The sequence below is a fragment of the Somniosus microcephalus genome, chromosome 5 (genome assembly GCF_052327205.1).
Source record: "Somniosus microcephalus isolate GS21.2 chromosome 5, FLI_Smic_1.0, whole genome shotgun sequence".
NCBI classification, from domain to species: Eukaryota; Metazoa; Chordata; class Chondrichthyes; order Squaliformes; family Somniosidae; genus Somniosus; species Somniosus microcephalus.
Window position 1 is genome coordinate 197,589,112 of NC_140991.1, and position 144,179 is coordinate 197,733,290.

General features: G+C 46.1%; 2 protein-coding genes across 5 annotated transcripts; one reads left to right on the top strand and one right to left on the bottom strand.

Annotated features, from left to right (window-relative positions):
• Window positions 1-300: 300 nt before the first annotated feature.
• On the bottom strand, window positions 301-67,281 carry ngly1 (N-glycanase 1). 2 transcript variants are annotated; one of them, XM_085988538.1, is made up of 12 exons: window positions 66,836-67,281; window positions 60,118-60,232; window positions 57,805-58,047; window positions 50,831-50,993; window positions 38,600-38,819; window positions 29,728-29,849; window positions 27,602-27,747; window positions 14,658-14,768; window positions 5,714-5,884; window positions 4,218-4,403; window positions 850-1,027; window positions 301-733 (listed from the first exon to the last, which is right to left on the bottom strand). In XM_085988538.1, exons 1-12 carry the CDS (start codon window positions 66,931-66,933, stop codon window positions 558-560), a joined length of 1,929 nt encoding a protein of 642 aa, XP_085844664.1. In that variant the 5' UTR covers window positions 66,934-67,281; the 3' UTR covers window positions 301-557. The 2 variants fall into 2 exon arrangements, with proteins under 2 accessions (XP_085844664.1, XP_085844663.1); XM_085988537.1 differs by having other exon boundaries at window positions 5,711-5,884.
• On the top strand, window positions 65,818-92,349 carry oxsm (3-oxoacyl-ACP synthase, mitochondrial). 3 transcript variants are annotated; one of them, XM_085988540.1, is made up of 3 exons: window positions 65,818-65,925; window positions 76,722-77,791; window positions 91,659-92,349. In XM_085988540.1, exons 2-3 carry the CDS (start codon window positions 76,809-76,811, stop codon window positions 92,059-92,061), a joined length of 1,386 nt encoding a protein of 461 aa, XP_085844666.1. In that variant the 5' UTR covers window positions 65,818-65,925; window positions 76,722-76,808; the 3' UTR covers window positions 92,062-92,349. The 3 variants fall into 3 exon arrangements, with proteins under 3 accessions (XP_085844666.1, XP_085844665.1, XP_085844667.1); XM_085988539.1 differs by lacking the exon at window positions 65,818-65,925 and adding an exon at window positions 67,336-67,434; XM_085988541.1 differs by lacking the exon at window positions 65,818-65,925 and adding an exon at window positions 72,175-72,391.
• Window positions 92,350-144,179: the final 51,830 nt, after the last annotated feature.

The window sequence follows — 144,179 nt, forward strand, 5'->3', positions numbered from 1 at the left end:
TAAAAAAAATCCAACGGAACGACCCAAAAATAATATCCAGCATTAGCTATATTTAACCCATAAATATTGAAGTATGTTAGTTTAATACACATTTAAAAAAAAATAAAACCCTGCATTTATATAGCACCTACGCATGTTCTAAAGACATTCAAATGCACTCAACATCCAATTAATTATTTTTGATGTGTAGTCACTCATGGGTAAATGTGGCAGCCAATTTGTGCTGTAGGCATATTTAGTTTGAGAAGCATTCTGCAACATATTGGATATTTTACGACACATTGAGAACACAGTACAAAGCACAAGTAACCAATCTTTATTCACCATATGGTATAAGAAAGCAAAGCTATCTTATATTTTACTGATTCTCCATTGTAAACAAGTGTTGTTGTCAGTCTCCAAAAAATTCAATGAAAATCTCAACTGCATCCAAAAGTATTGTACTGAAAATATTTTTAGTGCAAATGCCTTTTTTATTGAATACGTTAATATAAAAAAATTACATGGCTTGAGTAATTTCAAAACTTCTGTTCATGCTATTAATATTCATATTTAATCTAAATATCCTGAAGAGTTATTACAATCTCCATGGGATACTCCTGACGATCATTCAAACTTTGTCTGAAGAGTTGGGTGTGCTGCCATGCAACATCTCCTTCTCCACCACTTAGTTCAGCTTCCAAAATTAATTCAGTAGATCCATTAAAATTAGGGAATGAATGAGTAGCTTGATCTGATTTAAAGAAAAATATGTAAAAATTAAGATTGTTACTGTACTTATTTTCCCCTAAATTATGTGATCATCAAGGGGGAAAAGATTGTCAAATTCAATAATATAGCAATACACACCTCCACTTAGATCTACACTGACTAAGTTTGAATTTAGATGCCATCGAACTTCTCCAGATTGAAATGTCTGGCTGCTGGATCGAATGGAAACATTGTCAATCCTTAGACCCACTGAACCACATTCAAACTTCCAACTGACTTTAGCAGATGATGATCCTTCTGTGCGAGCGATGTACACCTGTTCAACAAAAAAATTACAAAATTATACTGCAACAAGTTGTACATAGTAAAACTTTTCTACAACAAATCTGATTGTTTCTATTATAAAACAAATTTAGGGAGTCATGTTCAGCTGCTCTAGAGTGATCAGCATCAACTGCATGGCCAAGTAATTCAAAAATCTTTTCACCAATCCATGCCATTGCCCCACGTTTGTAAATGAAGAGGTCAACTTTCATCATCCTTCATGCTCCAGAGCAGTGCTGATGATTGAACAGTTAGTGCAAGAAAATGCCTAATTGGTAGGGTGGTTCTATCAGGACAAGCAATGCAAACTTACTAGTACTCTTAATTTCTTGAATTCCAGTACAGGCCTAGTACCCTTTTACTCAATATTCAGAGGTCCCTAGCCTTGGTTCCCCCAATCTGCATGCAAGCTTCCTAGACTTGGGCAAGTGGGTATGTCTCTATGCAGAGACAGTATACACTGTCTCAGGCAAACAGAAATTCTGCAGGTGCAGATTTATCAATAGATTCAATAAGAGACTCCCAACCACAGTGATATGTTTCCATGTCAGATACTCTTTGCAAAAAAAATGCTATGCACATTATAGAACAATTACACAACTACTCCACATTTGTAACATTCACACTACAACAAAGGAATGCCAAGTAACCAAGTGCACTGGTCCAGCAGGGAGCACAAAGGTCCAAATATTATTTTAAAACTACCATTTTATAAAAGCAAGTATTGTTAATTTTGAGTTATATTGGAAGGTTGCGGTGCCACAAAGATTTAGAAAAACAATCCGTTCGCACAATAAGCTCATACCACGATTCATCTGTGTGGTAAACCACTGTTTGTATTCCACTGTGTACATGTCTGTACATGCCTTGGCTGACTCCTCCCACGAGTCCAGGTATAAAGGTGACTGCTCCACAGTCCCTCTGTATTCTGGACTGGTCGACCACTCGAGGCACACCTTCATTCTCTTGTTAATAAAAGCATGCCTGGACTTAGACCATCGGGAGGCGGACGTATCCACCAAGTTTGCTCACTGGCTTAAGTGCTTTGAAAAATTCCTGATCGCCTCCGCTGCAACGGTCAAATCGGATGAGGACAAACTGGATGTCCTGATCTCCAAAGTGAACCACCGAGCGTACTCGGTCATCCAGGACGCGACCTCGTACACGGCTGCTCTCAAGCTCCTCAAGGACCAGTACACGCGCCCAGTGAACGAGGTGTACGCCAGGCACCTCCTGGGGAGTCGTAAACAACAACCTGGGGAATCGACCGAGGAATACCTTCAGGCACTGTCTGTGCTTGGCCGGGCCTGTGGTTGTAAGGATGTAAAGGCCGCCGTGTACACAAAGGAACTTATCCGGGACGCTTTTGTGGCGGGCCACAGGTCCAATTACACCAGACAGCGACTGTTGGAGCAGAGTGACCTCGACCTCAACAAGGCCTCTGAATTCGCACTATCATTGGACGCAGCCTACCGGGGCATGGATGCCTACTCCTCTGCACCATGGACGCCGCGGGGAACGACAGCCTGGGACACGGTAGGACTGTCTCATAGCGCCGTGCCACCCCAGCCACATCCCAGCAACGGCCCAACTACCGCAGCAGTGTCCCAAGGCCAGAAATGCTACTTCTGTGGCCAGGTCAAACACCCCAGAGTGCGCTGCCCGGCGAAAAATGCGATCTGCTCGGGCTGCGGGAAGAAGGGACACTGCGCCAGCGTCCGCAGGGCCAAAGCCACCCCGAACCCCAGCAGCGCCGCGTGTGGGCCTTGCGGGCCGCCATTTTGGGCCTCCCCAGCCATGTGCGAACCACCGGAACAGCAGCCATTTTGGACGCCTCCAGCCACATGGGGATCATGGACGCCGCCATCTTGGCCCCCAACACCGCTTCATCTGATACCCGCAACGACACACCAGTGCCCCAGCCTACGCGGGACTCGACGCCGGAAGCTTCACTACCCCTGCCGTCGCCACGTCGATCACAGCGGCAGACAAGACCTCCGGAGAGACTCCAATACACAAACTTTTAATACACTTCACCCCGCCGGACTCATTTTTAAACAAGGGGTGAATGTGGTAAACCACTGTTTGTATTCCACTGTGTACATGTCTGTACATGCCTCGGCTGACTCCTCCCACGAGTCCAGGTATAAAGGTGACTGCTCCACAGTCCCTCTGTATTCTGGACTGGTCGACCACTCGAGGCACACCTTCATTCTCTTGTTAATAAAAGCCTGTTAGTTACTCGCTTAACCTCAGTCTTTTGCGTAATTGGTAGCGCATCAATCTGCAACTACCAATCATTCCCACAGCCCAGCCAAGCTGTACACCTACATAGAAACTAGGAGCAGGAGTAGGCCATTCGGCCCTTCGAGCCTGCTCCGCCATTCAACGAGATCATGGCTGATCATCCAAACCCTAGCACCCGGTCCCTACACCGACAGCCATTCCACCCAAGCCCTATCCCCGTAACCCCACATATTTAATCCCCCCTAACACTAAGGGCCAATTTTTATCATGGCCAATCAACCTAACCCACACATCTTTGGACTGTGGGAGGAAACCGGAGCACCCGGAGGAAACCCACGCAAACACGGGGAGAATGTGCAAACTCCACACAGACAGTCACCCGAGGCCGGATTTGAACCCGGGTCCCTGGCGCTGTGAGGATCATTTACAGAAAACAAAGTTCCAAATATAATTCTGCTAAATCAAAGGTTTACAAGTTGGGCTCTTAGCACTAAAGCAAAAATCATGTAGTAGAAAAAAAGCTTATTTTCCAGAAGCTATGCTGAGATTCATTAACAACTAATTTTTCTATGTAATTATACAGTGCATCTCTAATGAACCCTTCCGAGCAATTGAAGCACCCTCTAATATCTTGATGGATGACCATTATTCACATGTGAGCCTGAACAGTTAGTGTGGCCAGCTATTTGATCAGAGGTCATCACAGTCAAGCTTGGGACCTTTCTGGTTTGTACTGCTCAGCTACCCACTGCATCAACTAGCTGAGCCATTGGGGCAGCTTTATTTCTACACTTAAAAAAAGACATACCCTTTCTATTCCAGCCAGTTTTCACTGGAAATTTATTAGAATTTCCACTGGAACTATGAGGGCTTTTTAAATAGCTCTTTATAGAAGATATGTACAAATGTGAGAAAACCTTGGTGTAAACCCATACCATTTTCCAGTCTTGTTCCACTTTTCGAAGCACAGAATCCATTTTCCATACACCTTTTTCCCAGTCATTAATGATTTCATTGTTGTTGGAGACTCGAATATAGTGATTTTCTGCTACATTGTATTTGAGATGAAACAACTTTGCTGCTATTTCTTTTTCAGTAGCTAGAAAACTGAATCCTGTGTTCTGTGCAGAAAGAAAACTACAAGATGAAAAATTATGCTCTATATCACAAAAAGCCTTGTATAAACAGTGTTTTTTAAAATTCGTTTATAGGATCTGGGCATCGCTGGCAAGGCCAGCATTTAATGCCCATCCCTAGTTAGCTTGAGAAGGTGGTGGTGAGCCGCCTTTTTGAACCACTGTAGTCCATGTGGTGAAGGTACTCCCACAGTGCTGTTAGGTAGGGAGTTCCAGGATTTTGACCCAGCGACGATGAAGGATCAGCAATATACTTCCAAGTCAGGATGGTGTGTGACTTGGAGGGGAACTTGGAGGTGGTGGAGTTCCCATGCGCCTGCTGCCCTTGTCCTTCTAGGTGGAACAGGTCGCGGGTTTGGGAGTTGCTGCCGAAGAAGCCTTGGCAAGTTGCTGCGTTGCATCTTGTAGATGGTACACACTGCAGCCACGGTACGCCGGTGGTGGAGGGAGTGAATGATGTTTAAGATGGTGGATGGGGTGCCAATCAAGTGGGCTGCTTTGTCCTGGATGGTGTCGAGCTTCTTGAGTGTTGTTGGAACTGCACTCATCCAGGCAAGTGGAGAGTATTCCATCACACTCCTGACTTGTGCCTTGTAGATGGTGGAAAGGCTTTGGGGTCAGGAGCTGAGACACTCGCCGCAGAATACCTCGCCTCTGACCTGCTCTTATTGCCACAGTATTTATGTGGCTGGTTCAATTAAGTTTCTGGTTAATGGTGCTCCCCAGGATGTTGATAGTGGGGGATTCGGCGATACTAAATTTGGGCTGCTACAACTGCCATTTCTCATGCACAACCCTGGATAGGGAGGCCAGCAGGCCAATAGATCATGGGGGAGAGGGGGCAGCAAAGACAAGGCTGATCCTGTTGGGAGATGTCCTCACAGGTGGACTTTCCAGCAGGAGGCAATAGGGAATAGAACCCAGTTGATTTTTTTCCCTCTGCACTGAGACCAATTACAGTAACCCTAACTCCATCCTAGCTGAAAGCAAGTAACTCCATATATCAGGGATCAAATCCTGGATTTCACTGGTCCATATGGTACAATGTCACACTAATGACACATTTACCCAAGTCATCCTGAATTTATAATGTAATGGCCCTATAGGAATTTGTACTTTCAGCTAGGCCACAAAACATGAAATGTTTACAATGGAAAAAACATTTATAGATAAGAGTCCTGAATTCCACAATGTACAAAAGAGCTTTAAAATCAATGGAAAGCTTTTAATAATCAGAATACTGGGCTGAAAAAGGAGTTAGTTCCCAAAAAGCCAAGTTTAATTGATCATACCACCTGAGCAAGGGCTCCAGTTTCTCCTCTAGCTACTCTCCATATTACAGAGCCTGATGTCCTCCCACCAAGTTCTCCTGGATTAGGGGTCTTTGACGAAATGAATTCTACAAGTTCAACAATGTACCTTTCCAAAAGTTCTTGCTTCCTGTCTTGTGGAAGGAAGTGCTTTCTCTGAAATTATAAAATAATCAGTATGAAACCAGTTTTCAGTTTATCCAGACAGGTTTATACACCGCGTTAAGGCCATTCTGTTTTATTCACGTTACACTAGAACTCAAGACTGTATCCATTTAAATCCCACTTCAAAAAATATATTTTTGATTAAGTAAGTTTAATGTTCTCCCCTTTATACCACCAATCATCATACAGTATAAATAATCAGATAGTCTTGCCAGTGATAGCAAAATCTATCTGGAATTAACACTCTGCCCCTGACCAGAATGTCATTGCAGCTTCAACTGGAACCCATAGGTTGAATCCGCCATCTTTGAGGTCTGGCCATGGGCCAGTTGAGTAATCAACCTATGTCCAACAATGTCGGTATGTTTTCAGCATGTTAATGTGCTTTCCTCTAACATCAGAGAGTTTTCACAGCCAGACTACAAAGGTCATAAATACAATTTGCACGAACTCCACATGTGCAAAATTTTCACACCCAAAGTAGCATGTTAATAACTTAAATACAGAGACACAATTTTTGGTCATGCATAGATTTCCATTGGTGCTAAATCCACCTTGCAGTATAAACAGAGCAGATTAGTCATAATGACTAAGTCACTTACAAAAACCTGGATGACACACAAGCAGTGTTGGAGGAGGATAGCACAGGCAGACACCATGGAGGAACAATGCACCACGATCACAGGGAATGCTCTTCATGATTTTGATTCGGGCCGTTTTAGTGGCGCGAGAGCAGAAGTTGGACTGGAGCTATTTGAACATGGAGTTATTGAAAAGATGGTCATGAAATTGGGAGGTGACAACCCTCGAGGGGAGAGAGGTTGGAGATGGGAATTGCTCATGACAGAAGGGTTTTGAGGGTTACAGGAGGGTGATGACAGCAGCTTTGAAGGGGAGAGAGAAAGTGCCTCTTGATATGTAACCACCGACAATATTTACCAGCATGGGAACAGAAAAAGCAACTGGATGCTTATGAGTGGATTAGGAAATGGAATCCAAGGGACTAGGAGCTGGATCTCATGGACAAGATGAACTTTGAGAAGGCCTAGAAGGTGGGGGAAGCTCGAGTTTGAGTGAGCAAAGGGGGTTGTAGCAGGGAAAGAAGACAGTGATCATTTTTCTAGGAACATGGGCAAAGATAGAAGTGGAGGAACAGTTAAAATATTTGACAGCTGCATTCTGTCGCTATGAGTAAAACAATATGTCGAGGAACTAACTCGGGAGCAGGCTATTTTAGATCTAGTATTATGTAATGAGACAGGGTTAATTGGAAATCTTATAATAAAGCAATCTCTAGGGCAGTATGATCATAATATTATAGAATTTCAGAGTTTGAGAATGATCTGGTTAAGTCCAAAACTGGCATCTTAAATTTTAAAAAAGCCAATCAAGTGGACTGCTTTGTCCTGGATGGTGTTGAGCTTCGAGTGTTGTTGGAGTTGCACTTATCCAGGCAAGTGGAGGGTATTCCATCACACTCCTGACTTGTGCCTCGTAGATGGACTCACCGGCGGCAGCAACGAGAGCAGCCCTGGGTGGAGACTGAGCGTGGAGGCCGAGGAGTTAAAGAGCGGGGAGAGAGAGCAGCCCAGACTCACCGGCGGCAGTAGCGAGAAGTAAAAAGTAATCGAAGTGTGACGTCACCAGAAAGCAGGTAAGTGATTGGTTGGTGAGTATTTCTCTCTCGCTTTTTTCCAAACCTTTTTTTTGTGGTTTATAGTTTCGAGGGTCTCTGTTGTGTAGCGGGGAGTGCTGGTAAACAAGGGACCTTGAGTATATCATTTAATTGTAGTGTAATTAGTGGTATTGATTAGATTTAATTTAATTTAAATTAATTAAAGGGCAAGTCATGGCAGGACAGCTCGGCCCCGTGGCATGCTCCTCCTCCGCTATGTGGGAAATCAGGGACACTTCCTGTGTCCCTGACGACCATGTGTGCGGGAAGTGTATCCAGCTGCAGCTACTGACAGACCGCATTGCGGCGCTGGAGCTGCAAATGGGTACATACTGGAGCATTTGCAATGCTGAGGACATTGTGGATAGCACGTTTAGGGAGTTGGTCACACCGGCAGAAAGGGAATGGGTGATCACCAGGCAGAGTAGAGGGCACAGGCAGGTAGTGCAAGGGTCCCCTGTGGCCATCCCCCTTTCAAACAGATATACCACATTGGATATTGTTGAGGGAGATGGCTTATCGGGGGAAGGCAGCAGCAGCCAACTTCCTGGCACCATGGGTGGTCCTGCTGCACAGGACGGAAGGAAAAAGAGTGGGAGAGCTATAGTGATAGGGGATTCTATTGTAAGGGGAATAGATAGGCGTTTCTGCGGCCGCAAACGAGACTCCAGGATGGTATGTTGCCTCCCTGGTGCAAGGGTCAAGGATGTCTCGGGGCGGCTGCAGGGCATTCTGGAGGGAGTGGGTGAACAGCCAGTTGTCATGGTGCATATAGGTACCAACGATATAGGTAAAAAACGGGATGAGGTCCTAACAGCTGAATATAGGGAGTTAGGAGGTAAATTAAAAAATAGGATCTCAAAGGTAGTAATCTCAGGATTGCTACCAGTGTCAAGTGCTAGTCAGAGTAGAAATAGAAGGATATTTCAGATGAATACGCGGCTAGAGGAATGGTGCAAGGGGGAGGGATTCAAATTCCTGGGATATTGGAACCGGTTCTGGGGGAGGTGGGACCAGTACAATCTGGACGGTTTGCACCTGGGCGGGACCGGAACCGATGTCCTAGGGGGAGTGTTTGCTAGTGCTGTTAGGGAGGGTTTAAACTAAAATGGCAGGGGGTTGGGAACCTGTGCAGGGAGACAGAGGAATGGGTAGCAAGGATAGAAACAAAAGACAGAAAGGAGAAAAGCAAAAGTGGAAGGCAAAGAAATCAAGGGAGTAAATCAAACAGGGCCACAGTAAATAATAATTCTAAAAGGACGAAGAGTGTTAAATAATCAAGCTGAAGGCTTTGTGGCTTAATGCGAGGAGCATTCGTAATAAGGTGGATGAATTAGCTGCGCAAATAGATGTAAATGGATATGATATAATTGGGGTTACGGAGACATGGCTCCAGGGTGACCAAGACTGGGAATTCAATATTCAGGAAGGACAGTGTGGTAAACCACTGTTTGTGTTCCACTGTGTACATGCCTGGACATGCCTCGGCTGACTCCTCCCACAAGTCCTAGTATAAAGGTGACTGCTCCCCAGCCCCTTTGTATTCTGGACCGGTCGACCACTCGAGGCAGACCTTCATTCTTTTGTTAATAAAAGCCTTTAGTTACTCTCTTAACTCTCAGCGCATCAATTTTATTAACAAAATTTTTATAATGGAGAAGATCCTCACACCAGCATGCCTGGACTTAGATCATCAGGAGGTGGACTCATCCACCAAGTTTACTCACTGGCTTAAGTGTTTTGAAAAATTCCTGACCGCCTCCGCAGCAATCAAATCGGACGAGGACAAACTGGATGTCCTGACCTCCAAAGTGAACCACCGAGTGTACTTGGTCATCCAAGACGCGACCTCGTACGCGGACGCTATCAAGCTCCTCAAGGACCAGTACACGCGCCCAGTGAACAAAGTGTACGCCAGGCACCTTCTGGGGAGTCGTAAACAACAACCTGGGGAATCGACCGTGGAATACCTTCAGGCGCTGTCTGTGCTCGGCCGGGCCTGTGGTTGTAAGGATGTAAAGGCCGCCGTGTACACAGAGGAACTTATCCGGGACGCTTTTGTAGCGGGCCACAGATCCAATTACACCCGACAGCGACTGCTGGAGCAGAGTGACCTCGACCTCAACAAGGCCTCTGAACTCGCACTATCATTGGATGCAGCCTACCGGGGCATGGATGCCTACTCCTCTGCACCGTGGACGCCGTGGGGAATGACAGCCTGGGACACGGTAGGACCGCCTCATAGCGCCGTGCCACCCCAGCCACGGCCCAACTACCGCAGCAGTGTCCCAAGGCCAGACAGCAGTGCCCCAAGGCCAGAAATGCTACTTCTGTGGCCAGGCAAAACACCCCAGAGCGCGCTGCCCGGCGAAAAACGCGATCTGCTCGGGCTGCGGGAAGGAGGGACACTACGCTAGCGTCTGCAGGGCCAAAGCCACCCCGAACCCCAGCAGCGCCGCGTGTGGGCCATGCGGGCCGCCATCTTGGGCCTCCCCGGCCATGTGCGAACCACCGGTACAGCAGCCATTTTGGACGCCTCCAGCCACATGGGGATCATGGACGCCGCCATCTTGGACGACAGCCGGAACGCAGCAGGCCCCCAACACCGCCTCATCTGATACCCGCAGCGACACACTGACCCCTACGCTGGCATCCGTTACACTGGACCAAGCGAGACCGCACCAGCTGGCCAGTTCCACAATGGACATTAAGGTAAATGGTCACGATACAATCTGCCTTTTTGACTCTGGGAGCACGGAGAGCTTCATCCACCCCGACATGGTGCGGCGTTGCTCTCTCCCAGTCCTGCCTGCGCACCAGCGGATTTCTATGGCCTCCGAGTCCCAGTCGGCGGACATCGGCGGCTACTGCGTAGTGACACTCGTAGTAGACGGGACCGTGTACGATCATTTTAAACTTCTGGTCCTGCCCGACCTCTGCGCTGCCATCCTGCTGGGGTTAGATTTTCAGTGCCACCTTAAAAGTGTTACGATGGCGTACGGTGGACCTCTACCCCCACTCACAGTCCGCAGCCAGCAGCTCCCAAATTGCCCGCCGCGCACCAGGTGCAACCTCTCCACACTCAGAGTCACCCCCCCACCACTGTTTGCTAACCTCACCCCCGACTGTAAGCCCATCGCCACAAAGAGCAGGCGATACAGTGCCGGGGACAGGGTTTTCATTAAAACCGAAGTGGAGCGGCTCCTGAAGGAAGGGATTATTGAGGGCAGCACCAGCCCCTGGCGAGCCCAGGTTGTGGTCGTTAAGACCGGCGAGAAGCAGCGCCTGGTCATCGACTACAGCCAGACAATAAATCGCTACACCCTGCTGGACGCCTACCCACTCCCCCGCATAGCTGATATGGTCAACCAGATCGCGCAGTACCGCGTCTTCTCGACCATTGACCTGAAATCAGCGTACCACCAGCTCCCTATCCGCCCTGAGGACCGCCAGTATACTGCCTTTGAGGCAAACGGCCGCCTCTACCACTTCCTTAGGGTTCCCTTTGGCGTCACCAACGGGGTCTCCGTCTTCCAAAGGGAGATGGACCGGATGGTAGATCAAAATGCGTTGCAGGCCACTTTCCCATATCTGGACAATGTGACCATCTGCGGCCGTGACTTGCAGGACCATGACGCAAACCTCGAAAAATTCCTCCGCACCGCCCAACTCCTGAACCTGACATATAACAAGGAGAAGTGCATATTCCGCACAAACCGCCTCGCCATCCTTGGCTGTGTTGTGGAACACGGAGTCATCGGCCCCGACCCCGACCGGATGTGTCCCCTTATGGAACTCCCACTGCCCCACTGCCTCAAGGCCCTGAAGAGGTGCCTGGGGTTTTTCTCCTATTATGCCCAGTGGGTCCCCTACTATGCGGACAAGGCCCATCCGCTGATCAAATCCACCTCTTTTCCCTTGACGGCAGAGGCCCGCTTAGCCTTCCACCGTATCAAGGAAGACATTGCCAAAGCCACCATGCACGCAGTGGACGAATCCATCCCCTTCCAGGTGGAAAGCGACGCGTCCGACTTTGCCCTGGCCGCTACCCTCAATCAGGCGGGGAGACCCGTGGCCTTCTTTTCACGAACCCTCCAAGGCCCGGAGACCAGACACTCCACTGTTGAGAAGGAGGCCCAGGCGATTGTGGAGGCTGTGCGTCATTGGAGGCACTACCTGGCCGGAAAACGATTTACCCTGCTCACTGACCAACGTTCAGTTGCTTTCATGTTTAACAACAAGCAGAGGGGCAAAATCAAAAATGACAAGATCTTGAGGTGGAGAATCGAACTTTCCACCTACAATTACGAGATCTTGTACCGGCCCGGGAAGCTCAATGAACCCCCGGATGCGCTATCGCGTGGCACCTGCGCCAGCGCGCAGATCGATAGACTGCGGGCCCTCCACAATGACCTCTGCCACCCGGGGGTCACCAGGTTCTTCCACTTCATCAAGGCCCGCAACCTGCCTTACTCTATTGAGGAGGTCAGGACCATGACCAGGAACTGCCAAGTCTGCGCTGAGTGCAAACCGCACTTTTATAGACCAGACAGGGCCCACCTGATAAAAGCCACTCGCCCCTTCGAGCGCCTGAGCGTTGATTTTAAAGGGCCTCTCCCCTCCTCCGACCGCAATGTGTACTTCCTCAATATTATTGATGAGTACTCCAGTTTCCCGTTCGCCATCCCCTGCCTGGACATGACCAGTGCCACGGTCATTAAATGTCTGAACGACCTCTTCACCCTGTTCGGTTTCCCCAGCTATATCCATAGCGACCGGGGCTCATCGTTTATGAGCGACGAACTCCGTCAGTACCTGCTAACTAGGGGTATTGCCACAAGCAGGACCACCAGTTACAACCCCCGGGGGAACGGACAGGTGGAAAGAGAAAATGCGACAGTTTGGAAGGCCGCCCTGCTAGCCTTAAAGTCTAGGGGCCTTCCAACCTCCCGCTGGCAGGATGTGCTCCCCGATGCGCTCCACTCTATTCAGTCACTGCTCTGCACTGCCACTAACGCCACCCCTCATGAGAAAATGTTTGTCTTCCCAAGGAAGTCCACATCGGGGACATCGCTACCGCCATGGCTGACGTCCCCAGGGCCGGTCCTACTGAGAAGGCACGTGAGGACCCATAAAACGGACCCCCTGGTCGAGAGGGTCGACCTCCTCCACGCCAACCCCCAGTATGCTTACATTGCATACCCGGACGGGCGGGAGGACACAGTCTCCATAAGAGACCTTGCACCCTCGGGGGCCGCAGTAACCCACTACCACCCCCCCACCCCACGATCCGATATCCAGCCCCAGCAGACGGCAGGCCTGGGCCCCGCGACCCGCTCGACATCTACGAGGACGACACACCTGTGCCACAGCCCACGCAGGACTCGACGCCGGAAGCTCCACTACCCCTGCCGTCGCCACGCCGATCACAGCGCCAGACAAGACCTCCGGAGAGACTCCAATACACTAACTTTTAATACACTTCACCCCGCCGGACTCAATTTTAAACAAGGGGTGAATGTGGTAAACCACTGTTTGTATCCCACTGTGTACATGCCTGGACATGCCTCGGCTGACTCCTCCCACAAGTCCTAGTATAAAGGTGACTGCTCCCCAGCCCTTTGTATTTCTGGACCGGTCGACCACTCGAGGCAGACCTTCATTCTTTTGTTAATAAAAGCCTTTAGTTACTCTCTTAACTCTCAGTCTTTTATGAGTAATTGATAGCGCATCATTGAGTATATTGAAAACTGTGATCGATAGATTCTTGGGCACTAAGGGAATCAAGGGATATGGGGATAGGGCGAGAAAGTGGAGTTGATGTAGAAGTTTAACCATGATCTTATGAATGGCGAAGCAAGTTCGAGGGGCCGCAAGGCCTACTCTTGCTCCTATTTCTTATGTAGGAGGTCAAAGATGAGGGATGAGCGTGCGGTTGTAAGGGTGGGGGGGGGGGGGGGTGAGGGATTTTTTCCCCATAGGCAGATGGTGAACAGAAGAATGCCATAAACAATGTAAATATCAGTAACATTACATTTGCACATTCTTAAACACTACAGCCTACTCTTAATAGTTCAAACAATTTTTGTGTTAAATTCAAACTATGCAGTAATTTGCATTAAACAATATAAACAGCAAAATGGGAATTTAGTGCTCAAAAATTCAAAATCAGGCAAGTCTAATTAAGTGACTTTGAATCAAAAGTAGATTGTACATATTGGCCCAGAAATTCGGGTCTCCACGGGTGAGTACGCACGGGGTACTCACCCGTCGGCCCAATGGAAGTGCCGGTTTCGTGCATGCACGGGAAACCGGAACTTCCGTTCCCTTAAAGGAAAGGGTTCAGAGGTCGAACGCGTACGCCGGAGCGGCAGCGCGTGGAACTTACGTTTTTTTTGCAGGTTTCTCCGGGAGGGTAAGTCTCCAGGAGTTACACTTTTAAAAAGCAGGCGCAAGGTAAGTGGTGAATTAATTAAAATTAAAACATTTTTTCCACAGGTTTATTATTTTTAAATACTTTAAAGAAAGTTTACTTTTAGCCCCGTTAGAAAATGTAACTAACTTTTTCAAAAATTTAAATTGTTTAAAATAGTTATTTTATGTCATTTATAGTTATTTTAAAAATGTGATGTTTTTAAAAATGTATTTGAAGTTTTAGTGATGTTTTGGGGCTTATAGTATTTATAGTTTTGACAGCTCTTCCTATCAATTTTATGAATGGGCATTTCCCTGCTACCATTGGCTCTCCATGGCCCACGTGATCCCAGGGGACGCATCGAACTAACTGTGCCCCTGGGATATGCAAGCACTGCGCGCTGGCAGTTGGAGCAGGCCCAGGATCGGAATTCCATGCAGGCCCACAGCACAACAGCCAACGCGCTAGGTAAGTGCAGGTCGGAGGCTTGCACCCGCGGGAAGCCTCCGACCCAAATTTCTGGGCCATTAAGGCAATGAACCAGTAGGTGGGCATACTAATTATTGCATATATCATTTCTGTACCACTATTACTTTCTCAATAGAAAAGTCATTTGCACATATGTATTCACATATAGTATCCCAAATAGGTCAAAAACAAAGTTATACACTTACCTCAGAATTTAATTTATTAATAGTTTCTCGAAGCAATCCCTCCCCGAGTTGGGTTCTGCGAGTCAGAAGCTCTGCATGCTTGCATGAATATCTCCAGCTAACATCCACCACCTGAAATAATAATTTGAACACCATGATAAATGTTATGCAACCACTGATGTTCAAAGAGGTAAGTTTTAATGAGGGCCTTAAAAGGAGGGAGAGGTGGAGGTTTAGGGAGGGAATTTCAGAACTTAGGGCCTAGACGACTGAAGGCACGGCCATCAATGGTTAGGACAAAGGAAGCGGGGATACGCAAGAGACCAGAGTTGGAGGAACGCAGAGTTTGCAGAGGGTTGTCGGACTGGAGGAGGTTAGAGATAGGATGGGGCAATTTTGAACACCAAGATGAGAATTTTAAATTTGAGGCGTTGGTGGACTGGCAGGCACAGAGCACTGGGGTGATGGGTGAGCAGGACTTAGAGGGTAGCAGAGTTTTGGATGAGCGTAAATTATGAAGGGTGCAAGATGGGCGGGTGACCAGCAGAGCCTTGGAATAGTTGAGTCTAGAGGTAACAAACATGAATGATGGTTTCAGTAGCAGATAAGCTTAGACAGGAGCAGAGACCAGCAATATTACAGATGTGGAAGGAGGAGATCTTTGAGATGGAGAAGATAAGGGTTCGGAAGTAGCATAGGACTCCAGGTTGCAAACAGTCTGGTTCAACCCGAGACAGTGGTCAGGGTGGGACATGGAATTGGCAGTAAGAGAATGGAGTTTGTGGTAGGGGCCAAAGACAATGCCGTCCCAATATTTAATTGAATGAAATTGCAGCTCATCCAGGACTGGATGTCAAATAAGCAGAGGCAATGGAGAAGTCAAGAAAGGGGGTGGGGTAAGGGTGAGCTGAATGTTGTCAGCATACATATGCAAGCTGGCATTATGTCTTTGGATGATGTCAACGAGGGGTGGCATGTAGATGAGAAATAGGACGGGGGCTGAGAATATATGCTTGGGGGTCTCTAGAAGGAATGGTGCGGGGGCAGAGAGAAGCTATTGCATTAGATTCTCTGGCTTCGGCTGGATATGCAAGAGTGGAACGAGACAAGATCAGTCCCACTCAGGCGGGCAATGAAGGAGAGACTTGAGGAGAATGCCATGGTCAACCAGGTCAAAGGCTGCAGAGAGGTCGAGAGGACAAGGAGGGATAGTGCACCATAATCAGAGGATGTCATTTGTGATTTTGCTGTCGCATGGGCAAAAACCTGATTGGAGGGGTTGAAACATGGAGTTGTGGGAAAGACTGGCATGGATTTGGGAGGCAACAATACATTCAAGGACTTTTGAGAAAAAAGAAGTTGGAAATGGGGTGGTAGTTTGTAAGGATGGATTTTTTGAGGAAGGGCTGATGAAAGCAGATTTGAAAGGGGGGGGGGGGGGGGCAGTACCAAAGGAGAGGGAACTGTTTATAATGTCAGGTAGCACGAGGGCCAGGAGTGGAGTTGGGTGGTCAGCAGTTTAATGGCAATAGGGTTGAGAGCAGGTGGTAGGTCTCATGGACAAGATAAGCTCGGAGAGGGCATGAGGGGAGATAGGAGAGAAGAAAGATACCAGGTTCGGGACTAGGAACAGTTATGAAGCAGAGCAGCTGATCTTAATCTTAGTGCCAAAGAAGTACATGTTGTTGGAGGTGAGGGTGGAAGGAAAAGGAGTTTTAAGGTGAAATATATAGTGGATAAAAGAAACCAGGGGTTATCTTTGCATTCCAGGATGACCCTGGAGTAGTGAGCAGTTTTGGCAGACGAGTGCATGGCCTGATAGTGCTTGATGTGGTCCAGCCAGATCTGGAGATGAATGGCTAATCCAGTTCTGCGCCATATACATTGGAAGTCTACACCCCTCGGACTTAAGGGAGCAAAGTTGGGGGCTGTACTTGGAGGAAAGACCAGGGTGCGAGAGTAAGTATTTTACCAGAACAGAGCTCTGGTAAGTTCCCCAATGATTATCCAGTTATGACCACGCTATTATAAATGAGCGGTATAAACGAGCGCCTCATGACTCTTTGGCTCACCCTAGCCCGGAACAAGTGTGTTCGCCCCAACACTGGAAGCCACAGATGAGACCAAAGAGGAATTCTACTCCAGCCTTGAACAATCCCTGTCCAGGGTCCCAACGGGCGACAAGCTGATCCGCCTTGGCGACTTTAATGCCAAGTTGGAAAGGATACAGACCTCTGGGGAGGTGTGATCGACAGAGAGGGGGTAGGGAAAGCCAACTCCAACGGTACCCTCCTCCTGACGAAATGCTTAGAACATGGCCTTGTCATAACCACCACCGTGTTCCATCAGAGAGGCAAGTACAAGGCTTCATGGCAGCACCCTCGTTCCAAGCACGGGCATCTGCTGGACTACGTCATCATCCGAGCGAGGGACCGCAAGGACGTCCGCATCACCCGCGTCATGACAGGAGCTGATGACTGCTGGACAGACCACCGCCTAATCCGCTCTGTCATCTCCATCAATGTAGCCCCAAAACAGCGGCGGCAATAGAAACAATGCCGCAGGAAAATCAACGCTGGAGCACTCAAAGACCCCGTTAAGAAAGCCCTATTCAGCTTGTGCCTCACAAACAACCTGACTCCTCCCAGTGATGCAGAGACACAGTGTCCACAGCGCCTGGTCTGCATGCAAGGCCTGCATAATCAGCACCTGTGAAGAGATGATCGGTCACTCGACCAGGAAACACCAAGATTGGTTCAATGAGAATGACCAGGAGATCCAGGAGCTAATAAGCCGCAAGCGCAAGGCATTCCCGATCTGGAAACAGCAACAGAACTCGAGAGCAAGACAGCAGCTCTACAGACGCCTGAAGGCCGAGGTCCAGCAAAAAACTCGCGACCTGAAGAACAGATGGCAGGTGGAGAAAGCGCAGGAGATCCAGCAGCTAGACGACAACTATGATGTGCGTGACTCTTTAGTGCAGTCAAGACTACCTACGGCCCAAGCACCCATGGTCCTACCCCACTGCGGGCCAAGAACAGAGAGGTACTCATCAAGGACAGGGAGGCAGTCAGTGCCCACTGGAAGGAGCACTTCGAAGATCTCCTTAACCGAGACTCTGTCTTCGACACGAGTGTCCTCAACTCCATCCCGCAGCATGCTACCCGCCACCATCTCAGCACAACCCCAGCCCGGCATGAGGTTCAAAAGGCCATCCGACAACTGAAGAACAACAAGGCCTCAGGAGCAGATGGAATCCCTGCTGAGGCACTAAAGCATGGTGGAGAAGCACTACTGGCACGAATTCATGAACTAATTTCTCTTATCTGGAAGGAGGAGAGCATGCCAGGGGATCTCAGAGATGCAGTAATCATGACCATCTTCAAGAAAGGTGACAAGTCCGATTGCAGTAATTACAGGAGTTTCCCTGCTGTCTGCCACAGGGAAACTCATGGCAAGAATCCTTCTCAATCGCCTTCTCCCAGTGGCTGAAGAGCTCCTCCCAGAGTCGCAATGCAGATTCCGCCCACTAAGGGGCACAATGGACATGATCTTCACCGCGTGTCAATTACAAGAGAAATGCAGAGAACAGCACCAACCGCTGTACATGGCCTTCTTTGACCTCACAAAGGCCTTCAACACGGTCAACCGTGAGGGATTATGGAGTGTCCTCCTCAAATTCGGCTGCCCTCAAAAGTTTGTCACCATCCTCCGCCTGCTTCACCATGACATGCAAGCCGTGATCCTGACCACCGATTCCACCACAGACCCAATTCACGTAAGGACCGGGGTCAAGCAAGGCTGTGTCATCGCACCAACGCTCTTCTCGATCTTCCTTGCTACAATGCTCCATCTCACCCTCAGTAAGCTCCCCGCTGGAGTGGAGCTAATGTACAGAACAAACAGGAAACTGTTCAATCTCAGTCGCCTCCAGTCCAGATCCAAGGTCGTCCCATCCTGTCGTCGAATTACAGTATGCAGACGACGCTTGCGTCTGTGCACACTCGGAGTGTAAAGGAATGAGCCATACCTATTCAGAAAAATACACCATCCTATGAACAGAATTCTGACTTTATTAAAACATGACAAACTGGGTTTAAAAATCTAAAAGTTTCAACGACACACAGCTGTAAATACAGGCTTCTGAGATAAGATGAGTTGTTAACACAAAGCTGTAAACACCATACAAGCTTTTGAAAAGGGAATTGGATGTTGACACTGAAACAATGGCTCTATTGAACCAGCAGGTTGGAGCTTCCAGAAAGTCTGAGCTTTGGAAAGAACACAATAAGAATGCACAGTTAAAGGTGTCATAAACCAACACTTTGAAATGAAACACATAAAATTGAAGAACCATATGCCTTCATAAATATGACATTGCTAACTAAAAGACTGAGTTCTACTCAGGCGATCAAACAAAATGAACTGCAGGATAACATCGAATGTAGGTCTGCTCTCTCTGGAGGCGCCACGAGGACTGCCCCTGCAATCCTGTGGCTAACGTCATGACGTTTTCCCGCCAGTCGAGGATCACGTGATGAACGGCGTGACGTCATCACGTTTTAACCGCGCTGTTAAAGCAACCACACTCTGTACAGTTAAATAGCATAAATAAAATGTACAGACTCAGACTGTAGCTAACATGTTGTTAAAGGAATTATGTACAAACGATCTGAGTCCTTTGGTGGCTCTGCCACATGCGCCCCCCCAGAATTGTCTTTAACAGCAAAAGTGAGCCGCCGAGGAGGCCTGACAAGTCTGTCCGAGCGACTTCGGTAACCTGGCGGAGGAAGCTGATGGACGGTGGTCGAGCTGGCGGGCGGTTGTGGTTGAGCTGGCGCGGCGAGCGTGGTCGAGTTGGCGGGCGGCTTTGGTTGATCTGGCACGGCGGCTGCGGGCGGTCGGCCACGTTTCGGCGGTTGAGCGGTCCAGGTCCAGGTGAGCTGGCTTCAATCGGTCCACCGAAATGTGATCCGGTTTTCCTCCGATGTCGACCAAAAAGGATTTGTCTCCTGGTTCGATGACTCGGAAGGGACCAGTGTAAGGGGGCTTGAGTGGATCCCGGTGAGCGCCGTGGCGGATAAATATATACTCAGCATTCTTCAGCTCCGCTGGCACGTGGGAGTACTGCAAGCTGTGATTTGATGTAGGTACCGGAGCGAAGCATCTGGCCGCTTCCTGGTGGCTGACGAGTTGCTGGGAGGCGGACCATGGCTCTGTGGAAGAAGGGAGGAAATCCCCTGGTACTCGGAGAGGCTGGCCGTAGACGAGTTCGGCTGAGGACGATTGCAGGTCTTCTTTGGGCGCCGTACGAAGACCCAAAAGGACGCATGGAAGTCTGTCCACCCATCCTGAACCTTGAAGACTGGCCCGAAGGGCGGCTTTAAGCGACCTGTGGAATCACTCGCAAAGGCCGTTCGCCTGTGGATGATAGGCGGTGGTGCGATGAAGTTTGGTGCCGAGCCCGAGCTACAGCCTTCCAAAGCTCCGAGTAAAATTGTGGCCCACGGTCGGAAGAGATGTCCGCCGGTACCCCGAAACGGGCAACCCAACAGGAGATGTAAGCTCTAGCGACGTCTGCCGAAGTGGTGGAAACCAAAGGAATTGCCTCTGGCCACCTAGTGGTGCGGTCCACCATGGTGAGGAGATGCGTATAACCATGAGAAGGCGGAAGCGGCCCCACAAGGTCCACATGCACGTGGTCGAAACGACGCTCTGGAACAGCGAACGTAGCCACTGGAGCTTTAACATGACGCTAGACTTTGGCCTTCTGGCAGACTACGCAGGTATTGGCCCAGTCACAGACATCGAGGTGCATACCTTTCCAAACGAACTTCGCCGACATAAGCCAGTGAAGCCTTCATCCCAGGGTGCGACAACCCGTGTATGGCATCAAACACCTTCCGGCGCCATGCGACTGGCACGATAGGTCGGGGAACGCCCATGGAGACGTCGCAAAGGAGCATGGCGCCTGCGGCCTGGAAAGTGACGTCGGTCGCTTGGAAACCAGAGGGGACGGTTCTGTATGATTGGACCTCTGGGTCCGAGGCCTGATCTGCAGCCATGAGGGCATAGTCGATCCCCAGGTGAACTGCGTGGACTGTCGCACGGGAGAGGCAATCCGCTACCAGGTTGTCCTTACCAGACACATGTTGAATGTCCGTGGTAAATTCGGAAATAAACATCAGGTGACGTCGTTGACGAGCGGACCACGGTTCGGCGGTCTTGGCCATGGCGAACGAGAGGCTTGTGTCGACGAAAGCCGTGAAGGGACGTCTTTCCAATAAGAACCGGAAATGGCGAATGGCTAGGAAAAGGGCCAGTAACTCCCGATCGAAGGTGCTGTATTTTTTTTCATTTTTCCGTAGTTGACGGCTAAAAAACGCCAGCAGTTGCCACGTGCCGTTGACCCACTGCTCTTGCACTGTGCCGATGGTGTAGTCGGACGCGTCCGTGGTAAGGGCGATGGTGGCACCTGGAAGTGGGTGCGCCAGCATGGTTGCGTTGGCCAAAGCGCTCTTGGTGTTGACGAACGCCTGGTCCATCTCGGCTGTCCAGCTGATTGGATCCTTACCGGACTTGCCCTGGAGGGCCCCGTACAAGGGTTGCATAAGCTGAGCCGCCTTAGGGACGAATTGGTGATAGAAGTTGACCATCCCCAGGAACTCTTGCAGGGCCTTGACGGTTGGCGGGCGCGGGAAAGAGGTAACAGCTTCCACCTTCGTCATTAAGGGGTCGGCGCCGTCTGAAGTTATGCGGTGTTCCAAGTAATCGATCTGCTGCAGGCCGAACTGGCACTTGGCCGGGTTGATGATTAAACCATGCTGGCTGAGGCGCGTAAAGAGGGTACGCAAATGGGAGATGTGCTCTTCCTTGTTTGCACTGGTGATGAGAATGTCGTCAAGGTAGACGAAGATGAAGCTTAGGTCTCGGAGCACGGAGTCCATTAAGCGCTGGAAAGCCTGTGCCGCGTTCTTCAAGCCAAATGGCATCCGCAGGAACTCAAAGAGGCCGAAAGGGGTTATGACTGCGGTTTTCGGGACATCTTGCGGGTGCACGGGAACCTGGTGATACCCCCGGACGAGGTCGACTTTAGAAAAGATAGAATTTCCCGCCAAATGGGCCGAGAAATCCTGAATATGCGGGATCGGGTACCGATCAGGAGTAGTGGCGTTGTTCGTCACCGCATGGCTGCCAGCCGCCGCCCGGTTTCGGAACAATGTGGAGAGGCGAAGACCAGGGACTATTGGATCGGCGAATAATCCCAAGCCGCTCCATCATATCGAACTCCGCTTTCGCAGCTGCGAGCTTGCCGGGTTCGAGCCTTCTAGCCCGTGCATAAACCGGGGAGCCAGTAGTGGTGATATGATGTTCAACACCATGCTTCGTGGCCGAAGAGGAGAAAGCGGGCCTGGTCAGCTCCGGAAACGCTCCGAAGAGCCGAGTGAAGTCATCCGGAGGAGGGAAAGCGCAGGCAATAGAGCGCGCCACGGTGGTACCGTGGTAGTACGGAATCGAGTGGAAGGTGGCCGCGTTGATCAACCGGCGGTGCCAGACATCGACAAGGAGGCCGTTGGCACACAGAAAATCCGCCCCTAGGAAGGCCTGTGAGACTGTGGCCGTGACGAATTCCCAACAGAAGCGCTGACCGCCGAAACAGACTTGGACCCGCCGCTTTCGGAAAGTTCGAATTGCTGCGCCATTAGCCGTCACGAGTGAAAAACCGTGGTTCCCAGCTTGCATATCGAGATTCGACGCAGGTAGAATGCTACACTGCGCCCCGGTGTCACAAAGGAAACGTCGACCCGATAAAGAATCGGTGATATAAAGAAGTTTCCCCGTAGATCCGACGGCCATCGCAACCGCGGAGCGCCCGTTAGACCCGGTCCTCCTTCGCCAGGAACGCTGCAGGAGCTTTGTTTTTTTTTTTTTTTTTTTTTTTTTTTTTTGAGCGAAAAACTGCAGGGAGAGTGGCAGCGTCGTGCTTTCGTGCCAAAACAGGCGTGGTAGGAGCACCAGCCCGCTGCAGGAGGAGCTGGAACCGCGTCTGTGGGGGATGGGCGCCTCGTGGCTGCGCAGCACTGCTGGGTTACAGTGAAAATCTTATCGGCTTCGGCAACAAGCTCGGCGCAGTCTATAATCTCGGATCTGGCTAGGGCAGCCTGTACCTGCTCCGGCAGTTGGCAGAGGAAAAGCTCCCAGAAGAGGAAGCATTCCAGTTTGGCACCCAAGAGCGTGAGCATCTGGCTCATGAGCTCGGACGGTTTGGAGACCCTGAGGCCAGGCATCGTGATGAGCCGGCGAGCGCGCTCTGACTTCGAGAGCCCAAAGACCTGTAGCAACCGCGCCTTTATCGTATCATACTTGCTGTCAGTAGGAGGACTACCGAGGAGGCCGATGATCCGTGAGGCAGTTGCGCTGTCGAGGGCGGAGACCACATAGTAATAATGGGTCTGATCTGCGACGATGTTCCTGATGGCGAACTGGGCTTCAGCCTGGATAAACCAGGCGTCTGGTTGTTGCTCCCAGAACTGTGGCAGTTTCAGAGTCACGGCGTTCGTGTCCATGCTGAAGATCTTCCGCGAAAACTGTTCACGAAAGTCGGGGTCACCAATGTAGGAACGTGGGTTCCTAACTAAAAGACTGAGTTCTACTCAGGCGATCAAACAAAATGAACTTTAATGAAATGAACAGGCTTTTACAATTAACTGCAGGATAACATCAAATGTAGGTCTGCTCTCTCTGGAGGCGCCACGAGGACTGCCCCTGCAATCCTGTGGCTGACATCATGACGTCATCACGTTTTCCCGCCAGTTGGGGATCACGTGATGAACAGCATGACGTCATCACGTTTTAACCGCGCTGTTAAAGCAACCACGCTCTGTACAGTTAAATAGCATAAATAAAGGTAGACTCAGACTGTAGCTAACATGTTGTTAAAGGAATTATGTACAAATGATCTGAGTCCTTTGGTGGCTCTGCCACAACATCAAATGAAAGACAGGAGACATAAGTCTGTAATACAACCAACTAAGAAGACAATTAAGTACTCGGTTGAAGTGTTTTTGATTTGCATGTTGTAAAAGATACAAACGGAAGACTTTGTAGATATGACATCAATAGATGCACCAAGCAGTCACATTGTGTTTGTGTTGAACTTGGAACAACTAGGAGACACGACATCTGCTTACAACCAGCTAAGGTGATTTAAGAATTGAATAGAAGACCTTTGTAGAAATGGCATCAAATAGATACATATGTTATAACCGTTTTTATGGTAAGTTTTGAACACCTACAAGCTAACCAATTAAATACATACGTTGGTTCAGTCTTCACAAAGGAGGACACAAATAACCTCCCAGAGATGTTGGGGAACATAGGGTCTAATGAGAGGGAGGAACTGAATGAAATCAGTATTTCTGGGAAATGGTGTTGGGGAAATTGACGGGATTGAAGGCCGATAAATCCCCAGGGCCTGATAATCTACATCCTAGGATACTTAAGGAAGTGGCCCTAGAAATAGTAGATGCATTGCTGGTCATCTTCCAAAATTCTATAGACTCTGGAACAGTTCCCATGGATTGGAGGGTAGCTAATGCTACCCCACTATTCAAAAAAGGTGGTAGAGACATCGGTAGTGGAGAAAATGCTAGAGTCCATTATAAAAGATGCAACAGCAGAGCACTTGGAAAACAGTGACAGGATCGGACAAAGTCAATATGGATTTACAAAAGGTAAATCGTGCTTGACTAATCTACTGGAATTTTTTTGAGGATGTAACTGGTAGAATAGATAAGGGAGAACCAGTGGATGTGGTGTATTTGGACTTTCAGAAGACTTTTGATAAGGTCCCGCATAAGAGATTAGCGTGTAAAGTTAAAGCACAAGGGATTGGGGGCAAGGTACTGACTTGGATAGAGAACTGGTTGGCAGACAGGAAGCAAGGATTTGGAATAAATGGGTCTTTTTCCGACTGGCAGGCAGCGACTAGTGGGATACCGCAGGGATTGGTCCTAGGACACCAGCTATTCACAATATATATTAATGATCTAGATGAGGGAACTAGATGTAATACCTCCAAGTTTGCAGATGACACAAAGCTGGGTGGGCATGTGTGCTGTGAGAAGGATGCCGAGAAACTCCAACATGATTTGGACAGGTTGGGTGATTAGGCAGATGCATGATAATGTTGATAAATGCAAGGTTATCCACTTTGGTGGCAAAAACAGGAAGGCAGATTATTATCTGAACGGCGATAGATTGGGAGAAGGGGAAGTGCACCGAGACTTGGGTGTCTTTGTGCACCAGTCGCTGAAGGTAAGCATGCAGGTGCAGCAGGCGGTTAAGGCGGCAAATGGTATGTTGGCCTTCGTAGCGAGAGGATTCGGGTACAGGAACAAGGATGTCTTGCTGCAGTTGTACAGGGCCTTGGTGAGACCACACCTTGAGTATTGTGTGCAGTTTTGGTTGCCTTATCTGAGGAAGGATGTTCTTGCCATGGAAGGAGTGCAGTGAAGATTCACCAGACTGATACCTGGGATGGCAGGAATGATGTATGAGGAGAGATTGGGTCGATTGGGCTTATACTCGCTGGAGTTTAGAAGAATGAGAGGGGATCTCATTGAAATGTATAAAATTCTAACAGGACTAGACAGGCTAGATGCAGGATCTTCCCGATGGCGGGGGAGTCCAGAACCAGGGGTCGCAGTCTATGGATAAGGGGTAAGCCATTTAGGACAGAGATGAGGAGGAATTTCTTCACCCAGAGAGTGGTGAACCTGTGGAATTCTCTACTACAGAAGGCAGTTGAGGCCAATTCATTAAATATATTCAAGGAGTTAGATATATTTCTTAAGGCTAAAGGGATCAAGGGATATGGGGAGAAGGCAGGGTACTGAGTTTGGATGATCAGCCATGATCTCATTGAATGGCGGAGCAGGCTCGAGGGGCTGAATGGCCTACTCCTACTCCTATCTTCTATGTAACAGCTGAATTGACAGTAAGAATAGAAAGAAGTCAACAGAAAGATGACTAGAGATAATTTGCTTACATCAGCAGAAAACTTCAACGGATATACTACTGAAAAAAGGGTATAAAATATAGAACTTTCAAATAGGAAGTCAGAAGTCGCTGAAAGGGGCAAAGCGATTCTCAACTTCAGAGGCAGGCTTTGTAAGTTTTTAACTCTAAGTCTCGGGGATCAAAAAAGTACTTTTATTTGATTTTGGTGGATATCCTGGATTAGAAATAAGTAAGAAATGTAAAAATGTAACGAAGTTAAGATTTGAGAATAAGAATTGTAAGCTATTTGTATTTTGAACTGTTAATGTTGCGACTGAATCACCAGCTGTTAACTGCATGTCGGTTCTTTAATAAATCTATATATTTTTAGAATTGTCTCACATAGTATTTCTGTATCAAACTCGCAAACTCAATCTCTGTACACTCTTTGGTGAGGGGTTGTAGAATTCTGGGGGAGTTTTCCAGACCCTCATAATATCCAGAAGGTTACAGTCTAGTTAAACTTATTAAAAGTGCTATCTGGAGGACGGTAACATCTTCAAGTCATCCCTTTCCTTTAGGGAGAGATAGTCTGGACCTTTAGACCCAATTAAGCGTCTTATAGAATTCGGCTATCTCTAACTTTAGTTGAAGGTGAACGTCTGGGGAATACACCTGATCTGGGGTAGCCCGAAAAGGGCTAGGACTAGTAATTATCCCTTCAGGACGTCAAACAAACCATCGTCAACATCTTCACCGAAGTCTACGAGAGCATGGGCCTTACACTAAACATCCGTAAGACAAAGGGCCTCTACCAACCTGCCCCCGTCACAAAGTACAGCCCCCCAATTATCAAAATCCACGACAAGGCCTTAGACAACGTGGACCACTTTCCATACCTCGGGAGCCTACTGTCAACAAGGGCAGACGTCGATGACGAACTCCAACACCGCCTTCAGTGTGCCAGTGCAGCCTTCGGTCGCCTGAGGAAGAGAGTGTTTGAAGACCAGGACCTCAAACCCGGCACCAAGCTCATGGTCTATAGAGCAGTAGTGATACCCGCCCTCCTGTATGCTACAGCAGGCACCTCAAAGCTCTGGAGAGGTACCACCAACGCTGCCTCCGCAAGATCCTGCAAATTCATTGGCAGGATAGGCGCACCAATGTCAGTGTTCTCGCTCAGGCCAACATCCCCAGCATCGAAGCTTTGAGCATGCTCGATCAGCTCCGATGCACGGGTCACATCGTCCGCATGCCCGATAAGAGATTCCCAAAACAAGTGCTCTACTCGGAACTCCGACACAGCAAGAGAGCCCCAGGTGGGCAGAGGAAATGCTTCAAGGACACCCTCAAACCCTCCTAGACAAAGTGAAACATCCCCACCGACACCTGGGAATCCCTGGCCCAAGACCGCACAAATTGGAGGAGAAGCATCTGGGAAGGCGCCGAACACCGAGTCTCTTCGCCGGGAGCAAGCAGAAGCCAAGCGCAAGGAGCGCACGTCAACCCAAGCACCCCACCCACCCGCCCCTTCAACCACCGTCTGCCCCACCTGTGACAGAGACTGTAGGTCCTGCATTGGACTCAGTCATCTGAGAACTCATTTTTAATGTGGAAGCAAGTCATCCTCGGTTCCGAGCGACTGCCTAAGAGATTATTCTGGGTATTTTCCTGAGGGTTATCTGAAGCTGCATGAGAAGAATCCAAGTCCCAACTGACCGATTTACCCCTTCATTTTGCATTAGTGAGTCAGGGTTGAGGTGTCTCACAACATAAGGTGTTGTGATGAAAGTTTAGAATTAAGTAACCCCTTTATAATAGACTCAATAATCTGATGTCTGAACGAGACAGGTCCACAGTTGTGCAGAGCAATATTAATGATTGACTCACTAATGCAAAATGAAGGGATAGATCTGTTCAATGGATTGTCAACCAATTAATATTTACACAAGTACAAATTTTACCTCATCCTTCGAAAATGCAAAAATGTAAGACAGCTTCTTTCCCCATCCAATTTCATATAGGAGTGGTTTGTCACAGGCATTTTCACAGGGATCACAATGCAGCCACCTTTTCTGGGAGGTTGAGTACACCTCCGTCCAAACGTGATCTGAAAAGACAACCAATACTCAGTAACATTATTAAAACTAGCCTTCTGGTTACACTAGCAATAACTACCTGAATTTGCTGAAAACACTTTAATATAGCATGTGCTCCCACTATTCCCTTACATACATCATATTACATAACCATCAATCTATATTATAGATGACCTCACCTGTACAGATGGTGCAGAACAATGTTGCTATAAAAAAATCTAATCATCCACATCCAATATAATTTATACTGCATTTACGGCAGTTAGCTGTTGAGCAATAGTTTAATCGGATCAGAGTTTGCTTCATTTACATAAGCTTGATGCCAGGGATTGCAATATACCAGGGCTTGAGGATCAGAAGAACCACACAAAAACACAGTAATCATTGACGAAGGGCTGAATTAACTTTTCAAGTCAATTGCTTAATATGCCAGTTATTCAACAATTGGTGTGGCAGCTTACTGGTTATCCTACTGGACTAGCAACCCAGCGGTGTCAGGAGTTTAAATCCACCGTGGCAAATTGTGAAATTGAATTCAATAAATCTGGTACTTTGTGGGCTAGAACTGGAAAGTAAAAATGAAAACTGTTAGATTGCACAAAAACCCAACTGCTTCACTAATGTCTTTCCTTCAGGGAAGGGAACCTGCCACCCCTACTTGTCTAGTCTACACGCAGCTCCAGTTTAACACTACGTGGTTGACTCAATGCTCTCAGGGCACCTAGGGATGGGCAAGAAACACGGTCTTGGTGTCGCCCATATCCCAAGAACAAAAAAAGTGTTACAGGTAGACCTAGTAATAGTGCTTTTCAAATTCACAAAACTTAAATACATTAAAGTCAACTTCAGGAGATACATTAAAACGGAGTTGCACAACAAGCAGTTAAAATAGATTTTGTATTAGATACCTTTAAACAACTTGGATTGCATCAGTGTGTTACTTTGTATATAGAAAACTTGCATTTATATAGTGCCTTTTATGATGTCCCAAAGTCCTTCACAGCCAATTAATTACTTTTTGAACCATCATAGCTGTTGTAATATAGGGAAACGTGGAAGCCAATTTGCGTACAGCAAGGCCCCACAAATGGCAGAGATAAATGACCAGATAATCTGTTTTAGTGATGGTGGTTACGGGATAAATGTTAGCCAGGACACCAGGTGAACTCCTTGCTCTTTGTCAAAAAGGTGCCATGGGCTCTTTTACATCCACCTGAAAGGGCAGACAAGTCCTTGGTTTAACTTGAGCACACAATCTAAGCTAGCACTGCTCTGATGTGTTAGATTAGATTATGTACTTAAGTGTCTGGAATGGGGCTTAAACCCATAGTTTTCTGACTCCGAGGCGAGAGTGCCACTACCAAGTCAAGTCTGAACATATGTATAACAACCCATGTCCATAGAATGGAAATAATGCAATTGGTATTAGAGATTCATGTGTAGGACAGGGTCAAGTCAGGCAGATACAATAGCAAGTCTATGACATACATGCAAGCATTACAATGCTTACATATTGCTATGGAAAGAGGGCAGATTGGCTAAGAACTTGCATTTATTTACTGCAGTCTGCAGATGGCAAGACTGACAAAATGAGGAAAGTAGTGACTTTATGTTAAAGCTTCTCTTTTGGGGAAGTTAAAAATTAATTTTGAGAGTGATAGAATTGTAATGATCCTATCATTAACCTCCTGCATTAGCATACTTAATTTTTTTTAAAGTAAAACACAAGTGTTTCATGGTCCACCTTACTCTAGCAAGTAGCAAATGTATACATTAAAAAAAAATCAAAATACTGAACAGGTTGAACTGGCATTATGTTAGGCAGACAAGCGAAACACCACAAGAATGGAATTGTCCGAGCTCAACATCGGAAAATGCTGTTCATTTATTTTGATATGATTTTTTGAAATCAGTGTAAATGTGTAATTCAGAAAAATAAACAGAATAGCTGTGCTCTATTCAGGCCACTTTACAGATGTACAGTATTTTACCTGTTGTACACCAGACATATCTTGCTTCAAACCCCATAGCTCTGCAGCAAAGTGTGAAGCAATTGGCCCACTCTCCACAACGTCCCCTCCTGGTTTCCAGTAGCTTCTCTGCATGATTATACCTACATAGTTCAGAGCATAAAGATGTCAAATTTAATATACTGCCAAACTCACGTAAACAATTTTGATACAGAAGGAAAATTAGACCTTTCAAAAGATTGCTATAGTCTGCTTTTGTGTGTATTGAAGGTAAAGTGTATGCTATTTAGTACTAGTTGACTTCCCATGGAGTTACTCAGGAAAAAATAAGAAAAATTGGAACTGGGTAGCTACAAAAACTAAATACGTTTGATGAGCTTGCTTATTATTTGAGTCGCAGACATTGTCCAGGGTCCCAAAGCTTGCCCAGGCCCTCAATTCAGTTAGTGCTTGGGATTGTTTTTAGTTACTTCAACTTTTAGACACAATTTTTACATGGTTAGAGTTATTTCAACTTCCTGAAATTTTCTGTTTTTGGCATGAAAGTACAAAGGTTCCCTTGCACAATTTCTCACGTTTCTGTAAGGTATAAGCAGCTGACACAGCTTAAAGCACTTCCATATTATGATGAAACAAAGATTCAGACATTGGCATTTTATTCGGACAATTCTGAGTTATGGCATCTTTATATTTTTACAAGTTTGAAACAGAGGAAGTAGCTTGTAAATAGGAGAAAAGCTCTGAAAAGTAGATGCATGACTGCAAGTTTGTATCTGTTTTAGTACAGAGTAATCCAACAATAATAGTTGCTACAGTTTATTGTAAATTAATATTTAATATCAATGGCCCAGAATTTGTGGTGGGTAATAACAGCGAACTAACCGCATTCGCTGTTATTACCCCATCGAAACTGACCGCAACTCCGGGATGTAGCACACGCACATCTAAACGCGGAAATCCTGAAGTGAAACGGATGAAAACTTGGGCTTTTCCACAGTAATATCGCTGTTAAATACCCCATTAAAATTAGGCCATGTTGGATTAGGTGTAACTGGGGTTTTAACAGCGTATTGACTGCTAAATAAACGTTATTGTCCTGTAAAACTAAATTTTAATTTTGTGGAGTGTCAAATTTCTCCATAATGATGAAAATTACAAATTAAGAAACTTAACATTTTTTTTTAAAAGTTTGTTCATATTTATTTCAGGTTTATCTTTACCCGAAGCGATAGCCCCAATCTTTGTTTGGCTCTCTAACATTTTTTAAAAAGTCGGGATAAAAGCAACTTCTTCACTTCCTGGTTCCCGTTCTGTGATTGGCTGCTTAGACAGATCGTTGACGTCACAGCAGCTTGCACTCGGGATTCCCACTAAACTAGTGATCTCAATTGCACATAAAAGGCAAACTTCTCGCCAGAGATCGCAAAATCTTTGTGAGCAGCTTTCTTTAGGGCCAGTGGTGAATGCCTTTGCTTCGCCACTGACCGCAAATTCCAGGTCAATGTGTTGGGAGAAACACAAGAAGTAAATCAGTATAAGTGCATGCAGCATTAGCCTCTGCACTAAGCAGCTCCTCACCCTGGTTTCAACCTTTATCTCAACTTCCTTGGCTCTCTTGATATACTGCACTGCCCTGCCCGGAGCTGAGCGGCGGACCTGCAAGAGGCACAGTCAGCGAGAGGAGGATAAAAAGAGTGCGGAGAGGAGGCCTGGGACCGGAGCGGAGCAAGAGGCACAGAGTCAGCGAGAGAAGAGAGAGAAGTAAAAAGTAATCGAAGTGTGACATCACCAGAAAGCAGGTAAGTGATTAGTTGGTGAGTATTTCTTGCTTTTTTCCAAACTTAAATTTTGTGGTTTATAGTTGCTATGGTCTTTGTTGTGTAGCGGGGACTGCTGGTAAACAAGGGCCCTTGAGTATATCATTTAATTGTAGTGTAATTGGTGGGATTGATTTGATTTAATTTAATTTGAATTAATTAAAGGGTAAGTCATGGCAGTACAGCTCAGCACCGTGGTATGCTCCTCCTGCACTATGTGGGAAATCAGGGACACTTCTTATGTCCCTGGCGACCATGTGTGCAGGAAGTGTATCCAGCTGCAGCTACTGGCAGGCCACATCGTGGCACTGGAGCTGCAGATGGATACATACTGGAGCATTCGCGATGCTGAGGATGTCGTGGATAGCACGTTTAATGAGTTAGTCACGCCGCAGGTAAAGGCGGCACAGGCAGCAAGGGAATGGGTGACCACCAGGCAGAGTAGTAGGCGCAGGCAGGTAGTACAGGGGGCCCCTATGGCCATCCCCCTCTCAAACAGATATACCACTTTGGATATTGTTGAGGGAGATGGCTTATCCGGGGAAGACAGCAGCAGCCAACTTCCTGGCACCGTAGGTGGTTCTGCTGCACAGGACGGGATGAAAAAGAGTGGGAGAGCTATAGTAATAGGGGATTCTATTGTATGGGGAATAGATAGACATTTCTGCGGCCGCAAAGGAGACTCCAGGATGCTATGTTGCCTCCCTGGTGCAAGGGTCAAGGATGCCTCGGAGCGGCTGCAGAGCATTTTGAAAGGGGAGGGTGAACAGCCAGTTGTCGTGGTGCATATAGGTACCAACGATATAGGTAAAAACTGGGATGAGGTCCTAAAAGCTGAATATAGGGAGTTAGGAGGTAAATTAAAAAATAGGACCTCAAAAAGGTAGTAATCTCAGGATTGCTACCAGTGCCAAGTGTTAGTCAGAGTAGAAATAGAAGGATATTTCAGCTGAATACGTGGCTAGAGGAATGGTGCAAGGGGGAGGGATTCAAATTCCTGGGACATTGGAACCGGTTCTGGGGGAGGTGGGACCAGTACAAACTGGACGGTTTGCACCTGGGCAGGACCGGGACCAATGTCCTAGGAGGAGTGTTTGCTAGTGCTGTGGGGGAGGGTTTAAACTAAAATGGCAGGGGGTTGGGAACCTATGCAGGGAGACAGAGGAAAGGGAAACAAAGATAGAAGCAAAAGACAGGAAGGAGAAAAGCAAAAGTGGCAGTCAGAGAAATCAAGGGTTTATCTCAAACATGGCCACAGTAAATAATAATTCTAAAAGGTCGAAGAGTGATAAAAAAAGGCTTTGTGTCTTAATGCGAGGAGCATTCGTAATAAGGTGGATGAATTAGCTGCGCAAATAGATGTAAACGGATATGATTGGTGACCAAGGCTGGGAACTCAACATCCAGGGGTATTCAATATTCAGGAAAGACAGGTAAAAAGGAAAAGGAGGTGGGGTAGCAGTGCTGGTTAAAGAGATTAACACAATAGTAAGGAAGGATATTAGTTCTGATGATGTGGAATCTGTATGGGTAGAGCTGAGAAATACCAAGGGGCAGAAAACGTTAGTGGGAGTTGTATACAGACCCCCAAACAGTAATGCTGAGGTTGGGGATGGCATTAAACGGGAAATTAGAGACACGTGCAATAAGGGCACAGCTGTTATCATGGGTGACTTTAATCTACATAGAGATTGGGCAAACCAAATTAGTAACAATACTGTGGAGGAGGAATTCCTGGAGTGTATACGGGATGGTTTCCTGGACCAATATGTCGAGGAACCAACTAGAGATCAGGCCATCTTAGACTGGGTATTATGTAATAAGGAATAATTAGCAATCTTGTTGTGCGAGGCCCCTTGGGGCGGAGTGATCATAATACGATCGAATTCTTCGTTAAGATGGAGAGTGAAGTATTTGACTCAGCACTAGGGTCCTGAATTTAAATAAAGGAAACTATGATGGTATGAGGCACGATTTGAGTAGGATTGATTGGGGGAATGTTACTCAAAGGGTTGACGGTGGATAGGCAATGGCAAACATGTAAAGATCGCATGGATGAACTACAGAATTTGTTCATCCCTGTTTGGCATAAAAATAAAACAAAAAAGGTGACTCAACCATGGCTAACAAGGGAAATTAGGGATAGCATAAGATCCAAAGAGAGGACATATAAATTGGCCAGAAAATGCAAAAAATCTGAGGATTGGGAGCAGTTTAGGATTCAGCAAAGGAGGACAAAGGGATTCATTAAGAAAGGGAAAATAGAGTATGAGAGTAAGCTTTCAGGGAACATAAAAACTGACTGTAAAAGCTTCCATCGATATGTGAAGAGAAAAAGATTGGTGAAGTCAAGCGTAGGTCCCTTGCAGTTAGAATCAGGGGAATTTATAATGGGGAACAAAGAAATGGCAAACCAATTAAATACATACTTTGGTTCTGTCTTCACAAAGGAGGACACAAATAACCTCCCAGAGATGTCGGGGAACATAGGGTCTAATGAGAGGGAGGAACTGAATGAAATCAGTATTTGTAGGGAAATGGTATTAGGGAAATTGATGGGATTGAAGGCTGATAAATCCCCAGGGCCTGATAATCTACATCCTAGGGTACTTAAGGAAGTGGCCCTAGAAATAGTAGATGCATTGCTGGTCATCTTCCAAAATTCTATCGACTCTGGAACTGTTCCCATGGATTGGAGGGTAGCTAATGTTACCCCACTATTCAAAAAAGGTGGTAGAGCGAAAACAGGGAATTATAGACCGGTAAGTCTGACATCGGTAGTGGGGAAAATGCTAGAGTCCATTATGAAAGATGTAATAGCAGAGCACTTGGTAAACAGTGACAGGATCAGACAGTCAACATGGATTTACAAAAGGTAAATCGTGCTTGACTAATCTACTGGAATTTTTTGAGGATGTAACTGGTATAGATATGGGAGAACCAGTGGATGTGGTGTATTTGGACTTTCAGAAGGCTTTCGATAAGGTCCCGCATAAGAGATTAGCGTGTAAAGTTAAGGCACATGGGATTGGGGGCAAGGTACTGACTTGGATAGAGAACTGGTTGGCAGACAGGAAGCAAAGAGTTGGAATAAACGGGTCTTTTCCCAGTGGCAGGCAGTAACTAGTGGGGTACCGCAGGGATCAGTCCTAGGACCCCAGCTATTCACAATATATATTAATGATCTAGACGAGGGAACTAGATGTAATATCTCCAAGTTTGCAGATAACACAAAGCTGGGTGGGCGTGTGTGCTGTGAGGAGGATGCCGAGAAACTCCAGTATGATTTGGACAGGTTGAGTGATTGGGCAGATGCAGTATAATGTGGATAAATGCGAGGTTATCCACTTTGGTGGTAAAAACAGGAAGGCAGATTATTATCTGAACGGCAATAGATTGGCAGAAGGGGAAGTGCAACGACACCTGGGTGTCCTTGTGCACCAGTCGCTGAAGGTAAGCATGCAGGTGCAGCAGGCGGTTAAGAAGGCAAATGGTATGTTGGCCTCCGTAGCGAGAGGGTTCGAGTACAGGAACAAGGATGTCTTGCTGCAATTGTACAGGGCCTTGGTGAGACAACACCTTGAGTATTGTGTGCAGTTTTGGTCACCTTATCCGAGGAAGGATGTTCTTGCGATGGAGGAAGTGCAGCGAAGACTCACCAGACTGATATCTGGGATGGCAGGAATGACGTATGAGGAGAGATTGGGTCGATTAGGCTTATACTCGCTGGAGTTTAGAAGAACAAGGGGGGCGATCTCATTGAAACATAAAATTCTAACAGGACTAGGCAGACTAGATGCTGTAAGGATGTTCCTGATGGCAGGGGAGTCCAGAACCAGGGGTCACAGTCTAATGATAAGAGGTAAGCCATTTAGGACAGAGAAGGAGGAGGAATTTCTTCACCCAGAGAGTGGTGAACCTGTGGAATTCTCTACCACAGAAGGCAGTTGAGGCCAATTCATTAGCTATATTCAAGAAGGAGTTGGATATATTTCTTAAGGCTAAAGGGATCAAGGGATATGGGGAGAAGGCAGGGACAGGGTACGGCGTTTGGATGATCAGCCATGATCTCATTGAATGGCGGAGTAGGTTCGAGGGGCCGAATGGCCTACTCCTGCTCCTATCTTCTATGTTACTATGCTGTCCTACCTCCCAATGAACTTTCCTAGCCATATTCAAGGCTACCTCCTCAACCATGCCATCTTACTCTCACCACTCTCATTCCCCTTGCTCCTTCCAACCCAACTTCCTTCTGCATCCGTCCCTGGAATAAACTCTCCCCAAGTCACTTACTCGCAGCCGTCTAGCCTTGTGCCTCCGTTTGCGATGATACTCTGTAGCTGTTGATCTTCTCATTCAATCCCTCACCGATGCCATTGATGCCCTTGTCCCCAAGAAAAACACTGGTCACTCGCTCGAGGCCATGGGGTGCAGACTTCAATGTATCTGGCGCACAATTGGTTTGAACATTCATTGCGAGATCTAGCTGGGCCACATCGAGCACTACTGAGCCCTGCTCTCTTCTCCAAAAGCTGCTCACTATGCCAGGATCATCCTGGAATGCAAAGATAACTCCTGGCTTCTTTTCTCCACTACCAACAGTCTTCTTAAACCCATCTCCCCTGCCCCTCCAACAAATGTGCGTTCATGGATTTCTTTGTCACCAAGATTGAAACCAACCATTCAGTTGCCTCTACCACAACTCACCAAGCCAAATTTCCCATAAGGTTCCCCCCCACACCCTAGTCATGAGCCTGCGTCCTTCGCTAGCTTCTCTCCTATCTCCCTTAAAGCCTTCTCTGAGCTTATCTTGTCCATGAGATCCACCGCCTGCTCTCTCAACCCTATTCCCACCAAACTGCTGACCACCCAACTTCCATTCCTGCCCCCATACTAGTCTACATGTAAATGATTCCCTCTCCTCAGGTACTGTCCCCATCCCTTTCAAAACTGTCATCACCCCTTCCTCAAAAATCCCATCCTCGACCCCTCTGTCCTTGCAAATTACCACCTATCTCTAACCTCTCTTTCCTCTCCAAAGTCCTTGAATGTGTTGTTGCCTCCCAAATCCATGCCCATTTTTCCTGCTACTCTATATTTGAACTTTTCAAATCAGGTTTCCGCCCCTGCCACAGCACTGAAATGCCCCTTATCAAAGTCACAAATGACATCCTCGGTGACTGCGATCATGGTGCACTATCCTTCCTCAACCTCTCTGCAACCTTTGGCACGGTCGACCACACCATCTGCTTCCAACTTCTCCCCTCCCTTGTCCAACTTAGTGGGATTGCCCTCACTTAGTTCAACTCATATCCATCTAATTGTAGCCACAGAATCTCCTGCAATGATCACTTCCAGCTCCATTACCTTTGGTCTGCCCTTATCTGTATGGTAACGCTCGGTGACATCACCTGAAGACATGACGTCAGGTTCCACATGTACCCCGACAAAACCCAGCTCTACCTTTGCTTTGTCAGTCTGCTTGTCTGACATCCAGTCTTGGATGGACTGCAATTTCCTTCAGTTAAACAAAGGGAAGACCAAAGCCACTGTCATCAGACCCACCGTCATCAGACCCACCACAAACTCGATTCCGTCACCACCATCTTGGGCTGAACCAGACTATTCGCAACCTCAACATCCTATTTGAATCCATTCCATCACAAAGACCGCCTACTTCCACCTCTGTATCACCCACCTCTACCCCTGCCTCATCCCATCCACTGCTGAAACCCTCATCTATGATTTTGTCACCTCCAGGCTCGACTATTTCAAGGCTCTCCTGGTTGGCCTCCCATATTCCACCCTCCATAAACTTGAGTTCATCCAAAACTCTGCTGCCCGTATCCTAACCCACACCAAGTCCTGCTCACCCATCACCCCTATGCTTGCTGACCTACAAACGCCCGAAAGGGTTGTGGAGGCTGGAACCCTCACAACATTCAAGAAGCATTTGGATGAGCACTTGAAATGCCATAGCATACAAGGCTACGGACCAAATGCTGGAATATGGGATTAGATTAGACAGGGCGTGATGGCCGGCGCGGACACGATGGGCCGAAGGGCCTCTATCCGTGCTGTATAACTCTATGACTCTATACAAATTCACCACTGATCATGTAAGTAGAAGCAACTCAATAACAGACTGAAATATTTGCTTTATGATCCTGTTGTGAAATAGTAAGTTACAATATACATTGAGAGCAAAGATGTCAGTGTAGTCTACTTCAGTCATCATGAGATCTTGGTCATAAAATAAAAACAGAAAATGCTGGAAATACTCAGCAGGTCAGGCAGCATCTAGAGAGAGAGAGAGAGAGAGAGAGAGAAACAGAGTTAACGTTTCAGATCAATGATCCTTTGACAGAACTGGAAAAAGTTGGAGATGTAACAGGTTTTAGGGGCAGGGAGAAGAGGGAGGGGAGGAATGAACAAAAGGGAAGGTCTGTGATAGGTGGAAGACATGAGAAATTAAGAGAAAAAAGGGATGCTGGCGCAAGGCAAAAGGAAATGGTAATGGGTCAAGTTAAGAAACAAAAAAGTGTAAATGGCAATGGCAGGATCATCAACAGCTGCCATGTGAGAGAGAAAAAAAAAATGATAGGGGCCGAGGTTATGGTCTGAAAGTGTTGCACTCGATGTTGAGTTCAGAAGGCTGTAAAGTGCCTAATCGAAAGATGAAGTGCTGTTCCTCGAGCTTACGTTGAGCTTCATACACTGGGGAAGGGTAGCAAGGTACTTTTACTGTAAAAACAATCCACCCAAAGATTCTGCATCTCTTCCATAATGGAAATAGAAAAAATAAATATATTTTAAAATGGAAACAGAGATAAGTGTGTCTGGCTCCAAGTATTTATGTTTAAGAATTACTAAGCACTGCACTTTTTAGCTGAGGACTTGAAGGATTAGGAATGAGTTTTAGAAAATTACTGTTCAATGTAGTTTTAAATAAAGTATACAGTGACATGCAAATCAACTACAGGATTATAATAGAGAAACCAAATATGTGAATTGTGTAGAGCAAATTTCCATGCAGTCATATTATTCTGCACACTATAATTTATGGTGGTGCATACCTTGGAAATCGATTGCTGGTATGACATTTATTGCAAAGATGATTTTCAACTCTTTGAGCACCCCATCTTAGATCTTCACTGGATGGTGGAAGTGAACCTGATGACTGTGTTACTTCTCCACAGCTGTTACAGGGAAGAGAATCTACCCATTGGAAAAAATCTTGTTTAAACCACCGTAGAAGTTCCAACAACAAAAAGTCCTCCAGGTTTACTGTGGCCCCTGTTAGAAAGAAAGAACTTGCATTTATATGGCGCCTTTCATGACCTCCAATCGCTTCAGTACTTTTGCAATGTAGTCCTACAGCAGGAGACAAGATCAACTACAGGAGACACCAAGAGTTCCCTGCAAGATGAGCCAGGTGGCGTGAAGAGACATGGCAGAGGCCGAGCGCCACGTTAGTGCCTCTACCCCCTCTAGGTTGTCCATGATAATCAAGAACAGGGGAATGCGAAGTGGATAGGCAATTGCAATCCTTTCACCTTCTTAACGCTTAGAAGGGTGTGGGTCCCGAAAGTATTGCCTTCAGTCGCTCATGGGACTCTGGATGGCAAAACAGAGAATCATATAAGAAAATCGAAGAACAATGTTCAGACTGAAAGGATAAGACTCTACGGGGGCTAAATTCGGTTGATTTGCACCTCCAGTTAGTGCCCGCAGCACAAATCAACTAGTGCCTGGGCGCGGCACCGCTAACGCCTCCCACAAAATTCAGTGGGAGGTTAGCGCCGCAGATGAAGTCATCGCTGTGCGCAATGCCCCGCTCGCGCCCTGGCTGTAATATTGGGTGGCACCCCCCGACTTACTGCCGGATGCTATGTCCGCCGGGGTCAGGGGGGTCTACCTGCGGCCGGGGTGGCGGCGGGCGGCCATTTTTGTTGCTGGCCACCTGCCAGCACCTGCCCCCGTTGCTGTCCCCGGCCCCCGTGAAGCCTCCCCGCGGGGTGCCGGCTGCTCTCCATGAGCTTGGCACTCCTCGAGTACCGGGCTCGTTTGCCGGCACGCCCAATCCCTGGTGGCCCTGCTGGGCCTCGGGTCGCGCTGCGCCAGGCCCCTACCTTTTATTATAAGGGGAGGAAGGCCTGCAGTACCGCGGCACGTAGCGCCTCGATATTGGCTCGCAGCGCCCCAAGAGGGATGCGGGACGCTTCCAGTAGCACCCTAAATACATCCTAGGATACTTAAGGAAGTGGCCCTATAAATAGTAGATGCATTGCTGGTCATCTTCCAAAATTTTATAGACTTTGAAACAGTTCCCATGGATTGGAGGATAGCTAATGTAACCCCACTATTTAAAAAAGGTGGTAGAGAGAAAACGGGGAATTATAGACCAGCAAGTCTGGCATTGGGGAAAATGCTAGAGTCCATTATAAAAGATGTAATAGCAGAGCACTTGGAAAACAATGACAGGATTGGACAAAGTCAACATGGATTTACAAAAGGTAAATCATGCTTGACTAATCTACTGGAATTTTTTGAGGATGTAACTGGTAGAATAGATAAGGGAGAACTAGTGGATGTGGTGTATTTGGACTTTCAGAAGGCTTTCGATAAGGTCCCGCATAAGAGATTAGCATACAAAGTTAAAGCACACGGGATTGAGGGTAAGGTACTGTCTTGGATAGAGAACTAGTTGGCAGACAAGAAGCAAAGTGTTGGAATAAACGGGTCTCTCTCAGTGGCAGGCAGTGACTAGTGGGGTACCGCAGGGATCGGTGCTAGGACCCCAGCTATTCACAATATGTACTATCTCCAAGTTTGCAGATGACACAAAGCTGGGTGGGCGTGTGTGCTGTGAGGAAGATGCAGAGAAACTCCAGTATGATTTGGACAGGTTGGGTGATTGGGCAGATGAATGGCAAATGCAGTATAATGTGGATAAATGCGAGGTTATCCAATTCGGTGGCAAAAACAGGAAGACAGATTATCTTAACGGCAATAGATTGGGAAAAGGGGAAGTGCAACGAGACCTAGGTGTCCTTGTGCACCAGTTGCTGAAGCATGCAGGTGCAGCAGGTGGTTACGAAGGCAAATGGTATGTTGGCCTTCATAGCGAGAGGATTCGAGTGCAGGAGCAAGGATGTCTTGCTGCAGTTGTACAAGGCCTTGGTGAGACCACACCTTGAGTATTGTGTGCAGTTTTGGTCACCTTATCTGAGGAAGGATGTTCTTGCCATGGAGAGAGTGCAGTGAAGATTCACCAGACTGATACCTGGGATGGCAGGAATGACGCATGAGGAGAGATTGGGTCGATTAGGCTTATATTCGCTAGAGTTTAGAAGAATGAGAGGGGATCTCATTGAAACTTATAAAATTATAACAGGACTAGACACAGGAAGGATGTTCCCGATGGCAGGAGAGTCCAGAACCAGAGGTCACAGGCTAAGGATAAGGGATAAGCCATTTAGGACTGAGATGAGGAGGAATTTCTTCACCCAGAGAGTGGTGAACCTGTGGAATTATCTATCACACAAGGCAGTTGAGGCCAATTCATTAAATATATTCAAGAAGGAGTTAGATATATTTCTTAAGGCTAAAGGGATCAAGGGATATGGGGAGAAAGCAGGGACAGGGTACTGAATTTGGATGATCAGCCATGATCTCATTAAATGGCGGAACAGGCTCAAGGGGCCGAATGGCCTACTCCTGCTCCTATCTATGTTTCCCCCCTCCTCCCCCTCGGGGCGCTACCTGGGAAAATCGGCCCCAAAGGGGGCGCTACCCGATTTTTACCCCTACAGCTTTAATGGTCCCTTTCTTGTCCTCTCAGACTGGGAGTCACGCAAGGGCCATAAATCATGTTAATACCAGGTCATATGTGCCATCATCTTTCAGTCTAAGTGGCTGTGATATAAAAAGTAGCGTAAATCCAGGCAATTGATGGTCACGATTGACTACAATAGTGGGCAGAACTATAATAATGGACTTTTCTCTGTTTCATTGAGGGTATCGGCAGATCAGAAGTCCCAGGAAATTATGGCATAGTATAAATAATGGCATAACTTACGCCATTATTTCCTGGAACTTCTACACTGAAATAATGGCACAAACCATTGGTGAGCCATTACTATGGCGCAAGTTTTTAAGAGATTCGGGCCATTGTCAAAAGGGACCAGCACCAAAGCCAGATGTTACAGCTGCACTGAAGTCATCTGGACAAAAATCAGCCATTTGTGCAAGGGCTCTCAAATTTCTTGATCATTGAATTCTCAGTGATCTTCTCCAACACTACCACATGCATGACCAATACCAGATGTCGGCCAAATGTTCCCAGCAAGCAACTTATTAGTATTAACTGGAATCATAATCTAATTTCTGATGCAGAAGCAAAGATTTTAACAGACTGAAGCCTGCGTTTGCAACAATATTCGTGATGTAGGATTCCTTCCCTAGAGACAGCATCTTGATGTGGTGGGAAGGCTCACATCTTCCGATGACTCAAAGCTAGGCTGGTGAGAGCATAACTCCTGGTCGGGCCACCCAAGTCACACAAGTCAAAAGGTAGAAGCCAGAAAAAAAGGCAGTCCACTGGTAGGAGATTGAGAGTTAGCCTAATGACCTGTACACATAAAAATGTCTTTTGTTACAGAAACATCCCAGAAACAAGGGGAGTCCGTTACAGGCTTGCAAATATGATTAACTGTGGAAAATCACCATCTACTGGATGTAAGGCAAGATGATACTCTGTTGGGAGTCAAATATCTTGCTCTGGACAGACAGCAGTGGAAGATATGGATGGGTTACCTCGTGCTACTGGCACAGGAAACTCACTTACTAACCCAATGTAGTATTGGTCAACCGAGATGCCTTTATAACTATACCCAATATTGGTATGGATTGACACCAATCTTGGAAAATTCTAGCCCTCTGAAGGCTTTATCATCCCATCCGCATACACACAGAATTTTAGCAATAAGCTGCTGTGACGGGAACATTTTCTAGCATTAAATGTTTCAGAACTATGTTATACATTGTTTACATCACCTTAGTTAGCTATTTTTACACCCTATTCTTTTAGTGCCTTTTCATTGCCTTATTGAGATGATATCCTACTTAGATATGAGTGGTGTGCCAGAGGACTGGAGGATTGCAAACGTTACACCCCTGTTCAAAAACGAGGACAGGGATAAATCTGGCAACTACACTCCAGTCAGCCTAATGTCGGTAGTGCGGAAACTTTTAGGGACAATAACCAGAGACAAAATGAATTGTCACGTGGTAAAAAATGGGTTAATAAATGACAGCCAGCACACATTTGTTGAAGGCAAATCGTGTTTAACTAACTTGATTGAGTTCTTGGATGAAGTAACAGAGTGGGTTGATGAAAGTAGTGTGGTTAATGTTGTGTATATCGACATTCTAAAAGGTGTTTAACATAATAGACTGGTTAGCAAAATTGAATCCCATGGGATTAAAAGGGGCGGTGGCAGCGTGGATACGAAATTGACTAAGAGACAAAAAGGAAAGAGTAGTGGTGAACAGTTGTTTTTCCAGACTGGAGTGAAGTATACAGTGGTGTCCCCCAGGGGTCAGTATTAGGACCACTGCTCTTTTTGATATAAATGACCTGGACCTGGGGCTACAGGGCATAATTTCAATGCTTTTAGGGGACATGAAACTCTGAAATGTAGTAAACAATGAAGAGGATAGTAACAGACTTCAGGAAGGCACAGGCAGACATGGGCAGAAACATGGCAGATGCAATTTAATACATGTTAAATGAATAATGTTCGCACAAAGTGTGAAGTGATGTACTTTGGTAGGAAGAATGAGGAGAGGCTAAATAAACTAAATGGTACAAATTTAAAGGGGGTGCAGGAAGAGAGAAACCTGGGGTATACGTACACAAATCTTTGAAGGTGGTAGGACAAGTTGAGAAGCCAATTAAAAAAAGCATACAGGATCCTTGGCTTTATAAACAGAGGCAGAGTACAAAAGCAAGAAGTTATGCTATACCTTTATAAATCACTGATTAGGCCTCATCTGGAATATTGTGTACAATTCTGGGCATACACTTTAGGAATGATGTCATGGGCCTGGAAAGGGTGCAGGAGATTTACTGGAACATAAGAATTAGGAGCAGGAGTAGGCCATACAGCCCTTCAAGCCTGCTCTGCTATTCAATAAGATCATGGCTGATTTTCAGCCTCAACTCCACTTGCCCGCCCGATCCCCATATCCCTCGATTCTCCTAGAGTCTAAATCTATCTCGCTCAGCCTTGAATATACTCAACAACTCAGCATCCACAGCCCTTTGGGGTAGAGAATCCAAAGATTCACAACCCTGAGTGAATAAATTCCTCCTCAGCTCAGTCTTAAATAGCCGACCCCTTATCCTGAGACTATGCCCCCTAGTTCTAAACTCTTCAGCCAGGGGAAACAAGCTCCGAGCATCTACTCTGTCAATCCCCCTCAGAATGTTATGTGTTTCAATGAGATCACCTCTCATTCTTCAAAACTCGAGAGTGTATAGGACCATTCTACTCAAATCTCTCCTCATAAGTCAAACCTCTCATCCCAGGGATCAATCTAGTGAACCTTCGTTGCACCGCCTCTAAGGCATGTATGTCCTTTCTCACAAGGGTGCCAAAACTGTGCACAGTACTCCAGGTGTGGTCTCACCAAAGCCCTGTACAATTGTAGTAAGACTTCTTTACTCTTGTACTCTAACCACCTTGCAATAAAGACCAACATGCCATTTGCCTTCCTAATTGTTTGCTGTACCTGCATGCTAACTTTCTGTGTCTCCTGTACAAGGACACCCAAGTCTTTCTGAACACCAGCATTTAATAAATTCTCACCATTTAAAAAATATTCTGTTTTTCTATTCTTCCTACCAAAGTGAATAACCTCACATTCCCCACATTATACTCCATCTGCCCTCTTATTGCCCACTCATTTAACCTGTCTATAATCCCTTTGCAGGCTCTGTCCTCCTCACAACTTACTATCCCACCTAGCTTTGTATCGTCAGCAAACTTGGATACATTACACTCGGTCCCTTCATCTAGGTCATTAATATAGATTGTAAATAGCTGAGGCCCCAACACTGATCCTTGCGGCACCCCGCCAACCGAAAAATGACCAGTTTATCCCTACTCTGTTTTCTGTCCATTAACCAATCCCCTATCCATGCTAATATATTACCCCCAACCTCATGAGCCCTTATTTTGCATAGCAACCTTTTATGTGGCATTTATCAAATGCCTTTTGGAAATCCAAATATCCTCATCCACTGGTTCCCCTTTATCTACTGCTAGTTACATCCTCAAAAACTCTAATAAATTTGTTATACACGATTTCCCTTTCATAAAACCAGGTTGACTCTGCCTAACTATATTATGATTTTCTAAGTGCCCTGTTACCACTTCTGTAATAATGGATTCCAGCATTTTTCCAATGACTGATGTCAGGCTAACTGGCCTGTAGTTCCCCGTTTTCTCTCTCCTTCCTTTCTTGAATAGCGGGGTTACATTTGCTACCTTCCAATCCGCTGGATTCTATAATCTAGGGAATTTTTGAAGATCACAACCAATGCATCCACTATCTCTGCAGCCACCTCTTTAAGAGCCCTAGGCTGTAGGCCATCAGGTCCAGGGGATGTGTCGGCTTTTAGTCCCATTAGTTTCTCAAGTACTTTTCCTCTACGGATATTAATTACTTCAAGTTCCTCACTCTTATTAGCACCTTGGTTCCCCCACAATTTTTGGTATGCTTTTTGTCTTCTACTGTGAAAACAGATACAAAATATTTGTTTAACGTCTCTGCCATTTCCTTATTCCCCATTATAATTTCACCTGTCTCAGCCTCGAAGGGACCAACACTTACTTTTGCTACTCTCTTCCTTTTTACATACTTATAGAAGCTCTTACAATCTGTTTATATTTCTTGTTAGTTTACTCTCATTCTATTTTCTCCCGTATCAATTTTTTGGTCATCTTTTGCTGGTTTCTAAAGCTCTCCCAATCCTCAGGCTTACAACTATTCTTCACAACATTATAAGCCTCTTCTTTTAATCTAATGCTATCCTTCACTTCTTTAGTTAGCCACGGATGGATCACTTTTCTCGTGGAGTTTTTATTTCTCAATGGAATGTATATTCGTTGAGAATTTTGGAATGTTTCTTTAAATGTTTGCCACTGCTCATCTACCATCATACCTTTAAATCTAATTTCCCAATCTACCTTCGCTGACTCGCCCCTCATACCTATGTATTTGGCTTTATTTAAGTTTAAGACTCTCGTTTCTGACTGAAGCATTTCACTCTCAAACTCAATGTGAAATTTTATATTATCACCAGAGGATCCTTTACTAGGAGATTACTAATTAACCCTGTCTCATTGCACAATACAAGATCATCCTTTATCATCAGGGCTAGGCCCCCCTCCTTTTCCATTCTGCCTGTCTTTTCTAAACGTCAGGTACCGTAGAATATTTAGTTCCCAACCTTGGTTATCTTGCAACCACGTCTCTGTAATGGATATTAGATAAAGCCATTTATCACTGCTTGTGCCACTAATTAGTCTATCTTGTTACAAATGCTTCGTGTATTCAGATAAAGAGCCTTTAATTTTAACTTTTTAGCATTATTCCCTGCTATCACCTTATTCGCTGATATACTTTTACTGTTAAACTCTGTCCCTTCCCGTCACACTCTGCTTATTCTTTACCCAAATCGCTACACTGCTCCATTGCCTTGACTTTTCTCTTTAGATTTCTAAAATTTCCTCTCACCTGACGCCCCCCCCCACCCCCCTTTTAGTTTAAAGTCCTATCTACAGCCCTAGTTATTCGAGTTGCCAGGACACTGGTCCCAGCCGGGTTTAAGTGGAGACCATCCCAACAAACAGCTCCCTCTTTCCCCAGTACTGGTACCAATGCCCCATGAATTGAAACCCCTTCCTCCCACACCACTCTCTGAGCCACGCATTTAACACCCTGTTCTGCTTGTCCATGTGCTAATTTGCATGTGGCTCAAGTAACGATCCAGAGATTAACAACTTTTAGGTTCTGCTTTTTAATTAGGACCCTAGCTCCTCAAACTCTCAGCAGAACCTCATTCCTAGTTCTACCTATGTCATTGATTCCTACGTGGACAATGACAACTGGATCCTCCCCCTCCCCCACAATTCTTCTCCAGTCGCGAGGAGATATCCTTAACCCTGGCAGGCAACACAGCCTTTGGAACCCCAGTTGTGGTTGCAGCGAACAGTAGCTATCCCCCGACTATACTGTCCTCTACCAGTACAACATTCCTTTTCACTCCCCCCACTTGAGTGGCCTCCTGCACCATGGTGCTGTGGTCAGTTTGCTGATCCACCCTGCAGACTTTGTCCTCATCCACACATGCAGCAAGAACCTCACACCTGTTGGACAAGGGCAAAGGCTGAGGCTCCTCCAGCACTGCACCTAAGGTCCCCTTACTTGCCCGAGTTGCAGTCACACATTCCTGTCCCTGACCACTAACCAGACTTGTAACACTACTTAACCCAAGGGGTGTGACTGCCTCCTGGATCAAAGTGTCCAGATAACCCTCCCCCTCCCTGATGGTACCAGGGACGAGGGACTTCAATTACGCAGAGAGATTAGCGAAACTGGGGCTGTTCTTCTTGGAGCAGAGGAAGTTAAAAGGGAGATTTAATAGAGGTGTTCAAAATCATGAAAAGCTTTAATAGAGCAAAGAAGGAGAAACTGTTTCCAGTGGCAGAAGGGTCAATTACCATATGGCACAGATTTGAAGTAGTTGGCAAAAGAACCAGAGGTGAAATGAGGATAATTTATTTTAGGCTGCAAATTATGATGATCTGGAATGCACTGCCTGAAAGAGTGGTGGAAGCAGGTTCAGTAATAACTTTCCAAAGGGAGTAGGATAATTACTTGAAGAGGATGAATTTGCAGGGCTATGGGGAAAGGGCAGGGGAATAGGACAAATTGGATAGCTCTTTCAAAGAGCTGGCATAGGCACAATTGGGCGAATGCCCTCCTTCTGTGCTGTATCATTCTACGATTCTCCCACATCATCGACCAGTTTTCAGCTTTTCAGATCTCAGTTCGGATAAAGGGACTACACCCAAAACATTAATTTGTCTTTTCTCTGTACAAATGCTGATATACTGGTTGTATATTTCTAAGATTTTCTATTTTTAATTTCAGATTCCTACCATTTGCAGTTTTTGATTCATTTCTACTTGCTTCCATCCCAATTTGGCTAACTTCAATCTTTATTTGAAAATACATATTCCAGTTGCAACAAATGAGCACATTTCATCACTTTGGGTTGTGAAATCTAAAATGTAGATGAATATATACAAATATATTTTTAAAAACAGAAAAACAACTTCTCTTGAATATATAATAGCAAAATACTGCGGATGCTGGAAATCTGAAATAACAGAAAATGCTAGAAACACTCAGCAGGCCCGGCAGCATCCGTGGAGAGAGAAACAGAGTTAACGTTTCAGGTCTGGGACCCTTCATCAGAACTGGAAAAAGCTGGAAATGTAACAGATTTTAAGCAGGTGCAGAGACATTGGGGGGGGGGGGGGGGGGGTCGGGGCCAGGGGAGGAAGGAATTGAAAGAACATGCTGTGAAAATGTTGCAAATGGGATTGGCAAAATCATACTGCATGAAAAATGGGGGCAGGGATTATTATCTGAAATTGTTGAACTCCATGTTGAGTCCGGCAGGCTGTAAAGTGCCCAATCGAAAGAGGTGCTGTTCCTCGAGCTTACGTTGAGCTTCATTAGAACAATGTATTAGGCCGAGGACAGAGAGATCAGAGTGGGAGTGAAGTGGAGAATTAAAGTGACAGGCGACCGGAAGCTCAGGGTCACCCTTACGGACTGAACAGAGGTGTTCCGCAAAGCAGTCGCCCAATCTGCATTTGGTCTCCCCAATGTAGAGGAGACCGCATCGTGAGCAGCGAATACAGTATACTAAATTGCAAGAAGTACAAGTAAATCACTGTTTCACCTGGAAGGGGTGTTTGGGGCCCTGGACAGTGGGACGGGAGGAGGTAAAAGGGTATGTGTTGCATCTCCTGCGCTTGCACGGGAAGGTGCCAGGTGAAGGAGAAGGGCTGTTGGGGGTGATTGAGGAGTGGACCAGGGTGTCGCGGAGGGAGCGGTCCCTTCGGAATGCTGAAAGGGGAGGTGAGGGGAAGATGTGTTTGGTGACTCCACTCACTTCCTCCAAATTAAAGGTGTTGCTATGGGAACCCACATGGGCCCTAGCTATGCCTGCCTGTTCATGGGATATGTGGAACATTCTTTGTTCCAGTCCTACTCAGGTCCCCTCCCTCACCTCTTTTTCCGGTACATCGATGACTGTACTGGTGCCATTTCCTGCTCTCGCCCTGAACTGGATAAGTTCATTCACTTTACTTCCAATTTCCACCCTTCCCTCACCTTCACATGGTCCATCTCCAACTCTTCCCTTCCCTTCCTTGACTTCTCCGTCTCCATTTCTGGCGATCGGCTTTCGACTAACATCCACTACAAGCCCACCGACTCCCACAGCTACCTGGACTACACTTCCTCCCACCCCGCTTCCTGTAAGGACTCTATTCCATTCTCCCAGTTTCTCCGTCTCCGCCGCGTCTGTTCTGACAATGCCACCTTCCATACCAGTGCTTCTGACATGTCTTCCTTTTCCCTCAACCGAGGATTCCCCTCTACTGTGGTTGACACGGCCCTTGATCGTGTCCATTCTATTTCCCGCACTTCTGCTCTCACCCCGTCCCCTCCCTCCAGAACCATGATAGGGTTCCCCTTGTCCTCACCTTTCACCCCATCAGCCATCACATTCAATGGATCATCCTCCGCCATTTCCGCCACCTCCAACGTGATCCTACCACCAAACACATCTTCCCCTCACCTCCCCTTTCAGCATTCCGAAGGGACCGCTCCCTCCGCGACACCCTGGTCCACTCCTCAATCACCCCTAACAGCCCTTCTCCTTCACCTGGCACCTTCCCGTGCAAGCGCAGGAGATGCAACACATACCCTTTTACCTCCTCCCTTCCCACTGTCTGGGGCCCCAAACACCCCTTCCAGGTGAAACAGCGATTTACTTGTACTTCTTGCAATTTAATATACTGTATTCGCTGCTCACGATGCGGCCTCCTCTACATTGGGGAAACCAAATGCAGATTGGGCGACCGCTTGGCGGAACACCTCCGTTCAGTCCGTAAGGGTGACCCTGAGCTTCCGGTCGCCTGTCACTTTAATTCTCCGCTTCACTCCCACTCTGATCTCTCTGTCCTCGGCCTATTACATTGTTCTAATGAAGCTCAACGTAAGCTCGAGGAACAGCACCTCATCTTTCGATTGGGCACTTTACAGCCTGCCGGACTCAACATGGAGTTCAACAATTTCAGATAATAATCCCTGCCCCCATTTTTCATGCAGTATGATTTTGCCATTCCCATTTGCAACATTTTCACAGCATGTTCTTTCAATTCCTTCCTCCCCTCCTAAACCCCTCCCCCCTGTCTCTGCACCTGCTTAATATCTGTTACATCTCCAGCTTTTTCCAGTTCTGATGAAGGGTCCCAGACCTGAAACGTTAACCCTGTTTCTCTCTCCACGGATGCTGCCGGGCCTGCTGAGTGTTTCTAGCATTTTCTGTTCTCTTGAATATAACCAGTTTTGCAAAAACATTAACAGAGAAACAAGATTAGTAACAGGATAGAAAATGGACTGTACTGCCAAATACCTTAATTCCACTCACACAATGCAACCATTCACAAGCCTAACCTAAAAGACATTTATACTTTGCAATAAATTACCTCAGGTAGGAAGAATCCATTTATACATGGACAAAAAGTAAGATAGCAAAATTTGGTGGCTGACACACTTATCTAATTACAAGCATTAAAGGTTGCCATATTGGTTTAGCATGTTGGATTGCCAACACACTGCAGACTGGAATGGTAAAACACAAGTGTGTGCCCATGATTTCCCGAAGTGTAAAGTCTCAATTTTGCCATCATGGAGATGCACCAGCAGGCACTTTCCAACTAAGAGAAAGGAAGAGAGAAAAACAAAAGTCCCGTACTTCTGTCACTTTCATGTGTCCTTTCCTGCAGTAGATATAAAGCTGCATTTGCAGAAGCAGGTTTCCCAACACATCCTTGCAGCCCAAAGAAAGGTTCATGACAAGGTAGAACTGCCCCTTCCCCCACCCCTACAAAAAAAGAGAAAATTCACTCAGAATTTTTAAAAGAACATACCTGAATCCAATTTGGTGGCACACAACAGCTTTTCATCAGCTCTTTTACTCAGTTCTTGGGTGGGAATACAGGCCAGGGCTTTTTGTTGAAGTGTAGTGTCCTCGTACATCAAGACATCGTGAAATTGTGTTTTTAAAGTTGTCAAAAAACTGCTCTCAGAATGCTTTAAGAGTATAAGGAAAAATTGTCAACATTTAATGAGGTTGCAGATTAACACCTTAAACTCAAAATGCTATAAAACATACAAGTTCTCAAATTAATTTTAATTGCAGTACATGACTTCATTGTATAATTAGTCAACTTTCACAAGTCACAAATATTGAACATGGATTGCATATACTAAAACTACTCCCATCTCATAAGTCACCAAGTAACTAGTTAATAATGTTTACATTTTCACCAAGCAATATTTTAAACAAGTATTAGTTAAAATAGGTCTTGTTCACTTTGCTATCCCTAATCAAGACCCCAATATAGTTTCTGACAAACTGAAAACTATATTCTAAAAGTTACTAATGTGATGCAATTGAAAAAACCTGGGCAGCGGAAGAGGGAATTGTCTTCTGACCCAAGATTTAATTATTGGCTTATAAAATGCAACAGTTTTAGCTTCACAGAATGAAGAGAGAGTTGTATGTCCAAGTTTGCAGATGACACTAAGTTAGGAGAGACAGTAAGTAGTGCAGATGGAGGCAGGAAATTTCAAAGGGATACAAGCAGATTAAGTGAATGCACAAAACGATGGCAAATGGAGTTCAATGTGGGCAAGTGTGAGGTCATCCACTTTTTACCCAAGAAAGATAAATCAGAGTATTTTCTAAATGGTGAGAAACTAGGAACAGTAGAGGAGCAGAGAGTTTTGGGAGTCCAAATACACAAATCATTAAAAGCCAGTAAAGAGAAAGCAACCAAAACTGCTAATGGAATGTTGGCCTTTATCTCAAGGGGCTGGAACACAAAGGGGAAGAAGTGATGCTTCAGCTGTATGGAGCCTAGGTGGGAAAGTAAACTGTGAGGAGGACACAGAGAGTCTGCAAAGGGATATCGACAGGTTAAGTGAATGGGAAAGAAGGTGGCAGATAGAGTATGATGTGAGGAAATGTGAGGTTATTCACTTTGGTCGGAAGAATAGAAACACAGAATATTTTCAAATGATGAAAAACTATTAAATGTTGGTGTTGAGAGAGATTTGGGTGTCCTTGAACACAAAACACAGAAAGTTAACATGCAGGTACAACAAGCAATTAGGAAGGCAAATGGTATGTTGGTCTGTATTGCAAAGGGGGTTGGAGTACAAGAGTAAGGAAGTCTTGCTGCAATTGTACAGGGCTTTGGCGAGACCACACCTGGAGTACTGTGTACAGTTTTGGTCCCTGTACTCAAGGAAGAATATACTTGCCTTAGAGGGGATGAAACAAAGGTTCACTAGATTGATTCCTAAGATGAGAGGTTTGTTCGATGAGGAGAGATCAAGTAGAATGGACCGACACTCTCTGGAGTTTAGAAGAATAAGGGGTGATCTCATTAAAACATACCAGATTCTGAGGGGGATTGACAGGGTAGATGCCGAGAGGCTGTTTCCCCTGGCTGGAGAGTCTAGAACCAGGGGTCACAGTTTCAGGATAAGGGGTCAGCCATTTAGGACTAAAATTAGGAGAAATTTCTTCATTCAGAGGGTTGTGAATTTTTGGAATTCTCTACCCTAGACGGCTGTATCGTTGAGTATATCCAAGGCTGAGATCGATACATTTTTGGACTCTAGGGGAATCAAGGAATATGGGGATCGGGTGGAGTTGAGGTCAAACATAAGAACTAGGAGTAGGCCATTTGGCCCTTCGAGTCCGCTATGCCATTCAATAAGATCATGGCTGATCTTCTACCTCATCTCCACTTTCCTGCACTATCCCCATATTCCTTGATTCCTTTAATATTCAAAAATCTATCGATTTGCACTTCCCCTATGGCAAATATATCCTTCCTTAGGTAAGGAGATCAAAACTGTACACAATACTCCAGGTGTGGTCTCACCAGGGCCCTATATAATTGCAGTAAGACGTCTTTACTCTTATACTCAAATCCTCTTGTAATAAAGGCCAACATACCATTTGCTTTCCTAATTGCTTGCTGTACCTGCATGTTAACTTTCAGTGATTCGTGTACAAGGACACCCAGGTCCCTCTGAACATTTCCCAATCTCTCATCATTTAAAAAATACTTTGCTTTTCTATTTTTCCTACCAAAGTGGATAACTTCATATTTATCCACATTATATTCCAGTTGCCATGTTCTTGCCCACTCACTTAGCCTGTCTATATACCCTTGAAGCCTCCTTGCATCCTCCTCACAACTTACAAAGCTGGGTGGAAATGTATCATCAGCAAACTTGGATATATTACATTTGGTCCCCTCATCCAAATCACTGATGTAGATTGTGAATAGCTGAGGCCCAAGCACTGATCCTTGCGGAACCCCACTAGTTACAGCCTGCCAACTCAAAAATGACCCGCTTATTCCTACTCTCTGTTTTCTGTCCGTTAACCAATCCTCAATCCATGCTACTATATTACCCCCAATCCCATGAGCCCTAATTTTGTTTAATAACCTCTTGTGTGGCACTTTACCAAATGCCTTCTGAAAATCCAAATACACCACATCCACTGGTTCCCCCTTATCTATTTTGCTAGTTACAACCTCAAAAAACTCTTAACAGATTTGACAAACATGATTTCCCTTTCATAAATCCGTGTTGACTCCAATCGTATTATTATTTTCTAAGTGCCCCGTTACCACGTCCTTAATAATAGATTCTAGCATTTTCCCTACTACTGATGTCAGGCTAACTGGTCTGTATAGTTCCTCGTTTTTGTCTCTCCCTCCTTTCTTAAATAAATAGTGGGGTTACATTTGCTACCTTTCAATCCGCGGGCACCATTCTAGAATCTATGGAATTTTGGAAAATGACAACCAATGCATCCACTATCTCTATAGCCACCTCTTTCAAAACCCTAGGATGTAGGCCATCAGGTTCAGGGGATTTATCAGCTTTCAGTCCCATGAATCTCTCCAATTCTGTTTTTTTTCCACTAATTTCTTTCAGTTCCTCATTTTCACGAGAGCCTTGGTTCTCCACTATTTCCGGGAAGTTTTTTTGCGTCTTCTTCCGTGAAGACAGACACAAAATATTTTAGTTTCTCTGCCATTTCCTTATTCCCCATTATAATTTCTCCTGTCTCAGCCTGTAAGGGACCCACATTTACTTTTGCTAATCTTTTCCTTTATACGTACCTATAGCAGCTTTTAGAGTCTATTTTTATGTCTCTCGCTAGTTTACTCTCGTTCTATTTTCCCTTTCCTCATCAATTTCTTGGTCCTCCTTTGCTGAATTTTAAAATCCTCCCAATCCTCAGGCGTACTACTCTTTCTGGCAACATTATACGCCTCTTCCTTTGATCCAATACTATCTTTAACTTCTCTTGTTAACCATGATTGGACCACTTTTCCTGTGGGGTTTTTGTGCCTTAAAGGAATGTATATTTGTTGTAAATTATGTATTAATTCTTTAAATGCTAGCCATTACTTGTCTACCATCATACCTTTTAATGTAGTTTCCCAATCTATCTTAGCCAACTCGCCCCTCATACCTACATAGTTTGCTTTGTTTAGATTTAAGACTCTAGTTTCAGACTTAACTAAATCACTTTCAAACTCAATATAAAATTCTATCATATTATGGTCACTCTTCCCGAAAGGCCCCTTTACTACAAGGTTATTAATGAACCTGTTCTCCTTGCACAATAGTAGATCTAAAGTAGCCGGTTCTCTAGTTGGTTCCTCAACATATTGATCTAGAAAACTATCTTGCATACATTCCATGAATTCGCCCTCCACACTATGACTGCAAATTTGGTTTGCCCAGTCTATATGTAGATTAAAGTCCCCCATAATTACTGAATTACCCTTGTTACATGTGCCTCTAATTTCCTGATTTATTCTCTGCCCTACATTACTACTAGTGTTTGGAGGCCTATAAACAACTCCCACCAATGTTTTCCGCCCTTTGCTGTTTTTTAGCTCCACCCAAACCGATTCCACTTCTTGATTTTCGGAGCAAAGATCCTTTCTCTCTGCTGTCTTTATCCCATCCTTTATTATCAGGACTACCCCTCCTCCTTTTCCATTTTGCCCATCTCTTCTAAAAGTTAAGTAACCTGGAATATTTCGTTCCCAACCATGGCCACTTGGCAACCACGTCTCCGTTATGGCTATTAGATCAAATCTGTTAATTTCTATCTGCGCTATTAATTCATCTATTTTGTTGCGAATGCTTTGCGTACTCAGATATAGTGCCTTTAGCTTTGACACATTTCTATTTTTCCGATGTCACCTTAGTCACTGATGCCTTATTACCTTTGTTACTCTCTCTGTCCCTTCCTGACCTACTCATAGAAACATAGAAGATAGGAGCAGGAGTAGGAGTAGGCCATTCGGCCCTTCGAGCCTGCTCCGCCATTCAATGAGATCATGGCTGATCATCCAAATTCAGTACCCTGTCCCTGCCTTCGCCCCATATCCCTTGATCCCTTTAGCCTCAAGAAATATATTCAACTCTTTCTTGAATATATTTAATGAACTGGCCTCCACCGCCCTCTGTGGCAGAGAATTCCACAGGTTCACCACTCTCTGGGTGAATAAATTCCTCCTCATTTCAGTCCTAAATGGCTTACCCCTTATCCTTAGACTATGACCCCTGGTTCTGGACACCCCGGCCATCCGAAACATCCTTCCTGCATCTAGTCTGTCCAGACCTGACAGAATTTTATAGATTTCGATGAGATCCCCTCTCAATCTTCTAAACTCCAGTGAGTATAAGCCCAATCGACACAATCTCTCCTCATACGTCATTCCTGCCATCCCAGGTATCAGCCTGGTGAATCTTCGCTGCACTCCCTCCATGGCAAGAACATCCTTCCTCAGGTAAGGTGACCAAAACTGCACACAATACTCTGCTTATTTTTACCCAAAACTCTACTCTAGAGCCTTGACATTTCTCTCGCTGCTTTTAAATTTGCTCTTTCCTGAATCCTCCCACCCCCCCTTAATTAGTTTAAAGCCCAGTCTACTGCCCTAGTTATTTGGTTCGCCAGGACACTGGTTCCAGCCCAGTTTAAGTGGAGCCTGTCCCAACGGAACAGCTCCCTCTTTCCCCAGTACTGGTGCCAGTGCCGCATGAACTGAAACCCGTTCCTTCCACACCACTCTTTGAGCCACGCACTTAAACCTCTAATCTGTTTGTCCCTATGCCAATTTGTGCCAAGATCTTATTGAATGGCAGAGCAGGCTCGAGGGTCCGCATGGCCTACTCCTGCTCATATTTCTTCTGTTCTTATGGCCAGAGCCCAGCTGGAGAACTGCGTTCAGTTTTGGGCACTTCACCTCAAGGATACAATGGCCTTGGGAGAGGGTGCAGTGAAGATTCACAAGAATTATATTGGGGCTTAGAGGGCTATGAGGACAGGTTGCACAAACTTGGCTTGTATTCCCTTGAGTATAGGAGATTGAGGGCAGATGTGATTGAGATGTTTAAAATGTTAAACGGATTTGATAGGATAGATACGGAGAAACTATTTCCTCTGGTAAGGGAATAAAGAACAAGGGGACATATTTTAAATTCAGAGCTAGACCATTCGGGAGCAAAATCAGGAAGCACTTTTTCACAAAGGGTAGAAGAAACTTGGAACTCTCACCCCAAAGGCTAGGACAATTGGAACTTTCAAGACTGAGATAGAAAGATTTTTGATTGGCAAAGGCACCAAGGGAAATAGATTAACGGCAGTAAAATGGAGTTGAGGTGCAAATCAGCCATAATCTAATTGAATGGCGGAGCAGGCTCAAGGGGCTAAATGGCCTGCTCCTATTCCTAAAACTGGATTCCTCCAACTCTGGCCTCTTGTGCATCATCCACTATTGGCAACCATGCCTTCAGCCATCTAGGCTCCAAACACTGGAATTTTATCTCTAAGCCTTCCTGCCTCTCCAACTCTCTCTTCTTTAAGACACTTCTAAAAACCTACCTCTGACCAACCATTTAGTCACTTGTCACAATATCTCCTCCTTTGGCTTGGTGTCAATTTTTGTCTGATTATGGTCCTGTGAACTACCTTTTCCTACATTAAAGACATGATATAAATGCAAGTTGCTGTTGTTGTTGTTGTGAACACGCACACTGATAAATATTCGATACTGAAAGCATTAGGAAATCTGGAGTCCTTTTTTTTTATGAAGCTGCAGCTTCTAAGGTACCCCACATTTGACTCCTCATATCGACCTAATAAAATGTAAGTTTCAGTCACGTGAAATTGGATGAAATAGCTTTTGGTCTCTAGAAATACTTGCAAAAGATTAGATAACTAATTAATATTTTTTGCTTCAGACTTGAGAAGACACAGTCTTCTTGAAAATGTTTAACATTTACTTTGGCTAGGGAAAAAGGCAGAAGAATAATGGTGCTTCATTTATCACTATAATGAGCTATATGACTTGAGATCACTTTATTGTCTACAAACATGCAACTTGCCCCTTTTGTGTTGATTTAAGTAAATTAAGAGGCGTCTTACAGTATATTATTATTATGTTGTACTTCTGTCATTTCCACCCTGCCACAGCACTGAAATAGCCCTAATCAAAGTCACGAAGGACATTCTCTGATTGTGAGCATGGTGCACTATTCCTCCATCTCCTTCTCTAACAACTGTTAAATTTTCAAGGGATGTCATCAGGCACCATGAAATAAAATAATTTTGTACGGCAACTTTACGGATTGTTCAGATGACTCACGAACCATTCAGTTTTGCCTATTTTGTGATCCTTCCCGCACCCCTCAATTACTGCTTTCAAGTTACTCCACTATTCTGTTCTAAACTGCTCCACAAATACTTTACCTGCTACATAATATCATTTTTGTTTTAAAATCTTACCGTAGTCACCGGCCTGAATATCTGAGTTGGTGGCTGCCTAGGAGTTTCATTGAAAAATGGCAGTGCACGGAAAGAGGCTTCAGGCTCTCTTGGCTGGGCCTGGGCAGAAGCTGAAAGTGGCTGTGATACCGGGACAGATTTATTAGCAGTTGTCCTCTGGCTCCTTTCAGCAGCAATTAGGTCTCTAATTCTTTGCAGCTTTTCTACTGAAGCATTTTTAGGAAATACAAGGTGGGTTTCCTCCTGCAGAGTTTGAAAAAATTAACCATAAATAAAATTCTAATTATAATATACAAGGAGTCACCTGTAACCCTGTAACATATTTTCATAAGAGTACAAAGTGTAGATTTTACTACAGATGCTGATATAACTGAATATGCAATTTAAGCAATTTGCCTGTTTACTCGCACCACCCTCCAAGAGAACACATGCATGTAAAAAAAAGTTTCACGTCACCCCTTTAAAATGATCCTATTAAATAAAAATATGGGTTGCTGCTTTGGACATTAATACTATTTATGGATTTTGAAAGATAAACTGATTTTTAAATCATCCTTATTGCTTACCAAAGCCTTTTCATCATTCAAATTAATTCATTCAATTATTCTAAATCACAGCACATGGTACTCTAGACAACAATGTACAATAGAAGACAAGGAACACAAATGTATAGTGTTGCCAGAGTTTTGCAGTCTATATTGTGTTCCCTCGCTTGGTTCCATTCTTGCCTAGCCAATCATAGTAACTCCAATAACGGCTTCTTTTCCTGCCCCCGCGGATCTAGCCTTGGCCTCTTCCTCATCTATGTACTGCCGCTTGCTGACATCATCTGCAGATATGTGTTCAACTTCCACATATACGCTGATGATACCCGGCTCTGCCTCTCAATTACCTCTCTTGATCCCACCTCTGCTTCTGTTGTCAGACTGCTTGACTGATATCTAGTCTTGGATGAGCTGCAATTTTCTCCAGTTAAACATTGGGAAAATTGAAACAATCATCTTCAGCCACCACTCTCCCACCACATACTCTGTAAACCTGTTCACCGATTTTATCCCTTTCCCTGCCCATTGTCTCAGGCTAAACCACACTTCACAATATCAGCACCCTATTCAAACCGAGCTAAGCTTCTGACCCCAAATACTCCAACACCAAGACTACTTCCACCTCCAAAATGTTGTAAAAGTTGTTTTTTGGAGAGATAGTCACAGAAGTTGGCAATCAATGATGAAAAAAAATGCTGGAGTTCTGAGCTGTGCTTCTTTCATGGACTCTCCACTATCCACCAGATGATCATAGTCAAGAATGAAACTGAAAGAATGGGTTAGGCTGAACAAAAATATTCAGGCACAGATCAGATATAAACAGAAGTAATGGCTGTGTTCATGTTTTGGCAATGCTGGGTTCTCACCAAACCATGAGAGTTATGCATAGAATAGTACATATAATGCCATGCATCAGGAATTTAAGTTACTAAGAAAGGTTAAGGAAGTTGGACTTGTGTTTTTTTTGAAAAAACAAGACCTCAAGTTTTGACCATCATGATAGCATGAAGGGAATGGATTAGGCAAATTATTCACTTTGGTAAAAGGTTTAAATACCAGTGGACAAGTTAAAAACTAAACCGAAAGTTAGGCAAAGTTTTTAACTTTCACACAAAGGGTAATGAACTTGAACAAGTTACTAGGGAAGCTCACTGAAGCAGATGGCATAAATGTAGTTAAGAGACAATTAGTTGCATTTCTGGAGAAGTAATTGAGGAATATGGTATAAATGTGGGAAGGTAGAAATGATCAAAAAGGGACATGGGTAGGCCCGAAACTGTTCAAGCGGGATGCTAGCACAGGGAAAATGGTACAAACAAGTAGAAGGACGTTCATCATGATGGAGTCTACATCCAGGCAGCAATGGCAGAAGCCTAGCCTCCATTAACAAATGTTAATCTGTGGATTGGCCTAGACCAGACTCCTAATATTTTATATCCTGAGAGTAAAATTGAAATTATTGGTGCCAAATTCCAACTAAGGTTGGGAGAACTGAAATTTACGCCAGAGATCACTAGATCTTGTGGGCACCTTTATTCAAGGTCAGCGGCGGGTGCTGTCGCTTCACCACTGACTGCAAATTCCAGGCCAATGTTGAAACAGAGGAGGAACTTTATCCTGCAAACATGCCTGGGGTGTTTGAGGTAAACAATAGGTGCAAAATGTTCCCTATCTCACTTTAACATCTCGACCGCCCCCCCCCCCCAAAATTACATCTCTAATAATAACTATACATTACCTTTACTTTAATTAAAAAGTATTACTGTACCTCTTGAAATCCCATTTCAAAGAGACACTCAACAGCTCCCTTGACTGGCAGCAGTCTGTTTGAAAAAGCTTGATTTCCAATCTTAATTGACTTGTATCTGTCTTCATTTGGGTTCCTGTTAAAGACAGAGTATCACTTGACAAAGTACTGAAAGTATTTAACATATTTCTCATTTGAAAGACTTGCATATATATAGCGCCTTTCACATCCACCGGACATCCCAAAGCACTTTACAGCCAATGAAGTATTTTTTGAAGTATAGTCACTGTTGTAATGTCGGAAACACAGCAGCCAATTTGTGCACAGCATGCTCCTAGAAACAGCAATGTGATAATGGCCAGATCTGTTTTTAGTGATGTTGATTGAGGGATAAATATTGGCTAGGGCACATTTGACTGAAGAAAATATTTTTTCCCCAAAGAGATCACACAGTACTTATGATTCTTGGTATAGTATCTGATCGTCCATGGCATTACTTAGGTTGCCTGGGATCTGCAGCAGGCAGTAATATTTATCTGCTAATCTGGCCTGCCTTTTTAGTGCTACTGCTCAGGTACTGTACTCCCTGTAGAGAATTTGTCAGAGCCTGAACTCAATTAGAAGCCCATTGTTATTGTTGACAGTTTCTCTGGATTGGTAGCAGTTTGCCTTCTCTCCTTAGGGAGTGACACGTTATCTCAAGGTTGGAAAAAACAGCAGGAATCAACTGCTTCTCTGTCTTTTTTTTTTAATTGTTCAATTGTGATTTGTTGGTGTTTTATACAAGTATAACATCTGGACTGTAATGGATCCTATAAAACTTGCTCTCCTGTGGTGCTGTTCGCGGTGAATCGGACGATATGTTGTTTTATAATAAGGGTGTTATGCATAAAATAATACAGTATTAGGGACACTGAATTACTGTGACATTACTGTGAAAAATCAAAAGTGAAAATACTCAACTGAAGAGAGCCAATTTCAATGATTTGTGAAGGGATCTAGCACAGGTGGACTGGAAACAAAGATTGGCCAGGAAAACAGTAAATGAGCAATGGTAGGCCTTCAAGGCACATAGTTTGGTTAAAAAGCGAGATATTCCCATAAGGAGGAAAGACGGGGTATCCAAAGCTAGAGCTCCCTGGACGATAAAGGAAATAGTGGTTCAAAATAAAACAGAAAAAGGAGGCTTATGACAAATGTCAGGTACAGAATAGTCAAAAGCTAGGCAGAATAGAGAGAGTACAGGGGAACATTGAAAAAGGATACAAGAAGGGCAGAGAGAGTATGAGAAGATTAGCAGGCAACATAAAAGGGAACTTAAAAATATTTTATCAACATATAAAAAGTAAAAGGATAGTTAAAGGAATGGGTGGGTCGATTAGATTCAGATTAGATTTATTTGCCATATGTAACAAGTACAATGGAATGCTTGTTCCCCGTAGGGACGCGTCAGCTATACATACAGCGCCGCATTCAGAGTCAATACAATGGCTTCCCGTGGCAGTGGGAGCACGATGTCCCTCAGCCACCCCGTCCTCCTCTTCACCGCGGCCTCCTCCTCACTGTTGCCGGCTCCACGTGTGGTGGCCTGCTTCTCCCGCTCTGGCCACCATGCCCGGCTCCCCTCCTCCCATCCGGACTGCGAGTTACCCGAAATGGAGCTGCCGGCCGACGTGCTGCAGCGTGTCGGGAGTCTGCTGCTGCTGCTCGTTGCGCTGCGCTCCTCTGCCCGACTCGCCGAACACATCGTCGGGATGTGAATGCTCCAATGCGGCCTCCTCTTCACCGTCGCCGACTCCACGCCCCGGGGCCTACTTCTCTCTCTTCACGGGTCGGCCTCTGGCCGCCATGCTCAGCTCCCCTCCTCCCAGTCGGAATTCCTTCCCGCCGAGGAGCTGCCGGCCGATATGCTCCAGCGGGTCGGCTTGGCTGCTGCTGCTCACCGCGCTGCGCTGCCTCTGCCTGACTCGCCGAGCACCTCACTCCGGTTGCGGGAGCGAGCGGCGAGAGCTGGCCGCCCGAAACAGGGAGAGCAATCTCAGCACCGGACCGTCATGGCTGCCATCTTGACTTAGGAACACAAAGGAAATCTTCTTGTGGAGGCAGAGGGCATGGCTGAGGTACTGAACTTTTTATTTGTTTATGGGATGTGGGCGTCGCTGGCAAAGCCAGCATTTATTGCCCATCCCTAATTGCCCTTGAGACGGTGGTGGTGAGCTGCCGCCTTGAACCGCTGCTGCCCGTGTGATGAAGGTACTCCCAGTGCTATTAGGGAGGGAGCTCCAGGATTTTGACCCAGCGACGATGAAGGATTGGCGATATACTTCTAAGTCAGGATGGTGTGTGACTTGGAAGGAAACTTGCAGGTGATGGTGTTCCCATGCGCCTGCTGCCCTTGTCCTTCTAGGTGGTAGAGGTCGCGGATTTGGGAGGTGCTGCCGAAGAAGCCTTGGCGAGTTGCTGCAGTGCATCTTGTAGATGGTATACACCGCAGACATGGCGCGCTGGTGGTGGAGGGAGTGAATGTTTAAAGTGGTGAGTGGGGTGCCAATCAAGCGGGCTGCTTTGTCCTGGATGGTGTCGAGTTTCTTGAGGAGCTGCACTCATCCAGGCAAGTGGAGAGTATTCCATCACACTCCTGACTTGTGCCTTGTAGATGGTGGAAAGGCTTTGGGTAGTCAAGAGGTGAGACACTTGTGACTCCCCAAAGCCTTTCCACCAGGAGTACTTTGAATGAGTACTTTGCATCTATCTTCATAAAAGAGGATGAAGTTAATGACCCGTATTTTCCGATGCCTACGGGTGTGTATGCGCTGTGTACACACCCGTAGGGACATCGGAAATGCCGGTTTCAGGCACGTGAAGCGCATTCGCTGAAAACTGGCATTTCTGATCTGTCAAGAATGCTCTTGACAGGTCGGATGCCTGCCCTGGAGAAGGGCCTCTGCGGGCAGAGTTCCGCTTTCTGCAGAACCTCCGCCCGCTGAAAACCCTTAGAAATCTTACGCCTGGTAAGCCTGTTTGGCATAAAAATAAAACACAAAAGGTGACTCAACCGTGGCTAACAAGGGAAATTAGGGATAGCATAAGATCCAAGGAGCGGACATATAAATTGGCCGGAAGCAGCAGCAAACCTGAGGATTGGGAGCAGTTTAGGATTCAGCAAAGGAGGACAAAGGGATTAATTAAGAGGGGGGGAAATAGAGTATGAGTGTAAGCTTGCAGTGAGCATAAAAACTGACTGCAAAAGCTTCTATAGATATGTGAAGAGAAAAAGATTGGTGAAGTCAAGCATAGGTCCCTTGCAGTCAGAATCAGGGGAATTTATACTGGGGAACAAAGAAATGGCAGACCAATTAAATACATACTTTGGTTCTGTCTTCACAAAGGAGGACACAAATAACCTCCCAGAGATGTCGGGGAACATAGGTTCTAATGAGAGGGAGGAACTGAAAGAAATCAGTATTTGTAGAGAAATGGTGTTAGGGAAATTGACGGGATTGAAGGCTGATAAATCCCCAGGGCCTGATAATCTACATCTTAGGGTACTTAAGGAAGTGGCCCTAGAAATAGTAGATGCATTGCTGGTCATCTTCGAAAATTCTATAGACTCTGGAACAGTTCCCATGGATTGGAGGGTAGCTAATGTAACCCCACTATTTAAAAAAGGAGGCAGAGAGAAAACAGGGAATTATAGACCGGTAAGCCTGACATCGGTACTGGGGAAAATGCTAGAGTCCATTACAAGAAACTTTCTGATATCCGGCACTGACGGGACCGAGCTGGTGCCGTACCATCAAAAGTGCCGGACATTCCAGCGTTAATGTTGAAACATACGGAACTGAAAAGCTCCGTGTGAATCAACAAACCCTGTTGCTTAGCAACAGCTTCTAAACAGTCGGCTGCAGCTGCAAGCGTCTCTAGCTGAAGCTGTTGCTATAGCTACAGACCTTGCAGTGCCTGACTGGGGAAAAAAAATGCAACGAGAATTTTAAAAAAACTTATAGAAAACGGCTCCTGATTTTTGCTGTTAGATCGAGTATTCCGGACATATAACCTCTGGATAAACCAAAGTTTCCTGTATAAAAGATGTAATAGCAGAGCACTTGGAAAACAGTGACAGGATCAGACAAAGTCAACATGGATTCACAAAAGGTAAATCGTGCTTGACTAATCTACTGGAATTTTTTGAGGATGTAACTGGTAGAATAGCTAAGGGAGAACCAGTGGATGTGGTGCGTTTGGACTTTCAGAAGGCTTTCGATAAGGTCCCGCATAAGAGATTAGCGTGCAAAGTTAAAGCACATGGGATTGGGGGTAAGGTACTGACTTGGATAGAGAACTGGTTGGCAGACAGGAAGCAGAGTTGGAATAAACGGGTCTTTTTCCGAGTGGCAGGCAGTGACTAGTGGGGTACCGCAGGGATCGGTGCTAGGACCCCAGTTATTCACCATATATATTAATGATCTAGATATATCTCCAAGTCTGCAGACGACACAAAACTGGGTGAGCGTGTGTGCTGTGAGGAAGATGCAGAGAAACTCCAGTATGATTTGGACAGGTTGGGTGATTGGGCAGATGCATGGCAGATGCAGTATAATGTGGATAAATGCGAGGTTATCCACTTTGGTGGCAAAAACAGGAAGGCAGATTATTATCTGAACGGCACTAGATTGGGAAAAGGGGAAGTGCAACGAAACCTGGGTGTCCTTGTGCACCAGTCGCTGAAGGTAAGCATGCAGGTGCAGCAGGCGGTTAAGAAGGCAAATGGTATACTGGCCTTCATAGCGAGAGGATTTGAGTACAGGAGCAAGGATGTCTTGCTGCAGTTGTACAGGGCCTTGGTGAGACCACACCCTGAGTATTGTGTGCAGTTTTGGTAGCCTTATCTGAGGAAGGATGTTCTTGCCATGGAGGGAGTACAGCGAAGATTCACCAGACTGATACCTGGGATGGCAGGAATGATGTATGAGGAGAGATTGGGTCGATTAGGCTTATATTCGCTAGAGTTTAGAAGAATGAGAAGGGATCTCATTGAAACTTATAAAATTCTAACAGGACTAGACAGACTAGATGCAGGAAGGATGTTCCCGATGGCCAGGGAGTCCAGAACCAGGGGTCACAGTCTAAGGATAAGGGGTAAGCCATTTAGGACTGAGATGAGGAGGAATTTCTTCACCCAGAGAGTGGTGAACCTGTGGAATTATCTACCACACAAGGCAGTTGAGCCCAATTCATTAAATAAATTCAAGAAGGAGTTAGATATATTTCTTAAGGCTAAAGGGATCAAGGGATATGGGGAGAAAGCAGGGACAGGGTACTGAATTTGGATGATCAGCCATGATCTCATTAAATGGCAGAACTGGCTCGAGGGGCCGAATGGCCTACTCCTGCTTCTATCTTATATGTTTCCATGTTTTACCAGCATAAGAATTGAAAAAAAGTTTTTTTTTTTCTAAATTTTCCCCACTCATTTATAATTAAAAAATGTAAGTTTATTTTTAGTCCTGTAAAAAAAACTAATTATTTTTTCAAAAAATTAAATATTTTAAACAAATTTAATTTTATGTAATTTTAACATTTTAAAAACGTGATTTAAAAAAATGTATTTAATGTTTGTGTCTTTTTGGGGTGATCTCCATTCATATATTTGACAGATCTATCTGTCAAAAGTATAAAGGGAGATTCCCTTCTCCCATTGGCTGGCCTGACCCATGTGATCCCAGGGACATTTGCAAACTGCATGCACCCCTGGGATACGTGGGCCCTGCGCATTTCAACTGTGGAGTGGCCCAGGAGCGGAAGTGTCCGGACCTCGGGAGCCCTCAGGTAAGTTCATAGATTTTTTTCCGATAGGAGGCATACTGTTTTAATGTAGGAAACACGGCAGCCAATTGACAGACTGGTGAAATGGGCAGATACATGGCAGATGCAATTTAATGCAGATAGGTGTGAAGTGATGCACTTTGGGAGAAACAACATGGAGAGGCAGTATAATCTTGATGGTACTATTTTTGAGGGGGTGCCAGAGCAGAGGGACCTGGGGTGCATATTCACAAATCTTTGAAGGTGGCAGGGCAAGTCAATAAGGCAGTTAAGAAAGCATGGGATACTTGGCTTTGTAAATAGGGGCATTGAATACAAAAACAAGGAAGTGATGCTAAACCTTTACAAATCTCTTGTTAGGCCTCAGCTAGAGAATTTTGTACTATTCTGGGCACATGTCAGGAATGATGTCAAGGCCTTGGAGAGGGTACAGAGGTTTACCAGGGATAAGGGACTTCAGTTATGTGGAGAGACTGGAGGTTGGGATTGTTCTCCTTAGGGCAGAGAAGATTAAGGGGAGACCTAATAGAAATATTCAAAATAATGAGGAGATGGATATAGCAAGTAGAGAGAAAATATTTCCTCTGGCAAGTAGGTCGATAACCAGAGGTCCTAGACTTAAAATAATTGGCTAAAGAAGTAGAGGGGAAATCTCTTCACACAGAGGGTTAAGAACGCACTAATTGAAATTGTGGTGAAATCAGATACTATAGGAACTTTCAAAAGACAATTGGACATGTACTTGAAGAGGACTAATTTGTAGAGTTATGGGGGAAAGGGGCGAGAGGGAGGGGAATTTACTTTAACCTTTAATAAACTTTCTCACTCCCCTTTCTCCCCTACACCACCCCCGGGAGCTGGCGGACTCCAGTTTTGTATCAATCTAAGCGAAGCCCGCGGGCCGAGTCCTTACCGCAGGATGTTGTCGGCATATTTCACCAGCAGCTCGGACGCGTCGAGGAAGAGCGGCTCCGGGTTGTCGCTCAGCTCGGCCAAAGCCGCCGACGCCATGGCGGATCGGGTCAAACCCGCCGCCTGATGACAGCCCTTGCACTAAATGTGGGCACAGGCTTCGCAGGAAGCGGTGCCTCGGCTTCTGCTACCGCGGAGTGTCTGACCGGACCTCTGCTCAACTTCCCTTCGTCAACTGCGCGCTGGAGCCACCTTCCTGGTCCCAGTGGCGCTGAACCAGCCACAGGATTCGCAGTTAAAACTCGGCGGGTGAAAAATAAACCGAAATGCAAATGACGGGCCTGGTATCCGAAATAAGACAACTAAATGAATCTCCCCATTTCATCGTGAAATCACTACCGTACATCTCGGGAGGGGGTACGACAGAATTTGCTGTGTAAGACTCCAGAAGGTGATGACGTTGCGCTGACTGACGCGCCGCTCTTGGCGCCGCTCCTCGGTGCTCGTTGTCATTCGGAGCTGGTCTCCGACTCCACCCACTCCGTGAGGTCACGGGGAGCTTGGAATGGGCCGCCAGTGACCCACGTAGCCTGCCATCCGGTAAGTCTCTGTACCCTGTGTTTATGTCTCATCAAAAAGACGATTCCTCCTCCTCCGCAACAACAACTTGTATTTATATAGCGTTTTTAACGTAATAACACGTCCCAAGGCGCTTCACATATTCCGGGGTATAGAATCTTCAGGCGAGACAGAGGGGGGTGTAAAAGGGGAGGGGGTGTTGCAATATTAATTAAGGAGTCAATTACTGCTGTAAGGAGGGATGATATATTAGCGGGTTCCTCTAATGAGGCCATATGGGTAGAACTTAAAAACAAAAAGGGGGCAAGCACTTTGCTGGGAGTGTACTATAGGCCCCCAAACAGTCAGGGGGAGATAGAGGAACAGATATGTAGGCAAATCTCAGAGAAGTGTGAAAATAATAGGGTAATAATAGTGGGGGATTTCAACTTTCCCAATATAAATTGGGACAGTCAGAGTGTGAAAGGCTTAGAGGGTGCAGAATTCTTAAAGTGCATCCAGGAGAGCTTTTTGAGCCAACATGTAGAAAGTCCTACAAGAGAGGGGGCGGTACTGGACCTAATTCTGGGGAATGTAGCCGGGCAAGTGGTGGAAGTTTCAGTAGGAGAGCATTTTGGCGACAGTGACCATAATTCGGTGAGATTTAAGGTGGTCATGGAAAAAGACAAAGACGGCCCGGAAATAAGGGTTCTAAATTGGGGGAAGGCCGATTTTAATATGATAAGGCAGGATCTGGCCAAAGTGGACTGGGAGCAGCTGCTTATAGGAAAATCCACATCAAAACAGTGGGAGACTTTCAGAAGGGAAATAGAGAGAGTACAACGCCAACATGTTCCTGTAAAGGTCAAGGGTGGGACCAACAAGCAAAGGGAACCTTGGATGACAAGGGATATACAAAAATGCATTAGAAATAAAAGGGGGGCTTTTGGCAGTTACAAAAGACTAAAGACAGAAGAAGCCCTAGAGGAGTATAAAAAGTGCAGGGGCATACTTAAAAAAGAAATTAGGAGGGCGAGGAGGGGCCATGAAATAACACTGGCGAGCAAAATAAAGGAAAATCCTAAGATGTTTTATAAGTATATTAAGGGCAAGAGGATAACCAGGGAAAGGGTAGGGCCCATTAGGGACCAAAGTGGCAATCTGTGTGTAGAGCCAGAGGATGTAGGCGGGGTTTTAAATGAATTTTTTGCATCTGTGTTCACTATGGAGAAAGACGATGCAGACATAGAAATCGGGCAAGGGGACTGTGACATACTTGAACATATTAGCATCGAGAGGGAGGAGGTGCTAGCGGTTTTAGCGGGCCAAAAAGTGGATAAATCCCCAGGCCCGGACGAGATGTATCCCAGGCTGTTGTGGGAGGCAAGGGAGGAGATTGCAGGGGCTCTGACACTAATTTTCAGAACCTCTCTGGCCACAGGGGATGTACCAGAGGACTGGAGAACAGCTAACGTAGTACCATTATTCAAGAAGGGTAGCAGGGATAAACCAGGGAATTACAGGCCAGTGAGTCTAACATCTGTGGTGGGGAAATTATTGGAAAAAATTCTGAGGGACAAAATTAATCTCCACTTGGAGAGGCAAGGATTAATCGGGGATAGTCAGCATAGCTTTGTCAAGGGTAAATCATGTCTGACAAATCTGATCGAATTTTTCGAGGGGGTGACTAGTGGGGTGGATGAGGGAAATGCTGTGGATGTGGTTTACATGGACTTCAGTAAAGCTTTTGACAAAGTCCCGCATAGGAGACTGGTCAAGAAGGTAAGAGCCCATGGGATCCAGGGTGCCTTGGCGCGTTGGATCCTAAACTGGCTGAGTGGCAGGAGGCAGAGGGTGATGGTCGAAGGTTGCTTTTGTGACTGGAAGCCTGTGTCCAGTGGGGTACCTCAGGGATCGGTGCTGGGTCCCTTATTGTTTGTGATCTACATAAATGATTTGGATGAGAATGTAAAAGGTATGATCAGTAAGTTCGCAGATGACACGAAAATTGGTGGGGTGGTAAATTGCGAGGAGGAAAGCCTCCGGCTACAGGACGATATAAACGGGTTGGTCAGATGGGCGGAAAAGTGGCAAATGGAATTTAACCCTGAAAAGTGCGAGGTGATGCATTTTGGACGGACAAATAAGGCAAGGGAATACACAATGAGTGGTAGGACCCTAGGAAGTACAGAGGGTCAGAGGGACCTTGGTGTACATGTACATAGATCCCTGAAGGCAGCGGAGCAGGTAGATAAGGTGGTTAAAAAGGCATATGGGATACTTGCCTTCATTAGCCGAGGCATAGAATATAAGAGCAGGGAGGTTATGATGGAGCTGTACAAAACGCTGGTGAGGCCACAGCTGGAGTACTGTGTGCAGTTCTGGTCGCCTCACTATAGGAAGGATGTGATTGCTTTGGAGAGGGTGCAGAGAAGATTCACCAGGATGTTACCTGGGATGGAGCGCCTCAGCTATGAAGAGAGGCTGGACAGGCTGGAGTTGTTTTCCTTGGAGCAGAGAAGGCTGAGGGGGGACCTGATTGAGGTGTACAAAATAATGAGGGGCATAGATAGGGTAGATAAAGAGGAACTTTTCCCCTTAGTGGGGGGATCAATAACAAGGGGGCATAGATTCAGGTTAAGGGGCAGGAGATTTAGAGGGGATTTGAGGAGGAACTTTTTCACCCAGAGGGTGGTTGGAATGTGGAACTCAATGCCTGAAAGGGTGGTGGAGGCAGGAACCCTCACAACATTCAAGAAGCATTTGGATGAGCACTTGAAATGCCATTGCATACAAGGCTATGGACCAAATGCTGGAAAATGGGATTAGACTGGACAGGGATGGATGGGCGGCACAGACACGATGGGCCGAAGGGCCTCTTTCTGTGCTGTAAAACTCTATGACTCTATGACTCTATGACATAAGACAAATCAGTCTTTTATTTCATTAACTAAAGGTGGTGGTGCTGATCCAATCCCTATCCAACTCTTTTCCAACCACATTCCCTATTCTTGAGTCAACTTGATTTGAGCAAGTTTCACTATGTTTTGCGGTATTGGTTACAGGTTGGCAACATTTATAACGAGTCCTTGTAGTTTCCCATGCAAGAAACACAATTTAAGGTAAAATAGTAAAGACCATATTCTTAATGTCAGCCTGTAGTGACCAATTGGACAATTTCTGCAAGGGTAATTTTTTAATGTATAAATTCACATACAGGTCATTAAATGTTATTTAATTGATTCTGCAATCAGGGTGACCCCTAAAGAACTATTCTGGATAATATCTATACCTATCATATATTAAAATGTTATGCCTATGTATGCTTCCTGTATATAAAACATTACTTTCTGTGTAAACGTTTCCATTATAAATTCCAATGTCCACATTTATATTGGTAATTGCCTTTGTAAATGTGTCACATTGTAATTAAACCCTCCCTGCAATAGTGGCACTGTAGAACCTCTGATTTCCATCTCCTAACTCCTCAGCCTGTATGTCAGAGAAACATCTCTGCTGCAACCAACTCTACTTCTCTGTTTCACAATTATTGTACAACATAAACAACAACAACAACTTGTATTTATATAGCACCTTTAACATAGTAAAATGTCCCAAGGCACTTCACAGGAGTGTTATAAGACAAAAAATTGACACCGAACTACATAAGAAATTAGGGCAGACTTGGTCAGAGTTTTAAGGAGCATCTTGAAGGAGGAAAGAGAGGTGGAGAAGTTTAGGGATTGAGTTCCAGAGCTTAAGGCCTAGGCAGCTGAAGGCACGGCCACCAATGTTTGAGCGATTATAATCAGGATGCTCAAGAGGGCAGAATTGGAGGAGCACAGATATCTCGGCAGGGCGGGGGGTTATGGGGCTGAAGGAGATTACAGAGATAGGAACGGGTGAGGCCATGGAGGGATTGAAAATGAGGATGATCATTTTGAAATCGTGGTGTTGCTTAACCAGGAGTCAGTGTAGGTCAGCGAGCGCAAGCGTGATGGATGAACGGGACTTTGTGCAAGTTAGGACAGGGGCAGCCATGTTTTGGATGACCTCAAGTTTACGTACGGTAGAATGTGGGAGACCAGCCAGGAGTGCGTTGGAATAGTCAAGTCTAGAGGTATCAAAGGCATGGACAAGGGCTTCAGCAGCAGATGAGCTGAGGCAGGGGCGGAGAAGGGCAATATTATGGAGGTGGAAATAGGCGGTCTTAGTTATGCCGCTGATATATGGTCGGATGCTCATTTCAGGGTCAAATATGACACCAAGCTTGTGAACAGTGTGGTTCAGCTTCAAACAGATGCTAGGGAGAGGGATGGAGTTGGTGACTAGGGAATGGAGTTTGTGGTGGGGCCTGAAGACAATGGCTTCAGTCTTCCCAATATTTAATTGGAGAACATTTCTGCTCATCCACTTCTGGATGTTAGACAAGCAGTGTGTCAATTTAGAGACTGTGGAGGGATCGAGAGAAGTGGTGGTGAGATAGAGCTGGGTAGCGTCAGCGTACATGTGGAAACTAACACCGTGTTTTCGGATGATGTCGCCAAGGGGCAGCATATAGATGAGAAATAGGAGGGGGCTAAGGATAGATCGTTGGGGGACCCCAATAAAGACATGATGTTTTGCTTTAAAATGGGGACTGAATTATGTCTATGCACCCAGTTCAATTTCCCTCTCTAAACCTGATTTACCTGAAGATTGCATCTCTAGATGTCCAAAATAAAATTTTAAACAAAATATTAAACATCAAAAGAACTATATATTTTACAATAACATGATTCATTTATCCATTGAATTGGTCACATGCGGACAGTCTGGAGGAGCTGAACAATGATCGAGGAGGATGTCAGGGCCAACAGTATTGAATGCTATGGAGAATCCAAAGACGATAACACACGACAGTCACAGAGAAGGTCATTCGTGATATTGGCCAGGGTGGTCTTGGCGACTTTTGCCAGGCTGCAGGAATTTGAACAGGGAATTCTGGGAGAGTTGTGAGGTAATGACATGTTTGGTGACCTCAGAGTTTAGAAATGGGGTGGTTTTGATGGTGCCTGAGCAATGAGAGCCATTTGCAATGTCAAGAAACTTAGGGGCCAGATGGGGTAGTTGAGTGTGGAGGGCATCAAGGGAGTAGGAGGTGGGTTTCATGGAAGAGTTAAGCTTGGAGGGCAGGGGGACATGGAAGAGAAACTGCAGTGATGAGTGATTTGAATTGGGGTGGTGGGGGCGGGGATGAAGAGTAGTGACAGCAACACAGATGGTCAAAATCTTGGAGTTGTTGAATCCGATAAGCTCATTGCACTTATTGGAGGTGAGCATAGAAGTGTGGGGGGATGGGGTTTGAAGAGATGGTTTGTGATGGAGAAAAGCAACTGTGGGTTGTCATTGTCTTCCAAGATGATCCTAGAGTAATAAGAGTATTTGGCTGAGACACAGGTTCAATCCCAACTCTGCTCAGTTCCCAGTTTTGGCTGGTTTGCTTGAAGAGAAAGAAAAATTAAGGGGAGAGTCATAACTGTTGCACACCTAGTGATCTGTCAAGAATGAGATGCTAAGAGGCATGGGAGTACATCAGTCACAACTAGGGTTGCAAAGGGGTGGAAAGTTTCCGGGAAATTTCCGGAAATTTTCCACGGGAAGTTTAGCTTGGGAATTTTGCCCAAAAAAGCACATGCTAGCATAATATTGCTTTTTTTGTATTTCTTTTTTTTCCACAGGTCCTCTCTTAAAATTACTAACAGAGATGGAATCTTAATTATTAAGGAATTTCTTAATCATATATGTTTATCTTCTTACTTGGCTTGTTTTAATAATTACAAGTTTTGTGTGTGACTGTGAACAAATGTGTCCTGATTGGTTGGATGAGTGGATGAGCGATTAGCTCCCTCTATTTGTAATATTTGCATATCGAATTGTGATTGGCCTGCAGGCATCTGTAAGACTGCTATAGTTTTTTTAAGATCCAGGTTAGGGGTCCTGAGGGAAGTCATTTTGTTTTCTGCTGATGTTGTGATGATGCAGTAAGTAAATCAGACTTTATACCAAATAAACCAGTTACTTGTTGAACTCTGTTGTCCTTCAATTTAAAATATACAAAATAATACACACTTGGTGATGTAGCGTCGTGTGTGTACAGGTCATGCTTCCATCACATGGAGCATCAGCAAAAATGTACTCACCCTGTTGCAATCGTGCTGATCGACTGCAGTTCGACACAGAGATGAATGCCCTTTACTTCTCTGCGTAGAACAATGCCACGTTTACCGTCGGCTGTGTGGAAGCATTTTACCCCAGGCATTAAAGATGGAAAGACTGTGTACATGTGCAAACACTGTAGAAAGCCATATGTAAAGAATGCCACAAAGATGCAGCAGCATTTATCCAAATGCAACAACTTCACTCAAAGCTCACAGCAGTCAGCCCAGAGTTCCTCTGCTTCCATTCAAGAAGATGATGGTTCTCATTCAGCATCAGGCTCCTTATCATCAGCAACTCCTGGCCCACTTGGAAGGTTCTTTGATACAATGGATAACCATAGCCAGAAGAATGCAGATGAGTGCCTTGCTCGAGCTGTATATGCAACAGGCTCACCCCTCATGCTCACAGCCAATGTGTACTGGAAGAGATTTTTCAATGTTATTCGCCCTGCATACTGTCCTCCCACCAGACATGCTTTGTCTACTTATTTGCTGGAGGCTGAGTATAACAGAGTCCAAGGAAAGCTCAAAGAAACGATAGAGATGGCAGACTGTGGTGCAGTTATCTCAGATGGGTGGTCAAATGTACGAGGGGAGGGCATCATAAACTACATCGTCTCCACTCCTCTCCCAGTGTTCTTCAAGAGCACAGACACGAAGGACAACAGACACACAGGCACATACCTTGCTGATGAGCTGAAAGCGGTCATCAACGATCTTGGATCACAAAAGGTCTTTGCAGTAGTTACTGACAATGCTGCGAATATGAAGGCTGCTTGGGCTCAAGTGGAGGAGGCCTACCCTCATATTACGTCTATTGGGTGCGCAGCTCATGGGCTTAACCTGCTCCTCAAGGACATCATGGGTTTGAGAACCATGGAAGCACTGTACAAGAGAGCCAAGCAAGTTATTAAGTATGTCAGGGGAAAACAGGTAGTTGCAGCAACCTACAACTCCAAGCAAATGACAAAGAACAAGAACACCACACTGAAGCTGCCCAACAACACTAGATGGGGTGGTGTTGTCATAATGTACAACAGCCTTCTGGAGGGTAAGGAGTCGCTGCAAGAAATGGCAATATCCCAGTCTGGGGATATGGAAATCACCATCAAGAAAATACTGCTGGATGATGTGTTTTGGGAGAGAGTGGTTAGCAGCCTTAAACTACTCTCACCAGTAGCATCTGCAATTGCTCAGATTGAAGGAGATGACACTGTCTTGTCAGATGTTCTCAGGCTTTTTACTGATTTAAAAGAACAAATCAGCATTGCCCTACCCACATCCCTGCTGCTCAAAGCAGAGGAGAAGGCAATTGTTCAATTCATACAGACGCGTCAAGAATTTTGTGTCAAGCTGATTCATGCTGCAGCATACATGCTGGACCCAAAGCATGTTGGGAGACCAATACTTTCTGGAGAACAGATCAACAGCGCTTACAGTGTGATTTCTACCCTCTCACACCATCTCAATCTGGATGTGGGCAAAGTTCTGGGAAGTCTGGCAAAGTTCTCTACCAAGCAAGGTCTTTGGAATGGGGATGGGATATGGGAATCATGCAAGCATATCAGTGCACATACCTGGTGGAAGGGACTTTGTGCATCTGAGGCCCTGTCACCTATTGCATCGGTGATACTCCAAATCCCACCTTCATCAGCGGCCTCTGAACGAAACTGGTCACTTTTTGGGAATACGCATACAAAGGTGCGCAACAGGCTGACTAACAAGAGAGTGGAGAAACTGGTGGCTATCCGGGCGAACCTACAACTTATTGAGCCAGATACAGAAGTGTCCACCACACAGCTAGACACTGACACAGAGGAGGAAATGGACACGTCAGAGCCAGAGTCCGAGAATCAGGAGGAGCAATGAGGAGTAGAAGACTCAAAGGGACAAAATAAGGACAAATTACAGGCTAAATAAGCTGACGCTCTTTTTATTTTATTTTAGATGGGTCTTTTTTGTGGGGGTTCAATAAAGTTCAAAATTATAACCTAAATAAAGTTTTGACCGCCTGTTTTTATTTGTATGGAACAGTATGTCTATTTTGACAACAAAGATAATATAAGGGTCAGAGACAAAAACCATCAGTGTGCAAAAAAACTCAAAATTCCCATAAATTCATGAAAATTCCCATGGAAAGTTTCCTCTTTTAAAAATTCCCAGAATTTTGCAACCCTAGTCACAACTGATACTGAAATAGGAATACTGAACAGTACTACTAGTCCCTTCCTCCTAAAATTAGATTTTTACAATATGTTTGTTGAAGAAATGAATTAATAAAGTTAAAATTGAATAATGTATTGGTATAATTATTGGAACTCATTGACATGATTGTCCTGAAAAATAACTTTACATTGCTAAGTTCAGAGATAAAGTGATTAATTGAAAAGGAAAACTGAAGCAGGAGGACTGGCTGAAAGTACTTTTTTTGTGTTTACAACAAAGGATTTCAAATTGTCACAAGTAATAGAAGGACTGTTCCTAATGATTTGCATTAATATTAATGGCACAATATGGATCTGATACAGGCACATTGTAACAATACGTGAGAGTTTTAAACTAAATCCAAGGTCAGTAGCATAGCACGCTGTGCATTGTGTCATGGAATAATAGGTCACAACGTCACACCTTTGATCTGCTATGTAGCATGATTTTGTCAGGATGGGGTGCTGAGTAGAGATCAGAGTGCTGACCGCACATAATGAAGGCAAAATCGAAAGGTAAGTTGCTAGGCTGCCTGTCTCTCTCCACACAGTTGGCTCTAAAGCAGTATTGAGGGAGGCCTAGGAGCAGGACATTTGACTACCCGCTATTTTTGCTGGGAATGGTGATACACAGATCTTGAGAAATTTAGAGCTGAATGAATAGTAAACACAGCAAAATAAATGCAGAGCAATCAGAAGTAAGATTGTTTTTAAATGTGTTTTTATTTCAATGTTCGACTATAGCTGAATTTGTGGCCTCTTTAAATGTTAAATCACAGTTTAAAATGGAACGAATGGTGATATTGTGAGTCTTTTTGTAGTAAAACATTATTGCTGTGAGTATGCATTTTGTGCTCTAGAAAAGTTATAGTACAAAGATTTGAAAGCTACTTTTTCATAAAGAATATCTGCTTACCTCTTGCAGGTGTGTTTTGGAATTTTCCTGTGCACAATTACTGTTCAAGGTGAAACCAAGTGCATTTTTTTTCTAAAGTAGTGAAGATCTGGTAAAATGTTGCCACAAAGGAAGCAGCTGTTCATGAAGATTTTAAAGTATCGACTCTTCAACTTCAAATATGCAAGTACAGAATTGAACACAAGATGTTTCACTAGTACAACCCTTCCAAAACGCCAAAGGCGAGTTGTCATTACAGGGATTGGCTTAGTGTCTCCACTTGGAGTCGGCACTCAGTTCACGTGGAACCGAATTCTGAAAGGAGAGAGTGGTGTTATATCTTTAGATGCATCAAAATACAGAGACTTGCCTTGCAAGGTAGCTGCTTGTGTGCCTCGTGGTGATGGAGAGGGAGAGTTCAATGAAGAAAATTTTGTTTCAAAATCTGAGGCAAAGTCTATGTCAGATGCTACAATAATGGCAATAGGAGCAGCAGATCTTGCGCTCAAAGATTCCAAGTGGCACCCACAGTCTGAAAAGGACCAAATAACCACTGGAGTAGCTATTGGTATGGGTATGGTCCCAGTTGATGAAATTAGCAACACTGCTATGACATTTACAACAAAAGGTTATAAAAAAGTGAGTCCCTTTTTTATTCCCAAGATTCTTCCCAATATGGCAGCTGGACAGATCAGTATTAAATATAAACTTAAAGGCCCAAATCATGCAGTATCGACTGCATGTACCACAGGAACGCACGCTATTGGGGATGCTTCAAGATTTATCCTCCATGGAGACGCGGAGGTGATGCTGGCAGGTGGAACCGAGGCTTCTGTCAACCCCTTATCTATCGCAGGCTTTGCAAGAGCACGTGCTCTCTGCACCAGCTGCAACTCTACCCCCAAACTGGCTTCACGTCCATTCCACCCTGACCGAGAAGGGTTTGTAATGGGAGAGGGGGCATCAGTGCTGCTACTGGAGGAGTATAAACATGCTATAGAGAGAGGAGCACGAATCTATGCAGAAATACTAGGTTATGGACTCTCTGGCGATGCCAGTCATATAACCGCTCCCTGCACTGGAGGAGATGGAGCATTTAGGTAAATTTTGGAGTTCTGATTAAGGATACGAGCAAATTTATCAGGATTGGGACTAGAGGTACTAAACTGGAGGTTTGGAAACTGGAGATTTAAAATCCCCCTCAAAATTCCTCACCAGAGGGTTTAGGGCATAAGGATATGAATCAAAGTGATTGATTGATGGACAGAATTGTGGAAACTGATTCCCAAAATACTGGTAAAAAATCCCAGAATCCATATAATAAAAACAGAATTTGACTTACTCAATTACTTTGAATCAGTGGCCCTAAATATGGGGGTTAAATTTCTGTAGGGGTTCTGCTCACATGCTGTAACTGCAGCGTGGGATCACGGAAACTCACCCCCTGTTCCTTTAGAGAGTCTACAGTGCAGGTTTGGGGCTTTCCGGTTCGGCCCCCTAGGATAGCTTCAGAGGATTGAATTATGGGTAAAGACTGGAGAAACCTGGGCTTTTCAGTCTTGAAAAGGTGATCTTATAGAAGTACATAGATAGTAAATGATATAGAAAATGTGAATGCAGAACATTACTTCCAACTAATCCATGATAATAGGTAAAGTGGACCCAGGTTCAAAGTTGCAAAAAGGAATTTAGGACTGATGTCAGGAAGTTGTTGACACAAGGAGCAAGCAACAGGTGGAAAGGACTTCTGGATTGGGTAATGGAGGCAAAAATGCTGGAATAATTTTAAGAAACAGTTGGGCGCCATATAGGTAACTAGGATCTTTCCAAGTGGACAAATTAAGATGGGCCACATTGCCTTCCTCATCTTTATCTATCTTGTGAGTCCACATCTGAGATTTGGATCTCTATCTACAACCAGTGTCAGCCAGTGGCTCAGTTGGTAGCACACTTGCCTCTGAGTCAGAAGGTTGTTGGTTCAAGTCCCACTCCAGGGACTTGAGCACACAAATATAGGCTGACACTTTAGTGCAATACTGAGGGAGTGCTGCACTGTCGGAGGTGTTGTCTTTCGGATGAGATGTTAAACCGAGGCCCCGTCTGCTCTCTCAGGTGGACGGAAAAGATCCCATGGCACTATTTCGAAGAAGAGCAGGGGAGTTACCCCTGATGTCCTGGCCAATTTATCCCTCAATCAACATAACAAAAACAGGATTATCTGGTCATTATCATTGCTGTTTGTGGGAGCTTGCTGAGCGCAAATTGGCTTCAGTGTTTCCTACATTACAACAGTGACTACACTTCAAAAAAAAGTACCTCATTGGCTGTAAAGCGCTTTGGGACATCTGGTGGTTGTGAAAGGCGCTATATAAAATGTAAGTCTTTTCTTTCAACAACTTCTTGCATTTTCATAGCACCTATCACGTAACAAAATGTACAAAGTCACTTGAAGGGGAGCCAAGGATCCAAGTAGGAAGAGGGAGAGAATTTAGGGGAAGTGAATGATGACATTATCAGAGAGGTAGGTTTTGAGGAGACTGTTCAAGGTGGGGAGAGATGTAGCTCATTGGGGGTGTGGTGAGGGATGGGGGCGGGGTTACAAAGAGAATTGTAGGAGCTGAAGGTTCTACTACCAGTGTTGAGCTGGAGAAAATTGTGAATCATTCACAAGTTGATGTCAGATAGCACAGCAGTAATCAAGCATGGTAGAGAGATAACGTTGAGTGTTGTCAATGAACCTATGGAAGGGATTCCTTACCTGTGGTGAGGGTTTCTGGATATGATCCTCTAGGGAATCCTAACAGGGGCTTTGGAGCCACTGGATCTGACGTATTTTTTTTAACTGTAACATAGGCTTCAGTTGTTACATATAACATGGATGTCATAATTATTACCTGCATACACCAACATGTGCAAGTTGTAGATGACATGCACTTGATCACTCCATTCTATTTACAGTGCTGTGGGAAACACCCAGGGGTCAGAACCAACCTTCTGGGGCCTTTCACATTTTCTAATTATGCAGTTATAGTTTGAAGCATTCCAAATCTGTCATTTCCATAAAATACTTGCATTTATATAGCACCATACCACACCAACATCACAGTGCAATAACTGTTAGATATGCAAGTTTCAGGTCTGTACATTTGCAGCTGGTAAAATTTTACCTTGAAGTGGAGCACACACAATGGGGTCGCTTGTTAACTCGAGGTAGAATCGGTGTGTAGGATGCCCAAAGTGGGTAGCGCACCTGAAAGCCATGAATGAAGTAAGACCCAGATAATTTTTATTGCTGGGCCTCATTTAAATTTTTCAAATTTCTCCAGCCGGAAGCTACTGGAAATGATGTCCGGGACAGGGGGCTGCAGCCAGATGTTGCCACGGACCCACAGGCATGATCCCCGACATAAGGTAAGTGGTTGGTTGGTGGGGGGGCAGTTTCATACCCTTGGTGCGGGGATGGAGAGGGAAAGTGTGGGCAGGGGAGGCCCAAGGATTCCTGCCGGGACCTGGAGGAGCAGGAATGCTCCTTAGGTCCCCAAGGAATCCACACAAACAGCAACATTTTTTTTTAACATGGCCTCTTCTGGAAACTTTGCCACCAGGAGGGCCGCCCTCCAAGTTGCAGTAAAAATAGCATTGTGGCACCGTGAGATCATCGGGCTGTGATTTTTACATTTTAATTAGGCTTCCGCTTGACTAGCGGAATGGTGTGACCTAGGGCTGGTAAGCGGACTCAACTGGTTTTAATCCCTCCCACATACCCCAAAGGGGGTTAAAATCAACCGCAATGATTTAACTAATTCAAGTTGTAGGCATTAAGGGCCTGAAATTGCACTCCTGATACAAGAGCCTGTCCAATCTGCCCTAATGCAGAAGTGCACAGACTGCTCTGAAATTTGCACGGCAATAGAATAATTCTGCTTAGCTGTCTGCTCAACGTTGCCCTGTGCAGGGACCCAGCCCAATGCAGCAAGGGGAATTTTTGGCTATCCAGTCCAAATTAAAGGAATGTGTGTACTTAAAGGTGAGTACCTGCATATGAGGACAAATATTTCAGTTGTATCAAGCTTGAAAATCCTGGAGCCATGCAAGTCTCTTGTTTTTGGAACAGAAAATCTGGCCGAGGTGAGGAACCAACACAAGGATCATCGACCTGAAACATTCCAGCATTTCCTGTTTTTAATCTCGGACTCCCAACATCCACAGTATTTTGCTTTGGTACAATGCTATGTTGCTTGGGCAAATTTCCCTGTGTGTGACTCACTCCTTGAATTTGAAGGGCTAGCAAGAAGATGAATTTGAAGAGGACATTTACCTTGTTGGGAAGCCCCAAATCCTCTGTCCCCCAAGACCTCCACCCCAATAATTGGGAGTGCCAGTTCCTATGGCAAGTGAGGTGGTGCAGATCGACTGGACCACAGATTTCCTCTTGTTGGTCAGGGACAGCTTTCTCCTTTAAAAACAGACGTTTTCAGTATAAAGATATAACATGAAATGCACTCCACTGAGCAGCCTGCATTTCATCTGGTGTGAACGGATGAGTACAGAGTACGCAAAGCATTTGCTGAGTCTATGTGCAAGAGGACTCTTCTTAGGCAGTCCCTCGGAACCGAGGATGACTTGCTTTCACATTAAAAATGAGTTCTCAGGTGACTGATGAGTCCAATGCGGGACCTACAGTCTCTGTCACAGGTGGGGCAGACGGTGGTTGAAGGGGCGGGTAGGTGGGGTGCTTGGGTTGACGTGCGCTCCTTGCGCTTGGCTTCCGCTTGCTCCCGGCGAAGAGACTCGAGGTGTTCGGCGCCTTCCCGGATGCTTCTCCACTTTGTGCGGTCTTGGGCCAGGGATTCCCAGGTGTCAGTGGGGATGTTGCACTTTTTCAAGGAGGCTTTGAGGGTGTCCTTGAAGCGTTTCCTCTGCCCACCTGGGGCTCTCTTGCCGTGTCGGCATTCCGAGTAGAGCGCTTGTTTTGGGAGTCTCGTATTGGGCATGCAGATGATGTGACCCGTCCATCGGAGCTGATCAAGCGTGGTCAAAGCTTCGATGCTGGGGATGTTGGCCTGAGCAAGAACACTGATGTTGGTGTGCCTATCCTGCCAATGGATTTGAAGGATCTTGCGGAGGCAGCATTGGTGTTACCTCGCCAGTGCTTTGAGGTGCCTACTGTACATGGTCCATGTCTTTGAGGCATACAGCAGGGCGGGTATCACTACTGCTCTGTAGACCATGAGCATAGTGCCAGGTTCGAGGTCCTGGTCTTCATACACTCTTCCTCAGGCGACCTAAGGCTGCACTGGCACACTGAAGGCGGTGTTGGACTTCGTCTATGTGCAAGAGAGACTATGCTCCCAATGGCTTCATTCTCATTTAAGTAATAAAGCTGTTGTTAATAGAATTAGGTTTTAAGAATACGCTGAGAGAAGATTGATGTATGAATTCTTAATGCATTTGTATTAAATTCCTTTGTCTGGTATTTTAGCAGGTAATAACCTACTGGCCCAGAAATTCGTGTCGGGGGCTTCCCGCGGGTGAAAGCCCCCGACCTACACTTAGCTAGTGCGCCGACAGTTGAAGCCTGGGCCTGCGTGGATTTCCTGTCTGTGGCCCGTTCCAGCTCCCGGCGCGCTGTGCTTGCGTGACCCAGCGGCGTACTTAGTGCGATGCGTCGGCTGGGATCACGTGAGCACTGGGCAACCAATCGGAGGATGCAAAAGTTCATTCATGAGTTTGACAGTAAGAACTGTCAAACTCATGAAAACTCCGGGCGCCCAAAACAGTACTTAAACTTGAAATAAAATTTTAAAAAACATCACACTATTTAAATGAACTACTAAATAACTGTTTTAAACAATAAATTAAATTTTTGAAAAAAATAATTTTATAAAAAATCTGGGCTAAAAATTGCCTTAGTGTAAAGTATTTAAAAATAATAAACCTGTGGGAAAAAAAATTCTAATTTTAATTATTAGACCACTTACCTTTTAAAATGAAGTCCTTACGTCTGCTTTTTTCAAGTGTAAAAAGTGGAGGTCTTCACGCACGGGCAAACCTGGAAAAAAAAAAGGAAGTTCAACGCGCACATGCAGACTCCTGCGCGCACGTGTTCGACCTCTGAACCCCTTGGTTCAGAGGATCGGAAATACCGGTTTCCCGCGCATGCTTAGTGCATGCAAGATTCCGGCACTTCCATCGGGTCCACGCGTGAGTACTCCGTCCGTACTCACGCGTTAGGACCCGAATTTCTGGGCCAATGGCAGGTGAAGGAATTCGAGCACATTTAAGCATTCATATGCTTATCTTTACACAGTATAAATTCAAGGCCTTTGAGCTTGAGGGGATGTAATTTACACATATTGGGGGTGAATTTCCACAGTGGTTCTCGATCTTCTGCTGTAACTGGTGGAAAAGCCAGGGAATCCCCAGAAAAGTGGCGTAAACACCATTCACATCTTTTTCTGGGGTTTCTGCGGTTGTTCCAAGTGGGAGAACGTATGGAAATTCACCCTCACTATATTTATAACATTCAATTCCATTCCTGACTAGATACTGATCTAGCTCTTGTTAGAAGTAATTAATTGATGCAGCACCATCTGCCTTTGCTGAATCTGTTCTACATATTCATTAAACTGTAACATCAGAAAATGCTGGAAAAACTCAGCAGGCCAGGCAGCATCCGTGGAGAGAGAAATAGAGTTAACGTTAACTCTGTTTCTCTCCACCGATGCTGCCTGGCCTGCTGAGTTTTTCCAGCGTTTTCTGTTGTTATTTCGGATTGCCAGCATCCGCAGTATTTTGCTACATATTCATTAGTTTGAGCAGGAAAAAAATTGCCGAAGTTCTTCTCTTGAGTTCTGTATGTAACCTAAGTAAGTGAACACGGAGATTTATGATTAGAGAAATTGGAAACAGCTGAAAAATTCAACAATAAGAAAAGAGCTCAGGATTAATATTTGGAAAGGAGTGATTACATTATTGGAGTTTAGTCTCCCTGTTATATGGGACCATCCTGCCTGAAAGTGTAACATCTATCAAAGAAGCAAGTTGGCCAGATGGGTTCAAGTCTGATTCAATAGCCTTGATTCCAACTGATGTTATGTGGTCACTGCATAAGGCTCTCTTTATGATGTGAGCTTTTGGTAGCTGGACAGTTGGTGAGCATTTTAAATTGGTTACTGCTTGCTGAGATCAGCCTGTCTATGTATATGAATATACAAACTGCCAGTTCAGAGGAAGATTAATCACCTCTGTCTAGGTGGACTGTTTTAACTAGTGTTAGTTACAAAGTTCAGTTAGAGACAGTTTTTATTGATTACCAGATTGTGAGAGCTAACCACTTGTGGAGGGGGGGGGGGTTGCATGCATGTGAGACAGTCATGCTTGAGATCCACGCTCAACGCCATGCGGCGCCACATGAACACTCTCGACCTCACTCTTCAGCAGCACCGATGTACTCTATCTCAAAGCTGTCCGGGTCCACTGTTCCATTTCATCCTTCGACTCATCCGACGCTTCAACAAAAAACTTTTTTTCTTCCTTTCAAGGATCACAAGCTTCATCAACTCTTGAACACCAACGCCCCTCCGGAACCTTCTTCCTCTTCACTTTCCTCTGACCCCAAACGATCAGTCCTCAGCAAAGGCCTGAGCTTCATCCCCTTACGCCCCCACCTCAATGAATTTCGAGCTCGGCACGATGCTGAGCTCTTTTTTCGCCTCCGTGCCCACTTCTTTGGCCAGGAGTCTTCCCCCTGCACGGCTGACCCTTTCTCCTGCTTTTAGAATTCCCGTTCTACCTGGATCCCTCCCTCTGGCCTCTTAGCCTCTCTAGATCTTTTCATTGCAAGCTGCCGCCGTGACATCGGCCGTCTCCATTTCTCTGCTCCCCTCACTCACTCCAACCTACCTCCCTCTGAACTTGCAGCACTCCATTCTCTCAGATCCAACCCCGACATTGTCATTAAACCTGCTGTTGTTGTTTGGCAAACCGACCTCTACCTAGCAGAAGCTGCACGCCAGCTCTCCCAACACCTCCTCCTACCTCTACCTGGAGCATGACCCCACTACTGAACATCAAGCAACCGTTTCCAAGACTGTCACTGACCTCATCTCCTCTGGAGATGTTCCCCCCACGGCCGCCAACCTCATAGTTCCCCAACCCCGCACAGCCCACTTCTACCTCCTTCCCAAGATCCACAAACAGGACTGCCCTGGTAGACCCATTGTTTCAGCCTGTTCTTGCCCCACGGAACTTATCTCTTCCTGTCTCGACTATTTTTTTCTCCCCTTGTCCAGTCTTTTACCACCTACATCTGCGACTCTTCTGACGCCCTCCGCCACTTTAACAGTCTCCCGGCCCCAACCGCCTCCTTTTCACTATGGATGTACAATCCCTCTACACCTTGGGTGGAGCTTAAAAACAAAAAGGAGGCAAGCACTTTGCTGGGAGTGTACTATAGGCCTCCAAACAGTCAGGGGGAGATAGAGGAACAGATATGTAGGCAAATCTCAGAGAAATGTGCAAATAATAGGGTAATAATAATGGGGGATTTCAACTTCCCCAATATTAACTGGGATAGTCAGAGTGTGAAAGGCTCAGAGGGTGTAGAATTCTTAAAGTGCATCCAGGAGAGCTTTTTGAGCCAGCATGTAGAAAGTCCTACAAGAGAGGGGGCGGTACTGGACCTAATTACGACACTAAACTAGGAGGAGGGGTGGGCTCTGATGAGGATGTCAGGAGGCTACAGTGCGATTTGGACAGGTTGGGGGAATGGGCGGATACGTGGCAGATGCACTATAATGTGGATAAATGCGAGGTTATCCACTTTGGGGGTAAAAACAGGAGGGTAGATTATTATCTAAATGGCAATAGATTGGGAGATGGGGAAGTGCAGAGGGACCTGGGTGTTCTTGTGCACCAGTCACTGAAGGAGAGCATGCAGGTGCAACAGGCGATTAAGAAGGCAAATGGTATGTTGGCCTTCATATCAAGGGGGTTCGAGTATAGGAATAGGGATACCTTACTACAGCTGTACAAGGTGCTGGTGAGACCGCATCTGGAGTATTGTGTACAGTTTTGGTCGCCCCATCTGCGGAAGGATGTTCTTGCCATGGAAAGAGTGCAACGGCGATTCACCAGGCTGATACCTGGAATGGAGGGAATGACCTACGAAGAGAGATTAAATAGTTTGGGCTTGTACTCACTGGAGTTTAGAAGATTGAGAGGGGATCTCATCAAAACATATAAAATTATGGCAGGCCTGGACAGGCTGAATTCAGAGAGAATGTTTCCAATGGCCGGGGAGCACAGAACCAGGGGCCACAGTCTAAAAATAGCGGGCAAATCATTTAAAACAGAGATGAGGAAGAATTTCTTCACTCAAAGAGTGGTGAGCCTGTGGAATTCCCTGCCACAGAGGGCTGTGAAGGCTAATTCAATAAATATTTTCAAGAGAGAATTGGATATATTTCTGAAGGCTAAGGGGATTAAGGGTTACGGAGAAAAGGCGGGGACGGGGTACTGAACTGGTAAGATCAGCCATGATCTCATTGAATGGCGGAGCAGGCTCGAAGGGCCGAATGGCCTACTCCTGTTCCTATCTCTATGTATCTAATTCTAGGGAATGTGGCCGGCCAAGTGGAAAAAGTGCTAGTAGGTGAGCACTTTGGTGATAGTGACCATAATATGGTAAGATTTAAGGTGGCCATGGAAAAGGACAGGGATGGGCCGGAAATAAAGGTTCTAAATTGGGGGAAGGCCGATTTTAATAGGATAAGGCAGGATCTGGCCAAAATGGACTGGGATCAGCTACTTGTAGGAAAATCCGCATCGGAGCAATGGGAGGCTTTCAGAAGGGAGATTGAGATCATACAATGGCAACATGTTCCCGTAAAGGTCAAGGGTGGTTCCAAAAACCACAGGGAACCTTGGATGTCAGGGGATATACGTGAATGGATTAGGAAAAAAAGGAGGGCTTTTGGTAGATACAAAAGGCTAAAGACGGAGGAAGCCCTAGAGGAGTACAAAAAGTGCAGGGGGATACTTAAAAAAGAAATTAGGAGATCAAGGAGGGGCCATGAAATAACACTGGCAAGCAAAATAAAGGAAAATCCGAAGATGTTTTATAAGTATATTAAGGGTAAGAGGATAACTAGGGAAAAAATAGGGCCCATTAGGGACAAAAGTGGCAATCTGTGTGTGGAGCCGGAAGATGTAGGAGGGGTTCTAAATGAATTTTTTGCATCTGTTTTCACTATGGAGAAGGACGATGTAGACATAGAAATAGGGCGGGGGGACTGTGATATGCTCGAACATATTAACATCGAGCGGGAGGAGGTATTGGCGGTTTTAGCTGGCCTAAAAATGGATAAATCCCCAGGCCCGGATGAAATGTATCCCAGGCTGCTGTGTGAGGCAAAGGAGGAGATTGCGGGGGCTCTAACACATATATTCAGGACCTCTCTGGCCACAGGGGATGTGCCAGAGGACTGGAGAACCGCTAATGTAGTACCATTATTCAAGAAGGGTAGTAGGGAAAAACCGGGGAACTACAGGCCAGTGAGCCTAACATCAGTGGTAGGAAAATTATTGGAAAAAATCCTGAGGGACAAAATTTGTCTCCACTTGGAGAGGCAAGGATTAATCAGGGATAGTCAACATGGCTTTGTCAAGGGAAGATCATGTCTGACTAATTTGATTGAATTTTTTGAGGGGGTGACGCAGTGGATGTGGTATACATGGATTTCAGTAAGGCCTTCGATAAAGTCCCGCACAGGAGACTGGTCACGAAGGTAAGAGCCCATGGAATCCAGGGTGCCTTGGCACATTGGATACAAAACTGGCTTAGTGGCAGAAGGCAGAGGGTGATGGTCGAAGGTTGTTTTTGTGACTGGAAGCCTGTGGCCAGTGGGGTACCACAGGGATCGGTGCTGGGTCCCTTGCTGTTTGTGGTCTACATTAATGACTTGGATATGAATGTAAAGGGTATGATCAGTAAGTTCGCGGATGATACAAAAATTGGTAGGGTGGTAAATAGCGAGGAGGGTAGCCTCAGTCTGCAGGACGATATAGATGGGTTGGTCAGATGGGCGGAACAGTGGCAAATGGAATTTAACCCGGAAAAGTGCGAGGTGATGCACTTTGGGGGGACTAACAAGGCAAAGGAATACACAATGAATGGAAAGACCCTAGGCAAGACGGAGGGTCAGAGGGATCTGGGTGTGCAAGTACACAGATCCCTGAAGGCGGCGGAACAGGTGGATAAGGTGGTAAAAAAGGCATATGGGATACTTGCCTTCATTAGCCGAGGCATTGAATATAAGAGCAAGGAGGTTATGATGGAGCTGTATAAAACACTGGTTAGGCCACAGCTGGAATATTGTGTGCAGTTCTGGTCGCCACACTACAGGAAGGATGTGATCGCGTTAGAGAGGGTGCAGAGGAGGTTCACCAGGATGTTACCAGGGCTGGAGCGCTTCAGCTATGAAGAGAGACTGGGCAGGTTGGGTTTGTTTTCCTTGGAGCTGAGGAGGCTGAGGGGGGACATGATTGAGGTGTACAAAATTATGAGGGGCATAGATAGGATGGATGCTGAGGAGCTTTTTCCCTTAGTAGAGGGGTCAATAACTAGGGGGCATAGATTCAAGGTAAAGGGCGGGAGGTTTAGAGGGGATTTGAGAAAGAACTTTTTCACCCAGAGGGTGGTTGGAGTCTGGAACTCACTGCCTGAAAGGGTTGTGGAGGCAGAAACCCTCACAACATTTAAGAAGCATTTGGATGTGCACTTGAAATGCCATAGCATACAAGGCTACGGGCCAAATGCTGGAATATGGGATTAGATTAGACAGGGCTTGATGGCCGGCGCGGACACGATGGGCCGAAGGGCCTCTATCCGTGCTGTATTACTCTATGACTCTATGACTCTATGACCTCCATCCCCCACCAGGATGGCCTGAGGGCGCTCCGCTTCTTCCTTGAACAGAGGCCCAACCAGTCCCCACCCACCACCACCCTCCTCCGCCTGGCTGAACTTGTTCTCACATTGAACAACTTCTTCTTTGACTCCACTCATTTCCTCCAAATGAAAGGTGTTGCTATGGGTACCCGCATGGGTCCTAGCTATGCCTGCCTTTTCGTGGGATATGTGGAACACTCTTTGTTCCAGTCCTACTCGGGTCCCCTCCCTCACCTCTTTTTCTGGTACATTGATGACTGTATCGGTGCCATCTCCTGTTCTTGCCCTGAACTAGAAAATTTCATTCACTTTGCTTCCAATTTCCACCCTTCCCTCACCTTCACATGGTCCATCTCCGCCTCTTCCCTTCCCTTCCTCGACTTCTCCGTCTCCATCTCTGGGGGTAGGTTATTGACAAACATTCACTACAAGCCCACTGACTCCCACAGCTACCTGGGCTACACTTCCTCCCACCCCGCCTCCTGTAAGGACTCTATTCCATTCTCCCAGTTTCTCTGTCTCTGCCGCATCTGCTCTGACGATGCCACCTTCCATACCAGTGCTTCCAACATGTCTTCCTTTTTCCTCAACTGAGGATTCCCCTCTACTGTGGTTGACACGGCCCTCAACTGTGTCCGTTCTATTTCCCGCACTTCTGCCCTCACCCCTGCCCCTCCCTCCTGGAACCACGATAGAGTTCCCCTTGTCCTCACCTTTCACCCCACCAGCCTCCACATTCAACGGATCATCCTCCGCCATTTCCGCCACCTCCAGCGTGATCCCACCACCAAACGCATCTTCCCCTCACCTCCCCTTTCAGCACTCCGTAGGGACCGCTCCCTCCGCGACACCCTAGTCCACTCCCCTACCACCCCCATCACCCCTTCCCCTTCGCCCAGCACCTTCCCGTGCAAGCGCAGGAGATGCAACACATGCCCTTATACCTCCCCCCTTCCCACTGTCCAGGGCCCCAAACACCCCTTCCACGTGAAACAGCGATTTACTTGTACTTCCTGCAATTTAGTATACTGTATTCGCTGCTCACAATGTGGTCTCCTCTACATTGGGGAGATCAAACGCAGATTGGGTGACCGCTTTGCGGAACACCTCCGTTCAGTCCGTAAGGGGGACCCCGAGCTTCCGGTGGCCTGTCACTTTAAGTCACCGCTCAATTCCCACTTGGACCTCACCGTCCTCGGCCTCTTGCATTGTTCCACGTAAGCTCGAGGAACAGCACCTCATCTTTCGATTAGGCACTCTACAGCCCTCTGGACTCAACATAGAGCTCAACAATTTCAGATCATAACCTCAGCCCCTATCACATATATATACATTTAAAAAAATTTTTATCCACACTTTTGTTTGGCCTTTTTTCTTCCCTCCCACATGGCAGCTGTCCTTCATTCTGCCAGTGCAATTGACACCTCATCTATAGCCACCCTTTGTTCCTTAACCTGTCCTATTACCACCTCCTCTCGCCTTGAATATCTCTTAATGTCTCTCAATGTCTCTTAATCTCTCCTGCTTTCTATCCTATCACTGACCTTCCCTTTTGTTCTTTCATCCCCTCCCCCTATTCCCACGACCCTAACTTGCTTCACAATCTATTCCTTTTCCTGCTTTTTTCCAGTTCTGATGAAAGGTCATCGACCTGAAACGTTAACTCTGTTTCTCTCTCCACGGATGCTGCCCTGGCCTGCTGAGTTTTTCCAGCGGTTTCTGTTGTTATTTCGGATTTCCAGCATCCGCAGTATTTTGCTATCGTATTGTAGAGGTGTTGTATAGACATAAACAATACATCAAGAAAATCTATCAAGCAGTTTCAGTGCCTTTGATTCCTATTGTGATCGAAAGCTGTAGCTGATTGTGAAAGACATCCTTTTGATCTTCCTTTGGACTTGTTTGCACTTCAAGCTGGTTTAATTGGGGCGCCTCATCAATGCGTCTTTAATGAAACTGCTTCACCAGGCAGTTGAAAGAGCTGAGGCAGGGAATGTTCTGTGATTATCCCAGTTCACATGTAAGCCTTTCCTCACAGATGTGTGCTCAAAATTTTGAGATATTTACAACAACAGCAAATTGCATTTATATAGCGCCTTTAATGCAGTAAAACGCCTGAAGACGCTTCACAGGAGCGCTGTCAAACAAAATTTGACACTGAGCCGCATAACGGGATATTAGGGCAGATGCTTGGCCAAACAGGTAGGTTTAAGGAGCGTCTTAAAGGAGGAAAGAGGCGAAGAGGTTTAGGGAGAGAATTCCTGAGCTTGGGGTCTCGGCAGCTGAAGGCATGGCTGCTAATGGTGGAGCGATTAAAATCGGGGATGCACAAGAGGCCAGAATTGGAGGAGCGCAGATATCTTGGAGGGTTTAGGGCTGGAGGAGATTACAGAGATAGGGAGGGACGAGGCCATGGAGGGATTTTGAAAACATTCTGTGGTTGCTCTTGCTATTTAATTTTACCTTACAGCTTATAGCCTGAGATGCACACTCTTGTCAGATTGTTATTTGTCAGAGAGACCAAGCGACTATGAGGCATCATGTATTATTTCCATTTATCAGTAGTGTAAGAGATTGATTGCTCACACCGGATATACTACATTATGGGATACTGGTATATGGGAACCAAGGGCTTACCTTGGGAGTGACCTTTTTGTGCTGGGTATGAGGGAAAGTATCCGGTGAGAGCCCAAATCATGAGTCAGTAACAGCTGGTTTATAAAATCCTTTCTCTGTACCAATTAAATTAACACAATACAATTTTAAGGGGGCATTAAAGTGCAGTACATTGATTAGCGCCACATTTTGTTACCTACAATACAGTAGTTCAATGATGAATAAAAAGCAAACTGCTAGGAAAGCATCTTGGAGAGAAAAAACAGATTAGCATTTCAATAGTGAGCCTTTATCAAATGCATACCATTGCATGCATTTCTTTGTAAGTTAATGTTCTTGTTTAATCTGAGTTGATACTTACGTGAATATAATTTTGCATTATCTGTGATTTTTCTTAGGTGTATGACTGCTGCAATAAATGATGCTGGAGTAATACCAGAGGATATTACATACATTAATGCACATGCCACATCCACACCACTAGGGGATGCAGCTGAGAACCAAGCCATCAAGAGATTGTTTAAAGAACATTCACACTCCCTTGCTGTTTCTTCCACTAAAGGAGCTACTGGCCACCTCCTGGGGGCAGCTGGAGCCATAGAAACTGCATTCACAGCACTGGCTTGCTTTCACGGGATCCTGCCTCCTACTGTGAATCTTGACAAGACAGACACTGATTTTGATTTGAATTATGTCCCTATTATAGCTCAAGAGTGGAAAACTTCAAAAAGACGTATTGCACTGACTAATTCATTTGGATTTGGAGGCACTAATGCAGCACTTTGCTTGGGGAGTGTCTAATCATCATTTTTATAATAATAAATAATTGAAAGCTTGTGTTGTCTGGCTGTACATTTGGGGGAAGCACATGACATCTAAAAAAGCTGCAAGTGGCCAGTACAAAGTGTCTACTAGAGGAGCTGCACCATCATGATAGAAGGACATGTTAATGGCACTGATTAGCAATACTATCCTGTATAGTTTAATTTATTTCCTCATTGATAACAGCAGAGATCTTCATCTATGAACAAGAGTGCTAAAAATGAATTTCATGCTTTGTGTTCATTAAAGGTATTTTTATTAAAAGCACTGGGTGAAATTTCATTTTTTTTAAAACAATTTTTTGTTCAATAGTGAGTTTTGTTGTCGTCAGTGAGGATGTCTGATCTGAGAAATGGGATACTTAACTCGGCCATCAAGCACTTTCAGGTCAAGTATATCACATCTAAAGCACCTTCTGCTCTGCCCAGCCATGTGCTGCAGCCACAAACTCACAAGAGCACATCCAGGCGCTCTAGCTTGGTACATTTCAGTTCCCACACCAGCCATCATGACTACTCTTTGAGTAAGATTACCAAATTAGTTGTAGTTTTGTGCTGCAGGAATACACCCACTTAGAAGTTACGATTCCCTAAACGCATTTCACATTAGATCCTGTAGTCTGGAATTTCCTCAAAATAAGTTATGATGCTGTTGAATTAAAAAAACTTGTGTCCACTGGCGACAGGTTTCCCTTGCTCATTTGCATTCCTATTGGTGCAGGTATTAGTGTAAAACCTGTGTAAGCAGCTGAATGAAATGGAAACTTGTGCAATGTGTAAAGACAGTTCAGCCTCCATTCTTCAGCAGCAGACTGGAGAACAGTAAGAAACTTCACTAAAATAACTTCACTGCATAGCTTCAATATTTTTATTTTACTTTTTAGCATAATAACTCTATTGCCATCTGTTCCCAGAGAGCAGTTGGACAGGGACCCAACCAGGAGACAAAATTACAGTTCCAACTTATTTTATAGAGTGAACAGGATGAAACTTAAGAGAAAATATCACAAAGGATTCAGTAGGTGGCAGTTGTGGATAACCCCACACTTAGATTGTGATGCTGGTAAATGACAATCTCTTTACATTACCACTGAGGTTGGACGTAAGTTGATGGCCAGAATTTGCTGGAGCACGGTGTCTCACAGCATACCCTGTTAGACTTGTCCCTACACCCTTCAGCTATTTTTTTTTTGCCCTGTAAGTTGCTGGAACTGCAAGCTGATAACAGCGCGATGAGGGCAACAGGGCATCTGAGACGTGAACGATCGGACCAGCATAGTATCTTAACCAATGAGATATAAGGATTGAGAAATAAACTGAAAGGACTGAGAGGGAGGGTGAATTAGAGTAGGTGAATTCAGTGTCCAATCAGGTACAGAAAGAGAAATAGAGAATGAAAGAAAGATTGGATTAAGTGAGAGAAAAATAGACAGAAAGGAAAAACAAATTTATTTAAAAATTTGACATTTTAAAAATCTCAATTCATTCATTACATGCAGGAATGAGACTCTACACTTTTAATTGTTCGCTTTCTGGGCCAGAGAGGTTGATTGGCTGTCAGTAACAATTAACAGTCATTAACTCTGCTCTCTCCACAGACGCTGCCTGACCTGCTGAGCGTTTCCAGCATTTTCTGTTTTTATTGCAGATTTCCAGCATCTGGAGTATTTTGCTTTTGTATTAGTGTCTCTGCCAGGAATGCCCACCTTGAAGAAGTTCTGTTCTTCTCTCCGATGGGATTTCCGTTTGTCCCTTTTACCTTGTTCACCTTCATTGCTTTCTGTTTCCCTTTTTGTGTTTGACTTGTCCCATTACCATCCCCTTTTGCCTTGCACCATCACCCCTTTTGTCATTTAATCTCTCCTGCCTTCCACCCTACCACAGGCTTTGGGGGAAAAATTCAGTATCGCCCCGTTTGGGGCGCCATTATCGGCTGTGCGCAAAGTTTAGCGCCTGGCGCTAATTATCGCCTCCAACAGCAAACTTGGCTTTTATCGCCCCTGGAAGTGATTGGAGCGCTAAATCAGGCGCTTCACATCTGTCTTAAGGCGCAAAGGTCAAGGAGCAAGGCGCTACCTCACAGCACTGGCGAAGCTCATGTGATGTCAGTCAGCAATGGAACACAGACACACTGAGGCCGGCCAGTTCTTAAAGGGGAGTTCTGATGAAAGGTCATCGACCTGAAACGTTAACTCTGTTTCTCTCTTCACAGATGCTGCTTGACCTGCTGAGTTTCTCCAGCATTTTCTGTTTTTATCTTAAAGGGGAGGGTTGATTTTGCTCTCCATCCACATCCTGCTCATTGCAGCCTTGAATCTCGGCCTGGAGAGGCTTGTACATCAAATCTGCTGGAAAGAACAATGGAGAGACCCAGGGAAAGAGCTCAGAGTGCAGCCCCCACAGTCTCTTCTAAATAGATACAAGGAAGGGCAAATCAAAATGAACCTGCAAAGTGCTGCTCAGTATGCAAAACTCCTTCACACAGTGTTGAATCTCTCCAGAAGTCTCTCTCAGAATGCGTGGTGCAAAAATGTCACCAACAAAAAAAGGCAGGAAGCGGTCGCCTTTAAATAGCGCTCCCCCAGTCCCTGACTACAAAACGCTCCCCTCAACCTGTCGTTGCAGGCGGTAAGGCAGGGGGCGCCACTTAATATCCAGTCTGGGGCGCTATCGGGGCGTTGCGCACTCGACTGACATCACGATCTGCCGGCGCAGGAGACCGTGGTGGTAGTGTTTAGCGCTGCCACAAAATGTCTAATTAATTTCGCGAGCGGCGCAAACCGCCACGTCCAGGCGCTAGTTGCTTTGCGCCCCATTCGCGCCCTCTTAAGGCGCTAACGGGAGGTGCAAACAACAAAATTTTTCCCCCTTTCTCTTTTGTTCTTGCCTCTGCTCCCCTTTCCCTGCCTCTGTACTTGCTTAAAACCTGATACATCTCTAACTTTTTCCAGTTCTGATGAAACGTTAACTCTGTTTTTCTCTCCACAGATGCTGCCTGACCTGCTGAGTATTTCCAGCATTTTCTGTTTTTGCTTCAGATTTCCAGCATCCGCAGTATTTTGCTTTTGTATTAACAATTATGTCATTAAGAGGATACTTGCGCTATTAATTATTCGACTTAACTTTCGGTGGCGAGTTTAATGAATGATTAATGTGCAAGCCCAGCAACTTCATAAAACTCACGAGATGGTTCAGTGTGAGATGCTGTTTCCACAAAGCTAACGGCGGAGCGGCGCAAATTGTCCAGCAACTTGTGGTGATTCGCAATTCACAGGGTATCTCTTCCTCACCACAAGTTGCTGGCCGATTTACACATTAATAACGGCCACACCGTTATTTTTTCAGCAAATTCCGGCCCAATGAGTCCCACTACCAGCAAGTGCCAGGTGTTAGTAGGCAGTTGCTATCCAGTAAATGGAGCAGATAATGTGTATCAAATGATAAACTATATTTTATTTAATTTTTCACAAGTATTTTTTGAACAATATTATTTATACCTTGTTAAAGGTATAACTTGTGCACACAAATGAAAAGGAGGGCAAGAAAAAACTGTCAGCCCATTAATGCTCACCTTTTCCGTGAAAATGGTTTGATTGTAGGGAATATTACATCCAAGTCCAATCCTGTCCTCAACTAACATCCAAGTGTATGCTTCCTAGAAAGGTCACTGGCAACCAATCATAATCACAAACTCTTGCTGATATTTTCCCTTTGCTAGCCTCAGGTACACTGAGGGACTTTACTGCTGTTGCCCTGTAAGTTGCTGAAAGTGCAAGCTGATAATGGTGCGACGAGGGCAGCAAGACATCTGCACCCAATACAGACCAGAGACTTCTGGGCTGTATGGCACACCTCATAATGAATTACTGGAGCCAACTTTGAACCTTTCAGGCACTCGTGCATAATTACATTAGTGTTCATACTGGATCTTACACATAGCGCCCAGACACTTGTAACGTATGATGTTTGGATAGAAGTAGAGTTTTAACGGCATAATATAGACGAAGAAGATAAGGCAATGCTATTTCTTCACAGCAACTGTATTAAAAAACATGTCTTACTGAATAATGTCAGTTGCTTAATTTATTTATTTAGTATATGCAGATTCAGCATATAATTCCAGCCAGCTTAGAGCATTGTTATCACCAGCATGTAAGACACCACATAGTTTAATTAATGAGCATGATTCAACGGCATGAGACATGGTTTGTATCTGCCCACAAGGACATTTGTCATTGTCACTAGGCCCTATAGATGAAGTTTTGAGGTGCACTGTCACTGTTCAGTTCCAAAGCAGTTGAGAAGTGCCCAACTACGACGTGGCCAGTTGACAGTTTTCTGACAAAAGGTCATCAACCTGAAAAGTTAACTCTGTTTCTCTCTCCACAGATGCTGCCTGACCTGCTGAGTATTTCCAGCATTTTCAGTTTTTATGACAGTTTATAGGTTCAGTGATGATGTGGTGATTTATAGGAATATCTGCTGTCCATTCACGCCAGTGAGTAGATAGGAAAAGACAAATGAATCAGGAAAGGTTGAACATATTGGTATGACTTTGCCTCTTTAAGTGCATCCTACCTTTAAATCCTCCATGTAGTGACCAGATTCGGCATTCCTCTGCTCCTCCCCCATAGGTTTTCTGGACCTCCAAAGACATTCCCAATTGCTAGTGGGACGCACATCATATGACACCCAGCATTATGCTAATCAGCTGAACCCTGGATTTCTGCCTTCCGGTGGTGGATCGCGGATATCATAATTTCTGGGCCTAAAATAACAAGCTTTGCAATATTGTGTCAGGATAACCATTCAGGCCCCAATCCTGGCCTGGATCCCAACTCTTCTCCCACAGCACACCGGCCTCCAATGTTACAGCTGGTCTCCTGTAGGCCTGGTGGGACCCTGCTATCAACTCCATACTTTTTGATGCGGGTGCCCAAGTAAGGGGCAAAGGGAGGTTTATTCCATTACTAGAACCCATGGGAACTCCTGTCCTATATAAATACAAGTTGTTGTTGTTTGTCCAAGGCCAAGATCTGGTGTTTGTGGCCATTCTACTGGGCTCCCACCTGAGTTATGGCGGGAGAAAACAAAAGCGGCCACACAATTTCGGCTCCATTGACTCTGTGCCAAAAAGTTCTGCTTCAAATTTTTCCTGTAAGTTGGTTGATTTTTACTACTGACACTCCTGCACCTGCAATGGCTATCAATCAGTGGCAGCGAAATGCAGCTGTTGTAAATGGAGGTAGTTACAATCAATCTGACAGGGTTTTGTGCTGTTAAAGTTAAAGCAGTACTTCTTGCGCAGATGAAGGGAATTGTGTCCACTGAACCAATGGAGTCACTTTTGTAGGGGGATGGGGCTCTGCTCTGCCCAATTGCAGGGGTCTTTAGTGCCTGTTGATGTATTAGGCCTCGGTCTCCTTTATACCCTTGCAGCTTATGTTAGCCTGCAGGTCGGGTGTCACTAAACACCCTCTAAGGAGATAGAGAACAACAGCTTATAGAGGAGGACTAAAATACGGTGGCGACCCGCACAGTTTATATCTAATCTGTGGGGTACTCCTGAGCCCAAGTGCTCCTGGAGTCCTCTCTCTTTTCCCTAGTCTGCTGTTCCCTTGTTTGGCGGGTTCGAAGCGCCCTAATGCCCCTATCTGGTTCTAACTCCAGAATTTGGGTGGAGAACGATGCACTTTAAAAAGACACTCGGAGACAAGTAGTCCTTGGAAAAAGAACAGGTGACAACCAATTTTATTTGCCAAGGTGAGTTCTACCACAAACGTAATAAACACACACACACATTTATAACCATATAAAATATGAGAGAGAACGGACACAACGAGAATGTTTACACAGTTTTATCTTTACCAAGTCCAATCCCACCAACCCACTTTCCTACCTAAACTAGACTGACAGTTGCAGGCCCTTGGATTATACTCACAGCCTCCTCCCTTGACAGATGGAATTTTGAGTGCGGTTGTTGGGTTGTTGTTGTTGCTGTCGTCGTCGGAATTTGACCTGTGCCTCGGGGTTCGCCGTACCCCGAACCTCGGAGAGGACCTTGCTACGTCTGGCCGGGTTTTCTCGAAGTTTGGTTTTGTTGATTGCGCTTTCGGTCGGTTGTCGTTGGTTGGTTTGTGCTTGATGGAAAAGGTTCCAGAAATGACTGGAGTGAATGCCGTCTTCCACAGCCACTTCGGTCGTTGGTGTCTTCTTGTCGAGGTCCCCGGAACGGGAGTCGGTATACGGTATGGCTTCTTGCGGCGATGTTGCGCCATCTGGTAGCGGAGTAAACCTTCAGTATACCGATTGAGCTTGGGGCCTGATGGTGGATCTTCTCCTCAGCGCGGTTGGAGTTCTTTAGATGTTAATTCGCCCCAGCTCGTCCCTCCTGGGCTCGTCTTTTCCCTCAGCGTCTTAACTCGCTCTCCTGTTCGTTCTTCTGGTAATAGTTCTCTCTCAGCCTTGGTCCTTCTTGTGTTCCATATTTATACAGGTAGGTGTGAGGACAGGGGTATTGTTTTGAGTGCACATCGGCTCCTCCAAGTCTGCTGCCCCATTGTGTCAGTCCCGGGACTTGATTAGTTTGGGCCACCTTTTAACTGTAGTGATCCCAAGACTATTGTCCCTAGTCCGAGTTGATTAAGGTGATGATGGCTTGTATTCATAGCCCGATTAGGGGTGAGTCACATATTCAAACCTGGACCGGGTGGTCCCCATTGGCCGGGGGTTTCCTCGCTTCAGGTCTGACTCGGTCCCCTGATTGGCCTTTGAGAATGCACTCTGCTTCGATTGGCCGACATCTATGGCTCGCCTCTGAGCCACAGTCCCCTGTATTCGGATGTCCCAGGCATATCCCAGCCTGCTTGTCGGGACCTCTGCCTTGGCCGAAAATGTTGGTTTTAAACTGTATAGGGCAATCCAATTTTTGGTAAAACGTGGTTGTGGATTTTTGAACCCTACACTTTAAATCAATTTTTTTAAGAATTATATATCCGTTGCCATTGAGTCACCAGAGCTAATAGTTGTAACTACCTCTGTGACAAACTGCAGAACTATGTTGCATTTTAGATTCAGAGCCAAAATATTTTGACCTAAATCTCCACTTTGGGGATTTCCAATATAGTGGCAAATGACTTGGTGGGGAAGGGTTTGGTAAAGCTAGATCCCATTGCAATCTACTTTATAAACACAGAATAATAAGCTCGACACCATCCAGGACAAATCAGTCTGCTTGATTGGCACCCCATCTACCACCTTAAACATTCACTCCCTCATCACCGGCGCACCGTGGCTGCAGTGTGTACCATCTACAAGATGCACTGCAGCAACTCACCAAGGCTTCTCCGAAGCACCTTCCAAACCCGCGACCTCTACCACCTAGAAGGACAAGGGCAGCAGGCGCATGGGAACACCACCACATCAAAGTCACACACCATCCTGACTTGGACATATATTGCCATTTCTTCATCGTCGCTGGGTCAAACTCCTGGAACTCCCTCTTTAATGACACTGTGGGGGTACCTTCACCACATGGACTGCAGCAGTCCAAGAAGGCCGCTCATCACCACCTTCTCAACGGCAATTAAGGAATGGCAATAAATGCTGGCCTTGTCAGCGGCATCCACATCCCGTGAATGAATAATAAAAAATATGTCTATATATATTTTACCCAGTGGTCAATGTCCATCATCTGAATGATATAAATAGGATCATCAAATGTTACAGCCCAGAAACAGATCATTTTCACCATTAAATCAACACTGGTGTTTTTCTCTGCATGCGTGATCTAATCTAATCCCACTCTCCTGTGTGCTCCACAGACCCTTTAAAAGTCCTCTTTTTCAAGCAAGTATCTAATTCCATTTTCAAATAATTGATGGACTTTGCGTAAAGAATGATTTGTGACAGAGAATTCCACATTCTAGCCACCTTCTCTGAATGTGACATACTTTTCATTGCAGCATACCTCTATTATAGAGGTATCAACACAACACTTTCCAATAATAGTTTCTGACTAGAAGGTTGGTACATTCTGTGATGTGTGCCTCTTCATAGCTAGCCTTAATACTGCTAATATAACTAGAGCAATCCAAGTTTTGTGACAAGAAAATGTCTCAGCTCACTCTCTTCCCCGGAAGCAAGACTTTACTTTAGTGCTACCCCAGTGGCTGCAGCATGGCTGGTGGAAGGCTGCTGACTTTCAGTGGGGGACACTGCAAATGGCCTTGCTGATCGACCTTGAGGAGCTAGTGGCTGGGTGTATCAAATCAAGTGATGGTGTTTCTTCTTCTATTTTTTTTTCTTCTTCACTCTCCTCTCCCTCTTCTTGGTCAACCACTGGCTGGGCAGGCTGCATTTCTTGGGTGTGTGAAATCAGGAAGGCACAAGGGTGGAGTTGTGGTGAGGGGAAAGCAGGAAAGCAAGAGGTGCATGTGACATGGAGGATAACGTATGAGGATACCAGCATCTTGTATTCATTCAGCCCCGCCGCTGGCCAAGGACTCAACCATGCCCCTGCCAAGAATGGCAGGCACCGTCTCCTCCAAGGGGGTGTGGTGAAGCTAGGAATGGGAGGTGTGCCTCATATTTAGTACAGATTGTGGGAAGGTGAGTAATAATGGGGGGGTCGTGCAATGAGCAGTGTGCGAGGCTGGTGGTGCAGTTGGTAGGAGACGGGTTTTGAAGAGGCATTTATTGACCTTGACCACTAGAATGAGGTCATGAAGCTTCTTTGGGCACTGGAGCCAGGTTGTGGGAGCGACACTGCTGGCAGTAGCGGCCTTGGTGATCTGACCCCACATCCTTCTTTCTGGTGGGCCTCCTGACCCCTGTGGGTAGAGGACCTTTCTTGTACAAAGCTGGAGTACTGCATGCGAGACCCTGGGTACCCCTTCCCAGGCTTGTTGAGCCATTTGTGTTAGTGCTGAAGCACTGTTCCCATTTTTTTTAGGTGCAGAAGGCAATTCAGCTTTAAGAGCTGAAGACTGCCCTTTGGGAATTATTTTCAATGTTTACTTTTTTCAGAAGGCAGTTGAGCTCTAAGGGCTAAAAACTGCCTATTTTAATTTTTTTTCATTTTAGAAGGCAGTTCCCCTTTAAGGGACCGACACTGCTTTCTAAAATTACAGGCTAGATTCAAGAGAATGCTGTTCTAGCTCCAGGGATGCTACGACCAAGCTACATTGGGCCTCCTGCTGAGAGTAGCGCTGGAAAGCCAACCTTCACAGTACGTTTAGCACTGCGCTAATTTAAATTAGCAGGCTGCACCAAAATACTGCCTGCGCTATTAGTTCGGGCGGCTGTTAACTGTGGCCTGCGGTGGCACCGGCAGGTTTTCGGCACACTGGAATTTCTAAGCCAACGTTTTTATAATTGAATTAATTTAGCATTCCACAGAATGCTTCACACTGAAGAATACAGATGAAATCTTAATTCCCAAGTCTCAGAATGGATTCTTATGTTGAATTTTTTTCATAAACCATGCGGCTAGGGTTCAGATGGTTTATGAATGTTACCAAAACCATGATTCTATTGCAGCTTTTAAAAGGGTAATTATTGTTTTGGGGAGAAAACCTGGGAGGGTCAGAGAATTTGGACAGGGTCAGCATCTGTTCAGTTATGATAAGTCTACACAAAAACAATACCATGATGCATTTTTGATATGATATTTTTGTACTGGAAATAACACAGTGCATTGTGCTTCTTGACAAAGGGAAATGCTTTCCTGGGAGCTTACCTTGGGTGATAGCGCTTTTAATTCACTGATTGGCAGTTTTACGTACTGAATAGTAAAAAGGTAGCAAGAAATAGGACCAAGGCATTGTTGTTTATTTTACTTGAAACATTTTTGAATTAAATGGAGCAAAGTTTACACACTTTCCTGCGTCATTCTACATTTCTGGTTGGATGGTACAGTAATTGAAAATATGTACATTAGGATCTTACAGAGTTATGTACATTTGAACAGGGGTTTTTCCTTGACAGGAGTCTTAGGACAACTGGGGTGCGTGGTTGTCAGGGGTCTAGATGGTCACTGGACAGTAGTAAAGTTTGGATAGCCTGTGATCCTTGGAGCTGTTTATATAGGGCCTTTTCATTCAATAGATGATTCTGTAATTTGTTTGGTAATGAGAAGGTGGAGGATTAGTGGGATTTGTAGGAGAGGCCCGGATAGAGTGGACCGGCAGAAAGGGATTCACACCTGCTAGTGCTTTCCACTTATAAGAACAGCGCATTGGTGACTTGCTCAGAGAGGTAAATTTTCCACAGATGCCATGTCCACATATTTTTTGTGGGGAATGTTGAGTTGCACCACATCTTGGGAAAAGCAGCTTGATGTTGTTAAAAGTAAGAACTGCATGAATTGCAAGTCGAGGGCGGGGGGGATACTTTCTCCACTGTAATTCAACACAGTTGAGTTCTTCATGCTGGGGTAACTAGCAAGTGCTAATGATTTATTACCCAGAGGATGGAAGGAAAATCAAGGAGTGAATTAACTAATAGCACTATATTACATTCATTTTCTTTTCCCATTTCTTGGGTCTCCCCACACCATAATTAATCAAGTGAGCAGAAGGGTGACCCATTCCTAAGCCTACATTGGTGTCACTCTTGAACCATACTGTAAGAGGCACAGCTGGGATTTTTCATTCCTATTTTCCCTTGCTCTATGCAGGAAAGCACTTCATATCAACTCTATACCTCCCTATGGCAACATATCCAGGATCATTTACTCACTGTAACTGGATCACTGGTACAAATTCATGTCCTGCCACTCAATAACGCAACTCACTGCTGTATTGCCACACAATTAGTCAGAACTTTGTGTGGAAGGCCAAAGCGGGAGAGAACATAATTTACAAAATTGGGGAGCTTTTTTGATATATTATAACAGAACAATGCATACACAAGTGATTAAAAGAAAAACATTTATTTGATCTGAGAATCCTAATGGGGTCTAAAGCAAAGATGATTTAGGAAAGTGTAAATAACTTTGAAAAGCATACTAGAAAATCCTCTGGGATGAGCAACATAAGGGTCAACAGTTACATATCTGCAGTCATAGATTTAAACCTTGATTTGATCAGTGCTGTAATCTACATGCCCTGTTTCTGTAGTGTTTAATCGTGTGCTGGTGTTGTCTCTAGGGAAGACTTAAAAAGACCTGCAAGGAAGAATTGGATCTGTCTTACCCACTCTTGCCACTTGAACCCTTGGTATTCAAAATATGCCAATTTCCTGGAAATTTGTTGTGCATGAAGTCTACTCACTTTTGAAAATTATTCATGTGGAAGAACTTCCTTCTATAATAGATGAAAACAGTGAAGTAACCAGTTGGTCACATTCTAATAGTTTGCCTGTGGGTGCTTACTGAAAAAATAGTTTTCAGATTATTCACATTTGTAGGACTCCTGCATAAGAGTTCCAGTTGTTCTGAATTTCATCAGTCAACAGTGAAGTAGATATATTGGGTTATTACAGACCAAATGCTTCCTATCACTGGGTGTCAGTTTGATGGCACTGTATTTAGACCAGCTGTCGCTTGCTTTTCTTTCAGAGAATAGAATCATAGAACGATACAGCACAGAAGGAGGCCATTCGGCCCATTTGGCTATCCAATTAGTCTCACTGCCCTGCTGTTACCCCATAGTCCTGCAAACTTTTTGCCTTCATGTATTTAGCTAACTTCCTTTTGAAAGTTAATATTGAATCTGCAACCACCACCCTTTCAGGTAGTGCATTTCCAGGTTACCAACTCACTGCATAGTTTTTTACCCCTCATGTTGCCTCTGGTTCTTTTGCCAATCACCTTAAATCTGTGCCCTTTGGCTACTGACCCCTCTGCCACTGGAAACAGTTTCTCCTTATTTACTTTAACAAAACCATTCATGATTTTGAACACCTCTATCAAATCTCCTCTTAACCTTCTCTGCTCTAAGGAGAGCAACAGCAGCTTATCCAGTCTCTCCACATAACTGGAGTCCCTCATCCCTGGTACCATTAGAGTAAATCTTTTCTGCACCATGTCTAAGGCCTTGACAGCCTTCCTAAAGTGTGGTGCCCAGAATTGAACACAATACTTTAGTTATTCACTAAACTTTTGATAAAGAGGTGGCTTGACTACTTAGCTGATGAAAAGTAGAAAATACAGTATGGAGTTCCACCGAGGAAACTTCAAAATGGGAATGCTTATATTTTGAAGACAAGTAGTTAAAAAAAATTATATTCGTATTTAATTTTATTAATTAATAGCTACAATATTTGTCTTTTATATAATGGAGTTTGTTTAGGCTTCCTTTTATTTTTTTATATAGCCACCTACAAAGTCTGATATATATATATATATAAGGTCATGTTGCACTGAAAGTTACATATAGAAAGGTATCTAAACAGTTATTACAATTGAGGAGCACTATGCAAATCTTCTGTTCATTAGAGCCAAGTATTCCCTGTGTCAGTGTGTCAACTTTAAACGTCTTAGTGGATAATTTAAATTTGAATATCAAGGTCATTTAAATAAATAATCTTTTTCTTGATATTTCAATTCTCAGAGGGGAATTCTTTACTGCTGGATTAAGCTGTTGCAAGGAATATGCTCAAAACAATAGTTGTGTGAAATATAACGGAAAAAAAAATTATTAATTGAAACAGCATTGCTGTAATGTGCTTTCATTATTACTTTTCCTATTTTACTGACAGGTGGAATTTATCAAAATCATACTTTTAGCAAATCTTTGGGGTGAATTGAAGATTAGAAACATTTGATATCAATAAAAGCATTATATATCATTGATCTGATGGTGTGGTTCGGAGCCAACAGCTAATTTTCCCAACATTTTCTAGGGAACACAGCTACTAGAGGACATATGTCCATTTGTATACTTCACTTTAAAATGATCAGAACGTAGAGTATCAAATTATTGCTTTTACAGGCACTGGTTTGATAGTTTGCCAGTGTTGTACATATCCCAGCAACAAATGGAAACAAGTTTGAAATTCTCACCTCAAACTTTAATCAAGACCTTTTGCAATTAGTGACCCTGCAGTACTACCATTAATGAGCAATCATGTCCTATGTGTCTAATTATGAGTCAATGGTCTGTGATAAATGAGGAATGCTATTAGTGCTCTTGTTACTGTAATTATTGACAATTGATATCCTTGTATTGTTTTTTCATTATGAAACCACATTTGTGTGGCTGACTACCCCATTGGAACATATAGTCAATATAGCCACACTTTCATTAAATTAGGTGGTAGGGAATTCCTGGTTTGTCAAAGTTTAAAAATTGAAACAATGGGGGGAATTTAAACCCTAAAAAATGGGTAGGTTGAGAGCATGGGGGTAGTTAAAGTGTTAAAAATGTGAATCCCGACCTGAACCTGCCTCCAACCCGCCCACTTCCAGTTTTAACATAGGCAGGACGGGGTGGGCAGCCAACCTGCTGTCAGGAGGCGGGTCATCTATTTAAATATTAGAATGAGGCTGGAAACCTCTTCTTTAACCTCCATTTTGTGTTTAACTGTAGCTGGTCGGGTTTTGCACACTTTGTAGAACTCGCCAGCTACAGCACGGCGAGGATTGCTGGAACCAGGGGGTAAGTGCCTTTACACCTACCTCCTGGATCCAGAGTCCCTGCCGAACCCACCCCCCTGTGATCGGAGTCCCCTCCTAGGCCTCCGATTCCCCCTCCCAGGCTTCTGATCCCTCCATGAGGCCTCCCCCCCCAGGCCTGCGATCCATTCATGAGGCCTCCCCCCCTCCCAGGCCTCTGATTCTCCCTTCCTTCAGCCCTCCCCGTGCTGCTCTTCCGGCCCCTGATCGTCTTTGGACCCCCACCCCCGGTCTTCTCCCGGCTCGACCCCCACGTGATCCGTTGCAAGAATCGTTACTGAAGGCAGAAAAAAATGTTTGTGTTCGGAGACGTTTATGCAACTTGAACGCATGCACGCCCGATTTTGTATCTGTGCAGCTGCTTTCCATGTCTTACGTCTTAAAGAAGCGGGAGGAGTGATGGATTGGTGACTGAGCATTTTCAGCATGTGCTCGCAGGAGGTGCTTTAGCATTCCTGACCGGTTACCAGCACATAGCCTGATGTAACAGCGGGTAACGTCTTGTAAATAAGAGCATTTGCAAAACACTGCGTGGATAAATCAAGCCTCCGCTGTTTAACACGAAAATACTGCATTGCAGGGAGTAGTGATTAAAATCCGAGCATTTTCCCATCCATTTACTAAAGATGTACTGTAGATTTGCATCGATAACGGAAGTGTTCGTAACCGATGTGTCGCAATTCTGACCATCAAGTGTGGAATTGCGTCACAGTCCGCTCAACAATTGCCATCCACATTTAGTGTCGACAATTTTCAGACCGAGTTTGGTTCAGACTTTTAGACTGCACATACAATGAAAGCAGAACGTTTGCCTGTGTTTATAGATAATAAAATGTACAGGATACTATCAATTCACCTAGAGCTTGCTTCCCGGTGTGTTCTCCGGAGATACAGCATCTGAGTTATGGAATATCTTGCAGGAAGAGTGTAACTGATGCCATGGCTGGAATTTTCCCCACCTGGGCGGATTCAGTGCAGGTGGTTGCCATGGTGGGTTGCGAGTCCATTGCTGGCTCCATCCTGCTCCACAGAATGACTTTACATTAATGGGGCCTGTTAAGCCCGCCCTGCACGTTACCTGGCCCAATTAAATGGTGCGGGTCTGGTGACGTCATCGATGGTGCGTTTTCAGCCGGGATATTTAAAGGAGCCATGGCCACATTGAATTTGAAGGTTCATCTAGAAGAGTGCAGTCAGTGTACTTCACTATTTCACTGCTGCACACACCACCAGAGATGACTGCATAGAGGCAGAGGGTTGAAACCAAATTCTCTGATGACTTCCTCCATATACTTGTGGAGGGAGCCAGAGCATGCAGGGAGGTCCTCTTCCCTGCTGATGGGAGGAAGAGACCTCCCCAGCAGAGCAAAGGAGCCTGGCTCCAAATAGCAGAGAAAGTGAATAGCAAGGATGTCGCCAGGAGGACTTGGGTGCAGTGCCACAAATGCTTCAACAATCTTGTTAGATCAGGAAAGGTGAGTATAAAGCCACACTCACCTTCATCCTGCTGTGCCTCTCATCACATCCCTATCACTTTGCCTTCCCAACCCTACTCCTGTACATAATTACTCACACCAACATACCTTGCACGTCCACCCATCCCTCTCTCTCTATCTACATTATCACATCCCCATCTGACTAGGTACCCCTCACACTCACCCCCAGCCTAATGCAATCATACCAACTAACAACACACAAGGAGGCCATTTGGCATTGGCACCCCACTCCATCATAGTCACCCTCTATAGATGTAACCAATCCACTCCTTACACTCTATCAATAACTCTAACTCAACCTTCTCTTCTTTCCCTTCTTGCAAAAAAACAGAGCCCACAATAAGAGGGAGAGGGAGAGAACTGGCAGTGGAACTGCATCAATGGCCACCCTGGCCACAGCAGAGGAGGCTGCCTTAGAGCTGGTGGGAGTTGCTGAGCAGCTGGAGGTGGGAGACAGAGAGAGGGGGATATCTCAGCAACCTGGCGACAGAATTACATATCATAGAACTACATGGCATACATCAGTCACTCATATGGGGGTTGATGTCAGCAGCCATTGAATGGGCATTATGTGCATAATGGTATCTGTACCCAATCTACATCTCCTCCTCCTTAGGCAATCCCTCGGAACCGAGGATGACTTGCTTCCACATTAAAAATGAGCTCGCAGGTGACTGATTAGTCCAATACGGGACCTACAGTCTCTGTCACAGGTGGGGCAGACGGTGGTTGAAGGCGCGGGTGGGTGGGGTGCTTGGGTTGACGTGTGCTCCTTGCACTGCCTGCACTTGGCTTCCGCTTGCTCCCGGCGAAGAGACTCGAGGTGTTCGGCGCCTTCCCGGATGCTTCTCCTCCACTTTGTGCGGTCTTGGGCCAGGGATTCCCAGGTGTCGGTGGGGATGTTACACTTTTTCAAGGAGGCTTTGAGGGTGTCTTTGAAGCACTTCCTCTGCCCACCTGGGGCTCTCTTGCCGTGCCGGAGCTCCGAATAGAGCGCTTGTTTTGGGAGTCTTGTATCGGGCATGCGGACAATGTGACCCATCCATCGGAGCTGATTGAGCGTAGTCAAAGCTTCGATGCTGGGGATGTTGGCCTGAGCAAGAACACTGACATTGGTGCACCTATCCTGCCAATGGATTTGCAGGATCTTGCGGAGGCAGCATTGGTGGTACCTCTCCAGTGCTTTGAGGTGCCTGCTGCACATGGTCCATGTCTCTGAGGCATACAGCAGGGCAGGTATCACTGCTGCCCTGTAGACCATGAGCTTAGTGCCGGGTTTGAGGTCCTGGTCTTCAAACGCTCTCTTCCTCAGGCAACTGAAGGCTGCACTGGTACACTGAAGGCGGTGTTGGACTTCGTCATTGACGTCTGCCCTTGTTGACAGTAGGCTCCCGAGGATGGAAAGTGGTCCACGTTGTCCAAGGCCTTGTCATGGATTTTGATAATCGGGGGGCAGCACTGTGTGGCGGGGCAAGTTGGTAGAGGACCTTTGTCTTACAGATGTTTAGTGTAAGGCCCATGCTCTCGTATGCTTCGGTGAAGGTGTTTACGATGGTTTGGAGTTCGACCTCCGAGTGAGCGCAGACGCAAGCATCGTCTGCATACTGTAATTCGACGACAGAGGATGGGACGACCTTGGATCTGGACTGGAGGCGACAGAGGTTGAACAGTTTCCCGTTTGTTCTGTAAATTAGCTCCACTCCAGTGGGGAGCTTACTGAGGGTGAGATGGAGCATTGCAGCAAGGAAGATTGAGAAGAGCGTTGGTGCGATGACACAGCCTTGCTTGACCCTGGTTCGTATGTGAATTGGGTCTGTGGTGGAACCATTGGTCAGGATCACGGCTTGCATGTTGTCGTGAAGTAGGCGGAGGATAGTGACAAACTTTTGAGGGCAGCTGAATTTGAGGAGGACACTCCATAATCCCTCACGGTTGACAGTGTCGAAGGCCTTTGTGAGATCAAAGAAGGCCATGTACAGTGGTTGGTGCTGTTCCCTGCATTTCTCTTGTAATTGACGTATCTACATATGACATATCTAACTCATCTCTTTGCTCTCCCACAGGTCCTTCCAGAGCCCCCACCACTGTCCAGGAGCAAGAGGAAGATGACTCCTCAGAGGAGCCTCCAGCCTCTGAGGGCGCACCGCCACCAGACATAAGCGCACCTAGCACCAGCACAGAAATGCACACCTCGGTGGGTCCCTCGCGAGATAGTGTTGTCACCTGGTGTCTCACAAATCACAACCGAGCAACAGCAGATGGTGGAGACAGGGACAGCAGTGGAGACTTCTTGCCAGAGGGCACAGGACCCTCCCAGCTCTGCTCAGCTGGATGCAGACGCTGAGCCTTGGGGGCCATCCAGAAAGAGAGCGATCCTGGAGCTGTAGGAAGAAGTGCAGGAGGCTCTGACAGGTTTTGCGAGCAATGCCAGTGTTCAGAGAATGGAAGAGTTCACCTCCAACATGAGCACCACCGTGTCACAGGCAATGGCAACTGTAGGCTCCTCCATGGAGAGGATGGCCACCTACACGGAGCAGCTAATGCGCTACTCAGAGGAGTACATGGTCTCTATGCAGAATAGATGGCTATCTATGGAGGATAGATAGCTATCTATGGAGAATAGATGGCAGGGGCTCATAGATCTTCTCTCTAGGAGGGATGTCAGCATAGATGTCGGTCCTCATGATCCCACTGATGTGCAGCAAGGTGCTCTCCAGCTCCTTGCTAGCAGGGAAGTGCGGGTGGCCCACGAGAGGGATGATGGTGAGAGGGGACATGGAAGTGGGGGCTCCTCTCAAAGTGCTCACACTTCTCCCCATTGCCACACCATCAGTCAGAGCCCCAGATACCTCCGATGGCCGAGTCTGCCCCTGCACAGTCGCAGGAGGAGCAGACTTTGGCAGGGTCATCACAGGCTCCAAAACCCAGAGGACGACCGCCAAAAGTGTCTAAGCAGTCCCAGCAGGGAAGTGAGGAGGCTGCCTCTACCTCTGCTGAAGCCACAGGGGTAGCACCACATAGAAGCACGTGTAAAAGAAAGATGCCACACAAGTAGATTCACAAGGGTAGCCACTTGGGTGTTTTATTCAATGTTAATGTGAAGTTTCAGTTAATTTAATGCGAACCATAAGTTTCTTTCTTTCAAAACTTTCCGGTCTTGGATAAATTTGTGTACACCATTGGAAGTGGCTCAGTGAGTTGGAGTGAAGTGTCAGACATAGCTTTACCTCCAGCAATGGTGGTGACTGTGAAAGGAATGGATTGGTCATTGTAGGGATGCTTTATGGTGTGGCTGTGGGGTCTTGCCAACCTGGCGAAGCATGTGGCAGCAATATAGGTGTACTGCGTAAAGCGAAGTAAATCTGGCCATGATGAGGCCATCCCTGGCCTCCCGGACAGCATGTGCTTGGGTGCTGGTGGAATCTGGGCCACAGGTTCCTCCAGCTCCTGCTCCTCCTCATCTTCCAGCTGATGCGCCTCCTCCTTTGAAGAGGCTGTGCGCTCAGTGCCTTGCTCCTCATGCAGCGCTAATCCTTGCTGCTGCGCTATGTTGTGCAGGGCACAGCAGACCATGACGATTCTGGAGACTCTGGCTGGTGCGTACTGAAGAGCGCCTCCAGATCTGTCAAGGCATCTGAATCGCATTTTTAGCATGCATATTGTCTCCTTTATGACATATCTGGTGGAGATGTTGTGGTGTATGTAACCTGTTCCACCTTAAGAGAACTACCTTAAGAGATGTACTACTTTCTCTTGGCTGCTGTATACTGTAATACCGGTGGTGACCACACCAGTGTATAAACGTTGTGTAGTGATTTGCTGGGCAGTTCAGCCCTGACGTCCGAATAGTAAAGACCTGTTAAAGTTATTCTTGTTGTCTGTGTCCAGTGATTTATAATAAGCATAACTGGGACACACAGACTCAACAGTGGCGACGAGTCCGATCTTACTCTGCGGCAGTTTTACATCCAAGGCAGTTCGGATGATTCAGACTCCAGCAGTAAGGAATTGGGTTGTCTAAGAGTACACAATGTGGGTAATGAAGCAGACCTCCAAACTATCTGGGTCACACTTCAGATAGCAGGAGTCCAAGTGAAGATGGAATTGGACACTGGGTCGGCATTGACGGTCATGAATAAGCAAGATTACAAAAGGTTATTCCCACATATTCCCCTACGGGATACGGAGATTGTATTGAAAACATACACAGGGCAAAGAGTATACCCCATCGGAAAGATAAAGGTAAAGGTGGTCCACAAGGGCAAAGAAAGCCGAGGAATGGACTTATATGTGCTACCTGAGGGAGGTCCACCACTACTGGGACGGGAGTGGATCAGGAGAATAAATATGGACTGGCATTCCTTAAAAGCACTAACGGTAGATTCTGGTAAAAAAGATGTCAAACCTAAACGATTGTCCAGAATATTGGACGATGCTAAAGAGGTGTTCCAACAGGGACTGGGAACACTGAGAGGAATTACGGCAAACATCAAGGTTGAAGAACATGCAAACCCGAAATTTTTCAAAGCCAGACCGGTACCTTATGCGATACGACCTGCTGTGGAAGCTGAGCTGGAAGGGCTAGAACGTTCAGGAGTACTGTCTAAGGTGGACTGGAGTGAGTGGGCCACGCCCATTGTTCCCGTCATGAAGCGTTCATCGAGCAACAAGCCGGGGGAACCGGGGAAGATTCGCATCTGTGGAGATTTCAAGATCACTGTTAATCCGGTGCTTCACACGGTGCAATATCCGCTTCCGCGGATTGAGGATATCTTCGCTTTGTTGTCTGGCGGGAAACACTTCACCAAGATAGACCTGGCGCAGGCGTACTTACAGATGGAAGTTGAGGAAGAGTCACGCCAGTATCTCACGATCAACACGCATAGAGGCTTGTATCGGTATAATAGACTGGTTTTTGGAGTGGCATCGGCTCCAGCAATTTGGCAGAGGGCCATGGAGCAGGTATTACAGGGAATTCCAGGCACACAATGTTACCGGGACGATATTCTGATTACAGGAGATGATGATGACGAACACCTTGCAAATTTGGAACTGGTGCTCACCAGATTGAAAGAATATGGACTTCGAGTTAATCGCCAGAAATGTGAGTTCTTTCAGAAGCGGATCTCGTACTGTGGTCATGTCATTCACCAGGAGGGGCTTCATAAGTCTCCTGACTAGATCGAAGCTGTTGTGAAGGCTCCCGCTCCGGATAATGTATCCCAGTTGAGGTCGTTCCTAGGGTTGATTAACTATTACCATAAGTTTCTGCCAAATTTATCCACGGTGCTGCACCCGCTGAACGCTCTTTTGCAGAAGGGAGTACCATGGAAGTGGAGCGAGGACTGTAAGAGGGCCTTTCGCAAAAGCAAGGCATTGATCACCTCAGAGGAAGTGTTGGCTCACTTCAACCCAACGCTGCCTATTCGTTTGGCTTGTGATGCTTCTCCATATGGTATTGGGGCAGTACTCTCACACAAGTTGCCAAATGGCTTGGAGAGGCCAGTCGCGTTCGCATCCAGATCATTGACCTCCGCTGAGCGCAACTATGCTCAGATAGATAGGGAGGCTCTCAACCTTGTGTGGGGAGTAAAGAAGTTTAATCATTACCTGCAGGGCCAAAAGTTTACGCTACTGACAGACCACCAGCCGTTGGTATCCATTTTTAACCCTAAGAAGGGTGTTTCGGTGATGACAGCACAGAGGCTCCAGAGATGGTCCCTTTTCCTAGGGGCACATCAATATCAGATTGAATTCAAAGGTACAAAGCAGCATGGTAATGCTGATGGGCTGTCGCGCCTGCCACTACCTACAGCGGAGGAGGCACCGACGGTTGACCCTGTGGAGTTATTTCACTCGACCATCATCGAATGTTTACCAGTCACCAATGCAAGTATTGAAAGAGAAACCAGGAACGACCCGACACTGTCCCGGGTCTACGAATTGACAGTGAAGGGATGGCCAGCACATGGTGATCCACTGTTACCGGCATTCTCAGCAAGACGAGAACAGCTGTCCGTCTGTCAAGGAACATTGATGTATGGAACAAGGGTGATTATTCCTCCTAAGTTAAGAGAGAGAGTTCTAAGGGAACTGCATGAAGGTCATCTGGGGGGAGTCAAGATGAAAAGCCTTGCTAGGGCTTATGTGTGGTGGCCGGGTATCGACCAACAGATAGAGGATCTGACGAAAAGCTGCTCAGGGTGCCAAAAAGTTCAAAATGCACCTCCGATTGCACCGCTGCATCCATGGGAATGGCCTTCAACCCCATGGCAAAGTGTACATATTGACTTTGCTGGTCCATTCATGGGCTCCATGTTTTTAATTGCGGTGAATGCACATTCTAAATGGCCAGAAGTGATTAAGATGACTACCACTACCTCGGAAAAGACGATCGCGGTGCTAAGAACGATATTTGCAAGAAATGGATTGTCAGAACAAATATGTTCAGACAACGGACCGCAGTTCGTGTCAGAAGAATTCCAGAAATTCATGAAGAAGAATGGGGTGAAACATTATACCTCTGCCCCATATCATCCGGCTACAAACGGGTTGGCCGAGAGATTTGTACAAACGTTCAAAAAAGCAATAAAGGCCATGAGCGAAGATCAGATTCCACTACAACACAAGGTGGACAATTTCCTACTGGCATATCGAAACGCCACTCATGCAGTGACAAACCAAAGTCCTGCCATGATGTTCTATAACAGGAGGTTGCGGTCCAGGTTGGACTTGTTAAAACCAAATGTGCGGAGGGAAGTCGAAAACAAACAGTTCCAGCATATAAATAACAAGACCACTCGGAGTTTCGAAATAGGACAACCAGTGTTAGCCCGGGACTATAAAAATGAGAAATGGCAATCTGGAACAATTCGGGCCAGACAAGGACCCCTGATGTACACGGTAGATATTGGTGAAAATGTAATACGACGTCATGCTGACCAACTGGTAGTATCGAGAACAAGGGTCGAACCCATGGTTACGGCAGAGACAACCGTGGAAGAAGTTAGTGAACCTGAAGCATCTACCTCAGAAGTGAATGTACCTGATGATGATGTCCAATCCATAAGAGATCAACTAGATGAGTCACCCCAGCAACGAGAATCAGAGACCCCTGAAAGGCGTTATCCAACTCGAATCAGGAGGCCTCCTCAGAGACTGAATCTTTGAACTGTTTTGCATGAAGTTATATATATATATATATATGTTATTATGTTATGTTAAATGGGGATATACACTGTTAAGCTAAAAAGGGAGGATTGTGGTGTATGTAACCTGTTCCACCTTAAGAGAACTACCTTAAGAGATGTACTACTTTCTCTTGGCTGCTGTATACTGTAATACCGGTGGTGACCACACCGGTATATAAACGTTGTGTAGTGATTTGCTGGGCAGTTCAGCCCTGACGTCCGAATAGTAAAGACCTGTTAAAGTTATTCTTGTTGTCTGTGTCCAGTGATTTATAATAAGCATAACTGGGACACACAGACTCAACAGATGTGGCTTTCATTATATCTCCCCTGGGCCTTAATACTTGGCCTCCTCAAGGGTGTCATGAGCCACATCTTCAGTGGACAGCCCTTGTCTCCAAGCAGCCAGCCAGAAAGTCTGTTTGGAGGTGCAAAGAGCTGATGGAGGGTGGACTGGTGCAAGACGAAAGAGTCATGACAGTTGCCAGGGAATTTGGTACACGCATGCATGATGATCTTCCTATGGTTGCAGAACAGCTGCACATTGAGGGAGTGGAAGCCCTTGCGGTTGACAAACACTCCTGAGTGATGATGGGGTGTCCTGATGGCCACATGTGTACAGTCGCTGATACCCTGCACCGTGGGAAGCCAGCCAGCGCCGCAAAGCCGAGTGCCTGCTCAGTAACACGGTCATCATCAGTGGCAAAGTTGATACGATTGGCTGACTTGTCAAAGAGGGCATCAGTGACCTGTGTGTTGCATCTGTGGGTGGCCAACTGCGAGATGCCGCAAATGTCTGCTGCAGATCCCTGGAAGGAGTCTGAGGTGAAGAAGTTGAGGGCGCTGGTGACTTTGACAGCCACTGGTAAGGCTTGTCCACCCGCTCCTCTGGGCTGCAGGTCTTGTTCCAACAATGTGCAAGTGTCTGTGATGACCTGGCCCGATAGCCTGAGCATTCTTTGGCACTGCTGCTCAGTCATGTTGAGGAAGCTCATCCTCTGCCTGTATACCCTGTGTTGGGGGTATTGCCTCCAGTGTGGTGCAGAGGCTGTTGCCCTCTGTCCTGTGTAGCATCAGGGTGTTGAGAGAAGTTTGGTGGTGCTGTTGTTGGTGCTGCTGGTGTGCCTGGTGCTGCTGTTGTTGGGGCTCATCGTGGTCAGATTCTGAGGACCAAGGTGAGAGTATAAATGGCACCCATGCTGGTGGAATAGATGGCAGGTCAAGAAGAGTTGACTGAAGCAATCTGTCAATCACGAGAGAGGTTCTTCCAATGAGGTGACACTGGATGGAGACTTTGATGGAAAGACTTGCAGCCTGCAGAAAGCTCAATCTGTGCTGGGAATGCAGTCAGCAACAGCTTCTGCTTGAGGAAAGTGATCAGCTGTAAGATGGGGGCTTTTATACTACATTTGATGCTGTCAACTAATCAGCTGGAGCAATGGGCCACTTAACTTCCGCCTCAGGTTGACAGACATGATTCCCAAGCTGTGTGAATCTCATGGCCATGCAGGAAAATTTGAAATGTAGGGGGAAAAAGGCTCTTAACTATCTGAAAACAAGCTTATAATGATTTTGATTAGGTCGCCCGCCTCTGCTGGTTGGGTCACTGCCGCACCAGCAAATGCACCCGAGGGAAAGGCACGTGGGGGCGGGATGACAGTGGGTTCCTGACCTGCTCCAATTTATTTCAAATTTCCCACCAGACCTGCCTCCATTCCTGCCCATACAGACCCCAGAAAATTCCAGCTCATTTAACTTTTGATATTTCTTTAGTCTCAGAGCAGAATTGACTCACTTCCTTTAACATTGGAAACTGTATTGCAACCTTACTTCAGAAACCCCAGCATCTGCAACATTTGACCCCTTGTGACCCCACCTCATTGTTCTTTGATGTAATATTTTCCTGACTGACCTGTTTGGACACCATTCACACCTTTGCTTGCTGTGATTATCTCTCTGCCGAGGTGTGATAAATGGCAGTTAGAAAGATTACATGTAATTATCTGGCATTATTCTCTGACTATATAAGCTGTGTCTTTATGCATCTCTCCACTTCACCTGACGAAGGAGCAGCGCTCTGAAAGCTTGTGATTTCAAATAAAACTGTTGGACTATAACCTGGTGTTGTGTGACTTCTTACATTTGTCCACCCCAGTCCAACACCGGCATCTCCACACCATGGCTACTATCGACACCACAAACTGCCGGCTCAAAGTGGGGAGGCTCTCCAAGAAGATCGCACATATCGACACAGACATCAAGTTTCTACAGAGATGCAAGAAAGCAGACAAGATCCCAAAAGGACTACAGATCACGAACCCACTCAAGTCGACCTACAACACAGACTACGCTGAGAGACTCTGCCGTCGTACTTCTCGCACACTCCTCAACCATCTCGTACATCAGCTCTACAGCAGGCGCCGCAACCTCGAAACCGAGATAGAGTCCATGTTCTCAGCCTATGCTCAGGACACAGCAGACCAGCTATGAGACACCGCCAAACAGACGAGGCAATGGAACTACACTGCCTACATGCACACCAAGAACAGGAAGCTTGAGAAACTCGGCATCACCACCAGCAGCAACCAAGCCTCCCCTGGTACCACGGTTGAAACCACAGAGAAGTCCATCGTCAACTTGTCCGAACACACCCTTCAACCAGACGAAATTGAAGTTCTCAGCCGAGGGCTCAATTTCTGCCCCACCACCAAAATGGACCCCATCGGTCTCGCGGCAGACACAGAGGAATTCATCAGGAGAATGAGGCTCCGGGAATTCTTCCACAAATCCCAAGATGTCAGCAGCGAACCCAATGAGACAACCAATGATCCAGAACAGCAGACAGAGGGATCCGCATTGCAGCAACCAAAGAAGAAAGAGTCAAATTGGACCCCTCCGGAGGGTCGCTGCCCTAAGCTTGACATGTATGCTCAAGCTGTCAGGAGATGCATCAACACCAGATTCATCAGCCGCACTCACAAGACAGTCCAGAATGTCACCCGAGCACAACGCAACGCCATCTACGCTCTCAAGACCAACCGCAACATCGTCATCAAACCAGCAGAGAAAGGAGGAGCCATCGTCATACAGAATAAAACGGACTATTGCAAAGAAGCATACCGACAACTGGACAACCAGGAACACCACAGACAGTTACGTGCAGATCCGACCAAAGAACACACCCGCCAACTCAACAGACTGATCAAGACCTTCGATCCAGACCTTCAAAGCATCCTACGCGCTCTCATCCCACGTACTCCCCGTGTGGGAGACTTCTACTGCCTCCCAAAGATACGCAAAGCCAACACACCCGTACGTCCTACCGTATCAGGCAAAGGAACCCTGTGTGAGAACCTCTCTGGATACATTGACGGCATCCTGAAACCCATCGTACAAGGAACCCCCAGCTTCTGTCACGACACTACAGACTTCTTACAGAAACTCAGCACCCACGGTGTTGTGTCTGTGTGTTGATAGAGACACTGAAGACAGGAGTTGGTTTGATAGGTGTTTACTAAACAAAGTCTGACTTATATACTCAGGCTTATATAGCCCAAGTGGCCATTACCGGCATTACAGTACACATGGGGCTCTTAAAGGCACATACACTACAATTCCTCCCCTTTTAGCTAACCAGTACATAATATTTTAAGTAATTATTAATTACATGTTACAAGAAAAATAATCTATACATTGCTGCAGTTAATTAATTATAAGTCAGTCTCTCTGCAGGCTTCCTGACTCGGTCCGGATAACGCCTCGGTGGTGTAGTAGTTTCTGGTGGTGTAGTAGGTTCTTTTGGCAAGGCTGATTCGGCTTGACTGCCAGTGTCGGGTTCATCGGGATCCAGTATCACCGGATCGGAGGTAGATATAGGTATCTCTACTTCATCATTAGGCGTATAGAGTTGTGGTGTAGGTTGTCCCTTTTCGGATGACTCTATGATTTGGTCAGCATGGCGCCTTATTATGCTTTCTCCAATGTCCACGGTATACATCAGCGGTCCTAGTCGTGTGCAGATAGTTCCAGGCTGCCATTTCTCGGTATGGTAGTCCCGGGCCAAAACTTGTTGACCTATCTGGAAGGTTCTAGTTGGCCTTTCATTCATGCCTTGAAATTGCCGGTTCTCCACGTCCCTTCTGATGTTGGGCTTGATCAAATCCAGCCGGCATCTTAGGCTTCTATTGAAGAACATCATGGCGGGAGTTTGGTTTGTAACCATATGTGTTGCATTCCTGTATGCGGACAAGAAGTTATCCACCTTGTGCTGAAGTTTTATGTCTTCATTACCCATGGCCTTTATGGCCTTCTTGAAGGTCTGGACAAACCTTTCAGCCAATCCATTGGTGGCGGGGTGGTATGGGGCGGACGTGTAGTGCTTAACCCCATTGTTTTTTAAGAACTTCCTGAATTCTTCGGACACAAATTGCGGTCCATTATCAGAACAGATCTGTTCCGGCAGCCCATTCCTGGCAAATATGGTCCTTAATACTGTGATGGCTTTTTCCGTGGTGGTGGAGGACATCTTGATTACCTCCGGCCACTTGGAGTGTGCATCAACCGCGATTAAGAACATTGAGTCCATAAATGGACCAGCAAAGTCGATGTGTACCCTTTGCCAGGGAGATGAGGGCCACTCCCATGGATGTAGAGGGGCTTGGGGTGGAGCGTTTTGGACCTTCTGGCATCCTAGGCAGCTCTTGGTCATTTCTTCGATGTCTCCATTGATACCTGGCCACCATACAAACGCTCTGGCTAGGTTCTTCATTTTCACTCCACCCAGATGCCCCTCGTGAAGCTCCTTTAGCACTTTCTCGTCTCCCTTTCAATGGCAGAATTTGTTACTGGTAGACATTACACTGTGGTAGAGTGGAACATCTCTGCTGGGTCTACTGTAGGTGCCTCTTCTACCGTTGGCAACGGTAGGCGCGATAAACCGTCAGCATTCCCATGCTGTTTTGATCCTTTGTATTCTATGTTGTATTGGTGTGCCCCTAGAAAAAGGGACCACCTCTGTAGCCTTTGCGCTGTCATAATGGGAACACCCTTTTTAGGGTTGAATATGGAGATGAGGGGTTGATGGTCAGTCAACAAGGTAAATTTTTGTCCGTGTAGGTAATGGTTGAATTTCTTCACTCCCCATACCAGGCTGAGTGCTTCCCTGTCGATTTGGGCATAGTTACGCTCAGCTGAGTTCAATGAGCGTGATGCAAAAGCTATCGGCTGTTCCGAGCCATCAGGGAATTTATGCGATAATACTGCTCCTATGCCGTAAGGGGATGCATCGCACGCCAGTCTGATTGGCAGTGATTGGTTGTAATGAGCCAAAACTTCTTTGGATGTGATTAAGTATTTGCATTTATGGAAGGCACATTTACAGTCTTCGCTCCATTTCCAAATTACTCCTGTTTGTAGCAGTTCATTAAGAGGGTGTAGAAGAGTTGATAAGTTTGGTAAAAATTTATGATAGTAATTTATTAATCCCAGGAACGACCTTAATTGTGAAACATTTTCAGGTGCTGGGGCTTTTATGACTGCTTCAATTTTTTCAGGTGACTTATGCAACCCTTCCTTATTAATTATGTGGCCACAATATGATATTTGATTTTGGAAAAATTCGCACTTGGGGTGATTTGCTCGTAGGCCCCGTTCTCTCAGCCTAGTGAGCACCTGCTCCAAATTGGCAAGGTGCTCGTTGTCGTTTTCTCCTGTTACAAGGATGTCGTCTAGGTAGCATTGAGTCCACGGAATCCCTTGGAGGGCTTGCTCCATAGCTCTTTGCCAGATAGCTGGAGCGGATGCTACTCCGAAAACCAGTCGATTGTACTGGTACAGACCTTTGTGTGTATTTATCGTGAGATATTTTTTAGAGGCCTCTTCAACCTCCATCTGTAGATATGCCTGTGCCAAGTCAATTTTGGTGAAACGTTTCCCTCTGGATAGTGAGGCGAAAATATCTTCTATCCTCAGAAGAGGATACTGTACCATGTGAAGGACCGGGTTTACAGTCACCTTGAAGTCTCCACTGATGCGAATTTTTCTCTGTTCTTCAGATTTATCATTCTTCAATGCTTTCTTCATGACTGGGACGATGGGTGTTGCCCACTCGCTCCAATCTATTTTAGATAATATGCCTGCCTTTTCCAAATTTTACAGCTCTGCCTCGACTGCTGGACGAATTGCGTATGGCACCGGTCTTGCCTTAAAAAACTTGGGAATTGCTGCATCTTCCACTTTTATTGAGGCGGTGATGCCTTTCAAGGTTCCTAGTTTCTCTTGAAACACTTCCTTGGCGTTAGCCAAGATGTCTTTTAATCATTCAGGTATGACGTCATCATCATTTTTTTCCTTACTGGTCACCGTCAGTGCCTGAATGGAGTGCCAGTCTAAATGTATCTTCCTGATCCATTCACATCCCAACAGCGGTGGACCACCATCTTGTAGAACGTATAAATACAACTTCTGTATTTCCTTGCCGTTGTATACAACAGGCACCCTTATTTTCCCTTTGGGGTATACTTTCTGCCCCGTATATGTTTTCAAGATAATGGATGTGTCTTTTAAAGGTATATGTCGAAATAGCCGCTCGTAATCCCGTCGATTTATGACGGTCAGAGCTGATCCTGTATCTAGCTCCATTTTAACTGGGGGCCCTGCTATTGTGAGGGTAACCCAAATGGTCTAGTAATCTTCTTTGGCAATTACATTATGTAATTTGAGAGAGCTTAGTCTCTTGTTCCCGGAGTCGCTATCGCTCTTCTGGTCTTCAGAGCTACTGTCCGTCATCATTTGTACCTTTCTGTGCTTTTCCTTATTGATTTTTTTCCTGTTAGTGGATTTTTTTGTTTCCAGATCGGCATAAACGTGTAATGTGTCCCATCTTTCCGCATTGCCTGCATGCTTTGTCCTTGAACCAGCAGTCCCTCTGGTCATGGGTGGATCTGCCGCAGCGATAACATCTCTCGAAACCCCGTGTCATTTCATGGGTGCCGAAGTCCTGTGGCTTTTGCTGTATCTCTGCAGCTCCTCTTGCACTGAAAGCCTTGTCCAGTGTTAAATCTTTCTCAGAAAATAGCCTTTTTTGTGTTCCTACACTTAGGAGACCGCAGACGAATTTGTCTCGTAGAGAATCTGCCAGTCCTGCCTCGAATTGGCAGTGTAGGGTATCAACAATCTCCTTAAAATTCTTGTCCATCGGTTCGGCTGGAGTGATTAAGTTTCGTAACAGCTTGTATGTCTTTGCGCCCATTAGATTTAGAAGTACTGAAGCTTTTTTTTCATCTTCTATTCCATTTGCGGTGCAATATACCTCCACTCTTTCCACATATGTGGTCCAATCCTTTATCTCGTTATCAAAAGCATCAACATTGCCAGAATTAGGCATCTTAGAAAAGATATGGCGCTTCCTGCGCTTTTCTTTCTTTTCTGCAGAAAAGATATGGCGCTTCCCGCGCTTTCCGTTCTTTTTATTTATTTATTTATTTACAGTTGGAGACTCATTCCCGCCGGACTCTCTCTCTAGGTCTGAACGCCAACCTGCTTGCAGCGCCGGCCGTCTCCCGAGTGCTCCCTCCCCGTCTGTTACTGCTTGCCTCCGCTTTCGTTGCTTGGCCCAGCTGTAGAACCAGCCGCTGGAGCCCCAGCCTGACGCCCAGGAAGGATTACTGCAGTACCTGCCACCAGCTTGGCCAGCCGGTGAAACAACAGCTTCTTTCACTTCTTGATTCTTCTGGACGCCAGAGGAATCGATGTCCTTGAGGTGCTGCCGAATTGTAGGTAAGTCCGTTTCCACTTCGTCGCCACTGTTGTGTCTTTGTGTTGATAGAGACACTGAAGACAGGAGTTGGTTTGATCGGTGTTTACTAAACAAAGTCTGGAGGGGAACTAACGGATACAACACAATACTCAGGCTTATGTAGCCCGAGTGGCCATTACCGGCATTACAGTACACATGGGGCTCTTAAAGGCACATACACTACACATGGACCAGTTGAACCAGGAACACTCCTCGCCACGATGGACGTCTCGGCACTCTCCACCAGTATCCCCCACGATGACGGCATCGCTGCGACAGCCTCAGTACTCAACACCAACAACAGCCAATCTCCAGATGCCATCCTACAACTCATCCGCTTCATCCTTGACCACAATGTCTTCACCTTCGACAACCAGTTCTTTACCCAAACACACGGAACAGCCATGGGGACCAAATTCGCACCCCAATACGCCAACATCTTCATGCACAAGTTCGAGCAAGACTTCTTCACTGCACAGGACCTCCAACCAACGCTATACACCAGATACATCGACGACATTTTCTTCCTATGGACCGACGGCGAAGAATCACTGAAAAGACTACACGATAACATCAACAAGTTCCATCCCACCATCAAACTCACCATGGACTACTCCTCAGAATCGGTTTCATTCTTGGACACATGAATCTTCATCAAAGACGGACACCTCAGCACTTCACTCTACCGCAAGCCCACGGACAACCTCAGGATGCTCCACTTCTCCAGCTTCCACCCTAACCACGTTAAAGAAGCCATCCCCTATGGACAAGCCCTGCGAATACACAGGATCTGCTCAGACGAGGAGGAACGCGATGGACACCTACAGATGCTGAAAGACGCCCTCGTAAGAACGGGATATGATGCTCGACTCGTCGATCGCCAGTTCCGACGGGCCACAGCAAAAAATCGCATAGACCTCCTCAGAAGACAAACACAGGACACAACCAACAGAGTACTCTTCGTCGTCCAGTACTTCCCCAGAGCGGAGAAACTACGCCATGTTCTTTGCAGCCTTCAACATGTCATCGATGACGACGAACACCTCGCTAAGGCCATCCCCACGCCTCCACTACTCGCCTTCAAACAGCCGCCTAACCTCAAACAGACCATCGTTCGCAGCAAATTACCCAGCTTTCAGGAGAACAGCGACCACGACACCACAGAACCCTGCCACGGCAACCTCTGCAAGACATGCCAGATCATCAACACAGATACCATCATCACACGTGAGGACACCACCCACCAGGTACATGGTACATACTCATGTGACTCGGCCAATGTTGTCTACCTCATATGTTGCAGGAAAGGATGCCCCGGAGCATGGTACATTGGCGAGACCATGCAGACACTGCGACAACGGATGAACGGACACCACGCAACAATCGCCAGGCAGGAATGTTCCCTCCCAGTTGGGGAACACTTCAGCAGTCAAGGACATTCAGCCTCCAATCTTCGGGTAAGCATTCTCCAAGGCGGCCTTCGAGACAAACGACAACGCAAAATCATAGAGCAGAAACTGATAGCCAAGTTCTGCACTCATGAGGACGGCCTCAACCGGGATCTTGAGTTCATGTCACGCTACATGTAACCCCACCTGACGTAGGGTCATCCAGACTTGAGTCGTCGTTGGCTGGTTCTCTCTACACAGATGCGGCCGGACCTGCTGTGATTTCCAGCAAAAAAAAAATGTTTCTTTGTCTGTTTTTTGTTTTTCATACAGATCCCAGCATCTGCAACATTTGACCCCTTGTGACCCCACCTCATTGTTCTTTGATGTAATGTTTTCCTGACTGACCTGTTTGGACACCATTCACACCTTTGATTGCTGTGATTATCTCTCTGCCGAGGTGTGATAAATGGCAGTTAGAAAGATTACCTGTAATTATCTGGCATTATTCTCTGACTATATAAGCTGTGTCTTTATGCATCTCTCCACTTCACCTGATGAAGGAGCAGCGCTCTGAAAGCTTGTGATTTCAAATAAAACTGTTGGACTTTCACCTGGTGTTGTGTGACTTCTTACATCAGAAACTTTAAGCAGCAGCTGCGTGACGAGAATTTTTTTTTAAAAGTTCCCTGTAACTTTAGCAAAGTTACCTGTTGTTTCGTTTCTTGGTTAGCTTGCTGATTATACCCGGTATGGAACGCTTGCTCAGATTGCAGCTTAACCATTTCCAGTCAGTTGTAAATGCAGTATGTATGTCTCTTGAGGAGATTGTTTACTCTTAAGAAAAATACAATTTACGATGAATTGTTGGCCAATATAACCTGTTCTTCCAACGAACTGAGTGCTGTTTTCTCGAGAAATAGTAACATGGCCCTCGACCCTACCCCCCAATCTTCTCCCAGCATGACCCCCGATCCCTCCCTCCCTTCCTCCTCTCTGTGTGGTCTAGTGCCGCAGGCCTACCCGGCTGGAGCCAGCCATCCTCTCAATCTGAAATAACAGAAAATGCTGGAAACACTCAACAGGCCAGGCAGCATCCGTGGAGAGAGAAACATGAATGCTGCCTGCCCTGCTGAGTGTTTCCAGCATTTTCTGCTATTTCAGATTTGCAGCAGCTGCAGTATTTTGCTATTGTATTAGCCTTTCAATCTGGCTGGCTGCGGGTGGGTAAATCAGGCCCTGGCATTAAAATCGGCAGGGACTGCGGGAAACCCGTCTTTCCAAGTTTCCCAACCCCCTCGTGAACCACCCCCCACCCCCACCCCCAACCCACCTTCCCCATTAAAATTCAGCCCAATATTTCACAGCTTTTTGTCTTGAGGAATTTTTAATTCTAATAATTAATTAATTAATGAATTAAGTATATGCTGTCTGCAGAGTGGTCTGCACAAGGAAGCCTTCATTGACCCAAGCAGCAAATAGGAGTTATCTGCTGCTAATGCTTAAACTTAAAGTTGTACAACTTCCTGTAATGTTAGTTTGCATTTTTTTTAAATTCTGGTGTTTTCATTAAAATGAAGAACTCATTAAAATATTCAAAAATCTGTTTACTTTTGAGGATATTGATTTTAAAATAGTAAAATGCATGATGGTTTGATTTATAAATTGATTAATTGTGCCTGCCTTGGTTGAATGGAGGAAAAGGTGTCTTGACCTTGTGGCTAATATAGTTCAAGAGCTGTTTGAGAAGACAAGTTAATGTATTGAGAGAGAACATCCCAATCTCTCCAAGTGTCCAATAACACATTCAGAAAGAAAAAACAGAATCTACTAGCAACAAATAGTTAGGTTGGCGATATAGCCTTTGCTACTTCTGCCAACAGGTCATGGCTAATCTACATGGTCATGGATAAACTCCGACTTACTGAATCGCTGAGGGAAGTGAATAACCACAAGTAAAACATCCTGACCCATTGCAGCAATTGAGCAGGAACTTCAGGCTATCAATGTTAAATTACAATTACATTATATTATTTAACACTGACCTGCTGCAATCCACAAATTAAATTTCCACGTTTCCAAAATCTAAACCATAATGTCCCACACGGCATTTCATACAATAAAAATCTCAATTGGTCGCAACCAGAATTTTGCTACATTGTCAGAGTTCCAGCCCAAAGAAAGCGATTCCAACATTTTCTTCCCGACCTGTCCCCTCTGCAGAGCAGTAATGGTAGTTCCCAAGTATTGCTACTCACAGAGGAGAGCAACACCTTTTACCGTTGGTGCTGGTGTGACACCTTAAATGTTGACAATGCTAAAGGTTGTGAGATTTTTTTGTTAATTTGATACTTGTAATTGTACTCAGGTGAAAAATGTGGCCATTGACTCATTGTAAGCACGGTGGCATAGTGGTTAGCACTGTTGCCTCACAGCGCCAGGGACCCGGGTTCAAATCCGGCCTCGGGTGATTGCCTGTGTGGAGTTTGCACATTCTCTCCGTGTTTGCGTGGGTTTTCTCCGGGTGCTCCGGTTTCCTCCCACAGTCCAAAGATGTGCGGGTTAGGTTGATTGGCCATGATAAAAAAATTGACTCTTAGTGTTAGGAGGGATTAAATACGTGGGGTTACGGGGATAGGGCTTGGGTGGGATGGCTGTCGGTGTAGGGACCGGGTGCTAGGGTTTGGATGATCAGCCATGATCTCGTTGAATGGTGGAGCAGGCTCGAAGGGCCGAATGGCCTACTCCTGCTTCTATGTTTCCATGTAATTGTACTTCCTGCCTGAAAGAGTGAGTTGGGATAATGTGCTTCCACCTTTGGGGTCTGGAGTCAATCTCCTATCATCACTGCTACACAAAAATGACAGGTAAGTCAGGGTTGACTAGGTTTTCTGTGAGCTGCAACAAATATAAAATGATGCTTTTTTCTGTCAAGTTTACGAAAGGAATCACTGTGTACAGAGAGCAAGAGCAGACAGATGATGGGGTATGAAATAGGCTGTTCTCTTCACTTGTGAAGAACTAAAGCAGTTTTGAAGTCTGAGACACTGTAAGAGTGAATCTATAACCATTATTGTTAGCTTTAATGCTGAGTCCTTCCTTTTCATTTATTTAAAGAATCAATTAGCCGGAAAAAAGATACCGCAGACACGATTCTTTACAGCCAGGAGTACATTACCAGGATTTAGTGCCTTTAAAGGAATCAGGTAATGTCAAGAGCTGTGAAAATGAAGTTCAATTAGTTTGCCAACACCATCTGAGCCACGAGTTAAAATTATTGCCAATAACTCACTCATTTTCTTATTTAATTTACCTTTCTCTGCTATTGAGATATATTTTGAAAGTTGGCTGTTCTCTGATTATAAAAGAAAAGAAAGACTTGCATTTATATAGCGCTTTTCATAACCACCGGACATAACCTCCTGACCTCATTACAGCCTTGGTCCAAACATGGACAAAAGAGCTGAACTCAAGAGGTGAGGTGAGAGTGACTGCCCTTGACATCAAGGCAGCATTTGATCGAGTGTGGCATCAAGGAGCCCTAGCAAAACTGAAGTCAATGGGAATCAAGGGGAAAACTCTCCATTGGTTGGAATCATACCTAGCACAAAGGAAGTTGGCTGTGGTTGTTGGAGGTCATTCATCTCAATCACGTGACATCACTGCAGGAGTTCCTCAGGGCAGTGTCCTAGGCCCAACCATCTTCAGCTGTTTCATCAATGACCTTCCCTCCATCATAAGGTCAGAAGTGGGGATGTTCGCTGATGATTGCACACTGTTCAGCACCATTCAAGACTCGTCAGATACTGACGCAGTCCGTGTCCATATGCAGCAAGACCTGGACAACATTCAGACTTGGGCTGACAAGTGGCAAGTAACATTCGCACCACACAAGTGACAGGCAATGACCATCTCCAACAAGCGAGACTCTAACCATCTCCCCTTGACATTCAATGACATTACCATCGCTGAATCCCCCACTATCAACATCCTGGGGGTTACCATTGATCAGAAACTGAACTGGACCAGCCATATAAATACTGTGGCTACAAGATCAGGCCAGAGGCTGGGAATTCTGCGAGTGTCTCACCTCCTGACTCCCCAAAGCCTTCCCACCATCTACAAGCCACAAGTCAGGAGTGTGATGGAATACTCTTCACTTGCCTGGATGAGTGCAGCTCCAACAACACTGTAAGGGGTTTTAGATCGCAAAGGTTTCTCTCTCTAGAGGCCTCTCTCTCTTGCACAGTAAAACCTTGAGTGGTTTGACCCACTCGCCCCTTAGGTTCTAGACACTGGACTTTGAGGCAGGAACTACAGTGCAGAGAAAACTCTATGGACCAGGTTGAATGAAAACGAAATGAAACTTTATTGCATAAAGGAACAGATCAAACTGCAAGCCAATAAGGTACATGGGAGGGAAAAACAAATCATAATACAATACTGGCTAAGATAGGTACAGGCATATTATACTTTACAAAAGTCATCACGAAATGGGGAAACACACGGAACATCGAGGGACAACAACTCATTGTTAAAATTACCCTTTAAATGCCCACCCCCTAAGCCTATCTAGATCAGATTGTGAGGGGCCAGAAACATGCTCACCAATCCAGTTGGAAAGTATAGAGTTTTGGAACAGGCCTGCGTTTTGATCCTTTCAGGCATCCTGTCTCCACGTGGTCAGTGCTGCGGGCTGTGACACTCTCTCTTCTTCCTCGAGGTGGAGGTCATGGACAGGTTGGATGTCAGCAGGCCTGGGAGTCGGTGTGGGGAGAGACCAACTGTTTTACCATTTTCGTATGGGTTTCGTCGCACAGCCCAGTTGGTTCACCGTTTTCATATAGGTTTCACCTATACTTGTCAGCGTCCCGGGGCTGGTCGATGATCTCCCGACAGTTACCCCGGGGCTAGATGCTGACTCGACCCCCCATCCCGAACCTCGATCCTCCGTCGTCTCTGCTTGAACTCCGTACCGATGTAGAAGCCCAGCTGAGGCCCCGGATCCTGTGAACCTCCTCAGCACCTTGATCGCTACCCCGGGTCTCCCAGATATACTTCTCAAAAGAGGCCTTTATCTCCCGCCAAATCAAGGTTAGTCTTTGTTTAACTTTTGGCGGGCTTGTAGCACAGCGGGGTAGTTATTATGTTTTAAACTACTTTGGGATGGCCGGTAACGGCCATCTCTGGTCTGGAATGACCCTGTATTGTTTTGAATGTCTTCTTGATGTCTTTAATGGGTCTTTGATGCCCCCCTTATATGAATATAAAACTGTTTCCCTTTGTCTGGGTAAACATATAGATGACCTTTATCTACAGGCTGATCTGACTGGATCTGCATCCAATCCATATGTATGTGGTTCTGTCTGGTTTCGTTTTCTCCGAAACGGCCTTCCAGAACTGACTGTGGGCTGAATCCACAAAGGCTGTCTGGGGACTGCAGGAACCATTTTAAAGTGTCCAAAAAGCTGGTCACGGGGTCTGGTGGCCATTTTGTATGCCCCTTTTTCTGGGCTTCTGTTAAAACAGTCTTTAAAATTAGGGCCTCTTCTGCCAATAGACCCTTATAGGACAATGTTCAAGTTTGCGAATCTTACAGTCCCCCCTGATGATACTATAACTTGCTTGAAGTATCATAACTCTGGGTGAGCAAAATTTTCTGACTCTCCACAATCAAACCATCCCCTGTAATTACCTATCTATGATCCCACGACACATGTATTTCCCATTTCAGAAAACCTACAGTGTACATTAAGCATCTATAGATGGCAATACATTGGAATTAAAATCTGACACATTCATTTCCAGGCGTGGAGGGGGGCCCAATGCCCATACACCACCTGGTTCATACACATTATCTTTTATTAACAACAACTCACTTAATGAACTTCAATAATAAAAATAAAGTACACACAAAATTGCACATGAACAAATATCAAATATAGAGGAGGGAGGGAAACTTTAACTTTATACATAGCAGCGAAAATCTAAACGGGTGTCTCCTCGTCTACCCGCACATAATGCTCCCTCCATTCTCCTCTGTTCTCATACTTCTGCGAATGTCTGACCTTTTTACAGTGTACAAACAGTAAATGGATCAAAATAAAAACCTGACACACTACAAGGATGTGAGAGGCTATCCTAATCCAAGAAGGGACTTCTATATTAGTGAACAGGTCCCACCACTTTGGGGTCACTATATCTAGTATGTCTGCCCCTATTTCTAAAGTCTTCTGCTCCAGCGTGTAAAAATGTTTCTGTGAAACGGCACGGCTTTTAGTATCTTGGTGAGGTGTTCAGGGAGAGGGGGAATGATATAGCCAAAATGTGCAACGAATCTTTACAGATCGGTGAAATTTTCTTTGACAGTGAGGTGAACAGTGGAATGTTCAGGAATGGGGACAATTCGCTCTTGGGCCACTTGAACTTCTGCCTTGGGTTTGAAGCAGAAACTGCTGTCACTCACCGGACACTAGCCATGCTGTCCATGTTGGTAGTGGGGCGCTGCAGTGGTGACACCGTATGTCCCACCTCCTATATATGCCACCTGCGGGAGCACATGGCCTTGTGCCCTTGTCTCCATGGTGCAATGTATAGGCTTTGCGCCAGCAGTTCTGAACCCGCACTGTGGTTTTGAATGGGCATTTAAGTGCTGGGGACACAGGATGATGTGTGCTCCCCGGCTCCGGCACCCCGAGAGGTCGGTACCCATCATTGCATGCTCCCATCGAATGACGTACGGTGGGACCGCTGTGTAGCGAATGTGTGCACCCCCTTGAATGACACCAATGTTCTCCACCCTGTATACCGGGTCGGGTTTAGCTGTCTTTCCCATAACCGGCATTCTTACCACTATACCCATAATGGTGTGATTAGACCGCCCACAGTCCACTGGGACTGGTAGGCCTCGGATGCTAGTCTGAGCTGGCACGGACTTAATGCATTCTCAAAAGGGTGGAGGGCTGCGAGGTGCTTATTGCTGACCCAGGAGGGGACCAAACCTTGTTTTAAATCCTCCAGATTACTGCGGCCCTCGCCCAGTAACCACGCCCCATACAGCACGCACGCTTCGTTCTGCGCAGCCTGATCTGACGCATTCTGATCCTCCCTGATGAGAGCATTTACCGTTTTCGCGTGTTTCTCCAGCTCAGCTATAATTTCTTTTAAGTGTAGTGTCATGGCCTGGTCCTCATTTAACTCAGAACCCACTACCTTATTCTCATCCGTCAGTATCTTTCTTAACCGCCCTTTTAAATCATTGACCTGGGTCTGCAGCTCCACGTCATCCAGAGTGTTGATGACGGAAGTCCCTGTGTTAAAAGCTGTAAAAATATCATTTACTGTACCCCTTCTTTGTCTCCCTACCCTGTCCAAGACCTCACGTGGTGTGGTGTACAGTCCGGCCCTGTCGACATCGGCAAAGTCGAACTCATAAAACTGTCTGAACATGTTTGTTAACAGGACCTGGTACAATCGCTCCGTTTCCTTGGGGCACCACTCTGGCAATCGCACCTCGGTGAGGCTTAAGATCACCGAGGCCACCGTGTAGTGCACCCCTTGGTACAGCACCTGACCTGTGGGCACTAATACCAATCCGTTCCCGGGTCCCTTGGTAGTGGTGGGGCACCCTTCCTTGCGGGCTTTGGCTACCGGGATCGTGGGCAGGGGCTCGCAGGGGCGGGTGATGAGCTCAGTGGCATTCACCGGGATCTGAGAGTATGGGACTCCGCACGCCCGTGTGCTGACGTCCCACCTCATCCCTTTTCCAGCATCCTGCCACTGTCTTTGGAAAAAGCTGGAGACGCCTGTGGGGCAGACGCGTTCTGAACCCCACATACAGATGTAAATTCCCTCATCTGGTTCCCACCATTTGTCCCAACAGACACTCAATCCCCCATGAGTCCCCGTAACAGTCCGATGGGTATTATTACCCAGTCGCTCCCACTCGACCGTGGAGTTCTTCATGGTTTTGCTCAACTTGCGCAACCACCACCATCTGTCCAAAGGAACATGTCCGTAGCATTCTAAACAGATCTTCTTCCCGACAGTGACGCTGACTCTGGGTGCGATGATCCTCACCCTGGGACACATTAGAGAAGTCTCTCTGTATGCGAAACCCGACTGGCTGGAGTATTCTGTAGAGTTTGACCCCAGCCATCCTGGCCACCTCCCTTCATGGAAATAGGTGGCTGTTTCTTCAACGTCCCGTCTTCCCGTCCCATCGGTCGTGATGGGGGCTGTGTCCCCGGAACAGCCATACACGATGGAGTCCTTGGTGTAGCCCCGATAGGCCAAGCTACACCCGATCACCGCGAGCGCGATGAGAATCTTTTCCATGGTACCTTTTGTTCCTGCAACAGATTAAACGATACAGCCAGGCTCCCGAGAGATTCTGGCCTAGGTTTCGACCCCGATCCCAAACAAACACACATGCTGGGCAGATTCCAAACTACTACTTATACATACTATCGCCTTAAAATTACACACCTTAAACTTAACTAAACTTAACTTAACTTATGTACAACGCCGCCTGTCCCCGGGCGGCTTGCCTAATCCCTGTTTGGACTGCAGCTCACTGCTCCCTGTGGCGGGGCTGCATTGACCTGTAGCTTGGGTCCCTTGCAGCCTTTTGCTGCCAATTGGGGACTGCGTTTTTCCAGGGATTTGCCAAGTCGGTGTCTGCTGGGGTAGGGGGAATCTGGCCAGGTTTTTCTTGGCTGAGGCGTCCGAGACGACCTGCGAGAGGGTGCCTTGGGCGAGGCTCCCTTAGCGAGTGGACCTGTGGTTGGGACTTTAGCCCTCACAGCCCGTGGTTCCTCCACGACTGCCGGCTTCGGCTCCCTTCCCTCAGGCTCCGCCCCTTTGGGATTTGGGTCTGTGGCAGACGACTTCTCCCTACCTGTCCCTACAGGTGGAGAATCTCCGCCCCCAAGTTCTACCTCTGCTACGCCTGAGTCGAGGGCGGGATCTCCGTCCTCCGACTCCACCTCCTCCAGAATCGTGTCAGGGACGGGGCCTAGCTGTTCGGGCTCCCCCCCGATGGCGTTCGGATCAGGGGGAGGGCCTTGGTCTTCAGGCTCCTCCTCGTCTGAGTCCCAGGCCAATGGGGAAACCTCCCAGGTGGGCGGGACAGCTTCTCCCTTCAAGCAGGCTGCGGTTCCAGCCTGTGTGGTCTGTGACTTATTGCACGCCTCAGGCTGAGGATTTTTACCCTCAGACCTGGCTTCGGTTGTTGGCTCTTTTGCACCCAGCTTAAACAGTTTGCACTGATTGATGTGAAACCATTTAGTGCGTCGGGGCAACTTCACTATGCTGGTGGCGGGGACCGGTGGGTCTTGCACCAACTCCCATCTAGCCTCTTCTATGGCTCTCTCCCTAGCGCGGATGGTCAGACCTGGGAATTTTATTTCCTGCCGACCGACCCGTGCCTTCTTTGGTTTCACCTTGAAACCCTCTTTTCCTTTCTCTCCCGTACTCGCTCCCCAGAGACAATGATTTCTAAGATCCACGAGAATCCCGTGTTCTACTAGGAAATCGGACCCAAGGACCCCCTTTCCACCCCCTGTCTCCCACTTCATTAGGGTACACTTCCACGTGGTGCGGAGTGGTCCTAAACGAATGGAGAGGGGAATGGAAAATGCGCCAGGCTGTTCTTCGCCTGTGAAGCCCGATAGCATATATGGAACCCCGGTGGACAGAGGTGAGGTGGTAGGGTTATCTGAGTGGATCACGGTGCACGATGCCCCCGTATCCAATAGATAGGTCCCCAGCACCTCCTCCACCTCCATCTCCACGATGGGTCTTTTCCATACATCCTATCGCAGCGCGCACAGGTAGACGGGCTGCGCCGGCTCTAGTCATTTGGGTGCAGCGGTCGGGGTCGCAGGAACGACAGGACCGGTGGCGACGGCTATCCTCCTCTGCTCTATCATAAGAGACCGCATTGTCTCTATAATTGACTCTATTGCAGTGGGATCCATAGCTGCACTGGTTCCCTTTTCTGGGACAGGGGCTGCGGTTTGGACCTGGACTCATGCTGGGGCGGTGGTCTGGGCTTGGGCTTGGGCTGTGGGAGATTTTCCCTTATTATCCTTCCACGGATTTTTACAGTCCCTGTGCCAATGTCCATCCTTCCCACACCCGTAACAGTTGAGCTTGGCTTGGGCAGGGCGATTCCCCTCCTGACGCCACTCCTTCTTGCTTGGGGCTGCGGGTTTTGCCTCATGCACTTTTCCCTTAGAGGGAGGTGTCTCCTGACTTCTACAATTCTTGTAAGCAATGTTAAGCTGTCGGGGCACTGTCTCCTCCGTGATACCGGGACCTTGGGGGTCAAACCAAGATTTGGCTAGGGCCTGTATCTGGGGCAAGCTGTTAGCAACCCGACAACGGGGCCAATGAACCCGCTGTTCGGCATTCATTGCGGCCCATTCAGGCATGCCCGGACAACTGCGCCGATACACTGGCCATAGCCTTTCTGCGAAAACCCGCGGGGGTTCTCCAGTTAGCTGCACAGTCCCTTCCACGTGGAGGAACGGATTACCGTCATCCACTCCCAGAACCTCCAAGACCTTGTCTCTGAGTTCCACATACCCTGTCCGTCCCCTCTTACTCCCGTCTGAGAGGCACTGAAGGATTGTGCTATCCAGGGAGAAGAGCAGCATCTTTGCCTGTTCAAGATCATCACAATCATTAATGGCGGCTGTTTCCTCTACCTCCCTGAAATGGACTGAGGGATCTCCCTTCTCGGAGAGTTTTGGGAGGTGGCTTATCATTGCTCTGAGTTGTTGGGCACCATGGGGCACCACGAGCTGGCTCATGTGGGGTCCGTCCGCGCCATTTGCGGCGGTGGGACCGAACATCTGGTGCCGAGTAGGACACATTGGTGCCGGCTCCGGCTTTACTACCAGGGGTTGTTCCTCCTCCTGCTCCACCTCGGCTGCCTTTTGCCTTAACCAAGGCCGTTCTTAGGTCTTCTATGGTCTTTTGGCAGGGGCCATGGTCTTCGCTCTCAAACCCATGCTCAAGGGACAGCTTGTAAGCTGCCTTGACCTCCACTACTCTCTCCTCCTGCACTCTTAGCTGTTGTGCGAGGCGGGCGTTTTTCTCCCGTATTCTCGCTTTATGGATCTTTGCCTCAGTAACCTGGCATTCTAGGTACTCTATTCTAGCCTGGTGTTGGCTGGCTAAAACTTGGCGTTCCTGATTCAGCGCGTGAAGCGCTGTGATGAGTTTTTCCCGACCTATGGCCTTTTCCTCTATTTCTGCTGCCTGGGTAGTGATCTTGGCTGCCTGTGCTGCAACGACTCTGTCCAAAATCTGGACTTGTTTCTTGTAGCACATCAGCCACACTGCCTTTTCCACTGACTTTTTATGTTCTTTGCTCTCTGTCCACCTGATGGCTGCGTCCACCTGACGCCCATCCAGTAAGAGATCGGAAATCCACTGCTTAGTGAGATTTACCTTGCCAAAAACATAATTCGCTATCCTCTCATCCATAACATTTCGTCCATTCAAACCTGGGTCTAATACATTGCAATCCTGCTGCCAGTGTCCTGTCGCGGTCGCCATTTTCTGTAAGGGGTTTTAGATCGCAGAGGTTTCTCTCTCTGGAGGCCTCTCTCTCTTGCACAGTAAAACCTTGAGTGGTTCGACCCACTCGCCCCTTAGGTTCTAGACACTGGACTTTGAGGCAGGAACTACAATGCAGAGAAAACTCTGTAGGCCAGGTTTAATGAAAACGAAATGAAACTTAATTGCATAAAGGAACAGATCAAACTGCAAGCCAATAAGGTACATGGGAGGGAAAAACAAATCATAATACACTACTGGCTAAGATATGTACAGGCATATTATACTTTACAAAAGTCATCACGAAATGGGGAAACACACGGAACATCGAGGGACAACAACTTATTGTTAAAATTACCCTTTAAATGCCCACCCCCTAAGCCTATCTAGATCAGATTGTGAGGGGCCAGAAACATGCTCACCAATCCAGTTGGAAAGTATAGAGTTTTGGAACAGGTCTGCGTTTTGATCCTTTCAGGCGTCCTGTCTCCACGTGGTCAGCGCTGCGGGCTGTGGCACTCTCTCTTCTTCCTCGAGGTGAAGGTCACGGACAGGCTGGATGTCAGCAGGCCTGGGAGTCGGTGCGGGGAGAGACCAACTGTTTTACCATTTTCGTATGGGTTTCGTCGCACAGCCCAGTTGGTTCACCATTTTCATATAGGTTTCACCTATACTTGTCAGCGTCCCGGGGTTGGTCGATGATCTCCCGACAGTTACCCCGGGGCTAGATGCTGACTCGACCTCCCATCTCGAACCTCGATCCTCCGTCGTCTCCGCTTGAACTCCGTACCGATGTAGAAGCCCAGCTGAGGCCCCGGATCCTGTGAACCTCCTCAGCACCTCGATCGCTACCCCGGGTCTCCCAGATATACTTCTCAAAAGAGGCCTTTATCTCCCGCCAAATCAAGGTTAGTCTTTGTTTAACTTTTGGCGGGCTTGTAGCACAGCGGGGTAGTTATTATGTTTTAAACTACTTTGGGATGGCCGGTAACGGCCATCTCTGGTCTGGAATGACCCTGTATTGTTTTGAATGTCTTCTTTGATGTCTTTAATGGGTCTTTGATGCTCCCCTTATATGAATATAAAACTGTTTCCCTTTGTCTGGGTAAACATATAGATGGCCTTTATCTACAGGCCGATCTGACTGGATCTGCATCCAATCCATATGTATGTGGTTCTGTCTGGTTTCGTTTTCTCTGAAGCAGCCTTCCAGAACTGACTGTGGGCTGAATCCACAAAGGCTGTCTGGGGACTGCAGGAACCATTTTAAAGTGTCCAAAAAGCTGGTCACGGGGTCTGGTGGCCATTTTGTGTGCCCCTTTTTCTGGGCTTCTTTTAAAACAGTCTTTAAAATTAGGGCCTCTTCTGCCAATAGACCCTTATAGGACAATGTTCAATTTTGCGAATCTTACAACACTCAAGAAGCTCGACACCATTCAGGATAAAGCAGCCCACTTGATTGGCACTCCATCCACCACCTACAACATTCCCTCCCTGCACCACCGGCGCACTGTGGCTGCAGTGTGTACCATCTACAAGATGCACTGCAGCAACTCTCCAAAGCTCCTTCAACAGCACCTTCCAAACCCGCGACCTCTACCACTTAGAAGGACAAGGGCAGCAGACACATGGGAACATCACCACCTACAAGTTCCCCTCCAAGCCACACACCATCCTGACTTGGACCTGTATCGACGTTCCTTCACTGTCGCTGGGCCAAAATCCTGCAACTCCCTTCCTAACAGCATTGTGGGTGTACCTACACCATATGGACTGCAGCGGTTCAAGAAGGCAGCTCACCACCATCTTCTCAAGGGCAATTAGGGATGGGCACTAAATGCAGGCCTAGCCAGCCAGCGATGCCCACATCCCAACTATGAATTAAAAAAAATTAAAAAAAATATTGTTTAGTGTAGTGTATGTAACCTGTACCACCTTAAGAAACTACCTTAAGGTGATGAACTACTTTCTGATGGCTCCTGTATATTGTAGTACCGGTGATGACCACACCGGTATATAAACCCTGTGGAGCAGTTTGTATTTCAGTTCAGCCCTGACCCTCAATTACTAAAGACCTGTTTAAGTATTCTGTTGTCTGTGTCCAGTTATTCAGCATAACTACATTTGGAAAACACAGACTCAACAGTGGCGACGAGTCTGATCGTACCTAGCAGCAGTTTTGCATCCAAGGAAGCTTCGTCCTCAGAACGGGCGTCGAAGAGGGGCATCCGCCCTCATCATCCTGCTGAGCACCGCATCGCACGGGAGGCATCGAGAACCCGGTTTGGATTTGCTGGCCACGAAGTCCACCATCAGCAGCAGGCAGTGATCATCCCTTCTACGACAGCGGCGGGTAAGCCCGATCTAGCGACATGGAGAGAAAGTCGGCCGAGTTGTCAGTGGGAGAAGGGGAGGGAAACCGAAGAAAAGGGCGGAGAACACGACCGCAGCCGGTGAAAAGGGCCGGACTGCAATCGGGCAGAGACGCGCAGCAGCCAGAAAAGCATTAATGTCCACGAGGACTGCGGGAGCGGCGGGGAACAAGAGCAGCAGCGTCGGGGGAAATAAGGACCGCTGGGAGGCGAGAACGGCAACAGCGCGGTAATCGTCATTTTAGTCGGCGGGGGAAGAAGATAAGCGCGGGAAAAGCCGCCAAGCGCGGGAAGCCGCCATTTTGGAAAAATAAATAAAATAAAGGAAACTCAACAAGATGCCAAAAACGGGTAACATCACTGCTTTTGATAGCGATGTAGAAGATTGGGCCACTTATGTGGAACGCGTTGAAGTTTACTGTACAGCGAATGAGGTACCGGCGGATAAGAAAGCACTAATCATATTAAACTCGATGGGTGCGAAGACGTACGGGTTATTAAGGCACCTTGTAACACCAGATAAACCGGTAGGAAGAGTTTCGCTGAGATTGTTACTATCCTGCAAGAGCATTTAAACCCCACGCCGCTGCTGATAGCGGAACGATTTAAAATTTACAAAAGAATTCAGCTTAAAGAGGAAAGCAACGCTGAATTCTTAATCGAACTGCGCAAGTTATCAAAGTACTGTCAGTTCGGTACAGGACTAGCAGACGCTCTGAGAGATAAGTTCGTGTGTGGGCTACTAAAGGAAGGAACCCAGAAGCGACTGCTAGAGGAAAAGGATCTTACGCTGGACAAAGCTTTCAGCATTGCAGCATCGCACGAGGCAGCAGCACGAGGCACTGCGGAAATGCAGCAAAGGCCATCGGAATTCAGCACCAATGAAATGGCATTGGGTGCAGCAAAGTGTTATCGTTGCGGAAGGACAACGCATGATCAGAACCAGTGCTGGTTCAAAGATAAAGAATGCAGGAAATGTGGCAGACTTGGTCACATAGCGAAAGTATGCCGGTCAGGAAAGAAGACTAGCAACAAAAAGTCGCCGCAGGAGAAGTACAAGAAGGTACACAAGGTGACAGAGAACAGTTCGGATGAACAAAAGACGGATTCGGACTCCAGCAGTAAGGAACTGGGTTGTCTAAAAATACATAATGTGGGTAACACAGCAGACCACCAAACTATCTGGGTCATGCTTCGGATAGCAGGAGTCCAAGTGAAGATGGAATTGGACACTGGATCGGCATTGACGGTCATGAATAAGCAAGAGTACAAAAGGTTATTCTCACACATTCCCCTGAGGGATACGGAGATTGTATTGAAAACATACACGGGGCAAAGAGTATACCCCATCGGAAAGATAAAGGTAAAGGTGGTCTACAATGGTAAAGAAAGTCAGGGAATGGACTTGTATGTGTTACCTGAGGGAGGTCCACCACTACTGGGACGGGAATGGATCCGGAGAATAAATATGGACTGGCATTCCTTACAAGCACTAACTGTAGATTCCTGTAAAGAGGACGATGTCAAACCTAAACGACTGTCCAAAATATTGGACGATGCTAAGGAGGTGTTCCAACATGGACTGGGAACACTGAAAGGAATTACGGCAAACATCAAGGTTGAAGAACATGCAAACCCAAAATTTTTCAAAGCCAGACCGGTACCTTATGCGATACGACCTGCTGTGGAAGCAGAGCTGGAAGGGCTAGAACGTTCAGGAGTACTGTCAAAGGTGGACTGGAGCGAATGGGCCACGCCCATTGTTCCCGTCATGAAGCGTTCATTGAGCAACAAGCCGGGGGAACCTGGGAAGGTTCGCATCTGTGGCGATTTCAAGATCACTGTTAATCCGGTTCTTCACACGGTGCAATATCCGCTTCCGCGGATTGAGGATATCTTCGCTTCGCTGTCTGGCGGGAAACACTTCACCAAGATAGACCTGGCGCAGGCGTACTTACAGATGGAAGTTGATGAAGCGTCACGCCAGTATCTCACGATCAACACACATAAGGGCTTATATCGGTATAATAGACTGGTTTTTGGAGTGGCATCGGCTCCAGCGATTTGGCAAAGGGCCATGGAGCAGGTATTACAGGGAATTCCAGGCACACAATGCTACCTGGACGACATTCTGATTACAGGAGATGATGATAAGGAACACCTCGCGAATTTGGAGCAGGTGCTCACCAGATTGAAAGAATATGGACTCAGAGTTAATCGCCAGAAATGTGAGTTCTTTCAGAAGCGAATCTCGTACTGCGGTCACGTCATTGACCAGGAGGGGCTTCATAAGTCACCTGACAAGATCGAAGCTGTTGTGAAAGCTCCCGCTCCGGAAAATGTATCCCAGTTGAGGTCGTTCCTTGGGTTGATTAACTATTACCACAAGTTTCTTCCAAATTTATCCACGGTGTTACACCCGCTGAACACTCTTTTGCAAATGGGAGTACCATGGAAGTGGAGCGAGGACTGTAAGCGGGCTTTTCAAAAAAGCAAGGCACTGATCACCTCTAAGGAAGTGTTGGCTCACTTTAACCCAACGCTGCCTATTCGTTTAGCTTGTGACGCTTCTCCATATGGTATCGGGGCAGTGCTCTCACATAAGTTGCCAAATGGCTTGGAAAGGCCAGTCGCGTTCGCATCCAGATCATTGACCTCCGCTGAGCGCAACTATGCTCAGATAGATAGGGAGGCTCTCAGTCTCGTGTGGGGAGTTAAGAAATTTAACCATTACCTGCAAGGCCAAAGGTTTACGCTGCTGACAGATCACCAGCCGTTGGTTTCCATCTTTAACCCTAAGAAGGGTGTTCCGGTTATGACGGCGCAGAGGCTTCAGAGATGGTCCCTTTTCCTAGGGGCACATCAATATGATATCGAATTCAAAGGTACAAAGCAACATGGTAATGCTGATGGGCTGTCGCGCCTGCCACTACCTACAGCGGAAGAGGCACCGGCAGTTGACCCTGTCGAGATATTTCACTCGACCATCATCGAATGCTTACCAGTCACCAATGCGAGTATTGAGAGAGAGACCAGAAACGACCCGACACTGTCTCGGGTCTACGATTTGACAGTGAAGGGATGGCCAACACATGGCGAACCACTGTTACCGGCATTCTCAGCCAGACGAGAGCAGCTGTCCGTCTGTCAAGGAACATTGATGTATGGAACAAGGGTGATTATTCCTCCTAAATTAAGGGAGAGAGTTCTGAAGGAACTGCATGAAGGTCATCTGGGGGGAGTCAAGATGAAAGGCCTTGCTAGGGCTTATGTGTGGTGGCCAGGTATCGACAAACAAATAGAGGATCTGACTAAAAGCTGCTCAGGGTGCCAAAAAGTTCAAAATGCACCTCCAATTGCACCGCTGCATCCGTGGGAATGGCCTTCAACCCCATGGCAACATGTGCATATCGACTTTGCAGGTCCATTCATGGATTCCATGTTTTTGATAGCGGTAGACGCACATTCTAAATGGCCAGAAGTGATTAAGATGTCGACCACTACCTCTGAAAAGACGATCGCAGTTCTAAGAACCATATTCGCAAGGAATGGGCTGCCGGAACAAATATGTTCAGACAACGGACCACAGTTCGTGTCAGAAGAATTCCAGAAATTCATGAAGAAGAATGGGGTGAAACACTATACATCTGCCCCATATCATCCGGCTACAAATGGGTTGGCCGAGAGATTTGTACAAACGTTCAAAAAGGCGATAAAGGCCATGAGCAAAGACCATATTCCACTACAACACAAGGTGGACAATTTCCTGATGGCATATCGAAACGCCACGCATGCAGTGACAAATCAAAGCCCTGCCATAATGTTCTATAGCCGGAGGTTGCGGTCCCGATTGGATTTGTTAAAACCCAATGTGCGTAGGGAAGTCGAAAACAAACAATTCCAGCACGTAAATAACAAGGGCACTCGGAGTTTCGAAATAGGACAACCAGTGTTGGCCAGGGACTATAGGAATGATAAATGGCAATCCGGAACAATTCGTGCCCGACAAGGACCCTTGATGTACACGGTAGACGTTGGTGAGAACGTAATACGACGTCATGCTGACCAACTTGTGGAATCGAGAACAAGGGTCGACCCCATGTCTACGGCAGAGACACCAGTTGAAGAAGTTATTGAGCCTGTAGCATCTACCTCAGACTCGAACGTACATGATGATGTTCAATCCATAAGAGATCAAATGGATGAGTCACCCCAGCAACGAGAACCAGAGACCCCTGAAAGGCGTTATCCGGCCCGGATTAGGAGGCCTCCTCAGAGACTGAATCTTTGAACAGTTTTGTATGAAAGTTGTATATATGTTATCCATGTTATGTTTAAATTGGGGTGTACACTGTTAAGCTAAAAGGGGAGGAATTGTAGTGTATGTAACCTGTACCACCTTAAGAGACTACCTTAAGGTGATGAACTACTTTCTGATGGCTCCTGTATATTGTAGTACCGGTGGTGACCACACCGGTATATAAACCCTGTGGAGCAGTTTGTATTTCAGTTCAGCCCTGACCCTCAATTACTAAAGACCTGTTTAAGTATTCTGTTGTGTGTGTCCAGTTATTCAGCATAACTACATTTGGAAAACACAGACTCAACAGTTAGGACACCGGGGATAACTCCCCTGCTCTTCTTTGAAATAATGCCACAGGATCTTTTATGTCCACCTGAGAGAGCAGATGGAGCCTTGGTTTAATGTCTCATCTGAAAGACAGCACCTCCGACAGTGCAGCATTCCCTCAGTTCTACATTGGAGTGTCAGCCTAGATTTTTGTGCTCAGGTCTTTAGAGTGGGACTTGAATCCACAACCTTCTGACACAGAGGTGCTACCTACTGAGCCACAGCTGACACTGTAAACCAATACATTGACTTTGTAGACCAATATTTAATTTTATAACAACAACAACTTGCATTTATGTAGCTCCTTTAACATAGTAAAATGACCCAAAGTGCTTCACAGGAGAATTATCAGACAGTTTCACACCAAGCTACATAAAGAGATATCAGGACAGGTGACCAAATGCTTGGTCACAGAGGCCGGTATTAAGGAGCGACTTAAAAAAGGAGAATGATATAAAGAGGTGGAGAAGTTTAGGGAGGAAATTCCAGAGCTTAGGGCCTTGGCAGCTGAAGGCACGGCCGCCAATGGTGGAGTGATTAAAATTGGGAATGCTCAAGAGGCCAGAATTGGAGGAGCACAGATATCTCGGAGGGTTGTAGGGCTGGAGGAGATTAAAGAGATAGGGAGGGGCAAGACCATAGAGGGATTTGAAAACAAGGATGAGAATTTTTAAATGAATGCGCTGAGGATCTGGGAGCGAATGTAGGTCTGCAAGCACATGGGTGATGGGTGAGCAGGACTTGGTGTGAGTTAGGATACGGGCAGCAGCGTTTTGGATGAGCTCAAGTTTACGAAGGGTGGTAGTTTGGAGGCTGGTCAGGAGAGTATTGGAATAGTCGAGTCTGGAGGTAACAAAGGCATGGATGAGGGTTTCAGCAGCAGATGGGCTGACGCAGGGGTGGAGACAGGCGATGTTACGGTGGAAGTAGGTAGTCTTGGTGATGGAGAGGATATGGGGTTGGAAGGTCAGCTCAGAATCAAATAGGTCGCCGAGGTTGCAATCAATCTTGTTTGGCCTCAGACAGTGGCCAGTGAGGGGGATGGAGTTTACTGGCTAGCGAACGGAATTTGTGGCTGAACCTTTTCCATGTACCCTCCATGGTTCTTTCAGTCGCAGATGCTTTGTTTAAACACTGTGCCCATCTATCCCTTCTAGACTTGGGACTTGGGAGTTCTTTATGTTCCCAAAGAGTGTAACCTTCTCCAAGTGATCTCCTCTGCCAAAACTTCTGAATTCTTTTCAGCATTACAAACTTAGACATTTTCAGCAGCACCAAGATATGCAGATGGTAGCTTCAATTAACTTTCTAGGTATCAAGTGGGTCCTTTCCATTGTGATAATCAACTATGTTTGGATATTATACTTATTTTTCCACTGATGTAAGTTTTTTTGTTGTGGTGAATGTGCAGTGGAGGATAGCAGGTAAGTTTCTTTTCCTGAAAAAACATATCAATGATACCTCCACGTTGTCTTGCATTTTACAACTTTTATGGTAAAACAGGGGCCAAGAGTTTCTGCTTTGGGCGCAGTTGGCGATCCAGGCGCAAATTGTACTCAACATGGCGCTAGTTTTGAGAAGTGCTTTTTTTCCTCAAGTTTCCGCTAAAATTCATTTGCATATTGTCGAACGTAAACTCTGCCATGAACCAGCACAATTGGGCAGCATTTTAACACATAATTAATAAATTATACAATTTTGCATTAAAAAATATTCCTTGATATATTTAAGAGTGGTAACCTGGTGCAGTTTTATTAATACAGCTGAAAATGGGTTTATCGCAAAAGTAAGCATTTCTAATCAGAGTGTCAAGTCCACCACCTGTGAGTAACCTGATTTTAAATAACTGAAAATGAATTTAAGAAACTATATAGAACCATTTTCTACTTTCATTGATGTACAGTAGTTTCTTAGTAAATTTTTTAAAAATTATATTTAACAGCTTTTAAAACGTGCCTAGTAGAGTCCTTGTGCCTAAAAAAACAGCTTAATTTTTAGAGCTTCCCTGAAGGCCTGCAAATCGCGCAATTAGCAGAAACTC

What these genes read in the sequence shown, in the direction of transcription:
- ngly1 (XM_085988537.1), bottom strand. Translation starts at nt 66,933, where the DNA reads ATGGCGTCGGCGGCTTTGGCCGAGCTGAGCGACAACCCGGAGCCGCTC. An exon ending in TATGCCGACAACATCCTGCG is followed by an intron (nt 60,233 to 66,835) that starts GTAAGGACTCGG and finishes TGTCTTTAACAG; the next exon opens with GAACCCAAATGAAGACAGAT. An exon ending in TTGAAATGGGATTTCAAGAG is followed by an intron (nt 58,048 to 60,117) that starts GTACAGTAATAC and finishes CAAACTCTGCAG; the next exon opens with GAGGAAACCCACCTTGTATT.
- oxsm (XM_085988540.1), top strand. Translation starts at nt 76,809, where the DNA reads ATGTTGCCACAAAGGAAGCAGCTGTTCATGAAGATTTTAAAGTATCGA. An exon ending in GGAGGAGATGGAGCATTTAG is followed by an intron (nt 77,792 to 91,658) that starts GTAAATTTTGGA and finishes GATTTTTCTTAG; the next exon opens with GTGTATGACTGCTGCAATAA.